Below are 135,596 nucleotides of genomic sequence, written 5' to 3'. Positions count from 1 at the left end.
TCCTGGCCTCAAGTGATTCACCCGCCCTGGCCTCCCAAAGTGCCAGGATTACAGACATGAACCACTGTAAGCGCTTATTTCAAGAATAAAGGGAAGGGCGGGCACAGTGACTCACACCTGCAATCCCAGTACTTTGGGAGGCCAAGGCGGGAGGATCGCTCAAGACCAGGAGCTCTAGGTTGCAGTGAGCTATGGCACCACTGTACTCCAGCCTGGGCGACAAAGTGAGACCTCATCTCTTAGGACAAAACAAAACAAAACAAAATATAGAACTGAAGGAGTAATGAGGGCGGGAATATTCGGTGGGGCCCCAGTTGGAGCTCTTGTCCTGGCTCTGCCACTATCTGTACAGTCCTGCGCGAGTCGCCACCCTTTCCAGCCTCAGGGTCATCTGATACTTGAAGTAGGAAGTGCAGGAGTGGCTACCTGCAAGGGCTGAGGCTGCAGGTCCCGCTGCGGCCACAGGGCAGTGGCCTAGAGACGGCCGGGGACAGAGCCAGCGCGGGGGTGGGGCGTCAGGGCCAAGCTCCTGCGCGCATTCAGAGACAGCACCAGGGAGAGGTGGAATGCGTGTGTTTATGTAGGTAGAAAAAGTGCACAGAACAGTGAGGGTGCAGGGAGCAAGGACGTCCTGGCCTGGCCTCCGATTCGCTGGAATTGCAAGGACCCTCCCCCAGTCAGGGGGCTCCCTAAAGGGTGGGAATAGAGTGGAGGCCCGCACGGGAGCTCTTGTCTGTGTGCGATCCACTTTGTGGGCGTGTGGGTTTAGGTCTGGCTGGGCCTTTTCTGAACTTGACCCCTGAGGACTCATAGTACCTTAGGGGCGGGGCTCTCCAGTGGGTGGGGCCTCCCGCTCTGAGAGCAAGGCCTCGGGGTCTGGAGGACCCGGCTTTTCCGGGAGGGCGCGGCCTCCGGGGGAGAGGGCGAGCCGAGCGGGCTGTCAGCCGAAGAGCTTCAGGAAGCAGGGCTGGCAGTAGGGCTTGCCGGCGCGCTCCTGGAAGGAGCCCTTGGTGAGCGGGCGCAGGCAGAAGGTGCATGTGAAGTGGTCCGGGTGGAAGCGGCGACCCAGGGCCGACACGCAGCGGCCGGTCACGGGGAGGCCACACGTGGCGCACAGCGAGCCGCGTCGTGCGTGGAAGTGGTTCTCGCACAACGGGCGGCCCTCGTGCTCGAAAAAGCTGCCTCCCGAGAAGGGCGCGAAGCATTCCTGGGGAAGGGAAGCCGCGAAAGAGGACAGGCAGGTCAGCGGCCACTGCCAGACAACGCGCGTTACTAGCGGATAACGCCCTGGGACCCCGCAGCCCGCCCTAGACTCGAAGAATCCCGTCCAGTGGGACCCTGCCCGGAAAACTCGCCCCACCCGAGGTTCCTAGCAGCGCCTCCCGTGACCCGCCCCCCCAAGGGCCCGCCCCCTGCCCTGCACCCTTGACCCGCCCCTCCAAGGCCCCGCCCCACAGCCCTGTACCCTTGACCCGCCCCTCCAACGCCCCGCCCCGAAGCTCGCACCCTGCAGACGAAACAGTCCGGGTGCCAGAGCGCGCTGAGCGCCGAGATGTAGTTATCCAGGATGGGGCCCTGGCAGCCCTGGCAGCGCGGGGCGAACAGCTGCAGGAAGTCCCGGCGGCAGTAGGGGCGGCCCTCGCGCTCGTGGAAACCTAGGAGAGGGAACCGAGTGGGCTGAAAGCAAAGGGTGCGGGCGGGACGGGGGACCCACAAGACCTGAGATCTGGGGCCGAAGGAGGGGCAGTCCGAGGGAGCCTTGGGGAAGGAGGAGCCGGGTCTATGGCGGGACAGAGCGGGGAGGGCTGGGATCCGGAGTCTGTGTAGGAGAGGGCAGGGCCAGAAGAGAGCAGAAGGAAAACCATGGCCCTGAGGACTCCGGAGGTCGGAGGGGCTGGGGCGAGACGTCGAGGGGACCCGCAGCTTTTAAGGTGGGAGTCGAGTTCACTCTCACCCTCATCTCCGAAGGGCTCCCCGCAACTGACGCAGCAGAAATGCTCTGGGTGCCAGTGAGTGCCCAAGGCGGTCACCATCTTCTGCAGGGAGGGAGAGGGCACTCAGCGCGGCCTCCGTGCCTTGGCGCCTTCCTCTCCCGCGCGGAACCCGGGTGACTGGACTAAAGCATGCGTGGGGGGAGGGGGAGAAGATCTAACTAGGAACGTGGGGGTCAGAAAGGAAGAGTGGAGTCCAAGGGGCCGTGGACATTGCCAAGGGGAAGGGGTAGGGGTGGAGTGGGGTATCGCGGGTGGGGCGGGACCCATGCGGTGGAGGCCAGTCCCACAGCTCTCCTGGTGAGATAGGGCGGGCTCGGTGCGGCCGGGCGGGGCTCACGTGTCGGATGGGCTGGTTGCAGAAGCCACATCTTGGCGAGAAGCGCTCAAAGTAGCACTCGGGGCAGAAGGGGGCTCCATCCTTCTCGAAGAAGCTGCTGCCTCCCAGGGCGGTGGAACAGCCTCCGCAAACGAAGTGCTCGGGGTGCCAGGCGCGGCCCAGAGCCGTTACCACCTGCGAGTGGGAGGTGAGGCGGGTCAGAGCGGCTCTGACAACCACATGCCCAGTGAGGCAAGATTTACGCGGCGTTTTTCGAGTCCTCTCTGAGCGATCAGAATAAAGAATCCAGTATTCGAGATCACGTAGCCTATAAGCGATGGAGATCTAGCTCCCGTCTTCCGTCTTCCAGCTGCGCTCCAGGATTGACCTATACATGAGGCACAGCAGGCACAGCGCCTGGAGCCCACAATACATTTAGGGGCCCATAAAAACGTTTTAATTTTTTTAAAATCAGAATACGATCAGGCTGGGTGGCTCGTGCCTCTAATCCTAGCATTTGGGAGGCTGAGGTGGGAGGATTACTTGAGCCCAGGAGTTTGAGACCAGCCTGGGCAACATGGCGAAACCCCATCTCTACAATAAATAAATAAAATTAGCTGGGCGAGGTGGCGGGCGCCTTTAGTCCCAGCTACTCGGGAGGCTGAGCTGGGAGGATCGCTTGAGCCCAGAAGGTCGAGGCTGCAGTGAGCCACAATCGCACCACTGCACTCCAGCTTGGGTCACAAGAGTGAGACTTTGCCTCAAAATAAATAAGAGGGAGGAAGTGAAAAATCCGTTTTTAAAAATTCAGAATAAAAAAATGAACTAGAAGAAAATGCTGTAATACACAATAATAACATACCCATCTTTACACCAAAACAGGCATAAAAATCTATTTATTTTAATGGACGAAGGGACTTATGAAGATGAAAGTGCCTATGATCCAGAAAAGTCACAATGCCACCCTCCTTTGCTGAGATGGGCAATTCTGGGCTGGGAGTCAGGTACTTGATCTAGCAGGGGGCACTAGGTTAACCCCTAGGCACAGCTGTTGTCAATCACATCTGCTCAGTCAATAAGACAAGGACCAGTGAACCCAGTCCAGACTCTGACGGAGGAAGAGAGAGCCTTTGTAGATGCCTGAGAGATGTTGGGTGGAGCCACAGAGTGTTTTGTGAAGATCAGATGAGATGAGGGTTTGTAAAGGAGTTGGCACAGTGCCTGGCACACAGTAGGACCACAATAAATGGTAACATGGTTGGAATTTTCACCCTACCACTAACCTGCTGTGTGGTTCAGAGCTTCAGTTTCCTCATCCATAAAACATAAGTAATAATGATACCCACTTCCCAGATTAACTTACTAAAAGGGAACAGCATAAAGCCCAGCTCTCACTAAAGATGGGTCTGTGACAGGTCTCTGCCTCCCTTCTCACAAGGCTCCACTTACTTGCCCAGCAATAGGTTTATTGCAGGAGCCACAGAGGCCTTTGGCCTGGGTGGGAACACCCCGGCGGCTGAGGTCAGACTGCAGCAGCCCCAGCATGGTGTCTAGGCTGCCCTTGCCAGTCGGCTCTGGTGGGGATGGGGAGCCCTCATTTGTGGAGCTCACCACCGGTGGCTGGGTTGGCCCAGAGGCTGGAAGCTGCAGCGGGGAGGACATGAAAATTGAGTCAGCAAGGCAGCAGATGTGGAATTGTCTAGAAGGGGTTGGGGAGCCACAAATGGACACTGGCCCACTGCCCAACTCACATGGTTTTGAACGCGGAAGTCAGAGAGTGAGGCCATCAGTCTATCCAGCTCCAGAGTGGCTGAGGTGGCAGAAGCCTTTGGGAGGCCAGGAGACAGGCTGGAAGGGCTGTGAAGAACATGCTTGTGTCATCTCAGAGCCTCCCAGAGCAACGCTCCCTCTAGTGACTCAGATATCCAGGACTCATCTCTCAGCCCTGACAACGACGCCAAACTCACAGGGTGGGTCTTTTCTTATCTTCAGACTGGTCCTCCTTCTGCTCTCCTGAAGCCACCTTGCTAGATGGGAACTGAGACATGATTTCATCTGGAGAGAGGAGAGGAGGACGCTACATATAGGGCCATGCTCAACGCACCCTCACACTTGAGGCTTTAGGTCCCTTTAACTGCTACTCTGGGAAGTGTATTCCTCTTAGTCTCTGCCCCACCCTTCCCTCCCCTGCCCCTATCGCATCAAGGCCTCTCTCAGTCACCCTGGTACCTGTGATGTTGAACTGAGTGGCATTAAGTTCCTGAAGCAACCGATCTAGCTCACAGAGCCCAGTACCCAAGACACCGCTGGAAGAGGAGAATGGAGGGGCCGCCGGGGCTGCAGGCTTTGGGGACCGAGGCTTGCATACCGTGCTGGGAAGCAGAGTGGGAGCCTGGGTTCAGGGGTGGGGAATCCAAGCCTCCTCACCTGAGACTCAGTTGGCCCCCATGCCCTGGTTTCCAGGCCCCTCACCTGTACAGGTGGTCCTTGTCCCCCGAGGCTCCTGAAGACTCCCCAGACCCTGTCTACAGAGTGGAGACGCACAGGTGGGATGACAGGCCTGCACTCTGCCCCACTGAGGCTGAGATCCCCATAGACCAGGCCGAGCCTGGCCCTAGTGGCTGCCCCAGTCCCCAACATCCGATCTCACCTGTGGCTGGTGGCCATAGGATGGGGGAGGGGTGAGAGGCTCCGCAGGGCGCTCTTTGGGAGTCCCTGACCTTGGCATGTGCGAGGTGGTAGTCTCCAGGTCAGAGAGCAGGGCATCTGCAGGAAGAGGCCATCAGGGAGAGAGACAGGGGTCACGGTTAGATCAGAAGATAAGGTTCCCAGTGGGCAGTACTGGAGAAGGACAGAAGCCAGTATTAAGAGAAGAGGTCACAGGGCCAGAGCCAGGCAGAGCACTGCTCGAAGGGTAGCAAGGAATATTTATGACCAGAATATCCCAGTTGCTAACGCTTGGAGCCAAGCACAAACCCAGCCTCCTGATTATTTTATTCTCCCCATCTTCTCTGATGCAGTCAAAATGGGCTCTTCACCCAAGCCAAATTTGGCTCCCCTCCAAATTGCTCCATTGGCCCAGTGTCTGGCCCCCAACTTTCTGATTGGACGCTCTCTCTTCCATGCTGGTTAACTCCTTCCTCTACCTACACAGGCCCCGCCCAGCCTGGCCACTCCCAGGCCCCTGAGTCCCGCCCTGCGCTCCTCACTGGCGCTTCGCTGGGACCTGCCTTCTGATTGGCTGTTTATCTGTGGTACAGCGTCAGTTACCCCTACCGAGCAGCGCCCTCTACCGCCAGGGGCCGGAAGCCCCTCTCTCCCGTGGAGCGCACAGCCTTCCAGCCCCAGGCTTCGCAGGGAGGACGAGATACCTGGGTTCCCCTTCCGGACAAGACACCTCTCTCCATCCCTGCATCCCCAGATCCGGGTCTTTTGAGCCCTTTCACTTCCAGAGCCCAGAAGTCCTGCCCTCAGTCTTCGTCTCTGAGCACCCGCGTGAAACCCTGAAGCCTTCGCGGGCGCCTAGGCACTCTTGAGCTACTATTCTCTTCCTTGCCTCAAGGACCTGACCCTCACCGTGCTCAGGAGCCCTTAACTCCTCCTCTCCCAAAACTCTGGTGCAGGCAGGCCCGCTTTTTTTCTCCAAAACTTGATGCCAGACTTTCCCGTGCCCTCTACTTTCCCGGTCCCCGGGCCGAGGCCCCTTTAACCCCTCCCTCCCCAGAGCCCCGCGCCCGGGCGCCCGCGGGCGCCGCACCTCCCGTTCCATCTGCCGCAGCCTGGGATGGAGGAGCACAGCGAGGGAAGAAGGGAGGGAGCGGCCGGCCCAAGAAAGGCAGGAAGGGAGAGGCAGGAAGGGGGACGTGGAGTTGGAAAGGAGGCGCGGGCAGAGGCGAAAAGCAGAAGTAAGAAGACAGGGATGGGGAGATGCGGGAGAGCGACGGCGGGGAGGCAGCTCTGGGCAGCGGTGAGGGGCCACGGACCCGGGGATCCGGCCCCACTCACCCAGGTCCTCCATGGCGGGGCGCGGGCCGGTGGCGCGGGGCGAACAGGGCGGGGGCCGTGTCCGGTGGGGGCGGGAGGCGGGGGACGTCCGGGAGCTGGAAGCCCGGCCGTGACCATGTAAGGAAGCCGGGACCCGCTGAGATGGGGATGGGGGGGCGATGAACGGGGGAACCCGAGGTGGGGGCGTGGAAAGGAGGGAGCGCCCCGGCCCACCCGAGCCCAGCCCGCCGGCCTGCCGCGGAGGCGGCCACACCCCAGCCTTGGCCTCAGCTGCAGGGAGCCCCAGGAGGCCAGAGCCAGAGAGAAGTGGCTTCTCCAGACCAAGCCCCAGAGCCGCTCCCTAGGGAGACTTACAGACACGGACTGAGGCCCCCAAACAGACACCGCCCAAAGCCAGCGCCTGAGTCCTAGACAAGAGCCTCCCTCCCACCCATGCCATTCCTGGGAGACTTGTCCCAGACGGAATTTTTGGATTGGTAGCAGGAGTGATATTCTAAGGCTCAATTAGACCTCAGGTTCAGAGACCCTCCCATCGGAGACCCTGACAGATAGAGGCCCCAAGAGGCATACATACCAGACACAAAGAAATCTGAGGGACGGGGACAGACACAGTGAACCCACCCACAGACTCTATACTAGGACCTTCCCTCCAAGACTTGGTCATGGACACACGTAAACTCGAACCCAGGCGCAAGCCCCTTGCAAATTCGGGGAAAACACTCCCAGGCAACCAACCCCCAGCCAGCCTGCAAGACAAAGCCCTTCCTCAACAGTGAGGTGGCCCAGGCCTGCTCTGAAACAGCCCTTTCCCAAGTTACTGATGAACTCAGAGCAGAAAGCAAGACACAGTCTCCAGCCACAAAGTAGCAAGGCCTTCCCTGGACTGAGACCCTGAGAAACGAGGTGGAAACGAGAGGCCCTAGAGGTAGTTATGGACAGACAACTGTGCTGCAGCCACTCTTCTGGACAGATCTGAGCACTGGAATGTGAGTATCAACCCAGCAGCAAATCGGAACAACCTGGGGAGCTTTTTAAAATGCCAGATGGGCATGGTGGCTCACACCTATAATCCTACCTCTTTGGGAGGTCAAGGCGGGCAGGTCACTTGAGGTCAGGAGTTCAAGACCAGCCTGGCCAACATGACAAAACCCCATCTCTACTAAAAACACAAAATTAGCTGTGCATGGTGGTGGGAGCCTGTAATTCCAGCTACTTGGGAGGCTGAGACAGGAGAATTGCTTGAAGCCTGGAGGCAGAGGCTGCAGTGAGCTGAGATTGTGCCACTGAACTCCTGAGCAACAGAGGAGACCCTGTGTCAAGAATAAAAAAGAAAAAGAAGAAAAAATGGGCAAACGACCTGAATAGACAGTTCAAAGAAGTTATATAAATAGCCAGTGATTACATGAAAAGATCCTCAACATCATTAGTCCCCAGAGAAATGCAAATCAAAACTACAATGAGATGCCACATCATACCTATTAGGATGGCAATAACAAAAAAGACAGGTAATTAGGCAAGGAGCAGTGGCTCACGCCTGTAGTCCTAACACTTTGGAAGGCCGAGGTGGGTGGATCACCTGAGGTCAGGAGTTCGAGACCAGCCTGGCTAACATGGTGAAAACAGTCTCTACTAAAAACACAAAAAAAAATTAGCCAGACATGGTGGTGGGCACCTGTAGTCCCAGCTACTTGGGAGGCTGAGGCGGAAGAATCCCTTGAACCTGGCAGGTGGAGGCTGCAGTGAGCTGAGATCGTGCCACTGCACTCCAGCCTGGGCAACAGAGCGAGACTCCATCTCAAATAATAATGATAATATTTTAAAGGCCAGGCTCAGTGGTTCACGCCTGTAATCCCAACACTCTGGGAGGCCGAGGCGGGCGGATCACCTGAGGTCGGGAGTTCGAGACCAGCCTGGTTAACTTGGCAAAACCCCATCTCTACTAAAAATACAAAAATTAGCTGGGTGTGGTGGCAGGCACCTGTAATCCCAGCTACTCGGGAGGCTGAGGCAGGAGAATCACTTGAACTCGGGAGGCAGAGGTTGCAGTGAGCAGAGATTGTGCCACTGCACTCCAGCCTGGTGATAGAGTGAGATTCCGACTCAAAAAAAAAGCTGAAAAGAAAGAGGTAATTAGCAAGTTTTTGTGAGGATATGGAGAGATTGGAACCCTCACACATGGCTGGTTGGAACGTAAAATCATTCACTAACTTTGGAAAATGGTCTGGCAGTTCCTCACATGTTTAAACATAGAGTTATATGATCCAGCAATTTCCCTTCTAGATATGTAACCAAGAGAAATAAAAGCATATTCCACAAAAAAACTTGTACGTGAATATTCATAGCAGCATTATTCATAATAGCCCCAGAGTGGAAACCACCCAAATGTCCATCAACTGATGACTAAAGAAATGAAAGTGGCATATCCATGTCTTAGTCTGTTTTGTGCTGCATCGTAGAATGCCTAAGGCTGGATAATTTATAAAGAATAGAAATATCTTTCTTTGTGTTCTAGAGGTTGGGAAGTCCAAGATCAAGAGCCCTGCATCTGGTGAGGGCGTTCTTTCTGCCTCATCCCACAGCAGAAAGCGGAAGGGCAAGACAGTGCAAGAGAGGGGGTGGGGTGGGGGCAGAACCCATCCATTTATCTATCAGCTGTCCACTCCCTTGATAACTAACCTACTCATGCAACAATGCCATTAATCCATTCATGAGGGAAGAGCCCACATAACCTAATCACTTCTTAAAGTTCCCACCTCTCAACAGTTGCATTGGGGGTTAAGTTTCCAACACATGAACTCTGGGGTACATGTTCAAACCACAGCAATCCATAAAGTGAAACTGTATTATTCCTAATAAAAAGAAATGAGATGCTACAGTGTGGATGAACCTTGATAACATTAAGCTATATGAAAGAAGCCAGATATGAAAGATCACACATCGTATGATTCCATTTATATGACATGTCCAGAATAGGTCATCTGTAGAGATACGATGTAGATTAGTGATTGCCTAGGGTTGGGGGAAAGGGAGTGTTATGGACTGAATGTTTGTGTCTCCCCCACATTTATACATCAAAGTTCAACCCTCAGTGTGACTATATTTGAAGATAGGGCCTGACTGGGCACGGTGGCTCACGCCTGTAATCCCAGCACTTTGGGAGGCCAAGGCAGGCAGATCACCTGAGGTCAGGAGTTCGAGACCAGCCTGGCCAACATGGTGAAACCCCATCTCTACTAAAAATACAAAAAAAGTTAGCCGGGCATGGTGGCACCTGTAATCCCAGATACTTGGGAGGCTGAGGCATGAGAATTGCTTGAACCAGAGAGGCGGAGGCTGCGATGAGTCAATATTGCATCACCACACTCCAGCCTGGGTGACAGAACAAGATTCCAAAAAATAAAATAAAATAAAATAAAATAAAATACCGATGCCCAGTCCAATGTGAGCAAAAAGGCCCCAGGCATCAATAGTTTTTCAAAGCTCACTGCTTGGTTCTAATGCATAGCCTGAAAACCAGAGACCTGGACCAACACTCACAGAGGCTCAGAGACAGCAAGTGCCAACCTCAGCTGCCCAGAAGCAAACCTTGGCAGGCCCAGTGCAGCTCTCCCCAAAATCAGGCTGCCACTGAGGAGTCAAAAATCTGCAAGCCAATTATTAAAAAGTAAAAGAGCAACAGATGTTGGCATGAATGTGGAGAAAGAGGAATACTTATACACTGTTGGTGGGAATGTAAATTAGCTCAACCTCTATGGAAAACAGCATATTTCTCAAAGACCTACAACTAGAACTATCATTTGACTCAGAAATCCCACTAACGAGTATCTACCCACAGGAAAAGAAATCATGTAAAAGACAGCTGGACTCGTTGTTTATTGCAGTACTATTCACAATAGCAAAGTCATGGACCCAACCTAAGTATCCATCAATGGGTGACTGAATAAAGAAAATGTTGGCTGGCACAGTGGCTTGTGCCTATAAATCCCAGCATTTTAGGAGTCTGAGGCAGGAGAACTGCTTGAACTTAGGATTTTGAGACCAGCCTGGGCAACATAGCAAGACCCTGTCTCTTAAAAAAAAAAAAGGAAAATGTGGTACATATACACCATGGAATAGTACACAGCCTTAAAAAATGAAATAATGTCCTTTGCAGGAACATGAATGGAGCTGGAGGCCATTATCCTAAGTAAACTAACTCAGACACAGAAAACCAAATACTGCATGTTCTCCGTTATAAGTGGGAACTAAGCAATGGGTACACAGGGGCATGAAGATGGAAACAGACACTGGGGACTCCAAAAGGGGGGCGGGTGGGTGTGGGGCAAAGGCTGGAAAATTACCTAGTGGGTATAGTGTTCACTTTGGGTAATGGGTTCACTAGAAACCCAATCCTCCCCAGTACACAATACACCCCTGTAACAAACATGCACGTGCCCCCTGAATCTAAAGCAAAATAATAGTCAAAAAAAAAAAAAAAGATCTGGAAGCCAGATGATGGAGACCCTGCCTTGGAGACCAAAGCAATGTGAGCCCTTCCCTCTCCTCAACGCCAGCACAGGTCTTTGTCTGTCTCTGGGCATGACTAAGACAGGGCTCAGAGATTCCCTCCACAGCAGGTCTTCCCTCAGACAGACAGCAGTAGGACACGTGGCCCAGGAGATGAAAAGGGAGCCAAAGAATGGGGGCTCAAGATGGGCAACAGTCAGTAATGCAAAGGCCTTCAACACATCGTCAGACTAACAGCATTCCCTCAGCACAACCCTTTCAGCCCCAAGCAAGGTCTGTGTGTCCAGTTGGGTTGCTATGTCAGAGCAGTGAGGCCCTGACAGCAGGAAGCAGGCTTCCCCTGGGGCCCAAAACCACATCCTAAGCAGCAGCCTGGGAACTCAACCCTGTCCCAATACTTATTAAACTGTCACATGCAAGGGTGGTCTGTGTCCAGACACAAAGACCTGAACAAGACCCTGCTTGGTGGGCGAAGAAACAGAAGCAGACACACCACACAACACAGGTATCCAACTCCAAAGTGTTTAATCTCAATTCCAGAGGTCTGGGCCAGGCCAGGCACCTGGGGCTCTGGGCTGTTCTGCTTCTCTGGGCCCTACGCCCAGAACCTGGCCTTGGCTTCTCGCTCCCGGGTCTTTAGATCGTCATCTTGGAGTCCGGTTCCATGTTCTCAACGCTCCTCCATGACGACTCCTTCTGCTCAGCCTCCTCCCTTGCCAGTCTCAGGGAGGATCCTTCACAACCAATTTATCCTTGGGTCCCCTTCCCAGGGGACGTCAACAGTCTAGGCAGGGACCCTTGCCCCCAACTCAATCCCCATCACCACAGCCAGCAAAGCCTCCGTCAGGGGCCCTGCCTCTTCACCTGCTGCCTCCACAAGCCCCACCAGGGCCAGACCCCGCTTCCTCGGGCACTGCTCTGACCCCAGTGTCCAGCGGGCACAGTGGGCAGCCAGCCGGGGCCGGCCCAGGCGGAACACCTCACCCACTGACTCCGGGCCACCCTGGGGTCCCAGGTGGATGCGGCCCACAGCCTCTTCCAGCTCCTCCTCCAGCCCAGGCAGTAGGAAACGGCCAGCGGCCTCCAGTGCCTCCTCGGCCTCTGAACCCAGCAGGGGCTGGCCTGGTGGGGGCACGGGCCCCAGGGCAGCCCCACACCCCCGACAACCATGCAAATGATGCAGGACAGGCCAGGCTGCACCAGGCGACAGACCTCGCAGGGGCACCAGGTCCATCTGGGCTTCTGCAAAGCTGCCTGACAGCAGGGCCCGGAAGAAAGGGGAGGCGGTGGCTGAGGCCGCTCGCTGGGCAGGGAGCTGGAGGCCTGAGTCCAGCAGGAAGTGCAGGTCGGGAGCTGGGACAGGGGCTGGGCCCAGCAGAGGTTCATAGAGGCAAGGGGAGGGTGAGTCTAGGTCCATGGGGACTGCCTGTGGGACAGCTGGGCTCACAGTGGGAGACACCAGGTCTTGGAGGCAGGAAAGGGAGTCCGCGGCAAAGAAGAGGAAGAGCGGGTGTGGGGCCGGCCGGGTCAGCGCTGCAAGGAGGAGCCGGAGGCCACCCTGCTCCAGAAGCAGCCGGCGCCACAGAGAGGGCTTCCTACAGGGAAGAGAGGGCCTTTCAAAAGGTGGGCAACGGGCCTGGGAAACACAGCACTCCTCCCCCAACCCCGCAAGGCACCCACTTCCCACTCACCGGCAGATGAAGGGCAGGGTCAGCGCGCAGGCCACTCGGTCCTCAGGGCTCCCAGAGAGCAGCAGGTGCGTGAGGGCCCCAACCCCAAAGGGCGACTCAGCCTGAACCGTCAGGTTCTGCAGTAGCCTCTCCCCTGTGAGTGGAAAGCTTGTCAGGCTGGGAGCTGGGGTCTAAGACAGGTGGGGTGAGTGAGATAGGGCTCTGGGCCCGTGAGATGAAGGAGGGTGAAACCTCTGGGTGAGAAATCAGGGCACTGAAGAGACAGTGCTGGGCTCGGGATGCTGGGAACCTGAGGTCCAGGACAAGGACAGAAGGTGGGACAGTCAGGGTGTAAGTCTGGGCCCCTGAAGTGTGGGCGGCAAGCCACCCAGGCGCCGAGGCAAGAGACGGAGGACACGAGCTGTTCCAGTATAATACAATATAAAACAAGAATAGTTATACCAGATATAGATCTTAGAGATATATGAATATCATTAATCATTAGTTTGTAGTAATTACTCTTTATCCCAATATTATAATAATCCTCGCTCTACAATCATAACCTGGGAAAAACCAGGCCATACAGAGATAGGAGCTGAGGGGACATAGTGAGGTGTGACCAGAAGACAAGAGTGCGAGCCTTCTGTTATGCCCGGACAGGGCCAGCAGAAGGGCTCCTTGGTCTAGCGGTAACGCCATGAAGCAGCCTGTGGTCAGGGCACAGCAGACAGGGCAGTCCCTGGCAGTGCTGGGGGTGATGGTGAGGCTGGGGTTCACAGGTCAGCGTGCTGGTGGGGAGCAGTCAGGACAGTGCTGAACCAATGGCAAAGCCAGGAAAGAAGCACAGACCAGCCCAGATCCTGGGCGCGGGGCTGCATCTAGAGTTAGGGTATCTGGATCCCAGGGCTAGGGCAGAGGACACAGCAGAACTCTGCCTGTGGGCCCATGGAGGGACTGGAACGCCCTGCTCCCCACCCCACTCTGGTGACAGGTTGTCTGGAGGACGGGCTGGGGAGGACAGGTGAGTGGGAAGGTGAGGTTCTGGGCCCATGGAAGCCATGGGGGAGGATGGGGACTCACATGGGGGCAAGGAGACGGGTGGGTGTGTGAACTCACCCAGCTCTCGGTGCCGGCTGTGGAGAGTGGGCCGGGCACGTGGTGCCGGCCAATCGTCAGGCGCCACCCCCAGCACCAGCCAGGCCCGCAGCAGCGCCGCGCCATAGCTGCGCACGAAGGCCTCGAGGCAGGCAGGGTTGCAGGTGAGGCGTGACAGAATGCGCAGTGCACGTGGGCTGGGCGGGCCCGGTGCGCCGGTCACATAGGTCAGCAGGCCGTACAGCGCCGGGCCGGTCACAAGTGCCCCACTTGGGTCAGGGGCCTGGGAAAAGCGCGACAGCAGCAGCAGGGCTGGCCCTTCGCGTCCCCAAGGCTCCTCGATGGCGGCGGCGGGGCTGCGGCCCGGAGTGCGTTGGGTGCGTGGTGCCCGCAGCGAGGTCGGGGTGGGGGCGGGGCTGGCCTGCTCCATGGGCTCGGGCGGACACTGCTCAGGAGACCAGTCGGGGGAGATGTCATCAGGGCCCGTGGCATAGCCCTCGGAGATCAGCCACGACCTGTGGAGGGCAGAAAGGGAAGGAGACTGAACCCAGAGCCAAGGTTAAGGGGCAGAGTCCAAGAGGCGTGAGGCGTCTTTTTTTTTTTTTTTTTTTTTAAAGAAACGTGGTATCCCTCTATAGCCCAGGCTGGAATGCAGTTGTGGGATCCTAGCTCACTGCAGCCTTGAACTCCTGAGCTCAAGTGATCCTCCCACCTCAGCCTCCCAAGTAGCTGGCACTACAGCTATGTGCCACCACACTCAGCTAATTTTTTAAATGTTTTGTAGAGATGGGTCTCGCTATGTTGCCCAGGCTGGTCTCGAACTCCTGTGCTCAAGCGATCCTCCTGCCTTGGCCTCCCAAGGTGCTAGGATTACAGGCGTGAGCCACTGCATGAGCTAAAAGCTGTCTTGGAGGGAGGTAAAGCCAGGGGAGAGGAGGAGGGCGGAGAAAGGGGAGAAACGGAAGTGAGAGGGAGATAGGACTAAAACCTCATTCAGTAATTACTGATGCCTGTCACGTGCCAAGCCGTTCTTTAGGTGCTGGGTAGAAGCACTGAACAAAGTGCCTGTCCCCCTGGAGTTTATGTTCCAGTGAGAAGAAGCAGACAAGAAGTAAGAGTACCATGAGTTATGTTAGTGTGGGGCTAGTGTAGAGTACAGGGGTCGTGGAGAAAATAAAAAGGAAATAGGAAGCGCTGGGGGCTGGGCATGGTGGCTCACATCTGTAATCCCTACACTTTGGGAGGCTGAGCCGGGAGGGTCACTGGAAGCCAAGAATTCAAGACCAGCCTGGGCAACAAAGCGAGATCCCCAACTCTAATGTTTAAAAAAAAATAAAGAGTTCCTCAGCTTTCCTGTGTTGCTTCAGCTCATGAGTGATGGTAAGAGAGTAAGAACTTGGACTCCAGAGCCCACCATCTTAACCAGCGTATATCCCACCTCCCAGTGAACTTGTCTGGGGCCCAAAGTTCAAAGGTGCTGGCGTGGAACCAAGGTTAAAAGGTAGATCCAGCCAGTGCAGTGGCTCACGCCTGTAATCCCAGGACTTTGGGAGGCTGAGGCGGGTGGATCACCTGAGATCAGGAGTTCGAGACCAGGCTGGCCAACATGGTGAAACCTTGTCTCTATTAAAAATACAAAAATTAGCTGGGAGTGGTGGCCGGCACCTGTAATCCCAGCTACTCGGGAGGCTGAGGCAGGAGAACTGCTTGAACCAAGGAGGTGGAGGTTGCAGTGAGTGGAGATGGCACCACTGCATTCCAGCTAGGCGACAGAGTGAGACTCTGTCTCGAAAAAAAAAAGGTAGACCCAGGGGAGTGGAGTGTGTTAAATAGGAACTGGCAGGTGGTCGTGTGGGAATCAGGAGTCTGGGTTATAAAAGTCTTATTCAGACAGAATGGGGGTGGAGGTAGTGAAGAGGACCAAGACAGACACAAACCCCACATCACTGCACTGCTCACCCTCCCAAGCCCTGAGGCAGGGACTCACCTGAGGCTCCGGAAGCTTCCACCCTGTGCCCGCTCAGGGGTCCTCTCCTCAGGGAAGTCCCAGGAAGCAGCTTCTCTTCCCTCTTCTTCCTCCTCACCAGCCTCACCACACAGCTGCCCAGCCAGGAGAGGCACAAGTCCCAGAGCCTGCAGCCGGCCCAGGGCCCCACTGTCATACAGAAACCCCACAAGGGCAGCCACAATACGAGGGTGCCATGCGCTTGCACGAGGGTCCCGCAGCAGGCCCATCAGTAGATCCAAGCCACCAGCATCCCGCAGTCGGGCCCGGTTGATGGCCTCACGACATAGGAGGCACACAGCCCGCACCAGGGGCTGCTGGGAGGTTGGGCTAGCTCCATTAGGATCCCGGCGCTGCCGGAGCTCATCTACCAGCACCTCCACGCCACCAGCATTGCCCAGTGCAGGCCGAATCAGGCCCTGGGCACACAGGTTGGCGAGGATCAGAATGGTTCCCTCGCGTACTGCCCGCTTGGGGTGGGAAGCCAGGCTGACGAGTGGGCCCAATCCCCCACCCAGACTTAGCTGCTCAGCACAGGCCCGGGAGCAGCCTCGGCTGAGTTCCAGGAGGGCACGGACGAGGGCTAAGGTCAGTGCAGCATCTGGGGCAGTGGCCAGGAGCTCGGCCAGCGGGCGCACTGCTCCCTGCTGTGCCAAGGCCAGGCGGTGCTGGGGTGAGTCTGCCAGGTTACGGAGGGCACGCACCACGCTCTGTAGGCACTGCGAGTCCTGGCAGGCTGTCAGGCTCTCCACAAGCAGGGGAACAGCACCTGAGGGCAGGAAAGGGGAGCACAGAGGGTGAACAAGGACAGACACTCAAGCCTTTCTTCTGCCCCGAGCCCTAGCAGACCCCAACCTCACAGCCTCTCACCAGCACAGTGGATGTCCCCACAGCTCTCAGGTTCCATGGCTAAGTTCCCCAGGGCACGGGCCGTTCGGTTCTGGATGCTGTCTGTCTTCATGCACTGAAGAATGGTCACTGCAAGGACAGTTTGGGCTTGTGAGGGTTCTACCCCTTACTGTCTCTCACATCAATAACCTGGAGAATGTGGCCTGAGAGGGCCTGGAAGGCTTTCAGAAGAGGCTAATGGTCGGCAGGGCACCGTGGCTCAAGCCTGTAATCCTAGCACTTTGGGGGACCAAGGTGGGTGGGTCACTTGAGGTCAGGAGTTCAAGACCAGCCTGGCCAACGGGGCCAAACCCCATCTCTACTAAAAATACAAAAATTATCTGGGCATGGTGGTACACGCCTGTAATCCCAGCTACCCGGGAGGCTGTGGCAGGAGAATTGCTTGAACCCAGGAGGCAGAGGTTGCAGTAAGCTGAGATCGTGTCACTGCACTCCAGCCTGGATGACAGAGCAAGACTCCATCTCAAAAAAATAAAAAGAAAGAGGCTAACACTCGGGCTGGGTCTGGAGGGGTACACAGGAAGGTATTTGCCAGAAGCACGGTGGATGGGGGTGTGAGAAGGCATTTCAGGTTTGGAAGCAGCCTTTCCAAAGGCCCAGAGGTAAGATACAGTGTCTGTGAAAGGCTTCAAATGTCAGGCCAAGGGGTCAGGACTTGAATGTGAAGGCACTGGGGGCCACACAAGGGTTTTATGAAGGGGAGTGACATGATACAATCTGGCATCCATAGGGAGAATGCATTATGGGGAAAGAATAGGAAGGGGGGAGTCAAAAGGCTGTCATAATAGTCCAAGCATGAAAAGACAATAGCTTGAACCAACCCAGCTACTGGCATCACACAGCACAGAGATACCAGTCTCTGGGCACACAATGGAAGTAGGAAAAGAGAGAAGCAGATAAATTCAGAAGATATTTAAGATGAAAAATAGTAGCTGAATGATGGGGGTTATTTAATAACCAAAGCTTTTGTCAAACATATACGGTCCAGATACATTTTATGTAAATTTTAAATATATTAATGCTTCCCTTTATCCGAAAAGTTAAGATGTCATCAAAACTAGCATAATTTCGTGGAAGGCAGGTAGTGACATGTAAACTGCTTTCACACATTGCCACTAGGAGGCACCAATTTAGCTGGTAAACAGAAAAGCTTATATTTTGCTAGGATTTGTTCTTACTGTGCTGGTTTTAATTATTTTTATTTATTTTTTCCTGCTTCCTAAGCGACTACTGATTTGTTTGGTTTTCTAAGATACGAGGTCTTGTTACGTTGCCCAGGCTGGAATGCAGTGGCTATTCACAGGCAGTCATTGTTCACTGCAGCCTCAACCTCCTAGGCTCAAGGGATCCCCCCGCCTCAGCCTCCCAAATAGCTGGAACTACAGGCGCGTACTACTGCACCCAGCTTATGCTAGTTTTTAATAACTTGAAATACGTATCATGCTTAGAATATTTGCATATTCGTGCTATATTTGTACTTCGTTTTCTCCCCACTCTGATTTTTTGAGGTAGCTATTATTGCCCCATTTTACAAGGAATCCTAGCCTCGGAGGGGTTAGGTGACTTTTGCAAATCTCCCTTTCTGAACCACTACACCTTCCAGCTCATCAGTGGGGCTTCAGAACCTTGCACAGGGCCGGACACATAGTGGGCACTGAATGTCTGCTATGAACATCATAACTGGACGATAAGAATCATCTGAAAAAGTCACCAAATAACTCTTTGGCCTCCGCTAGTCCAGCTTCGAAAGAAGTCCTCAACAACCAATTCCTAGATAATGGCTACAATTATCTGGTCTGGGAGGGCTCTCTCTCATCTATAGAGAGTGCAGTGACGTCACGGGGCACAACAGATTGAGAAACAGGAGCGATGCGCCATCACAAAGCACGTTATTCCGGGATAGGACACAAAGAACTCCAGACTGCCCGGGTCCAGAGAGCAAGGGAGTTGCAAACCTAATCTTTCTAGGAAACGGGGGCGGAGCACTTACCCAAAGGGAGTATACCTCCGAGTCTGCGCACTTCGGTCCGGCACGCCCCTTCCGTACAGCAATCGGCTAGGATGCTGAGCGCCAAGTCCAGCGTCTTGCGCAGGCGCACTGGCGGCGTAGGACTAGACGACGACACAGCGGAGGGGGCGGGGCCCGACGCGGGGGCGGGGCTAGAAGCTGCCGACGCGGCCGACGAGGGGGCGGAGCCGGGGCCTGCCTGGGATGGGGCGGAACCCGCTGCAGCCGCTCGCCGTAGCAGCGCGAGTAGGGGGCGGAGCCCGCCGCGTGCCCGGAAGCGCTCGATTCCCCCCGCTGCCTTGATGTGGCGCGTGCGGAGGGCTAGGAGCGCGCGGCTCAGGGGTGTCTCGTTGGTCGCTGGGTCCTTTTCCCCACCCAGAGCCTCCCCGGCCGCCGCCGCGAGCTGCGCGAGGCAGAACGAGAGCGAGTCCGTGAGGGTTGGCTTCGCAGCCGCCATCTTGGCTCGGGCCTCAGACTCCGCCCCGCTTCTCGCCGCTGATCCCAGGGAGCGGAACTGGAAGACAGGGAAATCGTCGGGCACCGCCTCGCTGACGCTGTTTAGCGCCACCGCAGCGATGCAAGTCGGAAGTTGTAGTTCTCGACCCCGGAAGTCTCCTTGCACACGAGGCGCGGCGGTACCTTAATCGCAGCGCATCCTGGGACGTGCGGGCGGTGCATGAGGGAGATGTGGTCCGCGTCGAGCTTCTCACGCCTACCTCGGGAAGCGCTGGAAACTCTTCCAGGGCCCTCCAGGTGGGCCGGGGCCTCCGAACAGCCCAGAAGTCCGACCACGGAGCCTTCGTGCCGTGCTCCGCCCCCGGCGTGCACTCGGCGGGGACCGCCTTTCCTCCTCTAGGCTCGCTTCGCTGCCCCCCAGCGGTGGTGCGGCCCGGCCTTGGGACGGACTCCGAGAACCCCGAGCCGGGCCGAAAGTGCGGGGTCCTGACCGCGCCGCAGACGGGGAGCCCTCGCTCGGTCAGAGGAAGAAGAGGGTTAAACCTACCGAGAACGTTCGCTGCCGCTTCCTAGAGTGACGGGCTTGTGGAATTTTCCGTTTCCGGAGCTGGACCCCGGTGTCCCGAGTGTCCTCCGCTCTGGACGTGCTCGTGAGCTCAGGAGCTGGCATCTAGGAAACGGGGCGTTCTTCACCCACAGCGCAGTCGGCCGCGCCAGAAGAGGCGAGGGAGAATCCGGACGGGGCGGGGCGGCGGGGGAGCGGCACATTCGCATCCCGGGGAGCCCCCAGGTCACCCCTGGATTGTGAGGTGGCTCCGCCTGAGCAGCCCTTCCTGGTGTGGTCGGGGCAGCTGCCCGCCCGGAAAATGGTCAGGCTCTAGCCCTGGGGAGGAAGAAGCCTTTGCCAAGAGCAACCGTCTACAAGCCCCAAAACCTGCGAGTGCCGGAAGTGTGGACTGACCACAGCCTGCCTCCCCGGCTTCATTCACCACCAAGGCAGCCCCTCTGGTGACAAGCCTTACCGTTGTCCGGGTTATGGCAGAAGTTTCCGATGTGGCTCTGATCTGGTTAAGCACCACTGGGTACACACCGGTGAAAAGCCGTACTCCTGCCCCGAGTGTGACCATCGCTTCGGCCCTATGCCTGTGTCTAGGGTGGTAAGACTTTCAGCATCAGCTCCAACCTGATCCAGCACCAGCGCGCTCACACCGCTAAAAGCCTTACCGCTGAGGGGACTGCGGCAAGAGTCTCAGCCTTGGCTCCAACCTGTTGCAGCATCTGCGCTCCACATGGGTGAGAAGGCCTCTAAGTGCCTTGTTTGTAGTAAGAGTTTTGTGCACAGTTGGAATCTGCTGCGGCACCAGCACAGTCACAAAGTCCGGAAACCTGATGCTTGGTGGTGAGTGTGGCCAGACCTTCGGCCACAGCTCCCACCTGCCCATCCACTAGGCGGCCCACAGCAGCGAGAACCCCTGCGTCTGCCTGCAGTGTGGCAGGGCCGTAGCGCAAAGCTCCAACCTGGGCCAGCACCAGCGGACGCACTAGGGCGGCAGCCTCTGCAAATAGCCCTGGCTTCAATTTTAGCTGAAACTTCAGCTCTGACTTTGGTTCGGACTTCAAGGAAATGGAAGGAACCAGGATCTCCAAGCAGACCCCCTTCTGCTCCTTTAGGGCTGTTGATTTTAGAGCTAATGATGGGATTCGGTTGGGGCGAGGGGATCTCCACATCTTTTTGCCCAACCCTTTGCTAAGTCAAGGAACCCCAGTCTGGGCTGGGCATGGTGGCTCATGCCTGTAATCCCAGCACTTTGGGAGGCCAAGGTTAGCGGATCACTGGAGGCCAGGAATTCGAGACCAGCCTGGCCAACATATTGAAACCCTGTCTCTACTAAAAAAAAAAAAAAAAAAAATGCTAGGCGTGTTGGCTCTTGCCTGTAATCCCAGCTACTCGGGAGGCTGAGGCAGGAGACTCACTTGAACCCCGGGAGGCAGAGGCTGCAGTGAGCGAAGATCGTGCCACTGCACTCCAGCCTGGGCGACAGAGAGTGTCTCAAAAAAATAACAAATTTAAAAATTGTTTTTAACAAAGGAGCCCCAGTCTGGAAGAATCAGAACACTAGATCTGTGATCACTGCCTTCAAAGAGCCCAGTCAGCTGAGAGGGCTTAGGTTTGTTCTTTGAAGTTACAAAGACAGAACGTCGACCAGCTGAAGGGAGAGTTTTGGAATGGCAGGAGCTATCCAGCGTGGACCCAGCTGCCTGCAGATCTGGCAGTAGCTGACACAGTCCCTTCACAGGCCTAGGGAGTGATGGAGTTAATCACACCTAGAACAACAGCTACCTCTTCCCAGAGGAATGGGACCAGAAATCAGGCAAGCCCCTGTGAGGAGTTCCATGGCAGCGCGCAGGCGGGGCATTCCTAACCTCCAGAGGGAACCATGGGGGATCCTGTGTTCTGGCAGATGGGCCAGAGAATTTGAACTTGGGACCATTGTGTGAGCCCTGGGTGTGTGAGCCCTTCAAAAGTCCTCTCAGCACGTGAGAACTATCATTATGGGTGATGCTAGGGTGGTGGGGGCCCCAGAACAGACCTGTATGTTGAGTTCAGGGGTTGCTTTGTTGCATTTCTGGGCAGGGGCAAGAGGCCCAGGGTTTGTCATCTGCCCCTTCCCCTGCCTTATCCCCTTCCCTTCCAAGTTCCTCAGGCTCCTTTTCTGCCACTCTGTCAAGAGAGGGAAGAGTGGCAAAGAGTCCTTTGTGCCTGGACATTGGGGACTGAACATGGCCCTTTTGCCTGGGCATTGCCCAAACATATATTTTTACTGGCAAAACTTTGTGTATGTGGGAGCCAGGGGTAGGCTTCCCAAAGCACCTGCCTGTGCTCAGAGTAGAGACCAAGCTCTGAGGCCCTTCCCTTCCCTGCTGGGGGAGGGAGTTGTCTGTTTCAAGGACCTAATGTCCACCGCTTGTGGGACAGTCCTACCATCAGTCCAGGCATCTGGTCTGCTGCCCCCAAATTTTACCATCTTTTTTTTTTTTTTTTTGAGACGGAGTCTCACTCTGTTGCCCAGGCTGGAGTGCAGTGGCACGATCTCAGCTCACTGCAACCTCCACCTCCTGGGTTAAAGTGATTCTCCTGCCTCAGCTTCCCGAGTAGCTGGGACTACAGGCTTGCACCACGACGCCAGCCAGTGTGTGTATTTTTAGTAGAGGGTTTCACCAGCCCTCTACTAAAGACCAGCGTCTAGTTGGTCAGGCTGGTCTCGAACTCCTGACCTCAAGTGATCCACCCGCCTCAGCCCCCCAAAGTGCTGAGCCACCACGCCCGGCAATTTTGCCATCTTTTATCAGGCCTTCTGTGTCGAGGACGCTACCCACATAGAGTAGAAGCTAAAGGGAAGGGATGTGAAGTGACCTCACCCTCAGCTTCTAGCTCATGGTGTCAAGGCTTGTGTGACCTTAGACACGTCTGCCTCTTCTGAGCCTGTTTCTTCATCTGTAAAACAGGGATGGGAGGTTGTGGTAAAGATTCCACAGCAACACTGCACACGCATGAAGTACCTGGGCCAGGGATGACTCGGCAGACCTCAGTTTCCCTCTGCCTCCTGCCTAGAGCTGTTAGCAAGCATCCATTATGCGGCTCACACAAGAGCTCCCCCCGGAGGTTACAGAAGTGAAGGCAGCAGCCCCAGTCCGTGGGTAGCCTGTTGCCCCTTGAAGGAAACAGACGCAGTATCAGCAACACAGAGTGAATGACACCAGGGTGGCGAACGGGCCTTTCCTGGAGCAAATGAGGGAGGCTTCATGGAGATGACATGTAATGAACAGCACTCATCTCAGGCTGGGAGCAGCACATGCCCCCGGCAGGGAGTCAGTGATGAGGTATGGGGTTCTTGACATCTTCCTCACCCAGGACCCTTCAGAGAGTACGAGCCAGGGTTTGAGTGAAGGGCCTGAGCCCAGCACATGCATGGTAGGCACTCAAAGGATAGTTGTCATGATCAGGTCCTTTTTACACTGCTTACTAGTGGCCTTTAAGCCTCAGTTTCCTCAGAGTTGCCTTGAGTGAGTGTCAAGTGTTGTAGAACTCTGCAAAATTCATAACTGCTTAAGAATATTAGGTATGCGTAGAGTAGGCTTGGAAGGAGGATTGGTTTGCAGAATCCCTTTCAGAGACCTGTAATCTAATTTCTCACATTAGGGCAAATACTCCTGGGACCCCTCTCCTCTCCAATTGCATAAAACAGGTTCTGACCGGAACAGGGAGGCAGGCCAGACCTCAGAAGCAGAGGGACGGGCTTAATCTAACAGGAGTTTATCCCATGTCCTGCATCCACTGTACCCTGTGCTGGGTTTAGAAGTAGCTCCACTGTCCAAGCTTGTGACCCAGTGCCCAAGCCCGAGATGGGAAACACATTTGTTTTGGCTGTGTGTGTGTGTGTGTTTTCAAACAAGCCAAGATTTTTACTTTTTGAGGTTCCATTTTGTTGCCCAGGCTGGTCTGAAACTTCCAGGCTCAAGCGATCCCCCTGCCTCAGCCTCCCAAAATGCTGGAATTACAGGTGTGAGCTACCATGCCCATTTATTTATTTATTTATTTATTTTTGAGACAGAATCTCACTCTGTCATCCAGGCTGGAGTGCAGTGGTGCAATTGTGGCTCACTGTAGCCTCAACCTCCTGGGCTCAAGTGATCCTCCCACCTTAACCTCCCAAGGAGCTGGGACTACAGGCATACACCACCACACCTGGCTAATTTTTTGATTTTTAAAAAATGTTTTGTAGAGACGGGGTCTCACTGTGTTGCCCAGGCTGGTCTTGAACTCCTGAGTTCAAGTGTTCCTCTGGTCTCAGCCTCCCAAAATGCTGGGATTACAGATGTGAGCCACCTAACCTGGTCTTTTTATTTTTTTAAAGAGCCAACATTTAAATAAGGAGATTTCACATCACAGTCGATTTCTGGGGCTTGGTTTGTTGTTTGCTTTTTTTTTTTTTTTTTTTAATTGAGACAGGATCTTGCCAGGTTGCAGGCTGGTCTTGAACTCCTAGGCTCAAATGATCCCCTGCTGGCTGGGCGCGGTGGCTCACGCCTGTAATGCCAGCACTTTGGGAGGCCTAGGTGGGCGGGTCACGAGGTCAGGAGATCGAGACCTTCCTGGCTAACAAGGTGAAATCCTGTCTCTACTAAAAATACAAAAAATTAGCTGGATATGGTGGCAGGCGCCTATAGTTCCAGCTACTCAAGAGGCTGAGGCAAGAGAATGGCATGAACCCAGGAGGCAGAGCTTGCAGTGGGCGGAGATCCTGTCACTGCAATCCAGCCTGGGTGACAGAGCAAGACTCCGTTTCAAAAAAAAAAAAAGAAAAGATCCCCTGCCCCGGCCATTCCCTCCCCCACCCACCTCAGCTTCCGAAAGTGGTAGGATTACAGGCGTCAGTCACCACACCTGGCGTGCTTTATTATTTATATCAGAAGATGCTGCAACATTGGATCTTTATGGCAGCAGTTTGTTGAGTAGTGGCTGTCCTGGACATAGGAACAGGGACACTCCCTCTTGCATCCCTGACTCAGCACGTTTCATATGTGTTACTTGCCTGTCCCCTGCAGAAAAGTACTTGAGGTTACAGTCTCCATCCCACCCCACTGTGGGTGAGAAGGACCTTTCCATGCAGTGAAGGCACTTTTCCCCTTTCCTTCACCCCTTCCTGTTCCCTACTCTGCCATTTTCCTTCTTCTCCCTCAGAACTCCTCTGTGAAATACCTGGCCTCCTTCCCTGAGCCTCCCTGTCTCCCTGCCACCCCATCTCCACTCCGTGCTATGACATCACCCCATAATTTGAAGCTCCTTTCCCTATCTGAAGGGAGGCAGAGACAGAGTGCACAGGCTCAACTAGGCAAGGCAGACCCTTGCATGCCTGGGTCAGAGGTCAGGGTCTCTGGCACACATTCCTCCCAGAGCAACTGTAGGAAGCAAGCCAGTACAGAGGTACTCTAAGCGCTAGACAGGAGGGGGTAGGAGTCGGTAACATCGTCTCCTCTGGGCTGGCCCTGCTTCTGCTTAGCTCTGGGCATAAGACTGACTCCAGTACAGTCACAGTTATGTCTCTGAGCTCACCCAGTCCTGGGTTCCAGGTTCCCAGCTCTGAGCCTGGCAAGACACACACAGGCTGGTGCTGTGGGATGTCTTGGTACGGTGGCTCACACCTGTATTCCCAGCGCTTTGGGAGGCAGAGGTGGGCAGATCACCTGAGGTCAGGAGTTCAAGACCAGCCTGCCCAACATGGTGAAACCCTGTCTCTACCAAAAATACCTGGATGCTCAGCTGTGGTGAGGCAGGCGGTTTTGGAGGGGTACTTGGGATGCTGGAGGAGTGCCCCCCATCCCAGGCCAGATTCCCTCCTTCCCTCCCTTCCCTGGACATCCCCATAGGCATTCTCCAGGAGGGTAGAGACTGTTGTCTGCACTGTCCCTGCTAAGTCCCCAGCATCCCACATGGGGCAAGCATAGAGAGCCACGAGAAAGGCCCCCACACTGCCGAGGTGATTGGCAGCTTCTCTTTCCTGGGATCTGGGTCCCTTTCCCAAAGGAGTGGAGGAAGAGGGGGAGGCTGTCCCAGGAAGGGCTGAGGAGGGGAGGCTGGCTCAGGGCAGACCTGCCTACCTTTTACCCCAGCGCAGCTGCAAGGCTGAAGGCCCCAGGGCTATTCACCCATGGGTGCAGGTGAATCCCTAGCCAGGGACAGAGACCAGGGGTCCATTTGGGAACAGGATGGTGATGGGAAAGGGAATGGCTGGCAGATCCAAGACCTGCAAAAAGGAGGTCAGGGATTCAATTCTGAGAAAGAGTCATGTAAAGTGACTCCAAATGCTAATGGAGCCAAGAAACCAAAGAAGGAGGCAGACAATCCAGTTTGCTGGTATTGGGTGATTTATTAGGAAAACTTACAGGCAGAAGCATGGTCTACCTGCGAAACAGAGGTCTCCGCACTGCAAGGCCCCAGACCCAGGGCTTATATCGTGGGGGAAAAGTATGCATGCTCTGGAAGGAATGTACAGGTTGTTGTGGGTGTCACAGCATCTGATTTCTGGAATAGCACAAGGGTTGTTTTGGAGGAAACTTAGAGTGAAGAGGTGTTTCCTCTTCCCATGAGGGCCGGGCACGGTGGCTCACGCCTGTATTCCCAGCGCTTTGGGAGGCCGAGGTGGGCAGATCACCTGAGGTCAGGAGTTCGAGACCAGGCTGCCCAATGTAGTGAAACCCCTGTCTCTACCAAAAATATAAAAATTAGCCAGGCATGGTGGCACGTGCCTGTAATCCCAGCTACTTGGGAGGTTGAGGCAGGAAAATTGCTTGAACCCAGGAGGCGGAGGTTTCAGTGAGCCAAGATCGTGCCACTGCACCCCAGTCTGGATGAAAAAGTGAGACTCCGTTTCAAAAGAAAAAACAAAAACAAAAAACAAAACCAAAAAACAAAAAAACACATCAGCTTGACATTTTGGAGGCATTCCCAGACTCAGGGTTAGTCAGCAGATTAGCATTTAAAAGAAAGTCTTGTCCCTACAGATTCCCTGACCTCAGCTACCCATGAAGGGTGGGAAGAGGAGTCCTTAGCAAGAAGTCCAGGAAGTTGACAACCTCCTCAGACCTGATAGGACACTCCCCTCTCCACCCTGCCTCCTGACTGATTTAATCTCAGGGGTGTGAGGACCTCTGAGATAGGCCCCAGGAGTCTCACCCGCACCACTTATGTCTCAGGGCTAACCAGAGACTCCCTGAAACAGATCCTAGAGGATTCCCAAGTGATAGGATAAATAGAGAGGTACTGAGACTTCCTGGCGTGGGTGACCTCTCCCAGGCTGGCCAACCTCCCCTATTCAGAAATTTGCTGAGCACCAGGAGTGAATGAAGTAAAGGAAGCCCCTAGGAGTTCAAGAAGCAGAGATTTCCAAGTCCATGCACCAAAGTTCATGTGCTCAATTCTCAGGAAAGGCCTCACTCAGTTAAAAATTTTGTATCATGAAAGGGTAAATGAATTAATTAGTGAATCTGGTTTCTAAGCCAATGGCTTACTAGAAATATTATAGTAAATCAGAAAAAAAAAAAAGGTGGTGGCTCACACCTATAATCCCAGCACTTTGAGAGGCTGAGGTGGGAGGATGGTTTGAGCCCAGGAGTTCGAGACTAGCCTGGGCAACATAGCAAACCCCATCTCTAGAAAAAATTAAAAAACCAGCCAGGTATGGTGATGTTCACTGTATTCCCAGCTATTCAGGAGGCTGAGGCAGGAGGACCGCTTGAGCCCAGGAATTTGAGACTGCAGTGAGCTAGGATTGTGCCACTGCACCCCAGCCTGGGCAACAGAGTGAGACCCTGTCTCTAAAAAAATAATTTTTTTTAAAGAGAATTCTTCAAAGGAGATCCGCTCTTCCTCTCCTACACCCATTCCCTTTCCTCCCTTTCCTGAACAATGCTGTCTTACAGCCTCTAGGGGCAGGCAGAGCCAAAGAGGCCTCTGCCGGGTGTGGGGAGTGAGATGCAGCAGGCCAGAGCATGCATGAGAGCTCCAGCAGGTGGGGGAGGGTGTCCACACGAGAGGGTGGCCTGGCTTGGCATGGCAGAACCTGATAGGATTAGGAAGGCATCAGCCACGGGAAGGAGATGGCGAGAGAGATAAGAAACTGCTTCCACCAGCTATTGGTCAAATAAGTACACATTTGAAAGATAACAGCCAGGTTTCTCAGTGTCAGAGAAAACCGAGACACAGCTCAGGAAAGGGAGAAAATGTGGGTGGCCCTTGTGGTGTCGAATTGGAACTGGAGGTATAGGAGTAGACTCCGGATTTTCAGAAAGTGTTTAGATAGACATAGAAATTAGTATGGGTGTGTATATGTGTATGTGCACGCAGATGTGTGTAAATGTCCATATATTCCCTAGCTCTGGAAAGCCCTGGAGCAGTGCCATCCCAATAACAAAAAGCTTTTTATGGTTTTTTGAGATAGGGTCTCTCCCTCACCCAGGCTGGGGTGCAGTGGTGCGACCACAGCCCACTGCAGCCTCGACCTCCTGGGCTCAGGTGATCCTCCTGTGTCAGCCTCCCAAGTAGCTGGGACTACAGGCATATGCCACCACACCCAGCTAATTTTTAATTTTTTTTTTTTTTGGTAGGGACGGGTCTTGCTACGTTGCCCAGGATGGTCCTGAACTCCTGGGCTCAAGCAATCCTCCCACCTCAGTTTCCCAAAGTGCTGGGACTACAGGTGTAACAAACAGTTTTAAGGTAATCAGAATCAAGAAATGACTGAGGTGATGCTCTGGAATAATGGGGACTAGAGAGTCGTGACAACTAAGTGCAATGTGTGGTGTGGTAGCATTTTTCTGGGCTGTAGTCCCTAGATGGGTAGAGAAGAAAGCCCCGGAGAGGGTGAAGAGGTGGGGACGTGGAAGGCGTCAGAGAGAGCACAGGGCAGAGCGCAGAGAACTGCATCCACAGGCCTCGCCGTGACCCCAGCGTGGCTGCGCCACACCAGCAGATGCCTTCGCTTCCCAGCAGTGGACACAGGTCACTGGATCCTCACAAATGAGCAGCCAGGAGAATGTTTGCAGCCTGGAGATTTGGGGCTTTGTCAGCACCTTGGGAAGGTTTTGTTCTTGGGTTTTGGGTTTTTGGTTTTTGGATTTTTTTGGTAACAATATAGCTATATTTATTCTCCTACAGTACACTTTTAAATTGCTTCAACATTTTCCCCTCAAAATAAAAAAGAACAACAAAAAAATAAATTCCAAACCTTAGAATTGAAATATTTGGCCCTTTCTCTCTCTCTCTCTTTTTTTGAGATGGAATCTCGCTCTGTCGCCTAGGCTGGAGAGCAGTGGCGCGATCTCAGCTCACTGCAACTTCTACCTCCAGGGATCAAGCGATTCTCCTGCCTTACCCTCCTGAGTAGCTGGGACCACAGGCACATGCCACCATACCAGGCTAGTTGTTTTTTTGTTTTGTTTTGTTTTGTTTTTTTGGTATTTTTAGTAGAGACGGGATTTCACCGTGTTAGCCAGGATGGTCTCGATCTCCTGACCTCGTGATCCGCCTGCGTCAGCCTCCCAAGGTGCTGGGATTACAGGTGTGAGCCACTGCACCTGGCCTTGGCCCTTTCTCTTTTTTATTTCCTCGCAGTTCTCTCCCTTTTTTAAAAAAAATAATAATACATTGAATTTGTAAATAGAGGCAAGGTCTTGTTATGTTGCCCAGGCTGGTCTCGAACTCCTAGGCTCGAGGGATCCTCCCACCTTGGCCTCTCAAAGTGCTGGATTACATGTGTGAGCCACCCCAACTGCCCCCAGCTCTCTTAATTGCCAGCACTCCTCTTGGAAGTCCCTCATCTTGATTACCTTATTTAAGGTCACCTCCTCACAGGCCCTATCTTTTTTTTTTTTTTTTTTTGAGAGGGAGTTTCGTTGCTTTTGCCCAGGCTGCAGTGCAATGGCGTGGTCTCGGCTCACTGCAACATCCGTCTCCTGGGTTCAAGCCATTCGCCTGCCTCAGCCTCCCAAGTAGCTGAGATTACAGACATCTGCCACCACACCTGGCTAATTTTTTGGAATTTTTAGTAGAGACGGTGTTTCACCTTGTTGGCCAGGCTGGTCTTGAACTCCTGACCTCAGGTGATCTGCTTGCCTTGGCCTCCCAAAGTTCAGGGATTACAGGCGTGAGGCGCCATGCCCAGCCAGGCCCTGTCTTCAAATACAGTCACACTGGGGGTTAAACAATGTATAAATTTGGGGGCGATACAAACATTCAGTCCATAACACCCCCTATACCCCAACCCTAGGCAACCACTAATCTACATCTTATCTCTACAGCTGACCTATTCTGGACATGTCATATAAATGGAATCATACAATGTGTGGTCTTCCGTGTCTGGCTTCTTTCATATAGCATAATGTTATCAAGGTTCATCCACACTGTAGTATCTCATTTCTTTTTATTAGGAACAATACAGTTTCACTTTATGGATTGCTGTGGTTTGAACCTGTCCCCTAAAGTTCATGTGTTGGAAACTTAACCTCCAATTCAACTGTTGAGAGGTGGGAACTTTAAGAAGTGATTAGGTTATGTGGGCTCTTCCCTCATGAATGGATTAATGGCATTGTTGCATGAGTAGGTTAGTTATCAAGGGAGTGGACAGCTGATAGATAAATGGATGGGTTCTGCCCCCACCCCACCCCCTCTCTTGCACTGTCTTGCCCTTCCGCTTTCTGCTGTGGGATGAGGCAGAAAGAACGCCCTCACCAGATGCAGGGCTCTTGATCTTGGACTTCCCAACCTCTAGAACACAAAGAAAGATATTTCTATTCTTTATAAATTATCCAGCCTTAGGCATTCTACGATGCAGCACAAAACAGACTAAGACATGGATATGCCACTTTCATTTCTTCAGTCATCAGTTGACGGACATTTGGGTGGTTTCCACTCGGGCTATTATGAATAATGCTGCTATGAATATTCACGTACAAGGTTTTTGTGGAATTTGCTTTTATTTCTTTTGGTTACATATCTAGAAGGGAAATTGCTGGATCATATAACTCTATGTTTAAACATGTGAGGAACTGCCAGACCATTTTCCAAAGTTAGTGAATGATTTTACGTTCCAACCAGCCATGTGTGAGGGTTCCAATCTCTCCACATTCTCACAAAAACTTGTTAATTAACTGTCTTTTCAACTTTTTTTTTTTGAGTCGGAATCTCACTCTGTCACCAGGCTGGAGTGCAGTGGCGTGATCTCAGCTCACTGCAACCTACGCCTCCCAGGTTCAAGTGATTCTCCTGCCTCAGCCTCCCAAGTGACTGGGATTATAGGCGCCTGTCACCACGCCCAGCAAATGTTTGTATTTTTAGTAGTGACAGGGTTTCACCAAGTTGGCCAGGCTGGTCTCAAACTCCTGACCTCAGGTGATCTGCCCACCTCGGCCTCCCAAAGTGCTGGGATTACAAGTGTGAGCCACTGCCTGTAAATATTATCATTTAAAAAATATCATTTTTAAAAATATTATTAAAAAAAATTTTTAATGTTTTTTAAATATTATTTTTAAAAATAATAATAATGTTATTATTATTTGAGATAGAGTCTCCATCTGTTGCCCAGGCTGGAGTGCAGTGGCATGATCTCAGCTCACTGCAGCCTTCACCTGCCAGGTTCAAGTGATTTTCCTGCCTCAGCCTCCTGAGTAGCTGGGACTACAGGCACCCGCCACCATGCCTGGCTAATTTTTTGTGTGTTTTTAGTAGAGACTAGGTTTCACCATGTTCACCAGGCTGGTCTTGAACTCCTGAGCCCAGGTGATTCGCCCACCTCAGCCTCTCAAAGTGATGGGATTACAGGCATGAGCCGCCACTACTGGCGTAATTACCTGTCTTTTTTATTATCACCATCCTAATATGTATGATGTGGCACCTCGTTGTAGTTTTGATTTGCATTTTTCTGAGGACTAATGATGTTGAGGATCTTTTCATGTAATTATTGGCCATTTATATAACTTCTTTGAACTGTCTATTCAAGTCATTTGCCCATTTAATTTTTTTTCTTTTTCTTTCTTTTTCTTGAGACAAGGACTCCTCTGTTGCCCAGGAGTGCAGTGGCACAATTTCGGCTCACTGCAGCCTCTGCCTCCATGGTTCAAGTGATTCTCAGCCTTCCGAGTAGCTGGGACTAGAGGTGCAGGCCACCACACTCGACTAATTTCTTTCTTTCTTTCCTTTTTTTGAGACTGAGTCTTGCTCTCTCGCCTAGACTGGAGTGCAGTGGCATGATCTCTTCTCACTGCAACCTCCGCCTCCCGGGTTCAAGTGATTCTCCTGTCTCAGCCTCCCGAGTAGCTGGGATTACAGGCATATGCCACCATGCCCGGCTAATTTTTGTACTTTTAGTAGGGACAGGGTTTCACCATGTTGTCCAGACTGTTCTCAAACTCCTGACCTCAGGTAATCCGCCCACCTCAGCCTCCCAAAGTGCTGGGATTACAGGCGTGAGCCACCGTGCCCAGCCTAATTCCATTTTTAAATTGGATTATTTGTCTTTTTTATCATTGAGTTGCAATAATTCTTTATACAGTCTAGGTACAAATCCCTTACCAGATATATGATTAGCAAAGATTTTTACCTGCTCTGTGGGTTATCTTCTCCTTTTCTTTTCTTTTTTCTCTTTTTCTTAATAATGTCCTGTGAATCTCCCTGACGTCTGGGTATTTGGAAAGAAAAAGAAAAAAATTAAAGAATAATGTCATATGAAGCGCAAGAGGTTTCAATTTTGATGGTGTTCAGTTTCTGTATTTTTTTCTTTTGTTGCTTGTGCTTTTGGTGTCATATCTAAGAAAGCATTGCTTAATTCAAAGTTATAAAGATTCTAAGAGTCCTAACTTTTAGTTCTATGATTCAATTTGAGTTAACTTTTATATGTGTTGTGATATAGGGATCCAAATTCATTCTTTTGCATGCAGATATTCAATATCTACCTTGTATATATACATATATTTTTTTAATTTTTAATTTTTTTTTTTTTGAGACAGAGTCTCCCTCTGTCGCTGAGGCTGGAGTGCAGAGACACAATCGCAACCCACTGCAAACTCTGCCTCCCAGGTTCAAGGGATTCTTGTGCCTCAGCCTCTCGAGTAGCTGGGATTAGAAGTGTGTGTCACTATGCCCAGCTAATTTTTGTATTTTTAGTAGAGACAGTGTTCTGCCATGTTGGCCGGGCTGGTCTCGAACTCCTTGCCTCAGGTAATCCACCCACCTTGGCTTCCCAAAGTGCTGGGATTATAGGAGTGAGCTACCTCGCCCTGCCTATTGTATAATTTTTTATTGAGAGTGCTATGGTTTGAACATCCCCTCCAACTCATGTTGAAATTTAATTGCCATTGTAACAATATTAAGAGATGGGGCCTTTACGAGGTGATTAGGTCATGAAAGTTCTGTCCTCATGAGTGGATTAATGCCATTATCATGGGAATGAGTTAGTTATCACAGGGGTAGGCTCCTGATACAAGGATAAATTCAGTGCTATTTCTCTCTGTGTCTCACGTCTCACCAGATTGCATGCCTGATATGGTTTGGCTGTGTGTCCCCACCCAAATCTTGTCTCAAATTGTAATCCCCACATGTTGGGGGAATGGCCTGGTGGGAGGTGACTGAATCATGGGGGTGGACTTCCCCCTTGCTATTCTCGTGATCGAATTCTCAGGAGATCAGGTTGTTTGATAAGTGTGTGGCTCTTCCTCTTTGCTCTCCCTTTCTCTTCTGCTGCCATGTAAGATGTGCCTTGCTTCCCCTTCACCTTCTGCCATTATTGTAAGTTTCCTGAGGCCTCCCTCCCCAGCCATGTGAGTCAATTAAACTTCTTTTTTTTTTTTTTTTTTTTTTGAGACCGAGTTTCAATCTGTCACTGAAGCTGGAGTGCAGTGGCGCTGTCTCAGCTCACTGCAACCTCTGCCTCCCAGGTTCAAACAATTATCCTGCCTCAGCCTCCTGAGTAGCTGGGATTACAGGTGCCTGCCACCATAGCCAGCTAAATTTTTTGTAGAGACAGGGTTTTACCGTTGGCCAGGCTGGTCTCAAACTCCGTACCTCAAGTGATCTGCCCAACTTGCCTCCCAAAGTGCTGGGACTACAGGCATGAGCCACTGCGCCTGGCCTCTTTTTTTTTTTCTTTCTTTTTTTTTTTTTAAATAAATTACCCAGTCTCAGGTAGTTCCTTACAGCAGTGTGAAAACAGACTAATACAAAGCACTTTCACCTTCTGCCATGGATGACCCTTGATGCTGCTGCCATGCTGTTGGACCTCTAAGCCTGCAGAACTGTGAGCCAAATAAATCTCCTTTCTTTATAAATTACCCAATCTGTGGCATGGTTATAGCAGCAGAAAATAGACTACACCAGAATATAGAATATATCAAGAGTATAGAAACACAACTGACTTCTGTGTGTTGATTTTGTTGTTACAGCTTTGCAGAATTTGTTTATTAGCTCTAACAAAGTTTTTTTCATAGATTCTTTAGGATTTTCTATAAAATCACCTCATCTATAAATGGAGATAGTTTTACTTCTTCCTTTCTGATTTGCTTGCTTTTTATTTTTCCTTGCCTCATGGCAAGAGCTTCCAGGCAAGAACTGGTGAGAGCTTCCAGTACAAGGCTGAATAGATGTGGCAAAAGTGGGCATCCCTTTCTTGTTTCTGATCTTAGAGGAAAAGCTTTTATTCTCTCACCATTGAGTATGATGTTGGCAGTGGGTTTTTTCATAGATGCCCTTTATCACGTTAATTGAGTTTCCTTCTATTCCTAGTTTGCTGAGTATTTTTATGATGAAGGGTGCTGAATTTTGTCAAATGCTGTTTTTACACCAGTTGAAATAATAATGTTTTCCTTTATTGTATTGATGTAGTGTATTAATTGATTTTCATAAGTTAAGCTAACCGTACATTCCTGGGATAAATCCCACCCGGTTATCCTTTTTATATATTTCTGAATTTTATTTGCTGGCATTTTCTTGAGGATTTTTATGTCTATATTCATAAGAGATATTAGTCTCTAGTTTTCTTGTGATGTCTTTGTCTGATTTTGATAGTAGGGTAATACTGGCCTCAGAATAAGTTGGGAGGTTTTCACTGTCATGACTTTTATAACCTAATTATAAGTAATTCTTGCCGGGTACAGTGGCTCATGCATGTAATCCCAGCACTTTGGGAGGCTGAGGTGGGTGGATCACCTAAGGTCAGGAGTTCGAGACCAGCCTGGCCAACATGGCAAAACCCCATCTCTACTAAAATTACAAAATTTAGCCAGGTGTGGTGGCTGTGTGTGTAATCCCAGCTACTTGGGAGGCTGAGGCACGAGAATCACTTGAACCCAGGAGGCAGAGGTTGCAGTGAGCCGAGATCATGCCACTGCACTCCAGCCTGGGTGATAGAGCAAGACTCTGTCAAAAAAAAAAAAAAAAAGAAAGAAAGAAAGAAAGAAAGAGGAAAGAAACAAAGAGAAAGAGAGAAAGAAAGAAACTCCTATAGTATTCCACAGGTCACATAGACCAACCCTGGTGCATTGTGGGAAGGGACTAAAAAGGGTGTGAACACCAGGAGTAGGATCACTGGGAACTATCTCACAGATGGCTGCCATAGCCACCAACTGACTAACATTCACTGAACACTTACTATGTGCCGGACATTGTGCTAAGCTCTTCACGTGGCTTATCTCCTTGAATCTTCCCAGCAACCTTATGAGGTAAGTAGGTACTGTTATTATTGCCATGTTACAGATGAAGAAATTGAGATACAGAGATTAGATTCACCAAACTGCCCAAACTCCCACAGCTATTAACTGGTGGAACCAGGAATCAAACTCAGTAGGGTGTGCATATAATATACTTTGGGTTGTTGTTGTTGTTGTTGTTGTTGTTGTTGTTGTTATTGTTGTTGTTTTGAGACAGGGTTTCACTCTTTCACCCAGGCTGGAGTGCAGTGGCGTGATCTCGGCTCACTGCAACCTCTGCCTCCTGGGTTCAAGCGATTCTCCTGCCTCAGTCTCCTAAGTAGCTGGGATTACAGGTGTGCACCACCATACCCGGCTAATTTTTGTATTTTTAGTAGAATAATTTTTGTATTTTTAGTTTCACTATGTTGGCCAGGCTGGTCTCGAACTCCTGACCTCAACTGATCCACTACCCTTGCCCTCCCAAAGTGCTGGGATTACAGGCGTGAGCCACCGCGTCTGGCTTTTTTTTTTTTTTTTTTTTTTAAAGAGACATGGTCTTGCTCCGTTGCCCAGGCTGGAGTGCAGAGGTGTCACCATAGCTCACTGCAGCTTCAACCTCCTGGGCTCAAGTGATCCTCCCACTTAAGCATCCTGAGTAGCTGGGACCACAGGCGCCCACCACCAAGTCCGGCTAAATTTTAATTTTTTTTTGTAGAGATGGGGGTCTCGCTTAGTTGCCCAGGCTGATCCCTAACTCCTGGCCTCAAGCAGTCCTCCCGCCTTGGCCTCCCAAAGTGTTGGGATTACAGGCGTGAGCCACCGCGCTCAGTCTGTGTATCCTGATTACTAAATGTTGGGGTGTCTCCTTAAATTCTGTGCCAGAAGCCAGTGCGTCACTCGCCCTACCCTAATTCCACCCATCCCGGTGACCCAATGTCCCCGTTCAACCTGCACCATGGCGCTTCCCAGCCCCGCTCCTAGCGCCTCCTCCCGCCCCTAGGGGTCGCCATCGCGCCGTCATTCCCTTCCTTCGATTCCCGGGCGAGACGCGCAGAAGGTGGGAGGAGGAGAGGCCCGCGCGTGTGCATGCGCATGGCGTGGACTCCCTCATCCTGGTCAGGGAGTGGAGGGGTTGGGTCTCAGGCGGCTGTTAGCGGAGTCCTCAGTGTCTCGGTCGTTTCTCCCTGTCTTGGTGAGGGCCAGGGGACAGGTCGGGGCAGTATTTGGGGGAAGCGAGAGGCAAGCAGGGCGGGCTGGATACGGAGCGCCCTATGACTGAGGTTAGGGAGGACGCCCGAGACCCCCGGCATCCTAGTCCTGGGCCTTGGGCTCCGGACGCCGGGCCAGGACTCCTCCAGCTCCCAGGGTCCCTTGCGGGGACCACGTTTCCCCACAGGCTCCGCGGCTGCCAGGTCCTCGCCACGTCCCCTTCCCGGAGCTACGCGCCCGGCTGGGTTCCGATCCGCCGTGTCTCTCGGGGGCGGCTCGCGGGGCAGGGGCCTCCCGGCTCGGCCGCACGCCCAAGTGTCATGCGGGACGTACGCGGGCACGGGACCTCACCGGGTAAGAGCGAGCGAAGGGGCCGGGCGCGGTGGCTCACGCCCGTAATCCCAGCACTTTGGGAGGCCGAGGCGGGCGGATCACGAGGTCAGGAGTTCGAGACCAGCGTGGCCAATATGGTGAAATCCCTTCTCTACTAAAAATGCAAAAATTAGCCGGGCGTGGTGGCGGACGCCTGTGGTCCCAGCTACTCGGGAGGCTGAGGCAGGAGAATCGCTTGAACCCGGGAGGCAGGGGTTGCAGTGAGCCGAGATCTCGCCACTGCACTCCAGCCTGGGGAACACAGCGAGACTCCGTCTCAAAAATAAATAAATAAATAAATAAATAAATAAATAAATAAATAAAATCGAGCGAAGGGCCGCAGCCCGGGCCCACCGCCTCCGCCTGAACACGCGCCTCCGCCGAGCCCCTCGACCCCGCGCCAGGCGAGGCTTGGTGGGGCGTTCCGTGGACCCCACACGCACGTCGGTGTTATCGGGAGGGAAGGGGCGGGCCAGCACCTCCACCGCCTTTGCGGCCGGCTGTCCACCCTCCATTCTCCTGCTGGAGCTGTTTCCCAGCGATTCTCCGGCAGTGCTGGCTGCAGCACACCCGGCCCGCCTTAAAATCTCAGCCGCCTCCCCCGTCCCGGAGTCCTCCCCTGGGTTCTGTCCTTAACCGCATCACCGACCCCACATACACACAGGCATGAACACCCATCTTTTCACACGCCCCGTTTGCTTTCTCAGAACTTAGCAGATACTCTTAAGCTGAGAGGGTTTGGTGAGGTTAAAATGTATCTTGTGACATTGAGTCCAGCAGTTCAGAGCCTTGAACACCTCAGTACATGGCCTTGACCTTAGTTTATTACTTCTGTATTCTGCCGGGCGCTGCGGCTCACGTCTGTAATCCCAGCACTTTGGGAAGCCAAAGCGGGAGGATCGCTTGAGCCCGAGTTGGAGAGTAGCATAGGCAACAATGAGATCCTGTCTACACTAATTATTTTTTTTTTTAAATTAGCCAGGTGTGGTGGTGCACACCTGTGATCCCAGCTGCTCAGGAGGCTGAGGGAGGACCGCTTGAGCCCAGGAGGTCGAGGCTGCAGTGAGCCATGATGGTGCCACTGCACTCCAGCCTGGATGATAGAAGGAGAGCCTGTTTCTAATACTAATAATAATCAATAATAATACTGTACGGTGTGCCCATTACTCAGGAGGCACTGTAGTAGAAGGATAAGCTGTGGCGGTAACTGAGGATAAACAGATAACCATTTAGCTAAAAAGGTTCTTAACCTTGGCTGTATGTTGTTACTCCTGGGTGCAGCACAGGCAAAATAATTTTGAAAGCTCCCAGGTAATCCTAATGTGCAGCTAGCACTGAGAACCACTGCTTTAACCCCTGGGAAGGTAGGTAGGGCCTAGGGTGGCCCGAAGCACTGGGCCGGGCACCTTCAGTAGGGAGCAGTCTCAACCCTTTATCCCTGTGAGTTACTCATATTGTAACATTTTCTGTGGGTTCCATGCTGTGAAAACAGGAAGCGCTGCCCTACAGTAACAAGCATGCTTGACAGCCCTTGTGTCAGATCATCCATTGGAAGAGAGGGGAATCAAATCACAAAAGGCCAACCGGAAAACACACTCATCTAGGGATGAGATTAGGAAAACCTGGGCAAGGCTGATGACAGGGAATGTAGGAGAGGAGTTATAGTCACAGGAAGAATGTTGAGTGATAGTAGAAAACTAGATGGAAATTTCTGGCAGCCTGTGGTACTTTTAATTGGCACAAGGACTGATTTCGGTAACAGGTCCCCACTGACTCCCAAAGGAGAGTTGCGGGAATTGCTGTGGTCTTCCTAGGGCCCTCAAGACCATGAATGGGCTGGAGTCTGGACCAGTCTCAGGCACTAGCAAATTGAACAGTAGCTCATTCATACTGGTATAAGAGCTGCTGCTTTATCGAGGCCAGAGGCCCTTTCTTATATGGGGCAGCAGCTGCGCTCCTGGGAATGATTCCTACATAAAAGATTCCACATGGAAAAAAAATAAGCTCTGTGCATTCCATGAAGATGCTCATTACAGCATTATCTCTACTAATGATCTATTCCAATAATAAAGGAAATGAATACAATATAATATGGTATTTCAAACAAAGCCATTAAAATAGATCATTATGAAAGAATGTGAATGAATGAGAAATGTTCATAAGTTAAAAAAATGCTTATTTTTCAGAGAGCAAAATTAGACTCGTCTGTTGCTTGGAATGGCTTCCTCTTGCTCTGTGTCTAAACTATGATTATGGAGTAGTTAAAATGCATATGCATGTTGGCAAAGCCTGAATAAAATATGCAAACGTGAAAATATTTTTTGTAGAGGAGATGAAATTATGGAGGAAGGAGTGTGTCTATTTCAAAATTGTCCTAATGAGAAGTATTGTGGCATAGTAGTTAAGAGGAAGCTCCCTGGAGCCAAAAATTTTTTTACCGTATGTATGGCTTTTCTAAATTATTTAAACTTTCTATGCCTCAGTTTCTTCATCTGTAAAATGGGGCAATTGTTAGTATCTTGGAGAGTTGTCGTGAGGTCTAACCAATATGTGGAAACTCTTAGAATAGTACCTGGCACGTAGTAAGTACACTGTAAGTCCTGGCTATTTCAACTCCGTATTATTTATAGCTTAATAAAATATTTTAAAGATAGTTGGCCAGTCAGCACTGATACTCCTGTCTACCTGTGTTACATCTCAGAAGAAGCTTAGCCTATCTGTGCTGACACTTACTGAAGTATAAGTTATATATAAAACACACCCATTTTAAGTGTACAGGTTGCTGGTTTTTGGTGAATGTGTACACAGGCATAACCATCATCACATTCAGGGTGCAGAACTTTGCTGTCACCCTCTCATGCCCCATGCAGTCAGCTGCTCTCTCCCTGACCCAGCCCCAGAGAACCACTGGTCTACTTTCTGCCCCTATGAGTAAGGTTTGCTTTTTGTAGAAATAGAATTTCACAGAAATTGAATCATATAGTATATATTCTCTTGTGTCTGGCTTCTCTGGTTTAACATAATTTTGAGATTCATCCATTGCTTGCAGGTAACAGCAGTTCCTCTTTGTTGCTAGTATTCTGTTACATGGGTAAACCACACTTTATTCTTCCACCCATTGATGGACATTTGGATGTTTCTAGCTTATGCCTATTATGAATAAAGCTGATATGCACATTTGTGAAAAAGTCTTTGTGTGGACATATGTTTTTATTTTCCTTGAGTAAATCCTAAGAGTAGAATTATTGAGTCATGTGGTAAGTGTACATTTAATTTACTGTTAACCAAAACTGGTTTCCAAAATGCCCAGGCCATTTTACATTTCCCCCAGCAATGTGTGAGACTCCATATCCTCAGGCAACAGTTAGCACCTTCAGTCTGCTCGATTTTAGTGGGTGCATAAGAGCACTCCTTGTGGTTTTAATTTGCATTTCCCAGGTGACTGATGATAGCACATCACTTTTTTTTGTATTATTATACTTTAAGTTCTAGGGTACATGTGCACAACGTGCAGGTTTGTTACATATGTATACATGTGCCATGTTGGTGTGCTGCACCCATTAACTCGTCATTTACATTAGGTATATCTGCTAATGCTATCCCTCCCCCCTCCCCCCACCCCACAACAGGCCCCGGTGTGTGATGTCCCCCTTCCTGTGTGCAGGTGTTCTCATTGTTCAATTCCCACCTATGAGTGGGAACATGCGGTGTTTGTTTTTTTGTCCTTGGGATAGTTTGCTGAGAATGAGCACATCACTTTTAAATGGTAGCTCACTTCTAGGGAAGGAAGGAGAGCGATGAGTCAAAAGAAGTTCCACTGTTTTTGAGCTTAGGTGTCCAAGAGAATAAAACTGGTGCCACCAACAAAAGTGAAATTAGGAGTCAGTGATTTTTTGGCATAGGGGTATTAAATTTGAAGTGATGGCAGGATGTTAAGGGGGAAATACCTGGGTGGCAGCATGCTTTGCAGGCTTGGAGCTCAGTGGGAGGTCAGGTCCTGAGATAAGAGCCAAGTATCCGCTGAGAGGTGAAGCACAAACGGGGAGAGAGAGAGAGATGAGACCCAAGGATCAAGCCAGGGATCAGAGTGGCCAGAAGCATCTGTTCCCCAGTCCCCATTTCCAAGTAATGGAAAATCCAGACTGACAGGCCTAATAGGCCTAAAAATAGATAAAATTAGCCCACTTATATATGGGCCACTGGAATACTTTCTAGTCCTATTGCAAACTCTACTCTTGGCTACTTTGATTGTTAAAATTGTAAATTAAAAGTTATCTATACCGTTTTTAAAAAAGAGTTTCAATATGGTTTGTGACAATCAGTTAATTATCTCTGTGGCCTGAGGGGCCCCCTTCTTTTAATCACCTTAACCAATAAAGCAATAATGTCTTTCCGAAGTTGATTCTTTTTGATGGTTTGTGTTTGGATGTTCAAGGTTAATGAGGAAATGATCCCTACCACACTTTTGTAATTTTAATACAGACAGGGTCTTGCTTTGTTGCCCAGGTTAGTCTCCTGGGCTCAAGGATCCTCTGGCCTCAGCCTCCCAAAGTGCTAGGATTATAGGCATGAGCCACTGTGCCCAGCCTTTTGCTACACTTTCATTCAGGATAAAGATGGTAATATCCAAGACTACTGAAAGTCTTATAACCCCAATCCAAATTTTAAAATAAATCTTACTATTAAGAAGCATTGATTGGCCATGTGCAGTGGCTCACGCCTGTAATCCCAGCACTTTGGGAGGCTAAGGTGGGTGGATCACGAGGTCAGGAGTTTGAGACCAGCCTGACCAACATGGTGAAATCCTGTCTCTACTAAAATACAAAAAAAAATTAGCCGGCCATGGTGGCAGGCGCCTGTAATCCCAGCTACTCGGGAGGCTGAGGCAGGAGAATCGCTTGAACCCGGGTGGCAGAGGTTGCAGTGAGCCGACATAGATAGCACCACTGCACTCCAGCCTGGGTGACAGAGCAAGACTCCCTCTCAAAAAAAAAAAAAAAAAAAAAAAAAGAGCATTGATTATAGGAGGCCGGGCATGGTAGCTCATGCTTGCAATCCCAGCACTTTGGGTGGCCCAGGTGGGCCAACCGCTTGAGCCCAGGAGTTTGAGAGCAGCTTGGGCAACATGATAAAAACTAGCTTCTACCAAAAAAAAAAAAAAAAAATGCTGGGCCTAGTGGGACTACAGTCCCAGCTGCTTGAGAGACTGAAGTGGGAGGATCACTTGAGCCAGAGAGGCAAAGGTTGCAGTGATCAGAGATCGTACTACTGCATTCCAGCCTGGGCAACAGAAATAGACCCTGTCTTTAAAAAAAAAAAAAAAAAAAAAAAAAGAAGGAAAGAAAAAGTAAAATAGTAATAAAGAAGCATTGATTATAGGATTCTGAAAGCAAAGTCTCCTTTGCAGTTTGTAGTAAAATTTTTCTGTGGTTTTCTCTCCCTCTAGAGAGAATGATGGCTCTGGGATCTGAAATCTTTCCTTTCGCAGGAACTGGACACGGCAGTGAGGACCAGCGTATCCAAGAGGATGGACTTAGTGATGGGGAACACCTAGGGACATGCCCGAGAGCCTCAAGAAACACCTTCAGATGACATTGCCCAGCGTCTTACATTAGAGAACTCTCCAGACAGCCCCCGAGGCCTGGGGCCGGGTGCTGCTCCCAGACTGTGAGCTCGTGGCCACGGGAAGCCTGAGTGCGGCAGAGGCCCCGCAGCTGCGCCAAGTGCGGCAAAGCCTCCCGTACAGTTACTCCCTGAGCGGTCATCTCCGAAGCCCTGCTCATGAGAAGCCTCCCCTTTGCCCTGACTGTGGAAAGCCTTTCAGCCAGAGCTCCTACCTGCTGCAGCACCGGCAGATTTACCCAGGGCCGTCAGCCCTGCAAGTGCGAGGCCTGAGGGAGGGGTTTTACTCAGAGCGCATCCCTCCTCCAGCACTGGCGGGTCCACAGCGACTGGTGAGAGACCTTGTCGCTGTCCCCAGTGCGGCAAGACCTGCTGTGGCCGCTCCAACCTCATCAAGCACCAGCGAGTCCACTCGGGAGAAGCCATTCGTCTGCGGGAGTGCGGCAAGGGTTTAGCGGCCAGCTCTGCTGCTGGCTCACCAAGGAGCACACACTGGCCGAAGCCCTGCGTCTGTCCCCAGTACCAGCAGGTTTTTGGGGACCGGTGGAAGCTGATCGACCAGTGAATTCACACAGGAGAGTGTCCCTTCTGCTGCTGCAGCTGCGGTGACAGTGTCAATGAGAAGACCTCCCTCTCCCAGCGCGTCCTTCCGCACCCAGGGGAGAAGACCTGCAGGGGTGGGAGCGTGGAGAGCGTCAGCCTCGCACCCAGCTCAGTCGCCCCGGACAGCACCTCCGGGCTCCGGCCCTGTGGGAGCCCCGGGTCCTTCCTTCAACATCTGCCCCCATCCACACTCCTGCCCCGACCTCCCTTCCTTTATCCTGGCCCCCCACTCAGTCTCCAGCCTCTGGTTCCATCCGGCCTTCCCGCAGTGCCTGCAGTGCCTCCGGGAGGCCTGGAAGTTGCCCAGGTTCCGCCAGCCACCCAGCCGGCAGCTCAGCAGGAGGGGGCGATGGGGCCCAGAAGCTGTGCGAGCGCGGGACGGGACTCGCGGGAGGCGGTTCAGGCCCCAGGCTACCCTGAGCCCGCCCGGAAGGCCTCGCAGAACAGAGCGGCCCGACCGCTCGGCGAGGCCAGGGCCAGGCTTCAGCGACAGTGCCGAGCTCCTCCGCCGCCCTCGAACCCACACTGGAGAGGAGCCCTACCAGTGTTTCCGGTGTGGAAGGCCTCCAGCCGGAGGTCCAACCTGGCCCGACACTGAAGAACCAGCGTGCTGCAGCCCTGGATGGAATAGTTGCAGCCGCCGGTGGACTGTGGATCTGAGATGCAGTCCCCTCCCTCCACACAGACCCGCTCAGGACGGCTTTTCTGTATGGCAGATCTTTCTCAGAAGTGCTGGGGGCTATTTTGTTTGTTTTTTTCCCCTGAATTCTCGCTCCTTTCCCTTATACATTAAGGGATTTAGGCAGGTGCGGCTGCGGGCGGTGGTGAGAGACAGAGTGAGACCCTGTCTCTCTAAAATAACTAAAATAACAAAAGGATTTAGGTAGGTAGTAGGCAAAGGTATATTATCGAAGTAACAATAATATACAAGGTATATTCTTGATGTGGACAGGAATAATATTGTGTTATCTTAATATTAGTGATTAATATTATTTCTCCTTTTTTTTTTTCTTGAGACGGAATCATGCTCTTTTGACCTAGGCTGCAGTGCAGCGGCATGATCTCTGCTCACTGCAACCTCCATCTCCCGGGTTCAAGCCATTCTTCTACCTCAGCCTTCTGAGTAGCTGGGATTACAAGTGCCCACCACCACGCCCAGTTAATTTTTGTATTTTTAGTAGAGAGGGGGTTTGACCATGCTGGCCAGGCTGGTCTCGAACTCCTGACCTCAGGTGATCCGCCCACCTCAGCCTCCCAAAGTGCTGGGATTATAGGCATGAGCCACAGCACCCGGCCTCTCTCGTGCTTTTTAGATAAGTATTTTTAAAAGTGTTTGTTGGTTGTCGGCTGGGCGCGGTGGCTCACGCCTGTAATCCCAGCACTTTGGGAGGCAGAGGAGGGCGGATCACGAGGTCAGGAGATCGAGACCATCCTGGCTAACACGGTGAAACCCCGTCTCTACTAAAAAAAATACAAAAAATTTAGCCGGGCGTGGTGGCGGGCTCCTGTAGTCCCAGCCAAGCTGGAGGCTGAGGCGGGAGAATGGCGAATGGCGTGAACCCGGGAGGCGGAGCTTGCAGTGAGCCGAGATCGCGCCACTGCACTCCAGCCTGGGCGACAGCGAGACTCCGAATCAAAAAAAAAAAAAGTGTTTGTTGGTTGTCTTAACGATGTGCTATTAGAGTGAGGAAAAAAAGTTACCCTATGAGAATTTAAACTGCATGAAAGTCTGTGGTAGCATTACTGGTTCGGTTTCCAAGCTTGCTACCTCAGTCCTTGATGCCTCTTTCTCCCAATCCAAGTAGTATCAGGCACTGCCGTCTACTTGTTGTACCTCAGAAGAGTTTTTCGACAGCACCCCGTGCCCTGTGTGGCCCGTGCTCTCTCACAGGTGCAAGTCCTGTCATCATGAGCCTGGACTGTTGCAGAAGACTCCTAGCCAATCTCCCCTGCTTCCCGCCTCTGCATTCTGGTTCAGCATCCATAGAACCTACCAGTTATTATAGATTCCTCCCTCAGACTCCAGACTCCAGACTCCAACACTAAATCTGATGTCAGTCTCCTGCCCGAAAGGATCTCCTGCCTGCCACTCCCACCCCTCCACCCCCTCCGCTGACCCCAGCAGGGCCTACAGAACAGGGTTCAAATGCTTTAGCGTGGCATGCATGCTTCTCCATTGGGCTTCACCTGACCTCTGTGCCTTTGCTGGCCAGGGCCTCCTGCACCTCTGTGTCTTTGCACTTATTTCTTTCCACTGCCCAAAATGACCTTTCCCCTTTTCTGTCTCCCAGACTTGCCCTACTCATTCATATGAGCCCCACTTCCACTTAGAGACTGCCCCACCTCTTGTGTCACACCTGACGTGGTGAGTGCTCCAGTGGCATTAAGAACATAGGGCATGTCTGTCTGGTAACCTGTCTATCTCCCCAGCAGACTGAGCTCCACGAGAGCAGAGACCCTGGTGCAGGGCCTGGCTCACAGTGGGTGCTCAATTAATATTACTTATGTGAAGGAACCACTTCCAGCTGCTCAAGTATTCTATGCTAAAACTTGGGTTTCTTTCATCCTTGTTGTCCTCCCAAGATACAATGTGTACATAATTGGAAAGTTAGCCAAGGTGACTATGAAGGTGACCCCACCCAATCAATCTATGTCTTCCTGGTTACTGTGCCTGTCATTCGATGATTCCATGGTTATGTCTATAGTGATAACAGAAAAAAGCAACTGAAAACAATATTGTTTACTCGGGTCTCGTGCATCTCCTCCACACATTTGTAGAAATGAGATTACCACAAATTGCCAAGACGGTTACATCAAATTTTCAGCAGCATCAGTCATAGGACAAAAAGGCCTTTGAGTGTATTTTTAATAATCAGCATTTACTGGTGGCAAAATACTGGTTTAGAAAATATCTGAGATTATGGTCAGGCACGGTAGCTCACGCTGGTAATCCCAACACTTTGGGAGGCTGAGGCAGGTGGATCACCTGAAGTCAGGAGTTCAAGACCAGTCTGGCCATAATTTCAGATGGTGAGATTATAGTGAAACCCCATCTCTACTAAAAATGCAAAAATTAGCTGGGCGTGATGGCACACATCTACAATTCCAGCTACTCAGGAGGCTGAGGCTGCAGTGAGCTGAGATCGCACCACTGCACTCTAGCCTGGGCGACACAGTGAGACTCTGTCTAAAAAAAAATCTGAGATTAATAGGTTGCCATTTTAGGAGCTCTTTATAGACCAGCTGGCCTGGTGGTCCTGGTTCCGTAATATGTGAAGTAAAGGTCTCGCAGGGGAGCACCAGTTTCAAACTCTGTCCTAGTTTGCAGCCTTGGCTGGAGTGACCCCAGTCATGAGGCAAACTGAGCACAAGTGTGCAAGTGTCATGGATTCAGCCAGAACATCAGTGTTCCCAGCATCAGACACAGATTCGGGAGAAATCAAGTCACAGTGTAGAGATGTATTGTGATGTGTCACTACACTATTATGAAATGGAAGAAAATAAAATTACAAGCCTCAACCTTTAAACATTTAGCAACTTGGGCTGTATCTCAATGTGTAATTTATTTGTCTCACTTCATTTTCACAAACATTAAATCCCTTCATATCAAGTGCCTATGAGGTTTAATTCATTAAAGGCATGCATACTCCAGAATGTTTATTAAATACATTTCTATCATTTCTACAAAAGAAGCCCCAAAACTTCAATAAAATATGGATCACAGTACAGGGGAACAGAAGTCAGAAATGTGCTGGTAAAAGTTTAGAGATGTGGTATAGCTTCACAAAAAATGTTTAACAATAAATTAGGACTTAAAGCCCCATTTCTAACTGGCTTTTACGAATAGGGGATTTGTTATTTCACATAACTGAAAAGTCTTAAGAGTTCAGCTCTTTCTCAATTCCGGCACATCTTGACTCAGGGATTCACGTAATATTAACAAGGCTAGATCTCCCATTTTTCAGGTCTGCTCTGAAAATGGCTTCAATATTGGCTTCAATTGAAGGCCCCAGCCTGAGGCTCCAGCAGCTCCAAGTCCAGTTGAAGTATAATTGTTTCAACAGTCCAAGAGACAGGCCTGAAAATTGGAACTCATGGACTTGTGCCCCTCCCTACAACAATCATCCCAGCCTGGGCAACACAGTGAGACCCATCTCTACAAAAAATTAAAAAATCAGCTGAGCATAGTGGTTTGTGCCTATAATCCCAGCTACTTGGTAGGCTGACATAGGAGGAATGCTTGAGCCCAGGAGTTCGAGGCTGCAGTGAGCTCTGAACACACCACTGCACTCCAGCCTGGGTGACAGAGCCAGACTCTGTCTCAAAACAAAATACAAAAAACAATCACTACGGCCAGGTGGGGTGGCTCACGCCTATAATCCCAGCACTTTGGGAGGCCGAGGCAGGCAGATCACTTGAGGCCAGAAGTTCGAGACCAGCCTGGCCAACATGGTGAAACCCCATCTCTACTAAAAATACAAAAAAGTAGCCAAGCATGGTGGTGTGCACCTGTAATCCCAGCTATTCAGGAGGCTGAGGCTGAATAATCACTTGAACATGGGAGACAGGGGTTGCAGTGTGCCAAGACTGCACCACTGCACTCCAGCTTGGGGGACAGAGTGAGACTCTGTCTCAAAAAAAAAAAATCACTATGGCCTGGAGAATAGAATGCTCTGATTGGGTAGGCCTGGATCATGTGGCCCTTCTTGAAGCTAGAGGGAGTCAACCCCACTTGAACTTGAACTGAGAATAAGGGGTGCAGGGGTGTGTGTGTCAGTATCAGAAAAGAAGGCATAGATATATTGGTCATATGACACAAAACAGTAGACATCCACTATTACATAGCCACTGGCCCCTCCCAAGTGCAGAGGGAGCTCAGAGCCCCATTTATTTAGAGTCTATGTTCCTGTTGCCTCTGGACCCCACCCCAATGCTGTCTGAGCTCCATCTCTCTGTACCTGTTCGTTCTAGCTAACCCATGTCCTGTATCACCATACAGTTGTTTTTCCAGGACAATTCTAATTTCAAATACGCTGTCCCTAGGGCCCCCATAAACATTTATACTTAGTAGATCACATGTAATCGATCTTTGCTTTAGAAAATGTGGTCATGGTATGCAGCATCCCAGGAAGAGGACACAAGAGAAACTGACCCTGAGTCATGCCTCCACCTCCTTCACCACCAACAGCTGAGATACTCTGAACAGAGGCTGAGGTGCTGCCTTCCGGGGTTTATTTAGCACCTGGTGAGTTTGTTCTTCCCTCTGCCTAAAGTGGAGGAAAAATTAAACCTCTAGAAACTGAAAGTGTTGGCAGCAGCCAGGTTAAGAACTGTGTGAGTGAGAACTTACAGAAACAATGGTGAGTGCACAGCCTGGAAGAGACAGCTCTGCACACCCTCTAGAGAGGCAGGTAAGATGGTGACAGGCCCAGAAAAGCACAGACCACCTGAGCGGAGGTCTCTGGGTATCTGGGCAAGTGCACCTCGTGATGGTGACAGCAGCCCAGGACAGAAGTGGCCCTCCTCAGGGCATTCTTGACATCCCAGCAAGAAAACCTCTCCACAGGAGCTCCCAAGCTGAGAACAAAGGGATGGGAATTCCCAGGGAATTGTTTGGCAGCAACCAGAAAAACTCTGAGGGGCCATTTAGGGGAGAAAAGAAACCTAGAACCTTTTCTTCCTTTTTTCCTTCTTTTTTTTTTCTTGAGAGAGTCTTACTCTGTCGCCCAGGCTGAAGTGCAGTGGCACAATCTTGGCTCACTACAACCACCACCTCCTGGGATCAAGCGATTCTCCTGCCTCAGCCTCCCGAGTAGCTGGGATTACAGGCACGGGCCACCACACCCAGCTAATTTTTGTATTTTTAGTAGAGATGGGGTTTCACCATGTTGGCCAGGCAGGACTCAAACTCTTGACCTCAAGTGATCCGCCCTCCTCATTCTCCCAAAAGTGCTGGGATTACAAGCGTGGGCTGCTATGCCAGGCCTCTAGAACTTTGTCAAGTAAAAATACCTGTCTTCATGTCTGTTTTCTCCAGGAGCCATTATCTTATATACGTAGGGAGGGGGCTATGTGTAGAGGGAGATGCCAGGTATCTTTAACTGGAATAGGGCCCCATCTTCTCTGCAACAATGCCAAAGTCCAGCTGGGAAAAAAACTGTAGGAAGAATTCTATTATAGCTCAGTGAGAGCTCAGGAATAATTTTTGTAACACTGTATAACATTTGACTGCTCAAGGAGGTTATTTTTTTAAAAAAAGTAATAGCAGCAGCTTAAAGTTGGGTGGAACATACTGTTCAGTTTATTACCAATGAGAAACAGGTATAGAGCCCCTTCTTGAAAATGTTATCTTCCTCGTTTTTCTTTTATATATTAAATTCAGATTATATGTCTATATAATTCATTCTTCTTTTGTATATTAAGTTCATATTAGTACATCAGCCCTTGATCAAAGCTAGAAGCTTCCTATTGGATTGTAATTCTGAAAAGGCATTGCTGTAGGGTTAACCAAAGTAACAAGGTTCAAGCATTCATTACATACATATTTTTAGAACACCTCCTTCATGCCAAGGTCCCTGCCCGTTGCTGAGGACAGAACAGGCAGATGTCATCCCTGCCTGGTCTTGTGGCTTTCTTGTGACCTGCTTTGATAGAGGGTTCACACCAGCCCTGTCTAGGCTTGCTTTCTCCAAGCAGTCATATTTTTCAGATTGAAATAATGCACTTTGCAGTAGACACCTGTCAGGCTTGTGGCTGCCTGGAACCTTTTGAATACTCATCCTAGACCTGGAGATTTTCCCTACAATTCCTGCCTCCCTAAGGCAGAATCCAGAGCTCAGTTTCCCATCCCCTCCTGCAGCTGGGGGACCTAGGGGTTGCCAGTTGGTGCAATCACATAATTCTTTCAGAAAAGAGCGACCCAGGATACAGGTTTCATGAAGAATCTGTTTTCAAGAGGGGATGAGGGTGGAAAATTCTGGCTTTCCAGGGCAGCCTTAATGAAGCTTTTGGCATCCAGGGTCCAGCAGTGTGAGCTGTGGGGGTGTCACTGCAGCTGGCCAACGGAATGACTTGTTTCTGACTGTGCAGACTGTAGGCATCTCTGGCTATACCAGACATAGTAAGCTACCTAAGATTCTCAATTACTTATCTTCTAAAACTAGTAAGAGTTGAGTTCTGTTCTTTGCAAAGAACTGTGACTAATACATATACTGAACTACTGTTACCTGCCAAAATCCAGGTTGACACATTCCTACCTTATATAAACTTCATAAAAATGATGTAAGGGCCGGGTGTGGTGGCTCATGCCTGTAATCCCAGCACTGTGGGAGGCTGAGGCGGGAGGATCACGTGAGCTCAAGAGTTCCACACCAGCCTGGACAATATAGTGAGATCCCCGTCTCCATTATTTAAAAAATCTTTTAAGGTACGAATTATTATACATTTTACAGCTGAAAACACTGAGACTCAAAAAGACACTTAATTCATTCTACAAATATTTATTAAAGCCCAATTGTGTGCCAGCCACCAGGCATAGAATAGGGAACAAAATAGTTTCCCTGCAACTATATAAAAAGAATGGCATATTGTACTTAAATGCCTCCTTGCCAAAATAAGAGGCACAGGACAACAGCTGTCTGGAGACGACCTCAAGCCAGTCAGGCCCCATTTTAAATATAGAAACCCCTAAGAATAGCCGCCAGTGCTCCAGACTCAACAGGTGATTGGCCCAGAGAGGGGAGGTGACCCCAGGCCCCAGGAAAGGGAGCGAGGACAGCGCTGGTTCCCGGCTCCCCGCACCACCATGGCTTTGCCTCTGAGGCCCCTGACCCGGGGCTTGGCCAGCGCTGCCAAAGGAGGCCACGGAGGAGCAGGAGGTGAGTGGGGAGCGGGCGGATCCCGGGGCTCCCCTACCCTGCCCACCTGTTCCCGGGCCCGCCGCCCCAGGACCGCCGCGCTCACCCCGCTCCGTCCGCAGCTCGCACCTGGCGTCTGCTGACCTTCGTGCTGGCGCTGCCCAGCGTGGCCCTCTGCACCTTCAATTCCTATCTCCACTCGGGCCACCGCCCGCGCCCCGAGTTCCGTCCCTACCAACACCTCCGCATCCGCACCAAGGTACGCGGGACGGGCGCGCGGGCGGCACGGGGGTGCTGCGGGGGCGGGGGAGGTGCTGCGGGGGCGGGGGAGGTGCTGCGGGGGCGGGGGAGGTGCTGCGGGGGCGGGGGAGGTGCTGCGGGGGCGGGGGAGGTGCTGCGGGGGCGGGGGAGGTGCTGCGGGGGGGGGTGCGCGCGGGGCGGGGCGCGGACTCCGGACTCACGGCGCTCACGCGCGCTCCCTCCTCCGTTCTCTCCACAGCCCTACCCCTGGGGGGACGGCAACCACACTCTGTTCCACAATAGCCACGTGAACCCTCTGCCCACGGGCTACGAACACCCCTGAGGCCCCGGACGCCCCCGGGCACAATAAAGGTGTGAAGCTTCGAGTCTGCGGCTCTGTGGGGAGGGCGGGGCCGCGGGGAGCGCGCCCAGAGGCGCCCGCTCCGCGCATGCGCCCAGCTTGGTAAGCGCTCCTGCTCCGCGCATGCGCCAGCGCGGTGGGCGCTCCACGTGCTTTTCCCACGTCGCTGATAGGGAGGTGCTCGAGGGAGCCTCCTCCACTCACAGGTAGGCGATCCCAGCTCCCTGTCTCTCACCTGGTAATAATGAGGCCTCTCTCTCACACACACCTATTAATAATTAGGGCTCTAGGCTGTAATGGGCTTCCCCGTACACCAAATCCTCACAGTAACGCTGGGAGCAGGTTATAAATTTAGTTCACCTTCTCCAGAGGAGGACCTGAGATTCTTGGGAATTAAATGACTTGTCCAAGTTCCGGCAGCTCGGCAGAGCCCCCATGGGAGCCCAGGGCTGCAGATCCTGAAGTCCCACTTCTTGCCTGACACCTGAGCTGCTGGTGTCTGTGTGAATCCCAGCTCTCTGGATTTCAGACGGAGGCTCCACAGTCCTGTGTGTGAGGCCTTGGGACCTAATGCTGGATTTGGAATCTTTTGATAATTCTCTATAAATCTTTCTTAATGAGTCTTCTATATGGGAAATCACATGCTCCTAGCCTGGCTCTCCTGGCTTCTGAGTACCTCATTCAAGGGGGACAGGAGTTCAAATGAGCTCTGGACATTTCTTCACCTCCTAGGACAGCCTGCCCACTTACCATTACGGAGGAACCTGAAGTGTGTGAAGAAACCCATGACCAATGCATGCCTGCATGCACGTGCATGCACATGCACACACACACACACACACACACACTCTTTGACCCTCTCCCCTGATACACACCTCTCAGCCCCATCAAGAAACGATGACCTCAGGCTCCCATCACCATAGAAAGTGAAAAAACTTTTTCAATGCCCACAAATAGGTTCCCCTGACTATTCCCAGAGAGGCACTCAGGTCCCTGGGTTATAGCTCTTCCACGCAAGGAAAGTGTGCTATAAACATCCTCATTTCATGTGACAATTCTTAAGCATATGAAAATTTATGCTGGCACCATGCCTGCTTCTGTAAAAAGTGGGTCATTGCTGAAAAAGATGGACAGATATGTAAAAACATTACAATCTCTATCTCTCCGAGAAGGTGCTTAGCACCTGGTAGGTTGCTTAGGCCAGTGCAGATCTATGCAGAAGTTGTTTCCATGTAAGTTGATTTATGGTTGCAAGCAAGACCAGCCACAGTGGTAGAGATAAACAGGAAAGTGGATTATTAGGACAAAGGCACATTTGGGGCCACACAGCTGAAATCGTCCCCACTGAATGTGGCAGTGTCTTCAGGCTTGTTCTCCAGCATTTCCTTGTAGTGGCGTTTGAAGAAGCCAAGCTATCAGGGGAAATAAATTAGAAAAGCTGGGTAAGTCCGGGCCCGGTGGCTCACACCTGTAATCTCAGCACTGTGGGAAGCTGAGGAAGGTGGATCACCTGAGGTCAGAAGCTGGAGACCAGCCTGGCCAACATGGTGAAACCCCGTCTCTACTAAAAATACAAAAATTAGCTGGGTGTGGTGGTGCGCCTGTAATCCCAGCTACTCAGGAGGCTGAGGCAAGTGAATCGCTTGAACCCGGGAGGCAGAGGTTGCCATGAGCCAAGATCATGCCACTGCACTCCAGCCTGGGCAAGAGAGCAAGACTCCATGTAAAAAAAAAAAAAAAGAAGAAGAAAAAGAAAAGAGAAAGAAAAGAAAGAAAAGCTGGGTAAGAGGGCAGGGAAGAAAATTGGGAATAATAAGAAGCTGAGAGAGAAGAGGAGGCAACAACTAAGCTAACTTACGTTTGTGTGCGAGAACATTTATGTGAACAACTATCATATATTGAGCATCTGCTGGCCCCGAGCACAGTAGGTACACACACGACCCGTGGCAGGACAGCATAGATCCAGGCAGATCTGTGCACATGCCCTGGCCTCATTTCTCTCTCACTTCAGCCACTCTGTGATATAAGCATTATTATCATTTCAAAAATGAGAAACGGCCGGGCGCAGTGGCTCACGCCTGTAAACCCAGCACTTTGGGAGGCCGAGGAGGGCGGATCACATGAGGTCAGGAGTTTGAGACCAATCTGACCAACATGGTGAAACCTCTCTCTACTAAAAATACAAAAATTAGCCAGGTGTGGTGGTGTGTGCCTATAGTCCTAGCTACTTAGGAAGCTGAGGCATGAGAATCTTTTGAACCTAGGAGGTGGAGGTTGCAGTGAGCTGAGATTGTGCCACTGCACCCCAGCCTAGGCAACTGAGTGAGACTCCATCTCAAAAGAAAAAAAAAGAGAGAGAGAAACAGGCTTAGAGAGGTGGAGCAACTTGCCTAACATTAAACAGTGAGTACATGATAGAGCCAAAATGTGTGTCCAGGCCTGTCTGCCCCCACAGTCTGAGTTCTCACTATACCAGCCAGTTTGTAGGAGGGCTTGGGTTGGATGCTGGTGGTGTCAAGAGTGGGATAAGGCCGGATGAGGTGGCTCATGCCTGTAATCCCAGAACTTTGGGAGGCCAAGGTGGGCGGATCACCTGAAGTCAGGAGTTCGAGACCAGCCTGGCCAACATGATGAAACTCCATCTCTACTAAAAATACAAAAAACTAGCCGGGCATGGTGCAGGCCACCTGTAATCCCAGCTACTCGGGAGGCTGAGACAGGAGAATCACTTGAACCCGGGAGGTGGAGGTTGCAGTGAGCCAAGATCATGCCATTGCACTCCAGCCTGGGCAACAAGAGTGGAAACTCTGTCTCAAAAAAAAAAAAAAAAAGAGTGGGATAAAACACTTGCCTTGTACAGTGTGGCTGTGATGAGCGCCAGCAGTAGCAGAGCCCCCACAGAGCTGCCCATGATGATGGGAATGGCGTTGTAGACCTCGTATTCTTCTAGCACCATCTCCATCTGATTTAGAGATCAGAGAGCATCCGGCCTCATGCCATCCCAGATGCCTCCCAGGTTCCACCACCTTTAAGTCCCTCCCCTCCTTCCTGAGGCTCTGCTCCAAGGAGTGAGACACAGCAGCACCCGTGCCCTTAGGGACAGCTGTCCTGCCCAGAGACCTTCACCCTCCTCCCCCAAGGCTTGCAAACCCCCCACCCAGCACCACAGACGTAGCCCTAGGGGTCCTCTTTCCAGCTGGTCTCTGCCCTGCACATGGTCTCTACCTGAGCTCTCATAAATGCCTCCTGTCCTGGAAGCTGGGAGTACACGGATGTGTCGAACGTAATTTCAGCCACACTCACGACCGACACCTTCTTCTGCAATGTCTGCAAAGGGGTTGGGGGAAACCTGTGGAACTGGCTCTGGGGGAGGCTCAGAGCTCCGGGGTGCCCTGGCTTGCAGATGGGCACAGACATGCCAGGTCCCGCCTGAGTCTGGGGCAGGGGCTCTGCCGCTGCCCCCACACACCTCGCGGACCCAGCCGAAACTGAGATTGCCCTTCAGGGTGAAATCCAGCTCCTCCTGGACACTGAAGGAGGGGACGTCACAGCGGAACTGCAGGCAGTCAGCAATGGAGCAGTCCTGGGGGCAGAAGAGGGGTGAAACTGAGGGGTTCTTCCCTGAGGAGGGAACCATAGGAAAAAATATGGTCAGGTTTGGGGTGGGGTACAGATGAGCAGTTACAGGACATGCACGGAACTCTGTGGCCTAGCAGTACATTTCCCAGTATCCCTGGTGGGGGCTGATCTTGGCGGTGGGAGTTCAGGGACTTTCTCACCAGCATGGGACTTCTTGAAATCTGGGTCAGGAAGTCAGAATGCTGGGGAGGTTTTCTCTCTGATACACAGGGGAGACTCTGGGGAGAGAAAGAAGCACTTAGCCACAGAATGAGCAACATGTCCCTGGTAAGAGGGAGTGCTGTGCTGTGGGATGTCAGTCTGAAGAAAGAGGAGAGACAGGCGGGTACCTGAGATGGGGCCTCCATGACCACATCCCACACAGCCACCCCGTTCAGCAGGACAGGAACCCAGAAGTTAATGCTGATGGCCAGGTCTCGCTGGCTGAGGTTATTCACCTGCAGGAAATCAAAGCAGAGTGTTATTGTGGTCTCTGGAGCCTTCCAAATCCTACTTCCCTCCTGGCCCTACCCCAAGGTTCCTCTCCATCTTCTCCACCAACTTCCAACTTTATCCACAACGTGGAAGGCAGACATGGATACTCCCTAGACTCTCACACGGTATCGATGCTCAGCCTCTTTCATTTTCTTCTCATCGGAGGTTGCAAAGTTGAAGTACTTGGTGGATTCTTCCTGCCTGGAGAGAGAGCCTGTGGGTGAAAAACAGCCCTGAAACTGTCCCCAGTTGTGCCCTGTCCTACTGCAGAGAGCTCTGTTGGCCTGGGCAGATGTCTCAGGGAAATAACGATGGACATTATTTGGCCGGGCACAGTGGCTCATGCCTGTAATCCCAGCACTTTGGGAGGCTGGGGCAGGAGGGTTGCTTGAACCCAGGAGTTCCAGACCAGCTGGGGCAACATCGTGAGACCCTGTCCTTATTCAAAGTAAATAAGTAAAAGATGGTCCCACATAACCTTTGCTGCCTCGGCTTCAGCTCCCCTCCCTCCAATGTCCCTTGCCCCCATCACCCAGATCCGCTAGCTCTGCCCTGCACACCACTGGCTCTTTCATAGCCTCATGACTTTGCTCAAGCTCTTCTCCTTGGAACGTTCTTACTGTCTCCAGTTTTGGAAATTTACACTTAAAGACCCAACTTAAACCTCCTGTCTCCTACACGGGGCAAAGGCGTTTGCATTGCTTTCTCTAATAGGTAGTGTTTGGCCTCTGGTAATGCTTACAGAGATTGTAGCAGAACAAGTTAGCCTAAGGGGACTCTAGGAATGAGAGCTGGATCACTCAGGAAGACATGGAGTGAGGGCCCCTTCATGGTGGGAATGAAGAAAATAGATTCGGCTGTCCTGGGGCAGGTGAGTAAATGTGAAGGAAGATAGTGCCTGTGCACAAGCCTGTGGAAGGGACATCAGTGTTCCAGGCAGCAGGTGGGGTCTTTCCACCCAAACTTCCTTCAGCAAACACAGGCTGTGTGGTTGGCACTGGGGATTCAAGTTAAGCCATAACTCCCTGCCCTCTCACCACTTAACATCTAAAGTTTTAGTAAAAATGAGCAAGCTGGCCAGGCGAGGTGGCTCACGCCTGTAATCCCAACACTTAGAGAGACTAAGGCAGAAGAATCGCTTGAGCCCAGGAGTTCAAGACTGGCCTGGGCAACACAGAGAGACCTCGTCTCTGCAAAAAAAAAAAAAAAAAATACAAACATTAGCTGCAAGTGGTGGCACACGCCTGTGGTCCCAGCTACTCAGGAGGCTGAGGCAGGAGGATTGCTTGAGCCTGGGAGGTCGAGGCTGCAGTGAGCTACGTTCACACCACTCCCCTCCAGCCTGGGTGACAGAGTGAGACCCTGTCTCAAAACAAACAAAAAGCAAAAGTAAGCAGACCAGCAGAGGGGCCTGCATCTCGCATGCAGCAGCCAGACCAGCCACGCAGAAACGGCCCCAGCAGTCCACCCCCCATCAGCCTGATGACTAAAAACATGGGCTCCAGTGTCAAACCGCCTAGGTTCACATCTCAGGTCGACCACTTCCTACCTGAGTCACTGAGGCAAGCCACTTCACGTCTCTGGGAACTGTAGCTTTTCACTCTTTAAAATGGGGATGCGAACCGTAGCACCTCCCTGTAGTAGAGTTGTGACCAGGGCTTGGTAGTGCCCAGCACACAGGGACTCCTCCATAAATCTTAAGGTTTATTTTTCCCTAAGTATGCCAGTTTTCCTCTGTGCCCCCCACCCCAAACCCTTCTCTCTATGCTTCTGTTTTCTCATCTTAAAATCTAGTTCTAAACCTCTTTTCATTTTTAAAGTTTTATTTTATTTTCATTTTTAATTCCTTTTTTTGGTAGAGATGGGTTCTCACTATGTTGCCCAGGCTGGTCTTAAACTCCTGGGCTCAAGCCATCCTCCCACTCATGCCTGTAATCCCAGCACTTGGCCTCCCAAAGTGCTGGGATTACAGGCATGAGCCACCGTGCGCAGCCTAAGCCTGTTTTCAGATCTAAGTAAACCACCCAGCTTTCCCCAGTCCTTGGAGAGGCATGCCATGTATGGCCATGGACATGGACTCTGCAGCCAAACCATCTGGGTCTGATTCCTGGTTCTGCTGCCCACTTGGAGATTGACAGGAACAAAGTATTTCACTTCTTGGTGTCTTTGTTGGTGAAAATAGGGATAACAATATAATTATTGGTAGGATTAAATAAATGTAAATACATATAAAGTACTTAAGATGATGCAAGAAAACCACCATAAAACAACAGCAACATAAAACGATGCCTGACATGGGTATATATAACTGTAAGCTCTTATTGTAAGTATTTTCCTGTGGATAGAAAAGGAAACCTACATGTGGCTTGAAAGGACAATGACACTGCTTGATCTCCCTCGCTCCTTCCCCTAACAACTTAATACGTCAGAAGCAACAGTGGACAGGTGTGGTGGCTCATGCCTGTAATCCCAGCACTTTGGGAGGCCATGGGGTAGGGGTGGATCACCTGAGGTAACGAGTTCAAGACCAGCCTAACCAACATGGTGAAACCCTGTCTCTACTAAAAATACAAAACTAGCCAGGCATGGTGGCACATGCCTGTAGTCCCAGCTACTCGAGAGGCTGAGGCAGGAGAATCACTTGAACCTGGGAGGCAGAGGTTTCAGTGAGCTGAGATCGCAACATTGCACTCCAGCCTGGGCAACAAGAGTGAAACTCCATCCCAAAAACAAACAAACAAACAAACAAAAAATTAGCTAGATGTGGTTGTGCATGCCTGTAATCCAACTACTCGGGAGGCTGAGGCAGGAGAATCACTTGAACCTGGGAGGTGGAGGTTGCAGTGAGCCCAGATTGCACCACTGAACTCCAGCCTGGGTGACAGAGTGAGACTCCGTCTAAAAAAAAAAAGCAATAGCAGCAAACTTTGTCCCACAGCAATGTTACAGTCTTTCAGCCCAGTGTGTGGGATGCCTTGCTCTGCATCCAGCCTCGCCTGCCCCTGTGCCTCCACCACCTGCAGAACCCTCTTGCCTTCAGCCCTACACTTGCCTTTCCTGCGCTGCCTTGGCCGGGCTCTTAAGAGACCTTCCCAACAGTTTCTCACACCTCTGCCCCACTCTGAGTTTTATAGAAACCTGACCTTTCCTTTCCTCTGTGTGGCGACAGACCATATCCTGTTGGGCACAAGCTCCCCAATTCAGGGTGCTTAGAAAAGCCTTGATCTCCATGTAGCAGCTTTGCTTCAGCACATTCACATTTAATACAAAGGACAGGATTTGTTTCATGTTAAAAAAGGAAGCCTTCCTTTTAGAGGGAGGGGGGGAAAGGCACAGTGGTGGCAATGTGTGTGTGTCCCACCAGCAAGTCGATTTGAGAGAAGCAGCAAGAGCTATGGTATATATTATTAGGGTACAAATACACCAAAGATACATTCCAAGAAATTAATCGTTAGGCAATTTCTTTTTCTTTTCTTTTTTTTTTTTTTTTTTTTGAGACAGAGCCTTACTCTGTCACCCCTGAGCTGGCATGCAGCAGCGCGATCTCAGCTCACCGCAATCTCCGCCTCCCAAGTTCAAACAATTCTCTTGCCTTAACCTCCCCAGTAGCTGGGATTACAGGCGTGTGCCACTGCGCCCGGCTAATGTTTGCGTTTTTACTAAAGACAAGGTTTCGCCATGTTGGCCAGGCTGGTCTTGAACTCCTGACCTCAGGTGATCTGCCTGCCTCAGCCTCCCAAAGTGCTGGGATTACAGGTGTGAGCCACTGCGCCCGGCCTTAGGCAATTTCATCATTGTGCAAACATCATAGGTTGCACTTATGCAAACCTAGATGGTAGAGCCTACTGCACAGCTAGGTGATATGGTATAGCCTATTGCTCCTGGGCTACAAACCTGTGCAGCGTGTTACTGTACTGGATATTGTAGGCAATTGTAACACAATGGAAAGTATTTGTGTATCTAGACATAAAAAAGGCAATGAGTTGCACTACAATGTTACAACTGCTATGACATCATTAGGAGATTTTTCAACTCCGTTATAATTTTAGGAGACCACCCGTAGTAAATGTGGGTCCACTGTTGACAAAAACACCTTTTTTTTTTTTTTTTTGAGACAGAATCTTGCTCTATTGCCCAGGCTGGAGTGCAGTGGCACAATCTCAGCTCACTGCAACCTCCGCCTCCCAGGTTCAAGAGATTCTCCTGCCTCAGCCTCCTGAGTAGCTGGGATTACAGGCATGCGCCACCAGGCCCAGCTAATTTTTTTTTTTTTTTTTTTTTTTTGAGACAGAGTCTCCCTCTGTCACCCAGGCTGGAGTTCAGTGGCATGATCTCGGCTCACTGCAACCTCCGCCTCCCGGATTCAAGTGATTCTCTTGCCTCAGCCTCCCGAGTAGCTGGGATTACAGGCACGCATGACCACGCCCAGCTAATTTATTTTGTATTTTTAGTAGAGATGGGGTTTCACCATGTTGGCCAAGCTGGTCTCGAACTCCTGACCTCAGGTGAACCACCTCCCTCAGCCTCCCAAAGTGCTGGGGTTACAGGCGCGAGGTACCGCGCCCAGCCCGGAAACATCTTTATGCAGCATAAACGTCATTATATATGGCCGTTCACCCACAAAGGCATCCCAAAACAGGAGAGCTTAGATGTGCATCATTGGAAGAGCAGGCTGGGACTCAGAAGGAGCACCAGGCATAGAGGAAGGCCAGAGGTCCAAGGGGAAGGCCAGGGACTGGGCACCTGCTGATCATGGTGTAGACTGCGTACTTCACCGGGAGCTCCAGCTGGAAGGTGGCCTTGCTGCTTGAAGCCTTATTGTTCTCACTGGAGAAAGAAAGGGGGGACCAATGGGAAGGAATCCAGGAGAGGGGTCTCTAGCCGGGGCATGCGATGGAGGGTGGGGGATACCCTGGCCTGGACCCACCTGCTTGCACTGGCCCTCATAAGCATCCTGTCTCCCAGGGTGGCCTTGTAGGAGACATCAAATGTGACTATGAAGGTGCCCTGAGGGAAGAAGAAGGAAAGAATGGGGATAAAAGGAAGGGCATGGCAGAGTGAGGGACGGATTGGGACAAGGGAGGACAGTGATGGGGATTTAGGGGGAAGCACTGACATTAGAGCCCTCATGGAAGATGGGGTGGTTGACGCTGCAGCGGCTGCTCCTTAGGCCCTCGTCCTCAGTGGGCACTGTCTCACATGCCAGGCGCAGGGCACTCTGATGGGGCTGCTTCTAGGGGAGGAGAATGAATTTTAAGAAGTTACCCGCATGCATGTGTGGGCTTGATACACAGCAGTGGTGGCACTGCAGAGCACTAGGGAAAATGACAGACTTTTCTTTTTTTGTTGTTTTTTTTTGAGATGGATTTCACTCTTGTCACCCAGGCTGGAGTGCAATGGCATGATCATGGTTCACTGCAACCTCCACCTCCTGGGTTCAAGCAATTCCCCTGCCACAGGCTCTTGAGTAGCTGGGATTACAGGTGCCTGCCACCATGCCTGGCTAATATTTTTGTATTTTCAGTAGAGATGGGGTTTCACCATGTTGGCCAGGCTAGTCTCAAACTCCTGACCTCAGGTGATCCACCCACCTTGGCCTCCCAAACTGCTGGGATTACAGGTGTGAGCCACTGCACCCGGCCAAGGACAGACTTTTCAATCAATTTCCATCAATGCCAGGAAAATTGACCCATACAAAAAATTTTTTAAAAAACAGAAGAAAAGTAAAGAAAGTACAAGAGGAAGAGGAGGAGAAAGAAGAAAAAGAAATTGGATCCCTACCTCACTCCATAAATTAAAATAAATTCCAACTGGATTAAATACTTAAATGTGAAAAAGGAAAACCATGAAGCTTTTGGAATATAATATAGGGGGCTATTTTCATAACCTGGAAGTGTTTCTTAAATAAGACCCACACACGGAAACAATATGGTCAGGTGTGGTGGTTCACACCTGTAATCTCAGCACTTTAAGGGCTGAGGTGGGAGGATTACTTGAGCCCAGGAGTTTGAGACCAGCCTGGGCAGCATGGTGAGACCCTGTCTCTAAAAAATAAATAAATAAATAAATAAATAAATAAATAAATAAATAAATATTAGCTGGGCGTAGTGGCATGCACCTGTAGTCCCAGCTACTTGGGAGGCTGATGTGGGAGGATTGCTTGAGCCCAAGAGGTCTAGGCTGCAGTGAGTGGTGATTGTGCCACTGCACTCCAGCCTGGGTGACAGAGTAAGACTCTGTCTCAAAAAAAAGAGAGAGAGAGGGAGGGAGGGAGGGAGAGAGGGAGGGAGGGGGTAGGGAGGGGGGAAGGAGAGAGAGAGAGAGATACAAGGAAATGATGACCACAAAGTCAGAATAGTGATGACCTTTGGGGACAGGATGGAGCTGTGATGGGGAAAGGTAAACAGGGAGGGGGTTCTGGGGATGCTAGCAGTGATTTATTTCTTGATCTGGATGTTAACTCTATGGTTTGTTTAATATTATTCATTAAACCGTATATATGCTTTATGCACTTTCTCTGTGTGTGTGTGTGTGTGAGAGAGAGAGAGAGCGCGCATATCATCACAGAACAATTTTGAAGAACACTCTGTAACTCCCGGGGCTACAGGGCAGGGGAGAGGCCCCCTCCCACTAGAGCCTACAGCAGTTGTTACCTGGGCTCCTGACACCCGTCGGTGCGACAGCCCTGCTGGATAGTAGAGGCTGACCACGGTTCCATAGGAATCCTCACCCGCGTTCCACACAGTCACAATCACGTTGAGCTCCAGGGAGCTCCCCACGGTCAGGGTCTGCAGGCTGAAGGGGAAGGACGAGGCTGGGAGTGGCGCTCCACTGGAAATAGGTGGGAACTGGGAAGGGCAGGACAGAATCCCAGGAACTCTGGAGCTCTGGGCCAATAACAATCCAGTCAACATCACTTTTGTTAGAAAGAGAGCCAGAGAGCAGCACAAGCATCCCAGGAGGATGGGGGACTCAGAAGCACGTGTGTCTGGATATGAAAGGAGTTACAGCTCACCCTGAGAAGCTGAGGGTGACACCCAGGTCCCCTTCACAGAGGCCATCTTGCCCACAGTTCTTCTCGAAGGGGAGCTGCAGCAAAATAGTATATTCTGTTCCCATCTGACATCTTAGTCTTTCTCCAAGCCCCTCCTTAGAAGCACTCACCAACATTGAGCATTACTAAGCCACTGCCCCCAGCACTTTGCTGGACACCAACAAGGGGCGCAGGTGCGGTTTGGAGGTTGGCATATAAAAGAAAGATAAGACAAGATCCTTGGCTTCAAGGGACATAAAGTTCAGTTGAGTTACATCCAGCTTATCCTGGAACAATTATTCCACAAACATTATTAAGTGCCAATAATTGTGCAGGTTCTGGGTTGGGCGAGGGCTGGGGGAAGGTGGAAATGACAGGCAAATTCGACATGGTTCCTATGCTCAAAGAAACTACAGTCCCAAGACAGCCTCAAGTGTAGATGCAAATGGTTATAACAGTCATGTGATATCTGCTGTGGCACCACCTTGGTGTAACAGGGACCAGAGAAGGAGTGGCAGATGCTAAGCGTGGCCTTCAGAAGAGAGGGAGGTAAGGCTGGAGCTTCGGGGGGAGACGGGGAGAGAAGGCAGAAGGCACTGTTTTCCAAATGAGGGGCGAAACAGGGACAAAGGCACAGAGGTAGGAATGAGGAAACTTGGGAGGGATCTGGGAATGAACAAGAGAGTCTGTGCTAGGGAAAAGTGGGAACTGCCTAGGATGTGTACAGTTCCCGGGTGTGTGGATGGAGGTGGGAGCAGGGCCTAAGACCAGAAGGGAGAGCGAGGCTGGCGCATTTATGAAAAGCGTGCCTAGTAAGGGCGAGTGGGATGCCGTGAAGCCAGAGAGGCCAGGAGGCCAAGTCAGAGAGGACATCAGAGGGAAGGACTGGGATCTTTGTAAATGCAAGGGGGATTACGCAGGAGAGTGAAGAGCCTAGATTTGCATTTTAGGACCAGTCGACTCTAGCTCCTCTATGGAAAATGGGTGGGAGGGTACAACAATAGATATGGGAACCACTTCGTGTCAACTCTGGTGTAGGTGGGAGAGAATCGAGGGGCTGGGGGAAGGCAGCAGCTGGGACCAGGAGGAGAAATGGGTGGACTTCATGTCAGTCCTGGAGACAGAACCCACAGGCCTGGGTGTGAGGAGGAAGGGAGACTGGAGTCAGGTTTCTGGACTGGATGTGGTTGGGTGTTGGGGAGCTACAGTGGATTCTTAAGCTCATGGAGACAAAATGAAGTCAGCACATCCCTGGGACTTCATCGGAAGACTCACAGAAGCAGTGAAGAGGTCTTGTGAGCCCATGGCCAGCACAGGACGCAGGTTCTGGGGGGAGGGGATGGGCTCTCTCACCAGTGAGAAGTTGAGGTGCAGAATGATGGAGCTCACCACATCCTCCACACAATCCTGAGAGAGAACAGGCTTTCAAGAACCTGCTGTCCTCTCTACGCTCCACCACAAGTCCTTCTCCACTGCATCCACTCCCCACTGCCCTGACAGTGCTCCCTCCAAGCCGTGGAGCCAGGTTCTGCTGCCCTAATGTCCCTCTCTCCAGCCCCAACATCCTAACCCTTCCCACCTCGCTCAGCAGAGAACGGGGGTGCTCCAGGCCAGCCTTGGGCTCCTCCTCTCTCCCCCTTCCCAGAACCCAAAGTCCTCACTGGCAAAAGCAGCTTCAGGGTTTCACAGTGAATCCCCAGTCCCAGGGTTTTTCTTCGAGTCAAAGTCGGGTTCTTGGTTTCATTGAAAATGGCACGAGAAGTCAGACGACCTGGGTCCAGTGCCAGATCAAACCTGACAGAGCTTTGGATGTCACCTGAAGTGCAGGGGAGAGTGCAAAATGAAAAGGCAGAAATAACCTAGAATGCTCTGTTTTCATTTATTTGTTCATGCAATACATGTTTGCCAGACACTGCTATGGGCCATGAACTGTACCACGTGCTGGGGATACATGTGAAGAAGATAGATGGACGGATAGATGATGGATGGATTGATGGATGGATGGATGGCTAGATAATAGATAAATAGATGATAGATTAAATAGGTGACAGATTAGATAGATGATAGATAATAGATGATAGATTTGGTAGAGGATAGATTAGATAGGTGATAGATGATAGATAATAGGTGATAGATTGGTAGATAGATGGTAGATTAGATAGGTGATTAGATTAATAGATAATAGATAGATGATAGATTTGGCAGATAGATGATAGATTAGCTAGCTAGGTAGATATGGCCCCCACTCTCATGAACCTCACAATCTAAGAAAGAAGCCAAGCACATGGGCTGTGATGTTGCAGCGTGATCAGTGCGAGGGGAGGCTCTCCTGTGGTTCTAAAGAGAGCACGCTCGCTGGACCTGGCCAGGCTGCCATCCCAGATGGACCATGGCTAAGCAGCCGCCTGGAGAATGAGCAGGAGCCAGGTGAGGAGTGGGGAGAACATCCGGGACCATGGGAACAGGGCCTAAGACCAGAAGGGAGAGCAAACCTGGTGCATTTACGAAAAGCATGCCTAGTAAGGAGGAGTGGGATGCCATGAGGTCAGAGAGGCCAGGAGGCCAAGTCAGAGAGGGCATTGGAGGGAAGGACTGGAGTCTTTGTAAATGCAAGGCGGGTTACGCAGGGGAGTGAGGAGCCCAGATTTGCATTTTAGGACCAGTCGACTCTAGTTCCTCTGTGGAAAATGGGTGGGAGGGTGCAAGAAGAGATGTGGGAACTGCTTCATGTCATGACTTTGGTGTAGGTGGAAGGGAATCAGGGGCTGGGGAAAGGCAGTGGCTGGGGCCCAGGGGAGAACTGGGTGGACTTCAGGTCAGCCCTGGAGACAGAATCCACAGGCCCAGGTGTGAGGAAGAGGGGAGAGAATGAGCCAGGTTTCTGGCACAGGTGGTGAGTGAATGTGGAGGTAAGATTGGATTCCTAGGCCCATCCCATCCTCAGGATGGCATTGGGGCCCCTAATAGGATGAGGGGCCGGGGCCCCCTTTATGGGGGAAACACACCTAGCTGGTCCAGTGAGCTTTTCTGGATGGTGAGACAGATGGTGACGTCCCCAGCTTCCAGGGCACTGGGCTTCTCTTCCCAGCACCGGTACACAGCCTTGGCCACCTCCACAGGGCTGAATCTCATGGCCACCCCCACTTTCAGCACCGGCAGACTCCTGAGGGGCAGAGTAGTGGGGAGGACAGAACACTGGCTTCTGGGAGGATAACGTGGCTGGGGAGGCAGCACCGGTGAATCAGACATAGCGCGGGAGGGCAGGATGTTGGGGAGTCGCTACCTGAGCAGGAGCACCTGGCCCCGGGCCCCCACGGCCAGGTCCATCAGTCCATCCTGGGTGAGGTCCTGACCCCCGCTCAGCGCCTGCCCAAAATACTGCAGCCTGGGGGAGAGCTGGGAGCCGGCAATCCGCTGGCCAGAAGAGAAAAGGGTGAATCAGGCTGGAAGATGGGGGAAGAAGTTGGAAATAAGTAACAAGGGGAATATGGAGGTAGGATGGTGGCAAAGGGAGAGAAGGGGTGAGCTGTGAACAGATGTCACCAACAAGAGCCTGAAAAGAGGAGGTAGGAGTCGGGAGATGATTGCTAAGAAATAGATGTAGGAGTGGAGATTGGAAGGGTGTCCTGGTGACCCGAGTGTCATTCATTCAATCAATCTCTAGTTCCAATTCTGACTCCTCCACGTATGAGCCATGAAGCCGTGGGCAAGGACTCAATCTGTCTGTCCCTCCGTTTGCTCATCTTTCCAGCGACCCGCTGGCCAGAGAGATAGGAGAGGCGGAAGTCAAAGGGAGGTGATGGGAAGGGTTTGAGAAGAGAGATTTGGAAAACAGATTGTGGTGAAAGAGGATCAGAAGACAGAAATTGGAAAGGAGAGATGTGGAGATAGAAATTGAAAGCAAATACAGCCAGGCGGAGTGGCTCACGCTTGTAATCCAAGCACTTTGGGAGGCTGAGACAAGCAGATCACCTGAGGTCAGGAGTTCGAGACCAGCCTGGCCAACATGGTGAAACCCCATCTCTACTAAAAATACAAAAATTAGCCGGGTGTGGTGGCACAAGCCTATAATCTCAGCTACTCGGGAGGCTACTCGGGAGGTTGCAGTGAGCCAAGATTACGCCACTGCACTCCAGCCTGGGCGACAGAGTGAGACTCTGTCTCAAAAAAAAAGAAAAAGAAAAAAAAAAGCAAACAGGGTGAGGACCTCGGGACCCCCAAACAGAGAAGGGGGCTCTTTGGGTCCAACCCGTCATGAGGGTGCAGGTTGGTGAGGAAGTAACAGCGTAACAATAGGCGTATAATATATTTGCATATTCATCACTGGTCAGGTCACTCATGAACCTTCAGTGAGTGCAGTGGTGATTGCCTTAGCACTCTCACTGTTATTTCTACAAGAAGCCTAAGGAGTTGGTTTTATCATTTCTGCGTTTTATAGAAAGAAACTAAGGCTGACCAAGGCTGTCAGTCACCTGCCTAAGGCCACACAGCTCAGGATGGCCGGCCCGGCCAGGGATTTGAACTGACCTCTGACCTCAAAGTCTGCTCTCCTAACCATTAAGCCGCCCACACAGATGGAAGGCTTTCTGGAACAAAGGAGAGAAGAGAGATGACGTGTGCTTAGCTGACAAACCACTGCAACAAGGAAGGGAATGGTGACAGAGACAGGAGGCTGCGTTCAGTGAACTCAGGACATGGGAAGGAGCTGGGACTAAAAGAGGCTGAAGACGGGCCTCACCTGGCTGTGGGAGGGGCTGATGCCGGATTCTGAGGCTCCGTGAAACAGGTAGACAGCACCCCGGTTCTCCTGCTCTCCCGGGGCCCCAATGGCCACGTCTATCAGCTTGTCCTCGTTCACATCCCCCAACACTGTCAGGGCTGCCCCAAAGCGGCCCCAGGGGTGGCCCTGCTCACCACGGAGAACAGCGTCACACTGCCACTGCACCCTCTGCTGAACACAAGCAGTGTCAGACCCCAATCCAGGTGACGCCTCCACTCACACCGGACCCCACCCAGCCTAGGTCCCATCAGCCACTCACCCCCCTAGGCAAGGGACACACGGACACCTGGCCCCCTCGGGTCTGCTCATAGTAATGGGGGGCCCCAATGAGGATCAGGTCGGTGCTGCCATCGCTGTCCACATCCACGGAGCAGAGGGAGGCCCCGAAGTAGGAGCCGATCTGGAGGGCAGAGCCTGGGTCATGCTGCCTGTCCCAGCCAGAGGCAGCCCTGTGGGCCAGGGTCCCTCCTCTCCCCAGGTACCAGGACCTCTCCCAAGGCCCCCAAAGCCCCTCCATCCTCTCCCTAGCCCCGGCCACTGTCCCCACCCTCATCCTCCCCACCCTCATCCTCCCCTCTGGCTCCTGTCACGCCCAACCTGCATCCCTGTGACTTCGGCCTTCATCCTCCATTGCCTGGACACCTGGGTGAAGATGACAGCCTTCCCGGTATGCTGGTAGCGGGGGGCCCCCAGAACCAGGTTCTGTACCCCCTTCCACAGGGCTAGCTCGGTGGAGTAACCTGAGGGGCCCAGGCCTCAGCACAAAGGCCCCCATTCCCCCTCCCCAGAACCCTGGACCCCCACCCCAGGCAGCGCAGCCCCCATCTCCCCTCCCCAGAACCCTGGAACCCACCCCAGGCAGCACAGCGCCCATCCCCGCTCCCCAGAACCCTGGACCCCACCCTGGGCAGTGCATCTCCAACCTGTCCCCAACCCCTGGCCGTTTCTCACCCAGGTAAGAGTCCCTCATGTCCACATTCTCCTGAGACATGTTGATGAAGGTGGGGCTCATATTTGGGGGATACAGGAAGGCACCTCCAGACCAGCTAAAGCTCCCCACAGCCCCCAGGAAGAGGCCATCCTGGGAGGAAAGAATTCCAGGGCTGGGCAGAGACTAGAGCGGGAAGACAGCATATCCCAGAGACACGCCTGCCACCTGCATCACTCGCCATCCAGGCTTTTCTTCTCTGTCTTCCCGGCCCGCACCAGCAGCCTCTGTGCCTCTGCCTGTCCCCACAGCCACTGCTCCGCCAGCCCCCTCTCCTCTCACTCACCACCCTGTCTGCCCACGCTGTGCTCACCGCTGCCTCTCTGTCTACTGCCCCAGTGCCAGGCTTTCCCAAACCCAAATGTGCAGCCACCCCCGCTGGAAAACCATCGCCAAGGCCCTTACGGTGGTACCTAGGACCCTTCCCCATCAAAGCCATGGAGCCTCCCTCTGTTCCAAAGCACATCAAGCCTTTGGCCAGGACACCTCCCTCCCTCCCCTTCTTGTTTTCTGGGACTCAGCTCATTTCCCCTCCCTGGAAGAGTCAACTTCATCCTTTCTTTTTTTTTTTTTTTTTTTTTTTTTTTGAGACAGGCTGTTGCTCTGTCACGCAGGCTGTGATGCAGTGGCACAATCATCGCTCACTGCAGTCTTGAACTCCTGGATTCATGCAGTACCCCCATCTCAGCCTCCTGAGTAGTTGAGACCACAGGCATGTGCCACCATGCCTGGCTAATTTTTTTTTTATTTTTTGTAGAGACAGGGTCTCACTATGTTGCCCAGGCTGATCTCAAACTCCTGGCCTCAAGTGACCCTCCCACGTCAGCCTCTTAAAACGTTGGGATTACAGGTGTGAGTCACTATGCCCGGCTGGAAAAGTCAACGTCAGTGTCGCCTCCTCTGTGAGGTCTTCCTCAGCTCCTTCAGGGAGCCACAGGCATTTCCTCCTGGGTGTACTTTGTTTATTGCTTTCTTGAACTTTTGATATGGATAATTTAGAACACATACAGAAGTAGAAATAAATGTATAATGAACCCCCAAGTACGTGTGACCTACCTTGAGTGATCAATTCTTGACCAATCTTATTTCATTTCACCACCCCCTAGACAATCCCAAATTACTCTGAAGTAAACCCATCTGGGTTTTTTTTTTTTTGCTTTGTTTTGTTTTGTTTTTGTTTTTGTTGTTGTTTTTTTGAGACAGTCTCGTTCTGTCACCTAGGCTGAAGTGCAGTGGCACAATCTCGGCTCAGTGCAACCTCTGCCTCCTGGGTTCAAGCAATTCTCCTGCCTTGGCCTCCCAAGTAGCTAGGATTACAGGCATGAGCCACCACACCTGGCTAATTTTTTTGTATTTTTAGTAGAGGTGGGGTTTCGCCATGTTGGCCAGTTGGTCTCAAACTCCTGATCTCAAGTGATCCGCCCGTCTCAGCCTCCCAAAGTGCTGGGATTACAGGCATGAGCCACAGTGACCGGCCCCATCTGGATCCTTTGAACACACACGCACTTCCAAACCACATCTTTGATCCCACCTGGTCCTTCTCAGCCTCCAGCCCTCTCCTTCCAGGCTGCCTGGGCTCCCTGGGCTCTGGCAAGCCCGGATCTCTCCCGCCGAGGACCGGGGTCCTGCCTCAGGACCTTGGCACTTGCTTTGTCCTGTGCCCAGAACAGTCTCCCCTGATTTGTCCAGGTCTGGCCTTTTCCATTACTGAGGCTCCTCTGGCTATCTCTCTCTCTACCCTGATGCTTAGTGCTATCTGAGAGGCTCTTGCTTACTGTCTCCTCCACTAGAATACATGATCCTTGAGAGCAGGAACCCAGGCTACCCTCCTCCCTGCTGTGCTCCTGGCCCCTAACACACGGCGTGGGGGCCTCTCCCTGGCGATTGAGGATGGGGTCTGCTCTTGTTTATGTCTGGCTCCCAGCCCCCAGCCCAGGGTGGGCGCAGAGTTGGTATCCAAGAGCTATGGATTGAGGGCAGGCTCTACCCACCATTGTGAGGGCTGTGCTGAAGCCTTCTTGGGACATCTCGTGCTGGAAGGAGCTGCTTGCCCTGGACTGGGTTCCTGTGGGGAAACAGGTCAGTGAAGTTCCTAGAAGCCATGAGACCCATGAGGACTCAGAACACAGGGAGGAGAACATGATCTGAGGCTTGGGTTCCAGACAGCAATTTTGAGTGAGTTGTGAACAGGAATGGCCCATCAAGACTGTGCGGGACAGGCTGGGCGCAGTGGCTCATGCCTGTAATCCCAGCACTTTGAGAAGCTAAGGTTGGCGGATCACCTGAGGTCAGGAGTTCGAGATCAGCCTGGCCAACATGACAAAACCCCGCCTCTACTAAAAATACAAAAATTAGCTGGGCATGGTGGCGCGTGTCTGTAATCCCAGGTACTCAGGAGGCTGAGGCGAGAGAATCACTTGAACCCAGGAGGCAGAGGTTGCAGTGAGCCGAGATCGTGCCACTACACTCCAGCCTGGGGACAAAGTGAGACTCCATCTCAAAAAAAAAAAAGCCTGCACGGGACAATTGGGTGGGGACCCCTTGGCTCCCAGGCGCACCCTTGCTTCCATTTACCCTCAACTGCATAGATCTTCTCCTGCAGCTGCTTCTGGATGCTGCCAAGGGCTGCAAAGTTGTCCACCTTGAACACGTGGTCCTGCGGAGGCGCTGAGCCGATGGTATTCAGCTCCTGCCTGGCAGTGGGTCCCTGGAAAGCGTGTCCCACCTGCAGCAGAGAGGCAGCTGAGGAGGATGAGCCCAGCAGCACTGCACCTGAAGGAGGTGCAGGCTGAGCCTGGGGCAGGGGTGAAGAAGAGGCGCACCCCGATAGCGTAGCGGATGATGCCAGCCTTCTCTGCCTGGGGGATGACATCACTGTATTCCAGGGGGTCTTTGTACTTCTGCCCATCTGTGATGACAATGAGGATCTTCTTGGCACTTTTTCGGGCCCCATTCTTATGATGAAATAGCTGTGTCCTGTCGGGGAGGAAAGGAAGATGACTCTACTGAGATGTGATTGATTCTGGAAAGACATCATTTGCAGTCCTCTCATCTGGAGAGGCTGGGGAGTCCTGGCACCCTCACATTCTATCAGGCATGTTAAGGAATTGATTTTGCCGTTTTGGGTTTTCTTTTGAGACGGAGTCTCGCTCTGATGCCCAGGCTCTGGAGTGCAGTGGTGTGATCTCCACTCACTGCAACCTCCGTCTCCCGGGCTCAAGCGATTCTCCTGCCTCAGCCTCCTGAGTAGTTGGGATTATGGGTGCCCACCACCATGACCGGCTAATTTTTGTATTTTTAGTAGAGAGGAGGTTTTACCATGTTGGCCAGGCTGATCTCAAACTCCTGACATCAAGTGATCCACCAGCCTCAGCCTCCCAAAGTGCTGGGATTACAGGCGTGAGTCACCATGCCCAGCTAATTTGGCCATTTTTGAAAGCCACACAAACCATAATTAGATCAATAATAAAAGAAGTCACATTCTTTGTTTCTAAATTCTATTCATGGCTGAACTCTCTTCCCCAGAGGCAGTGTGGTTCAAAGAAGGGGCTTTGGAGTCAGACACACTTTGGGCATGGGACTTAACCTCTCCGGGCCTCTGCCTCTCTCCATGCATGATGAGGATAACTGTGCTGTAGCTGTCTCTAAAGATGGCCCCCAGTGAACCACACCTGGTTCCCTCCCACACTGGACCTGGCCTGGCTGAGTCCCACTCTCATCAGTAGCGTGCGGTGGAAGTGACACCATGCCAGTTATAGGTCTCAGAAGCCTTGGTTTCTTTTGCTTTTGCACTTTTGGAAGCCCTGAGCCATGAGGAGAGAAGTCTGGCTGCCCTATTGGAGGCACCCATGGAGGAAGGCCACCTGAAATAAGAGGCTCAGCCGTCCCCACCAAGCCTGCCTTCCAGCATATCCCCCACAGGCAGCAGACACCAGCTTAGTGCTGGATTGTTTAACCCACTTAATTTGGGGATGGTTTGTTGGGCAACAGTAGATAACTGAAACAATTAGTGTCAGGTTATCCCGAAGATTAAACAAGGTCAAGCTTTTACAGTGAATGGCCTACGGTGACTACTAATTAGATAACAGCTATAACAAACAATTAAAAATGTAACTATCGGCCGGGCACAGTGGCCCACACCTGTAATCCCAGCACTTTGGGAAGCCAAGGTGGGAGGATCACGAGGTCAGGAGTTTGCGACCAGCCTGACCAACACAGTGAAACCCCATCTCTACTAAAAATACAAAAATTAGCCAGGTATGGTGGCGCGTGCCTGTAATCCCAGCTACTCAGGAGGCTGAGGCAGGAGAATTGCTTGAACCTGGGAGATGGAGGTTGCAGTGAGCCGAGATCATGCCGTTGCACTCCAGCCTGGGCGACAGAGCAAGACTCCGTCTCAAAAAAAAAGAAAAAAAAGAAAAGTAACTACCTGCTCATGTAACTCTATAAACTCAGATAAACTCAGAGCAAATACACACAGGTGTCAAATACAATATTGGAAATAACCCAAATATCCAACACTGGGGAAAGGGTTTATCCAGTCATGACCTAGCCTGTTAGTAGACACAGCCATTTCAAAGGAAAGCAGTATGGGAGGCCAAGGCAGGAGGCTCTCTCGAGGCCCGGAGTTCAAGACCAGCCTGGGCAATATAGCAAGACCCCATATCTACAAAAAATGTTTTTTAAAATTAGCCAGATGTGGTGGCATGCACCTGTGATCCCAATTTGGGAGGCTGAGTCAGGAGGATTGTTGAGCCCAGGAGCTGGAGGCTGCAGTGAGCCGTGATCGTGCCACCGCACCCCAGCCTGGGAGACAGAGTGAGACCTGTCTCAAAAAAAAAAAAAAAAAGGAAAACAAAAAATTGTGGACCTAGATGAGGGGGAAAAAAACCCAGACAGGATGAAAATAGCTTCTGCTCTGAATGTGACCATACAAAATAAGCCTGAATAAAGATGAGTATGGAAGTGGCATTGTGCTATGCAGCTGAGATTTATTGATTCACTTGTAAGTATCCCTTGATGTTACTAAAATACTGTAGGGCGGTTGACTAGAGGAACTGTGGGTAATATAATACTTCTTTTTAAAAAAGTTTCCTTACCATTATTGCCGTTTGGGTTTTGCTTTTTGTTTTTGTTTTTTTGTAATAAAACTTCTTTTTAAAAAAAGAAGAAAAGAAAGAAAGGGAAGAAAAGAAGAAAGAGAAGGAAGAGGCTGGGCATGATGGCTCATGCCTGTAATCCCAGCATTTGGGAGGCTGAGGCAGGCAGATCACTTGAGGTCAGGAGTTCAAGACCAGCCTGGCCAACATGGTGAAACCCCATCTCTACTAAAAATACAAACATTAGCCAGGTGTGGTGGTGCGGGCCTGTAGTCCCAGCTACTCAGAGGTTGAGGCAGGAGAATTGCTTGAACTTGGAATACAAAAATCAGCCGGGCATGGTGGTGTGCACTTGTAATCCCAGCTACTTGGGAAACTGAGGCAGGAGAATCCAGGAACCCAGAAGATGGAGGTGGCAGTAAGCCAAGATTGTGCCATTGCACTCCAGCCTGAGCAACAGAGCAAGACTCTGTCTAAAATACAAAACAGAGAGAGAGAAGGAACGAAGTGAGGGAGGGAAGGGAGGGAAGGGAGAAAGGGAGGAAGAGAGGAAGGGAAGAAAGGAAGGAGGGAAAGAGGGAGGGAGGGAGAAAGGAAGGGAGGGAGGGAAGGGAAGGACCGGCAGCAGGGAGGTCCAATCCTTGGCTGAGTCCAGCCCTGAGATGGGCTTGGCTCTGGGGAGCAGAGGCTGCTGGGAAATTTCCTGCAGTCTGGGCATGAGAGCAGGACTGGAGTTGGTGAGAACCACTCGGTCACCCCTGCCTCATTCATTTTTTTCCCCAGGCCCCACCACTGGAAGACCTTTGAGGGGTGAGGTGGAGACTCCAGAATGGGACACTCCCGTGTGACTTTAAACTTACAGGACAGACGGAGGCCTTCCTCTGGGTTGCTGAGTCACAAGGGGCCACCGTTCAAGGCAGAAGAGCCTCCCAGAAGTAAAGAGGGTGCGTTTGGTGGGAGCATCTCTTGTTTAAGCCAAATTCTAGCACCACCCCAGGGCTGCTCCCAGGGGTGTGTGCAGGAAGCCAAGGATCCCCAACCTTCAGCCCAGCTCCTTCCTACAAGAACCACATGCCCTTCTCAGGGGTCCCACCTCCTACATTGTTTTAGGAATAGACTGCATGTGCACGGGGCAGGCCCACGGTGAGTGCCTGGGTAGCACAGGGGGTGCGCAGAGGGGAGGGATGTGGGAGAGGAGGTGAGTGGGGAGAAAGGCACCAGGACGACCTTGGGTGACAATTCCTGAGTCCCTGACTGCTCCATTCTCTGATAAAACCTCAGGCATTTATCCGACACCTCCTGCATGCCCCGGGCTGAGCACCCCACACACATGATCTCAATCCTAAGCTGTGAGCTTATCTTCATCTGAGAGTTACTGAGACTTAGAGCCCATCACCCCCAGGGTTACACCCAGAGTAGCTCGCGGGGAGCCAGGATGGGAGCCTGATGTGTCTGAGCCAAAGCCCGGGCCTCTGGCTGCTGTGGGGTGGGAAGGGGTCCTGGGGTCCAGGCTCTGCAGAACCAGGCAAAGGGGAGGCATAGCTGCAGAGGAGCCTAGTCCTATATCAGGGAGACCGGCAGTGAGGCAACCAGGAGCACCCCGGGGGGAGGTTCTCCCTGCAGCCCCGATATGCCCCTTGGTAGCCCCTTTCCCTGGAGCCTCTCTCAGCCTCTGAGAAGAGCTGTGCTGACCCAGGGTTAGGAAGTGGGGGTGGCAGTCACATCGCCAGGCTGGGGTCGGGGGTGCTTACACCACTGTCAGGATGCCCGTGGCCGTGAACGTCAGGCCTTTCAGTTGGACGATGGGATCCACCAGGCTCTGCTGGCTCGGGCTGGTCCGGAATTGGGTGAAGGTGAAGTGGATCTTCAGGAGGTTTGAGTACTGCATCAGTGCAAACTGCAAAGGCCAGTGGGGAGGGCCCAGGGCTCAGTGCCTGTTACTATTGTTTTTATTTTAATTTTTTGTACAGACAGGGTCTCTCAAACTCCTGGCCTCAAGTGATCCTCCTGCCTCAGCCTCCAAGTAGCTGGAACTACAGGCACACGTCACATGCCTGGCTTTGTTTTTTGTTTTGTTTTGTTTTGTTTTGTTTTGTTTTGTTTTTGGTAGAGACAAGGTCTCACTATGTTGCCCAGGCTGGTCTCGAACTCTTGGCCTCAAGCAATACTCCCACCTCAGCCTCCCAAAGTGCTGGGATTACAGGTGTGAGCCACCACACCAAGCCATATTGTTTTCAGTTTTAATAAACTTTATTTTGGAATTATTTTGGATTTACAAACCATTTCCCATGTGTTTTGAAGCCCTACAAATAATATACTGAAACCCAGAGAAGAAAATTCATTGGCCCAAAAATACAAAATATAAACTGGAAAATCTAAACCAAATGATATTTCCTTCACAGTTTATTAAAAATAACTTTGCCAACCACAATATTTGCTACCCTTAGCTTTTTAAAAATTTTATCACACATTAAATCAATTTGTGTATTTCCTCGCTTCTCAAGAATTTGTGGCTGGGCGTAGTGACTCATGCCTGTAATCCCAGCACTTTGAGAGGCCAAGGTGGGAGGGTTGTTTGAGCCAGGAGTTGGAGACCAGGTTGGGCAATATAACAAGACCCCATCTCTACAATAAAAATTTTTAAAAATTAGCCAGGCATGGTGGCATGCACCTGTAGTCCCATCTACTCAAGAGGCTGAGGAAAGAGGATCACTTGAGCCTGGGAGATCAAGGCTGCAGTGAGCTATGATTGCACCCCCACACTGCAGCCTGGATGACAGAACAAGACCCTGTTTAAAAAACAAAACAGTGGGGTTTTTTTGCACATACATAGGCACTAGTTATGGGAAAATAAAATAATAAAAAGAAATCATTAGTTACATAGAAAATATAATAAATCATCAATCAGTTGGCTGAGTTATAGTCAGTCAAATTCCATAGCAAAATTATTTTTTAAACACTTTCAATGTTTTTAAACAGCAGAAACATTGTATTTCCTGTAGCTTTTGGATGCATTATTAAATGCCAAGGGGGGCCTCCTAAGTCAGGGCTCAAGTTGGGCCTGTGCTGGGACCATAGCTTCATTCTCCACCCCAGCCCCATCGCACACGGCTCACTGGCCTGCCCCCACCCCTCCCGGGATGCCTCCCCGAGGCCAGCCTCCCCCGTCCCCCAAACCCCAGCCCCAGGTGCCCAGTCTTCACCAGGGTGTCAGTGCCCTCAAACTGGCCCATGACAGCTTGGACAAAGCCCTTCATCTGGTTAAAGTCATTTTGGTCAATGCTTCCAGAGCCGTCAATCAGGAAGACGATGTCCATCTCTTGATGTGGACACTCTGTGGGGGAATGGGGAGGAATCGGAGATGCACTGCGGGGGCCCAACCCCCTCCTGCAGCTCCTGCTCAACAGAGCCCGGGGGCTGTTCTTGGCATCCCCACCTAGTTTCCGACCCCTCCTTGGAGGAGGCCCCAATCTGCCACCCCAGCCCCCTGCTCCCTTCCTCCCACATGGCCTGGAAAGAGAGGGATGACAACACAGGACCCAGGTGGGTTCCTCATCCATTTAATCAACAAATATTCATTAAACACAGATGCTAGGGGTGCCACAAGCATCATGGGCGAATGTTTAGCAAAGTGGTTCAGGGCGCGTGTTCTGGAGCCAGTGTGCCTGGGCTAAACCCCAGCTCAGCCACGTGCTAACTGGTGAATTCAGGCACATTACTTAACTTCTCTGGACTTCAGTGTCCCTATCTGTAAAATGAAGGTAATACCAGTGGCTACCACGTGGGATTACTGCAAGGATAAAGCAACACGCACATGGGTGCTGGAAACAAGTCCTGGCCCTCTGCCAGGGTCAGCCGCTGGCACCATTCTCACCACGTGCCAGGCACCTTCGAGGCCTGTAGGATATGCCTGTAGGGATGCTGTGGGGGTGGGGCAGGGATCCACCCCAGACCCCACCCTACCCCCAGTCAGGTCAGAGGTCCTTATTTCCAGCTACGTGGAGTTGGCTCTGAGCTGAGTCCCTTCCCAGGAATCACACTAGGCAGAGGGGAACTGTTGCCCACTGGGACACCTCCTGCCCCTGGAGGAAACCTTTACCGATGACTGGTTCAGCGTCTGAAGGGCCAGCTGCACTCTGAGCCCCCCAGGCATTGGCTGAGGCCTCTGGTTTTTTCATTTTTTGTTTTTTTGAGGCAGAGTCTCACTGTCACCCAGGCTGGAGTGTAGTGGTGTGATCACAGGTCAGTGCAGCCTCGACCTCCCCAGGCTCAGGCAATTCTCCCACCTCAGTCTCCTGAGTAGCTGGGACTACAGGCGTGCACCACCTTGCCTGGCTAATTTTTGTATCTTTTTGTAGAGACGGAGTTTCGCCATGTTGCCCAGGCTGGTCTCAACCTCCTGGGCTCTAACGATCCACTCACCTCGGCCTCCCAAAGCACTGGGATGACAGGCAAGCACCCCCGTGCTGACCTTGGGCCTCTGTTATGATTGCGTTGCATCCACCCTTCATGCTCCCATGGGTGCGGCGCCCAAGAATATTCCCAGTCGGGAGTGGTGGCTCACGCCTGTAATCCTAGCACTTTGGGACACTGAGGTGGGCGGATTACTTGAGGTCAGGAGTTCAAAACCAGCCTGGCCAACATGGTGAAACCCCATCTCTACTAAAAATACAAAAAAATTAGCCAGGCATGGTGGCGGGTGCCTGTAATCCTAGCTATTTGGGGGGCTAAGGCAGGAGAATCACTTGAACCTGGGAGGTGGAGGCTGCAGTGAGCCAAGATTGTGCCACTGCACTCCAGCCTGGGCAACAGAGTGAGACTCCGTCTCAAAAAAAAAGAACATTTCCAAGTGACCTCAGAGTTTGTGGAGTTCACTCTGCAATCGTGAGGGCACATCATATGCACATGAACAAATAAGACTTTTCATGCTGTCCCCAGGCTCATGGGGGGGGTGTGGCCTGTGTTCAGGGCCCAGTTGGTACCTCCACCAGCAGCCACATCCTGTGCTGCCCGCAGGGCACTGGGAGATCAGGCCACCAGAGCACTAAGGTGTGAGGCCCACACCACAGGGCTGTGGTTTCTGCCCCCTGCCCACCACTGCAGAAAAAAAAATGCCTTTTCCTCTTTCCTCTCCCCTACCCCACTTGCTCAACCACTGGTGCTTCAAGGGTGCTGGGGAGAAACAGAAGGTCACTTCCTTCCTGCTTCTTCAATCACCAGCAAATCTTGACATCCATGGGGCAGGCTGCAGATCCCCCCAGGAGCTCCCCTTTTTTGCCCACATCTGGGCAGCCAACATCTTGCAGTGGTGCCTGTTTTTTCAGCTGCGTCAAGAAACCACCCTCTCATCCTCTCTCAGGCCAGGTCTGTGGCAAATCCTCTCACAATGTCTCTTCTGTTTCTTGGTCTTTTTATTGTATCCCCTGGTCTCCCACTAGCAGAAGCCTGGACTTATCCTTTTGAAAAAGGACCCCACCAAACAGGCAAGGATGGCTCACGCTCTGGGCTCTGCCTCTTGCTATCGGTGGAACTCATCTATCTGAACCTTGGTTTTCATATCTGTAAAATGGGAATGGGCCTGCCCACCACCCAGGATGTTGTGAGGATGCAATATGGTGATTCATACCAGGTATTCAGCACTGCTTGGCACACAGGTGATCCTCAGTGGACCCTGGTCCCTTCTACTTGGACCCACACCCTCCTTGCCTGCACCAGTTTTGTGCTTCAGTCCCATTTGCATCAGGCATCCCACCTCATGAGTTCCACAGATGGCTGTGAGAAGACGTTTACCCCTTGTTTTTAAGTGCCACCTCCCTAACCTGGCTTCACAGACATCTCAGGCTGGGCACGGTTCCCCCAAGAGCCCTGGATGTCCCTTCCCCCTTCCCTTGGTCCCCTCCATAGACTCCACCCTCACCATTTGCTCTGGTAATGTTTCTGCTGCTGCTCCACCTTTGTCTAAAGGCCCAGCATGCCTGTCATCATGGCCTCTCTGGTCTGAAGCCCCACCCTCGGTCAGCACCCTGAGCGGCCCCTGGCGTTCCCTCTCGCACGGCAGATGAGACAGTTTGCCTGTATCTTCCTCCCAGTCCCAGCATGCAGTCCCCAGCTGGAAGATGGGTCAGAGGGGCTATCACATACTATGTGCCAGGCAGGGTTCCAAGTGCTTTATGCACCTCAATCCCTTTCACCTTCATAACCCCCTGATTATTGAGCTCTATTTTACCAATGAGGAAACTGAATGGCTTTGAGGGAATGAAGCTTCAAGGGAATGAAGCCTGGTGCCCATGGAAAACAAACTTGGGAACCACCATGATGCAGACCAACCCTCAGAGAGATGTCATGGTGGTGTCCCCAGGCCCTGTTCTCTGTGGAAGACATGGGCACTGACAAAATTGCACATTGCATTTTCCGCAGCCCTGTCGTTTGCTCCTCTTCGAGAGGAAAGTTAGTTTGGGGAATCCTGGAAGCTCAGCAGTGAACCATCCAGAAGAAACACCTCCCTCATGGATTTATCTTCCTCACCACGTTATTTACCACACTAAGGTCCTTCCTCTGAAACTCAAGAAGTGGCCATGCACCTGTTGGCAACTGGAAGATGCTGTGCCCTCTACAGCCCGCACAGTGGGGCTTCTCTCTGCCTCCATCAGAACTTTCACCCCTCAGGCCAGGCACAAGGACTCATGCCTGTCATCCCAACACTTTGAGAGGCTGTGGCAGAGGATTACTTGAGCCCAGGAGTTCAAGACCAGGCTGGGTAACATAGCAAGACCCCCATCTCTACAAAAACAATTTTTCTTAATTAGCCAGGTGTGATGCATGTACCTGCAGTCCCAACTACTCAGTAGGCTGAGGGAGGAGGATCACTTGAGCCCAGGAGTCCGAGGCTGCAGTGAGCTATGATTGCACCACTGCACTCCAGCCTGGGCGACAGAGCAAGACTCTGTCTCAAAAAAATTAGCAGGGTGTGGTGGTGCATGCAGCCTGACAGAAACTGTTTTTTGTTTTTTTTTTTGAGATGGAGTTTTGCTCTTGTCACCCAGGCTGGAGTGCAATGGCACAATCTCAGCTCACTGCAACCTCTGCCTCTTGGGTTCAAGCGATTCTCCTGTCTCTGCCTCCCGAGTGGCTGGGATTACAGGCGCACACCACCACATCCAGCTATTTTGTTTTGTTTTGTTTTGTTTTATATTTTTAGTAGAGGGGTTTCACCACATTGGCCAGGCGGGTCTCGAACTCCTGACCTCAGGTGATCCGCCCACCTCAGCCTCCTAAAATGCTGGAATTACAGGCCTGAGCCACCGTGCCTGGCAGGGACCCTGTCTTAAAAAGAAAAAAAATATAAAGAAAAACCCTGCAAAGAACTTCTACCCTGGAGCAGCAGGGCTCCTGCCTGAGCCACCCTCTCCTCCTGGCTTCTCTCCTAGCCACACTCGGCCCTCCAGGGAGGGCACAGGGGCCCAGACACAGGCCTCACGCCTGCTCACCCTCAGTGCCAGCATGTGCTCCACAGGGAACCATGGCCTGCCAGGGACCTACCTGGCGTGGCGTCGGGGACTGTCTGGATGATCTCCCAGCGCGAGCCCAGCAGGAGGCAGGAACCCTTTGAGTACGAGTTCTCCCCACAGACTCTGTGCAGGGTCGGGCCACAGGCCTGGAGGCAGAAGCCTGTGAGCCAGGAGTCCCTAGCAGCCCCTCCTCCTTCACTCCCAGCCCCAGCCTCCTCCACTCCCAGCCCCAGCCTCCTCTCCAACAACACCCCCCGCCCCACCCCACCCCCTCGTGGCCCAAGACACTCACTCACCAGGAGCCGGGAGCCGTTGGTGGAGGCTGCCAGGGTCAGGCCCAAGGACATGTTCACGGCCTCAGGGCGGACTGCAAGAGCAGACACGCGGGGTCTCACTCACAGCACACACTCATTTGCGGGGAAGGTCTGGACTGGAAGCTAAGCGGGGGCACAGTTGGGTCCAGGAGGGTTGAGGGGCCCAATTCCCAGGTGGTAACTCACTGTGCAGCGGGATGGGCTGGCACATGCCGGTGGCAGCTGCGCAGTCATACAGCCGTCCCGTCTGGTTGGCCGCCACCACCTCCAGGGGTGCTCCCACCACGAGTCTGGAGACACAACCATGGCCATGTCACTGCAGCCACAGGAGGGGTGGGAGCAGCGGGCACTTGGGGGTGAGGAAGTGTCCCTCCATGGGGAAGCGAGACTCTGTGGGGGAAATTCCTGGCATTTGCCACTTGGCAGAATATTCAGAAATCAGGGCCCAAGTGTAACTCACAGATGCCCAGGGGCCATGCTGGGGTTTATTTGGTTTTGAGTGTGCATACATACATATGTGTGTATTTATGTTTAGAAATTTTTTTTTAACATTCACCAAAAAAAAAAAAAAAAAAAAAACCTATTTAAAGACCAAAATGGCATTTCCCAATCATGGGTAAGCGCATTGCGTTTCTGAGTTGCCATTATTTTGAGCCACCCAAGAAATAAGATCATCTCAAGTTAATTGGAACAATTTCCTGAAGACATGTGCTTTCAAAACAAATAGTTGATTCTGTAATTCATTGGACCAATTTAAATATTGTATAAGCAATTTCAATTGGCCAATGTAAAGCAGTGTACTAGGATCCATAACTATATCTATAGTTATGTAGAGTCAAGGGTTTATTTGCAAAACTCCCTGAGTGGGAAAGTTTTTTAATTTTGGAAATGTTTTCTCACTACCCACAATCTCCTCACCCCGGTGAGAAAAGCAGACAGATACTGGTGTATTTTAATGCGCCAAGCAAGGCTTCATTAAATGGCCATGTGAGGGTTCCTTCTAGGTGCCGCTCCTTTACGGAAAGCTACAATCCCTGTGCATCATGATTCAGGGGATGCCTAAGGCTTTGTGAAGAAAATCTGAGCATTGGCTAGAGAGGTAGCAGTTCGGAACCTGCTGATACAAACGATGAGCAAAACTTTAGTGTAACCCATCAACCCATATGTTTTTTGAGACAGAGTTTCACTCTGTCACCCAGGTTGGAGTGCAATGGCGTGATCTCAGCTCACTGCAACCTCCACCTCCCAGGTTCAAGCAAATCTCCTGTTTCAGTCACCCAGCTATCTGGGATTACAGGCACCTGCCATCACGCCAGGCTAATTTTTGTATTTTTTAGTAGAGACGGGGTTTCACCATATTGGTCAGGCTGGTCTCGAACTCTTGACCTTAGGTGATCCACCCGCCTCAGCCTCCCAAAGTGCTAGGATTATAGGCATGAGCCACTGCAATCAGCCAATGTATTCTTATTTTTAAATGTGGCCTGAAAAACTGATGGTGACAGAAGTCTGACCAGGGGTTCTCTGGGGATGTTGGGTGATGAGAAGGGGTCCACGGCAGCCCTGTGCCTGTGGGATTTTACACAGGAGCAGCTGACCTAGGTGGGGCTCACCCAGGCACGCACATGTGTATCCTTTATCAGATTGGGTCTTTCAGATTTGTGCACCTCAGTTGACCACATTTCCAAATAAAGAAAAACAAAACCCTGGTGCCTGGTGCTTGCTTCCATCCCCCCAGACTGCCAGTCACATGAGGAAGGGAGAGGGGTGCGCGGTTGGAGCTCGGTGACCTCTTATAGCTCCTCGTGACCAACTGAGCCTTCCTGTCCACTGGGGCTCACTGCCAGCACCACTTCCTCCGTGGAGCCCTCCTGGGTCTGCTCTCTCCCTGCCTGCGCCCCCCAGACCTTGGTGACACCTGTGTCACATTGTGACTTGAACTCTTTGGGACAGGAGAATGTGAGCTCCTGGAAGTGGGGGCAGGTTCATAATTTGTGGGTCCCAATTTGAAATAAAACTGTGGGGTCTCTTGGGGTTGGGGGGCTCTTACCTTTCTTCTGCTCTCTTCCTCAACCTGTCCTGGTGTTTTTAATTTGCTATGTAGTGTCCCACTCCCTCGGGGTACTCCCAGGGTGAGCGCCCCTGACTGACTTTACCCAGCTCATGCCAGGGGCAGAAGGTAGCAGCGGTCATTGCTCCTACATGGGTGGGGGAGCCAGCAGCTGATACCCCTTCACCACCCTTCAGGAGGCGGTGGGAGGTGGGGCTGCTGCTGAGCTAAGGCTCCAAACCCCCAGTGCATCTCCCTTCTCCCATGACTTTTTTTTTTTGACGGAGTCTCACTCTGTCACCTAGGCTGGAGTGAAGTGGCACGATCTCGGCTCACTGCAACCTCCACCTCCCAGGTTCAAGCGATTCTCCTGCCTCAGCCTCCCAAGTAGCTGGGATTACAGATGCCCGCCACCATGCCCGGCTAATTTTTTTTTGCATTTTTAGTAGAGACGGGGTTTTGCTGTGTTGGCCAAACTGGTCTCAAACTCCTGGCCTCAGATGATCTGCCCGCCTCGGCCTCCCAAAGCGCTGGGATTATAGGCGTGAGCCATGGTGCCCAGCCCTGCCGTCATTCTTTACTTGCAAAACACAAATGCACAGATAAAATTTTTAAGAATTGGCAAGACAGGGTGGCTCACACCTGTAATCCCAGCACTTTGGGAGGCCAAGGCAGGAGGATTGCTTGAGCCCAGGAGTTCAGCCAGTCTGGACAACATAGCAAGACTCCATCTCTGTAAAAAGTAAAACAAAACAAAACAAAAAACAGTCATGATGGCATGCACCTGTGGTCCCAGCTATTCAGGAGGCTGAGGTGAGAGGATCACTTGTGCCCGAGAGTTTGAGGCTGCAGTAAGCTGTGATTGCACCACTGCACTCCAGCCTGGGTAACAGAGCTGGAGTAAAAATAAAAATAAAAATAATCAGGAATTTCAAGAGGTCAAGGGCAGAACATTAAACTCCAAAGTTAATGAGTGTGGGCCCTGTGTGACCATACTGGCCCCAAGAAGTGGGCCCTGCCTGGAAGGCAGGTTCAAGGCTTCCCTCCCGAGGTAAGGTACGGTCTTGTCTAGAGTTTTGTGGCCTTTCCTGGGACTGAGAATAATAGGTGCTGATGTCAGGGCCTCCAAAGAGCCAAGGAAAGACTTCTCACCCCTGCTGCCCTTCCTCCAGGACACCTCCCTGGGGTAACCCACGTGTACCCATCCACAGGACTTGATGTAGTGGAGGTTGGGGAAGGAGGGTGAGTGGGGCCTACCGAGATCCACCGAACTGCACCACGCTCTGCCCAAAGCCGCCTGCATCCTCCTGGAAGATCGTAGGCTCCTCCACATCCAGGTTGAATCCATGATAAGAAGCCAGGACTGAGGAATATTTGGCGGGCGGGGAGGCCGGGAGTTAAAGAAGCCCCAATCCCTAGGACCTCCCAGTCTCTTTTTCTTTCTTTCTTTCTTTTTTTTTTTTTTTTTTTTTTGAGATGGAGTCTTGCTCTGTTGCTGAGGCTGGAGTGCAACGGCACGATCTCGGCTCACTGCAACTTCCATCTCCTGGGTTCAAGCGATTCTCTTGCCTCAGCTTCCCAAGTAGCTGGGATTACAAGTGCACGCCACCATGCCCGGCTAATTTTTATATTTTTGGTAAAGATGGGGTTTCACCATGTTGGCCAGGCTGGTCACAAACTCCTGACCTCAGGGGATCTGCCCATCTCGGCCTCCCAAAGTGCTGGGATTACAGGCGTGAGCCACCGCACCCAGCCAAGCCTGATTTTTGATGGCACGTGAATGTGACTCTGATGCAGTTTTCAGCAGGGGGACTCTTCCCTACGTGCAGTCAGGACTTGGGGGAAACAGGCCCAGGGAGGTGATGTCCAACCTTTCCCCCTCCCTGGTGGCTTCTGTGGCCTTCCACTCCCGGGGGAGGCTGGGGAGACCTCTCTCACCCACACCAGGGACTCCATGAGTGGGAGCGGGGAAGCCTGGGACAACATAGCCAGCTGGAGAGGTAGCTTAGTCGCCACCTGAGCACAGCCCCTGAGCCCCTCTTCATTCAGGTCACACTCTACTGACTCCAGACCACTCGCACATGAAGCACTCCCCTGCCTCAGCTCCTCATAAGAGTGGTTGGAGCCGACCACCAGCCCCCAGCCTGCCCTCCCAGATGGAGTCCCCTCAGAACTCCTCCAAGCTTCTCCCCAGCCCCCTGGCCCCACTTACCACTCAGAAGAAGCACAGTGCTGAAGGTCATCCCTGAGCAGCACGTTGAGGGGAAGTGGAAGGTTGGGGACAGAGCACAGAAGGTGCTCACCCTCCCAGGGGGTAGTTAAAATAATGATTCAGGGCCTCCACGCAGCAGGAGGAGGGGCACAGTGGGTAGGAGGGCCGTGGTTAATTATGGAACAGAAGTGGGGGCAGGGGCCAACAACACCCTGGGGAAAAACCCTCATTCTGTCCCCCTCCACCACCTGCAGGGACCTGGCTTCCTTCTCCCAGAAGACCACCCTCCCCCAGGCCTCAGGTGCCAGTTGGTACCCAGGGAGCCCCGTAGCTCTCTGAGGTCCCACAGGAGTGGAAGGACAGGAAGCAGAATGGCTGCAGAGGCCTTGGCATGTGGATGTGAGCCAGGAGGGAGGCAGGGAGAAGGGGAGCTAGGCCAGGGTGTGGTTTCAAAAAGCAGAGCCCCTCCAGAGGAGAATGGACACCCAAAATAATAAAGTCATGCCATGGGCTACTACTCAGCAAGAAATAAGATCAAACTACAGATCAGATGCTGTGGCTCATGCGTGTGGTCCCAGAGCTTGGCAGGTGGATTGCTTGAGGCCAACAGTTTGAGACCAGCCTGGGCAACATAGCCAGACCCTGTCTTTACAATAAATAACAAAGAACAAACTGCAGTTCTGTACAACAACACAGGTTAACTCAATTTTATCTTAAGTGAAAGAAACCAGACACCAGAATGCCTAATGTCTGGTTCCTTTCATATACAAGTTAGAGAATGGGCAAAATTCATCTACGAAGATAGAAATCAGAAGAGTGGTTGTCTATGGTGGGGCAGAGAGGAAACTTTTTTTTTTTTGACAAGTTTTGCTATGTCGCCCACGCTGAAATGCAGTGGCATGATCAGGGCTCACTGCAGCCTCAAATTCCCAGACTCAAGCAATTCTCCCACCTCAGCCTCCCAGTCACTGGGATTACAGATGCACACCACCATGCCCAGCTAATTTTTTTGTTTTTTGTAGAGATGAGATCGCACTATGTTGCCCATGCTGGTCTCGAGCTCCTGGACTCAAGCAATCCTCCCACCTCCTCCTCCCAAAGTACTGGGATTACAGGCGTGAGCCACCACATCCAGCCAGGAACCTTTAGCATGTGTTAAATTTAGCATTTAACACAATATTTTAACATTTATTACATGGGGTTGGGGAGAAGATAAATGAGTGGTTGTTATTTATTTTCTGTGATTTTTCTGTATGTTTGAAATATCCCATGATTAAACATAAAATTTCCTTTAAAATGTGAAAAAAAAAAGGTCTATATATAAAAGGCTAGGAATAGGCCAGGCGCAGTGGCTCACACCTGTAATCCCAGCACTTTGAGAGGCTGAGGTGGATGGATCACCTGAGGTCAGGAGTTTGAGACCAGCTCTGACCAATATGGTGAAACCCCGTCTCTACTAAAAATACAAAAATTAGCTGGGCATGGTGGTGCACACCTGTAATCCCAGCTACTCAGGAGGCTGAGGCAGGAGAATCGCTTGAACCCAGAAGGTGGAGGTTGCAGTGAGTCGAGATTGCACCACTGCACTCCAGCCTGGGCGACAGAGCAAGACTGTCTCAAAAAATAAAAAATAAATAAAAAGCTTAGGAATATACTTTGAAGGTTAAAATATAAACAAGATCCCTACCTATAACATAAATTATTTTGTATATATATGTGACAATTATTTAAAACATTTGGCTGGGCACAGTGGCTTATGTCTGTAATTCCAGCACTTTGGGAGGCTGAGGCAGGTGTATAGCTTGAGGTCAGGAGTTCAGGACCAGCCTGGCCAACATTGTGAAACCCCATCTCTACTAAAAATACAAAGATTAGCCAGGCATGGTGGTGCACACCTGTAATCCCAGCTACTCAGGAAGCTGAGGCAGGAGAATCGCTTGAACCCAGGAGGCAGAGGTTGCAGTGAGTCAAGATCACACCACTGCATTCCAGCGTGGGCAACAGAGCAAGACTCTGTCTCAAAAACAACAAAATGAAACAAACAAAACATTTAAAATGTAATTAAACATCAAGTGCAAATAATATGAAATAGTTTTCTATACAAAAATTTTACATCAATTTACTTGAGAGCTGACATTTAATGGACAGAAGAAATTAATTGTGATGCATTAACGATGCCCTTGCAGGAAACCGAGCCGAGGGCTGTGATTGCTAACTTCGAGGCTGACTTATCTACTGCCTTACAAAGACTGCCCAGGCAAAGTGGAGCGGCAGCCTTCTCCCTCTTGTGCTGAAAGGTTTGTGGCTGGCAGCACCCTGTCATCAGTTCTGTGGATCTGTGAACTTCTCCCTGTATTTCGAACCACAAAATAATTTGTTGGTGATTCTTCATAATTCAGAAATTTAAAGAGCTCTTCATTTTCTCCATCTTCACCACACCTCATCTTTTACACATTTCTATATCCCCTTTAATTTTGGACTTCCTTCTGTAAGTAGTGCTTGAAACTCACGATTTGCTGATATCAGCAACTATAAAATTCTCCAACTTTCCCTAACTCGTATTATCACTTGTCTCAGCAAAATTTTTTGTTTTCCGCTCATGTTTGGAGAGCAATGATAAGGGCAAAATACAGTAAGGTAGTCAAATGCTCACAATCACCGCACGCTGCCAGGAAATCATCTTTCTCCCAGGCCTGGAGCTGGAGCTGCCAAGGCTCAGAGTCCACAGCAGCTGAAGCTGATGCCCCCAAATTCAGGGCATCCTCTAGGGACTTGATGGCGGCTCCACCCTTAAAGGAACCACCAGCTCTCAGTAAATTTTTAATTAATTAATTAATTAATTAATTTTTATTTTGAGATGGAGTCCTGCTCTGTCGCCCAGGCTGGAGTGCAGTGGTGCAATCTCAGCTCATTGCAACCTCTGCCTCCCAGGTTCAAGTGATTCTCCTGTCTCAGCCTCCCGAGTAGCTGGGATTACAGGCACACACCACCATGCCTGACTAATTTTTGTTATTTTTAGTAGAGACGGGGTTTTGCCATATTGGCCAGGCTGGTTTCAAACTCCTGACCATAGGTGATCCACCTGCCTTGACTTCCCAAAATACTGGATTACAGCAGTGAGCCACCTGCCCGTCTTCTCTCAGTAAGTTTTAAAAAGTTACACTTAGATAAATAAGAAAACAAGAATTTAATAATTGTTTTCAAATCAATGTGAAGGAGAATATTTTTGCAGCCTTTCTCCAGAATGAGCTGTGTCTGCCTGGAGAGCACAACTCCAGGTCCCCATGCCTTAGAGGCCACAGCCAGGATTTGGTTTTGTTTCTCCTGGTCTTCCCCTCCTCCCAGGAAATTTGGCTTTATTCTTCACATGCATTCATAATTCTCTCTCTCCAAATCACTTTTTCCTCCTGCATGAGAAAAATACATCCACAGTAATGTGTTCAAATTGCTGGCTTCCAATTCTCCCCTTTTCCATTTGGGGTATGGATTAGATGCCCTGGAATATTTGCATTGAATTTTACCTATTCATCTACTTTGATCATCATAATGATCGCTGAGGGAATCCAGGCTGTCAATAGACACATCTAAAATACAAAGTTGATGAGAAGGATAGAGTTTGCAAATGAAAGTAATTAAATGCATTAGTCAAAAGCAGAGAGAAAGAAAACCTAGCCAATAGTTCATCAGATAGAAAAGGTTTTTCTTAACAGAAGGATATCATGAAACTGACAGTTAAAGTAGAATTAATTTTTGTTGTTGTTGTTGTTATGAGACAGAGTCTGGCACTGTTGCCCAAGCTAGAGGGCAGTGGCGTGACCATAGCTCACTGCAGCCTCGAACTCCTGGGCTCAAGTGATCCTCCCACCTCTGGTTTTTTTTTTGTTGTCGTTTGTTTGTTTGTTTGTTTTCTACAGATGGAGTCTCACTATGTTGCCCAGGTTGATCTCGAACTCTTGGGTTCAAGCAATCCTCTGGCCTCCTAAAGCACTGGAATTACAGGTATGAACCACCGCACCTGGAGCCACTGCACCTGGCCTCGAAATTAATTTTGTTTTTTTTTGAGACGGAGTCTCACTCTGTCGCCCAGGCTAGAGTGCAGTGGTGCGACTCACTGCAACCTCGGCCTCCCGAGTTCAAGCAATTCTCCCACCTCAGCCTCCCGAGTAGTTGGGATTACAGGTGCACGCCACCACGTCCAGCTAATTTTTTTGTATTATTAGTTGATACAGGCTGGCCTCCAACTCCTGACGTCAGTCGATTCGCCCTCCTCAGCCTCCCAAAGTGCTGGGATTACAGGCATGAGCCACCACACCCAGCCCAAAATTAATTTTTATATCATCAGGGATAATACCCTTGTCCAGAGGGCACAAATACAGATGTTGACTTCAAATTCTCAGTCATGTCACACAATATACTACCCTGAAGATTTTCAGTAGATCCTTTTACTTATCTGTTCACACTTGTTTTGTGCATTTCTTCATCATGCTGAATTCCTGACAGCTTTGTATAAACCACGTAGTGTGGAGACAGGTTTTCCCCTCTGAGCTGATAAAGTTTATAAAATATTCTGGACACACATTCACTCAGACTAGAAACGAAATCATGACTAACTTGGATTCTGTATGTATGCCTCTCTTAAGAATCAGTTTGGCCACTTTGCCCCACTCACCCATGGGTGGGCTAACAGGCACAGATGAACAGGGGCCAGCAGAAAACACCCATGACCAGCAGGCACTTTGCATCCAATCTAGTTAATGTATTTCTTTTTTTCACTCAGTTCTCCTAAAACCACCAGCCCAGGCTCCTTGCTGCAAAAATTGCCAGGTCATGAGAGTTAAATCATAAAAAGTTGGATGCTCAACTTTTCTAGCTTTATAGATGTTTTTTGCAGACATGCAACATTAAAGACAATTTAGCTAGGCCAGGCATGGTGGCTCATGCCTGTAATCCCAGCACTTTGGGAGGCAGAAGCAGGAGGATCACTTTAGGGCAGGAGTTCAAGACCAGCCTGGGCAACACAGTGAGACACCATCTCTACAATTTTTTTTTTTTTTTTGAGACAAGAGTCTCACTCTGTCACTCAGGCTGGAGTGCAGTGGTGCAATCTCGGCTCACTGCAGCCTCTGCCACCCAGGTTCCAGCAATTCTCCTGCCTGTAGCTGGAACTACAGGCACATGCCACCACACCCTGTATTTTTAGTACAGGCGGGATTTCACCATGTTGGCAAGGCTGGTCTCAAACTCCTGACCTCAGGGGATCCACCTGCCTCAGCTTCCCAAAGTGCTAGGATTACAAGCACGAGCCACCATGCCTGGCAACATTTTTAAAACATTAACCAGGCATGATGGCACACACCTTTAGTCCCAGAAGCTCAGAAGGCTGAAGCAAGAGGATCGCTTGAGCCCAGAAGACCAAGGCTGTGCTGAGCTCTGATTGTGCCACTGCACTCCAGCCTGGGCAACAGAGCAAGATTCTGTCTCAAAAAAAAAAAAATTACCATATGATTCAGCAATTCCACTTCTGGGTGTATACCCAAGAGAATTGAAAGCATGGTCTTGAAGAGATATTTGTGTGCCCATATTCATCATTCACGAGAGCCAAAAAAAGCAACCCAAATGCCCATTGATGGGCAAATGGATAAACAAAACGTGGTATATACATACAATGGAATATTATTCAGCCTTCAAAAGGAGGGGAATTCTGACACATGCTACCACATGGGTGAACCTTGAGGACATTATGCTAAGCAAAATATGCCAGTCGCAAAAAGACAAACGCTGTTTTTTATGAGTCTATTTCTATGACATGCCAAAGCAGGCAAATTCATAGAGACAGAAAGAATTGTGGTTGCCAGGAGTTAGGGAAAGAGGAGAATTGGGAGTTGTTTAATGGGTATAGGGTTTCAGTTTTACACGATAGAAAGAGCTCTTGAGATTGGCTATACTTAAAAATGGTTAAGATGGTAAATTTTATGTTATGTATATTTTATCACAATTAATTTTTTTAAGTTCCAATTAACTATCTTTCTCTTTGACATTTATGTGAAAAGCAATCTCCTACTTGCCTATTTCTCCATACAACACTGAAAAGATGAATAGGCAATGGCCATGATTTGATCATGTTCACCATTTTCCCTCCTTTCTTAAGCACTGAGTCAAGGGTGAGAGGCATCCTGCGAACTACCGTGTGCTCTGTGAATACTGCCCTGCAAGCATCAGCCTCTTTAGCCTGAGTGCACCATAAGTAGTTAGCCCATTCTACTGATGCAGGGCAGGCAAGCTCCAAAATTGGGGCTTAGCCCGGGAGGGTTCTTAGCTTTGCTCAGGAAAGAACTGAAGAGCGAGCCTGTGGTGGAAGAAGGCAGGTTTATTGAAGCAGCAGTGGCAGCAAGGTGGCTGTTCCTTGCAGAGCAGGACAACCCATAGGCAGTGAGCCCACAGTAGCAGCCAGTGGGCTGTTGGCTAACTGTACTTATACTGACTTTTAATTACATGCAAATTAAGGGGTGGGTTATTCAGAACTTTCTGGAAAAGGTGTGGGGAGTTTCCAGAACCATATGAAGTAACTTGCTGACCGTTGCTATGGTGTGTTGCCATGGCATTTGTAAACTGTCATGGCACCGGTAGGAGTGTCTTTATGCTAATAAGTGGCGAGGGTAATGAGAGTTTGCTTTCCTGGCCATCTGCTGGTTTGGGCTGTTTTTTTAGTGCATCCCATCTTGACCAGATCATGTTCTGATTAGCTGGGTTGTGACCAGAAAACAAGTCCTGCTGATCTCCTACCTCACTATCTCTCCCACCACTCATAGGATTAACATTAATTACAAACGAACAACAAAACCTCCTTTTCTGTCGCTAGAGGTTTCAGCAGCTGAAAAGCTCCCACATACATGCGTTGCACAAAGACGAAAGCTGATTCAGACTTTGTATGGCAGTGACTTATTCCAAGTATGAGGTGACATGCTTGCTCTCCCACACAAGCGTTAGTCACTGCTATTCTGCTGTATACCTCTGACATACACAATGTCCAAGCTGTTCCTTCACAAAGGAATCTTGCTCACAGCATAGTCTTCAAGCATAGTATTTGCCAGACACTGTAGGTAGCCTATCCAACAGCCACCAGTGCTGCCACCTTCCTGGCTGGCGGAGCTACCCCTCCTTTTTTTTTTTTTCTTTTTTTTTTTTTTTTTTGAGACAGAGTTCCACTCTGTCCCCCAGGCTAGAGTGCAGTGGTATGACCTCAGCTCACTGTAACTTCCACCTCTCAGGTTCAAGCGATTCTCCTGCCTCAGCCTCCCAAGTAGCTGGGATTACAGGCACCCGCCACCATGCCCAGCTAATTTTTGTATTTTTGGTAGAGACAGAGTTTTGCCATGTTGGTCAGGCTGGTCTCAATCTCCTGACCTCAGGTGACCCACCCACCTCGGCCTCCCAAAGTGCTGAGATTATAGGCATAAGTCACTGCACCTGGCTGGAGCTACCTCTTTTTATTAAGCCTGTGAAAAGCACATGCTCACCTTCTCAGCACTGCATGCAACCAAGGGGATGGAATTTGACCCAGTCCTAGTCAGTGGGAAAGAACTAAACCGCCCCCCCAAGGACGATCAATCGGAAGATCAGAAAGAATCTGTCAATGCTGAGACTCTGCATTAAACACTAACCTGCACCTGAACCTCTTGCAGAGTAAAGGTCTTCTGCCTGCTCTTACATGCTTTTGTTTTTTTTTCTATTATTTGCAGCCAAAAGCAACCTTTCAATACAGGTATGAACTCTACTGCCGTTTCTACAAGCTTCTTGGAAATTATGTGACTTGTACCTACTTTTGCTACTTTAAAAAGCACCTTTGATTTATGTCACTGTAGTTTTGCTGTCTCCTCTGTATTCGGTGACAACACTAATCAATTTTGAATAGGAAAGCTACATGTAGCAGTTGTTCTAAGAAATCTCTATTGCTTTACCTGAGGCAGGCAGATCATGAGGTCAGGGGTTCGAGACCAGCCTGACCAACATGGTGAAATCCCCATCTATACTAAAAATACAAAAATTAGCTGGGCATGGTGGCGCGCGCCTGTAATCCCAGCTACTCAAGAGGCTGAGGCAGGAGAATCACTTGAACCCAGGAGGCAAAGGTTGCAGTGAGCCGAGATGATGCCACTGCACTCCAGCCTGGGCAACAGAGCGAGACTCCATCTCAATAAATAAATAAGAAAATGACACAAAAGCTTTCAGAGGTTCATGCAACTGTTTGATAAAGTTTCAGAATGGGCAGCACACTAGGGACAAATACATGTCAGAACCAATACAATCTACCTGTCAGGGAGTATAATACCTTCTAGATATTTTCGGGTTTTGGCTCACAATCACTAATTCCAGTATGCATGTCTATACTATACATGCACTGGGCTCAATTTTTAAAAGTCAATATTGACTTTGATGACATTATTGTAAATTGTAGCAATTAGATTAGTTTTTAATCACAACTTCCATGCTTTTGAGCCATTGATCCATTTTGTGATTCGGGGATCTAATGCAACACAATAGCCAACCCTGAAAATGCAAATGTAATAAATGTACACAATAACACACAAAGGAAGAATATCAGAAAATAACACCTTGTCGGCCAAGTACAGTGGCTCACACCTCTAATCCCAGCACTTTCAGAGGCCGAGGAGGGCGGATCATGAGGTCAGGAGTTCGAGACCAGCCTAGTCAACATGGTGAAACCCCATCTATACTAAAAATACAAAAATTAGCTGGAAATGGTGGTGCCTGCCTGTAATCCCAGCTACTCCAGAGGCTGAGGCAGGAGAATCGCTTTAACCTGAACCTGGGAGGCGGAGGTTGCAGTGAGCCAAGATCATGCCACTGCACTCCAGCCTGGGTGACAGAGCGAGACTCTGTCTCAAAAATAAATAAATAAAAATGGGCATGGTGGTACGCCCCTGTATTCCCAGCTACTTGGGAGGCTGAGGCAGAGGGATCACTTGAACCCAGGAGACAGAGGTTACGTTGAGCCGAGATCGTGCCACTACACTCCAGCCCGGGCGACAAAGTGAGACTGTCTCAAAAAATAATAATAATAAAATAAAATAGAAAATAACAACTTGTTGCCTGAATTTAGACAAGAGCCCACTGTAGTCCCTGGAGTCCGTGTGCCACACAATTATTAAGGCCACAACACTATTTCTGTGCAAATCACTAGTTTCAAATGTTTGAGATGTATGGGTTTCTTGCTCTTTTTCTCTAAAACCTCCCACTTAGAAGACCATCATTGACCACCAGTGGTTCGTGGAACACATTTTGAGAAACACCTCTCTAGGGTCAATTTTTTTTTTTTTCTGAGACATGATCTTGCTCTGTTGCCCAGGCTGGAGTGTGGTGGTCCAAATCACAGCTCACTGTACCCTCAACCTCCCAGGCTCAAGTGATCCTCCTGCTTCAGCCTACCAAGTAGCTTGGACTACAGGCACATGCCACCATGCCTGGGTAATTTTTAAATTTTTTTGTAGGGACAAGGTTTCAATATATTACCCAGGGTGATCTCAAATTTCTGAGCACAAACAATCCTCCTGCCTCGGCCTCCCAAAGTGCTGGGATTACAGGCATGAGCCACTGTGCCCAGCCACTAGGGCTGAATTCTTACAAAGCCTTATCTTCTGATTCCCTTTCTGAGGAAACTGCATAATAATTAGTCATCCTGGGGACTCAAAAGCTTCAAAATCCACAGGGATTTTGGACCCTCTGCTGATGTATAGGACAGACATTTTTGGCTGGAGGTAAAGGTCCACTTTCCATCTTCCCTTCAAATCACTCAACTGCCTCCCTTCTGTTTTTCTAATTGAAACATCCACACGGCCTGGGTCCCTTGCTGGTGATAGCTGCAGTGGCATCACTCCGAGGTCAGGAATGGCTTGTCCTGTGAGGCCCCCAGCTCAGTGCCAAGCACCATGATGAACTTTATGCCAGGATGGTGGCATAATAACAAGAATGACCTTATTGTGGGCAGCAGCTCTCAATGTGGGACCCCAGCGTGTTCTTCAATCACTCACTATATGTAGACAGTGTGCCCTTCAACACATCCTAGGACTTGTAGGAAACGCTTGTGAGTATTGGTCACTCCAGAGACCTTTCCAGGTGGAAAAGTAGCCACTGGAGGTTGTCCCTTCTCTATTCTATGCCCCCTCCACCTGACAGCTCCACCAGCTTACCATTGGCACCAGCCCTGAGAGTGGAGTGAGCAGATTAAGAGGTCAGGTTACTTCCAAGAGAGGGATATTCACAACCCTACTCTGGTTAACTTCTTGTCCTGGCCCCAGGCCTCAGGGCTGGCCAGGGTCCACCGTGGTAAAGGGACCCCATGGGTGTCATCCTTCAGGACTCATATCCACAGGCGGCTTTTTTTTTTTTAGACCTTTGACATATTTCCCAAGAGCAGTAGATGCATCTTTTTGTGCATGTTTTAATTTATTAACACAAACATTTAAAGTACGCTTTTTAAAAAAATAATCATGTCTTGGCATTTTTTCAGGTACTATATTCGTAGCCTCAAAAAATAGAAGTGGTTGGGTCTCTTCTGCCCCTGGGGCTGGGTGAGCTGCAGCCGCACCGGGGCCATGTCCCTCCCTAGAGGGCGCTCCTCCCTTCCAGCCAGCAATGCTGCCCAAAGCGGGAGGCCAGCTGTGCAGAACCCAGCATGCAGGCATCTCACTCCCAATTCAGCCTGGGAAATCGGAACTGAGAGCCCCACGATGAAGCCCTGAGCTGATGCTGACATGACACTAATTCACCGGAAACGAGGGTGATGGGGGCACAGAGCCTCTCATGCTGTGCGCCCTGAAGCCCACCCTCTGGGATGGAAGGGGACTTCTCACGCGAAGCTGGAGAGTTCAGACATTGTCCTGAGGGTAATGGGGAGCTGTTGAAGACAGGTGGGGATGAGCAGCGTATTCAGAACTGTATTTTAGAAAGATTGGGCCGGGCGAGGTGGCGTGTGCCTGTAGTCCCAGCTACTCAGGAGGCTGAGACAGCAGAATTACTTGAACTCGGGAGGCGGAGGTTGCAGTGAGCCGAGATCACGCCATTGCACTCCAGCCTGGGTAACAGAGCGAGACTCCGTCTCAAAAAAAAAAAAAGAAAAGAAAAAGAAAGAAAGAAAAGAAAGATCATTCGTGCCTCATGGGAGAAGGGAGACTGAGGCCTGGGGGTATTGTCCATGTATTTCTAGTTAGAAATTGCAAGTCAAGTCCTTTGGGGAACACAGCAGGGACCCTGTCCTAAGGGTTTCCAGTTGGAACCTTGACAAGACAAAGGCCCCTTCCCAAGCAAGACGTTTTCTCCCAAAGACAGGAAGCAGGCTCATCCCAGCCTCTCTCGGTGGTGCAATGGTTCCTCCCCGTCAGGCCTGACAGGTGAGGGTAAGTAAGTGGGGAAAACTCACGGGGGAGAAGAAGTCCAAGGCAAAGAGGGGATCATTTCTCACTGGGCGGGCTGGGGGTCTGTGTCCCGTTTTCTGCGGCAATTTGTCCATTTGCCTCCTCCATCATTTCCTTGTACTGACGCTTGAAGAAGCCAACCTGGGGGGGGGACGAAGAAGAAACTCAGGAAGTCCATTCAGTGGAAGAGAGGAAAAGAGATGACTGAGGGAGAGGGGTCACTATTTCTGGAATCCTTGCTAGGTTCAAAGCACTGCACTAGGAACTTTATATGCATCGTGTCATCTAGATTTAGCCAAAATTATTTTCTTTTTGAGATGGAGTCTCACTCTGTTGCCCAGGCTGGAGTGCAGTGGTGTGATCTCGGCTCACTGCAACCTCCACCTCCTGGGTTCAAGCAATTCTCCTGCCTCAGCCTCCTCAGTACCTGGGATTACAGCCACCTGCCACCATGCCCAACTAATTTTTGTATTTTTAGTAGAGACGGGGTTTCACCAGGTAGGCCAGGCTGGTCTCTTAACTCCCGACTTCAAGTGATCCACCTGCCTCGATCTCCCAAACTGCTGGGATTACAGCCATGAGCCACAGTGCCCAGCCTAGATTTAGCCAAAATTCTACGAGCTGGGGTAGAATCACCTTCACATTGAGAAATCGAGGCCCAGAGTGGAGCAGACACTGGCCTATGGTCAAAGACAAAAAGAACCCATGGTGATGTCGACATTCAAACCCAGGTCTGTGCTTTTATATGATAATCTGCTGTCAAGGGAAACACGCAGAATGATGGAGAAGAGCAGGAAAGAAAGGGAGAAAGATTAGAGGAAGCCTGGGAGTCACAAAGTAGGGGGCCACTGGGGACAGGTGACATTGCAGGTGGGAGGCAGTTTCTCATATGAAGTGACCCAGTAAGAATGTGCCTCTGCCTTCAAAGTGAGCTCCTTCTCACTCTGCAAAAAGAGCGGGACCAGATGCTGGTGGTGTCAAAAGTGGCATAAAACACTCACTTTGTACAGTACCGCTGTGATGAGTGCCAGCAGCAACAGACCCCCAATGGAGCTGCCTACGATGAGGGGGGTGGGGTTGTGGACCTTGTACTTCTCCAGCACCGTTGTCGTCTGAAGTGGAAGTGACCCTGTCAGAGCACTCCCATCCTCCTACTATCCCAGACTCCTCCCAGGCTCCCCAACCTTTAACTCCCTCCCCTCCTTCCCCAGGCCCTGCTCCAAGAGGTGAGACACAGCAGCACCCATGCCCTTAGGGACAGCTGTCCTGCCCAGAGGCCTTTGCCCTCCTCCCCCAAGGCTTGCAAACCCCCCACCCAGCACCACAGATGTAGCCCTAGGGGTCCTCTTTCCAGCCTGGTCGCTGCCCTCCACATGGTCTCTACCTGAGCTCTCATAAATGCCTCCTGTCCTGGAAGCTGGGAGTACACGGATGTGTCGAACGTAATTTCAGCCACACTCGCGACCGACACCTTCTTCTGCAATGTCTGCAAAGGCGTTGGGGGAAACCTGTGGAACTGGCTCTGGGGGAGGCTCAGAGCTCTGGGGGTGCCCTGGCTTGCAGATGGGCACAGACATGCCAGGTCCCGCCTGAGTCTGGGGCAGGGGCTCTGCCGTTGCGCCCACACACCTGGCGGACCCAGCCAAAGCTGAGGTTGCCCTTCAGGGTGAAATCCAGCTCCTCCTGGACGCTGAAGGAGGGGACGTCACAGCGGAACCGCAGGCAGCCAGCAATGGAGCAGTCCTGGGGGCAGATAAATAGCATGGGGCTGAGAAAGATGAGTGTGAAGGTGGGAGGCAGCATTACACGGTGTGATTTGAGGGCAGCGGCCATATCCGAATGCAAGAGGGTACTTCAGCAGGATGGATGTGGAACATGAACTCCTGGGTTAAATTCCTCCGATGTGGGGCCTACAGTGAGGGCCAGCCCAGAGCCCTCCTCACCAGCACGGGATTCTTCTGAATGTGCGCTAGGAAGTCAGATGCTGGGGGTGCGATTTTCTCTGAGGAGCACCGAAGGGATGGGTTCTGGGGGAAAATGCAGAGAACAAGTGTCTCAGCTGGGACATCAGGCACCCACTTGGGGCACAAGGAATCCAGGTAGAAAGGGCATTCGTGGAGGAGCCACATGCAGTCCTTGGGTACCTGGGGGTGGGAGACCTCCACATCCATCCACACAGCCTCCTGGTTCAGCTCCACAGGCACCCAGAAGTTGATGCTGACAGGCAGGTCCCTCTGTCCCAGGTTATTGACCTGCACAGAGGGCACTGAGGGCAGAGCCCACGCCAAAGCCCAAATCCCTCCCCAGTCTCCGGCTCCCAGCCTCCCACCCCAGCCCAGTCTCCTGCGTCTCCACCACCTGCCTGGTATCTGTGCATGGCCACATGGCTTTCCTTCTCCTCAGACTCTGAGAAGTTGAGGTACTTGGTGAATTGTTCATGGCTGGAGAGAGAAGACGCATAAGTGGATGTGAACTACCACGGGGCATCTGCAGAAGGCATTGGCTAGAGCATGAGAGGACAGGTGGTCGGTGGGGCCTTGGAATGTCCTGGAATGAGGGCTGTGGCTGAGTTAGGTTATAAGAGAGTTTAGAGGCCAGGCGCGGTGGCTCAGGCCTGTAATCCCAGCACTTTGAGATGCTGAGATGGGCGGATCACCTGAGATCAGGAGTTCGAGATCACCCTGGCCAACATGGTGAAACCCTGTCTCTACTAAAAATACAAAAATTAGCCGGGCATGATGGTGTGCACCTGTAATCCCAGCTACTCGGGAGGCTGAGACAGGAGAATTGTTTGAGCCCAGGGGACAGAGGTTGCACTGAGCCAAGATCACACCACTGAATGACAGAGCAAGACTCTCTCTCTCTCAAAAAAAAAAAAAAAACAGAGAGAGAGAGTTTAGAGGCCAGGCACAGTGCTCACGCCTATAATCCCAGCACTTTGACAGGCTGAGACAGGCAGATCACCTGAGGTCGGGAGTTCAAGACCAGCCTGGCCAACATGGAGAAACACCGTCTCTACTAAAAATACAAAAATTAGCCAGGTGTGGTGGCAGGTGCCTGTAATCCCAGCTACTTGGGAGGCTGAGGCACGAGAATTGCTTGGAGCCAGGAGGCGGAGGTTGCAGTGAGCAGAGATGGTACCACTGCACTCCAGCCTGGGCAACACAGTGAGACTTGGTCTCAAAAAAAAAAAAAAAAAGAGAGAGAGTCTAGAAAAGCAGGGCTGGGCTTCAAACAAGTGCTAATTGGCTGTGTGCAGTGGCTCACACCTGCAATCCCAGCACTTTGGGAGGTTGAGGTGGGAGGATCACTTGAGGCCAGGATTCAAGATCAGCCTGGGCAACATAGCAAGACCCCATCTCTCCAAAACAATTTTTTAAATTAGCCAGGCATGGTGGCACACATCTGTAGTCTCAACTACTTGGGAGGCTGAGGTGGGAGGCTCGCTTGAGCCCAAGAGGCGTTCAAGGCTGCTGTGAGCTGTGATCACACCACTGTACTCCAGCCTGGGCAACAGAGCAAGACCTGGGCTTTAAAAAAAAAAAAAAATGAGTGCAAAGAGCTCATAGCTGCCTGCAGAGGAGGCTGCCAGTGGGGCCGGGTAGTCGGTGCAATGAACGGAGCAGAGAGCTCCGCCACTGACTGCAGGAGAGCAGGGGCCATGGCCTGCCCCTCCGCTTTCCTTCCATCCCTTTGTGGGGATGTAGGATGCCAGGGCTCTGTGGGACACAGCACAGAGTTGGGGTGGCCCAGGCTGACGCTGTTGACCAAATGCTACTGAGCATTGCCCCTTCCCAGTCCCCCACATACCTCCCCGGGGGCCCTTTTTTCCCATTTCCTTGGCTTTTCCGGGCCTGGGGCTTGGAGGGGAGGGAGGGCCCACAGCAGACTCTTCATGAGGTCTCAGTTTAACACCTCCTGAGCCCTTTTTGGGCACAAGCCTGGAGACCTGGTGGGCAGCTGGGACCATCACACAGGTGGCCAGTCTCACCACTGCCTCACTGCTTCACTCTTCCAGCACCTGTCCTCCAGCTGGCATAGTCCAAACACCAGCCCACCACGCCTACTCTGAAGCCTCATTCCTCCTCTGCCAATTTTTTGTAGAGCTAGGGTCTCACTATATTGCCCAGGCTGATCCTGAACTCCTGGCCTCAAGCAATCCTCCCACCTTGGCCTCCCCCAGAAATGCCCCAACCTGGCACTCCCTGTGCCCTAACCCACAGAGTCACACCTGCCATGTGTGGCCAAGCTGTGGACCACACATGCCTAGAGTAGGTGAGCCCTGCCTGTGGGTCCCCTGCCAAGGGGTATGAGAGCCTGGGGCACACCCCAGCACATGAGCTCAGAGCGTGCACCTGGCTGGGAGCCTCCACGCATGCAGGTGCAGGTGAGAGTGGGAAACACCAGGCACAGGAGAACATCCAGCAAGGCACACCCCACAAGGGCGAGGGTTCATGTCTGGTTTTGATCACACATAATGGGGGCTCAGTAAATCTTCAATGAATGTCAAATGAATGAATGTATGGAAAATAACCACAGCACCCTGCCTGGCACACAGCAAATTCGAGGAAGGCATTGGCCGAAGGAAGGTGTCTGCTGAAACACCTGACCTTTTAGTTTCAAACACCTTATCTCACCCTCTCTGGCAGCGTTTCAAGGCCTTTTTTTTTCTTTTTTCTTTTTGAGGTGGAGTTTTGCTCTTGTCGCCCAGGCTGGAGTGCAATGGTGCAATCTCGGCTCACTGCAACCTCCACCTCCCGGGTTCAAGTGATTCTCATGCCTCAGCCTCCCAAGTAGCTGGGATTACAAGCGCCTGCCACCACGCCCAGCTAACTTTTGTGTTTCCAGTAGAGATGGGGTTTCTCCATGTTGGCCATGGCCAGGCTGGTCTCGAACTCCTGACCTCAGGTGATCCACCCGCCTCAGCCTCCCAAAGTGCTGAGATTACAGGCATGAACCACCGCACCCAGCCAGCCCTATATTTTTACCCAGCTCCTCCCTGATATACAGCCTCTGTGGCAGGCAAGTCATCTGTCCCTATCCTTCCCCAAGGGTACTGGGAAGAGGAAGAGGGGCTTCTAAAAGCCCTGCAGTGTACAAGTGTATTCCCAAGACAAGAAGAAATGTCCCGTCCAGATGCCAAGGGCCCCTCGATGCTGTGGACCCTTCCGTGTTAACTGAGGCCTCTCCTTACAAGGGGTCCTAGCCCCATCTCGGAAACCCACATCCCCCGCGCCCCTGTAATAGAGAACCACAGTGGCCCTAGATGGAATTCGGGCTTGGACACTGCTCTCCAGTGAGGCTTAGAAGAAGATCAAAGGTAGGGACATGTCTCGTATCTCCTGGGGAAGCCAAGAGAATCTTGGTGCTTTTGGGAAAGGCTTCAGTAACCTCTATTAAAACTGGGATATAATGATAATAACATCACAATTATTATTATCATAACTAGCCCACAATAAACACTTGTTGACATCCAGACATGATAGTTCACGCCCATAATCCCAGCACCTTGGGAGGCCGAGGAGGGTGGATCACTTGAGGTCAGGAGTTCGAAACCAGCCTGGCCAACATGATGAAACCCTGTCTCCACTAAAAATACAAAAATTAGCTGAGCGTGGTGGTGCATGCCTGTAATCCCAGCTACTCCAGTGGCTGATGCAGAAGAATCGCTTGAACTTGAACTTGGGAGGCAGAGGTTGCAGTGAGCCAAGATCACGCCACTGTACTCCAGCCTGGGCAGCAGAGTGAGACTCCATCTCAAAAAAAAAAAAAAAAATGGGCAAAGGATACCAACAGACACTTCTCAAAATAATATATATGGTGTTTCAGTAATAAAACATTAGCAAAAAAGTAAAATAAAAAGAACATTATACAAGTGGCCAAAAAATGTATGAAAAAATGCTCAGCATTACTAGTCATCAGAGAAATGCAAATCAAAACCAAAATGAGAAACCATCTCACACCAGTCAGAGTGAATATTATTAAAAAGTCAAAAACAGCAGATGCTGATGAGGCTGCAGAGAAAAAGGAACTCTTACACACTGTTGGTGGGGAAGTAAATTAGTTCAGTTACTGTGGAAAGTAGTTTTAAGTTCTCAACAAACTTAAACACAGAGCTACCATTTGAGCAAGCAATCTCATTAGTGGATATATCCCCCCTTTCCCAAAAATAAATCATTCTACCAAAAAGAGACATGCACTCATATGTTCATTGCTGTGCTATTCACAATAGCAAAGACATGGAATCAACCTAGATGCCCATCTGTGGGATAAGGAAAATGTACATATACATGGTGCATATACACCACGGACTACTGTGCAGCCATAAAGAGAATGAAATCATGTCCTCTGCAGTAACATAGATGGAGCTGGAGTCCATAATCCTAAGCAAATTAGCGAGGGAACAGAAAATCAAACACCACATGTTCTCACTTACACGTGGGAGGTAAGCACTGAGCAAACATAGACACAAAGATGGAAACAATAGACATTGTGGACCACTGGAGAGTGCAGGGAGGGGCATGGGTTGAAAAATTACCTATCGGGTTCTGCGTTCACTACCATAATGGTGGGATTTGTACCCAAAACCTCAGCATCATGCAATATTCCCATGTAACAAATCTGTACAGGTACCCCCCAATCTAACATCAAAGTTGAAATAAAAATTTAGAAAATAGGCCAGGCATGGTGGCTCATGCCTGTAATCCCATCACTTTGGGAGGCCAAGGCAGGTGGATCACCTGAGGTCAGGAGTTGGAGACCATCCTAGCCAACATGGTGAAACCCCGTTTCTACTAAAAATACAAAAATTAACTGGGTGTGGTGGCGCGCACCTGTAATCCCAGCTACTCAGGAGGCTGAGGCAGGAGAATCACTTGAACCCAGGAGGTGGAGGTTGCAGTGAGCCGAGATCATGCCATTGCACTCCAGCCTGGGCAATGAGAGAAAACTCTGTCTCAAAAAACAATAATAATAATAAAAATTGAATCAAAGATAAAAGGAAACAAAGACCAAAACAAAACAAATGTGTTGACTGGTAAGTGCTGCTGGCAGTATTATCTACCACACACAACTTAACACATCTCATGTTCAGCTGCTGCAGGGGGTGAGATCCACCCCCATCAGGGTCAGAGAGAAGAACCCTTTTTCCTGCAGTGGGGTACCTGCTGACCTGCTAACCACAGTGTAGACGGCGTACTTCACCGGGAGCTCCAGCTGGAAGGTGGTCTTGCTGGTCCTGGGAGTGTTGTTCTCACTGGAGAAAGAGGAGAGACCCAGTTGCCAAAGGCCCCAGAGGAGGAGAATGGGGTGTGAGGCTGGAGATGAGGGGCACTGCCCCTGGCCTGGCCCGGCTCACCTGCTCACATTGGCTGTCAGAAGCAGCCGGTCTCCCAGGACAGCCTTGGGGGAGACGTCAAAGGTAGCCAAGAAGGTGATCTGAGGAAAAGGAACTGAGAGGTCACAGAGCAGTAAAGACAGGGTGGGGCAGGAGAGCAGTGAGGGGACAGAAGCCAGGCTGACCTGGGCGCCGCCACGGAAGATGAGGTGGTTGATTCTGCAGCTGGTGCTCCAGGTGCCCTGGCTCCCAACTGGGGCGCTGTCACATGTCAGGTGCAGGGAACGCAGCTGCCCTTGTTTCTAGGCATGAGAAAAAGTAGAGGAGTATTAGTTGAAATTGAAAGCAATGGCAAAAACCACAATTACTTTTGCACCAACCTAATATAACAACATTCCAAAGACACGCCACGAAGTAGTGATGAAGCTTCCTGGAGCCCACCTTAAGCTTGTTTTTGTTTGTTTGTTTGTTTGTTTGTTTGTTTGTTTTTTGAGACGAGGTCTCACTCTGTCACCCAGGCTAGAAAGCAGTGATGCAATCACAGCTCACTGCAGCCTCAAACTCTGGCCTCAAGCCATCCTCTTGCCTCAGCCTCCTGAGTAGCTAGGACTACAGGCACACACCACCACCATGCCTGGCTAATTTAAAAAAATTTTTTTTATAAATGGGACCTCGCTATATTGCCCAGGCTGGTCTTGAACTCCTGGCCTCAAGCAATCCTCCCATCTTGTCCCCCCAAAACACTAGGATTGCAGGTATGAGCCACCATGTCCAGCCAAGGTTACGTTTTTAAAAGCTCCCCCATAGCTATCTGGTCAAACTTTCTTCCAAAGTAGAAATCTCAAATGTATTAAAATGTTCACCTTTTTATTGTTATTTTAAAGGCCTCTTATTATGGAAAATTTGAAACACATTCAAAAATAGAGAGACTGGAAAATCAACCCCATATAACCATCACTCATTTTAAGTAACCAACATTTTTCTACTCTTGTTTCTACTATGTTCTCTTTCTGAACACTTTACAGCACATATTGTTTCATCTAGAAATACTTCAGTGTATACCACCAACAGATAAGGGTATTTTAAATGTAACCACAAGATCCAACAAATCACAGCCAACAAAATTAACAATTACTCCTTAATATACCAATATACTGGTCATGTTCTATTTTCTTAGATTGTCTCCAAAAATGTTATTTTACAGCTCATTTGTTAAAATCAATATTCAGCAAAGGTCCACCCATTACATTTGGTTGATATGTCTAGGAGCACTTTCATTGACAGTGATCACCCCTCACATGCAAGAGATGGCCTTTCCTGCTGTGTTCTTTTATACGTTAATCAAAATGCACTTCCGTTGGGAATATTAGACTAAGAGAGACAGCAGAAATAACAACCAACCATCATGTGTGGACCTAGTTCGAATTTTTGTTCAAATAGACCAGAAGTAAAAAGATAATTTTTGAGACAGTTACAGAATTTTGACTATGATCTTAATACCAAGGAATCACTTATTTCATTGGGTGTGATAATGGTGTTGAGGTCATGTAAGAGGTCCTCATTGTTCAGAACTATAGAGTGTGTCTTTGTCTGCTCCCTGCTGCTATAACAGATTACCGCAAACTAGGTAATGTATCAATAGAAGCTTTGTGGTTCTGGAGGCTGGGAAGTCCAAGAACATGGCACCAGCATCTGGTGAGGGCCTTTGTGCTGCATGTGCAAGACAGTGCATGTGAGAGTGAGAGGGAAAGGGGGCCAAACTCATCCTTTAATTAGAAACCCACTCCTGGGCTAGGCTCCATGGCTTACGCCTGTAATCCTAGTACTTTGGGAGGCCGAATTGGGTGGATCATTTGAGGTCAGGAGTTCAAGACCAGACTGCCCAACATGGTGAAACCCCATCTCTACTAAAAATGCAAAACTTAGCTGGGCATGGCAGTGGGCACCTGTAATCCCAGCTACTCAGGAGGCTGAGGCACAAGAATTGCTTGAACTCGGGAGGCAGAGGCTGCAGTGAGCCAAGATCGTGCCACTGCACCCTAGCCTGGGCAACAGAGCAAGACCCTCTCAAGGAAAGAAAGAAAGAAGGAAAAGAAAGAAAAAGAAAGAAAGAAAGAAAGAAAGAAAGAAAGAAAGAAAGAAAGAAAGGGAAAGAAGAAAGGAAGGAAGGAAACCCACTCCTGAAATAACTAATCTACTCTTGAGATAATAGTATTCATCCATTCATGAGGGCAAAGCCCTCATAACCTAATCACCTTTAAAAGGTTTCACCTTTCAACACTGTTGCATTGGGGATTAAGTGTCCAACACACGGACATTGGGTGATGCATTCAAACCATAGCAGAGTGAATAAGGAGGAGTACAATGACCCCCATGTCTGAGATTTGTTTTAAAATACTTTAGCAGGTCAGGCACAGTGGCTCATGTCTGTAACTCCAACACTTTGGGAAGCTAAGATGGGAGGACTGCTTGAACCCAGGAGTTAGAGACCAGCTTGAGCAGCATGGTAAGACCCCAACTCTACAAAAAAAATAAAAAAATTAGCCAGGTGTGGTGGTGTGTGCATGTGGTTCTAGCTACTCAGGACGCTGAGATGGGAGGATCGCTTGAGCCCAGGAGGTCGAGGCTACAGTAAGCTGAAATTGTGCCACTGCACTCCAGCCTGTGTGACAGAGCAAAACCCTGTCTCAAAAATAAAGAAATAAAGAAAATACCTTAGCAAAGGGGAACAATTGATGAAACAAATGTGGCAAAATGCTGCTAATTGTTGAATCTAGGTGACAAGTTTTGGGGAGGTTTGTTGAACTACTTTCTACTTTTGTAAATGTTTTAAATTTTTCATAATAACTTTTTTTTTTTTTAGACAGAGTCTTGCTCTGTTGTCCAGGCTGGAGTGCAGTGGCACAATCTCAGCTCACTGCAACCTCCGTCTTCCAGGTTCAAGCAATTCTCTCACCTAGGCCTCCCCAGTAGCTGGGATCACAGGCACCTGCCACCACACCCAGCTAATTTTTGTATTTTTCGTAGAGATGGGGTTTCACCATGTTGGCCAGGCTGGTTTCAAACTCCTGACCTCAGGTGATCCGCCTGCCTCAGCCTCCCAAAGTCCTGGGATTACAGGCGTGAGCCACCACTCCCAGCCATAATAACATTTTTGTTTAAAAAATCTGGTTCTCTTTGACTCCCCATGGTCCTAGTTCTGCATTCTAAAGCCGGGATTGGCAACCAACAGCCACTACCTATTTTTATAAAGTTTTACTGCATCGCAGGTATATTCACTCATAAACTCATTCATGTCAATGGCTGCTTTCATTCCACAACACCAGAGGTTAGCAGCTGTGACACAGACCACGTGGACCACGAAGCTGAAATATTTACTATCTAGCCCTTTACAGAAAAAGGTCGCCAAGCCTTAATGTAGAGTGACCAATAAATTCAACCCCTTGCTTCTACAGAACAGTGTTTTAAAATATTTGAAGGCTGAGGTATGTTTTCATTTAAAAGAGGAATATTGATATAATATGGAATAGAAAGAAATTTGGGCAGGTTCCCCTCTGTCTCCACATTAGTGGCCTCCCAGGAAATCATTCCTGATAGTCAGTGTCCTTAAACTGCGATGCCCAAAGTTGAACACCCACACGAGCGGAGGCGTGCCCCAGATGGCACTACCACCTCCAAGCCCAGCCCAGGTTCTGAACCACACGAGAATCTACGCTAACGCCCAGCCCTGCCTCCTCCTCCTTCCCCAGAGGGTGCACCTGGCCCTCTGCCACGTAGCGGTAGGACAGTCCTGTGGGGTGGGAGAAGGTGATGGTGGTTCCGTAGGAGTCTTCCCCGTCATTCCACACCATCACTTCTGCGTTCAGCTCCAGGTTACTCCCCACCAGCAGGGTCTTCAAGCTGGGTATTAGGTGAGGGGAAGGAGAAGATGATTCTGTGACTGAGGCTAGAAATGGTCTGGGATAAAATGGGGTGGGTGGGGATGTGGGAGATAGACAGGGGACGGCCACCTGGGTTCTTCTTCTTCTTCTTCTTTTCTTTTTTAAGAGACAGAGTCCTGCTCTTTCACCCAAGCTGGAGTGCAGTGGTGTGATTATGGCTCACTGCAGCCTCCAACTCCAGAGCTCAAGCAATCCTTAAGCTTCAGCCTCCCAAGTAGCTGGGACTATAGGCATGCTCTACCACACTCAAGTGATTTTGTTGTTGTTGTTGTTGTTGTTTTGTTTTTGTAGAAATGGGATCTCGCTCTGTTGCCCAGGCTGATCCCTAACTCCTGGCCTCAACAGATCCTCCCACCTCGGCCTCCCAAAGTGCTGGGATTACAGGTGTGAGCCACCGTGCCCAGCCAAGACACCTGGGTTTTGAGTATAGGATGAGACAATGTTAGGGAGAGCCAGAGACAGGAGTCCCAGATTCCAGGAAGGAGGCTGGGGCAGTAGGGCAGGTCTAAGGTGGGGGCGCTCACCCTGGGAAGCTGAAGGAGATGCCGAGATTGTCCTGGCAGATATGGTCGGCTCCACAGTTCTTCTCAAAGGGTAGCTGCGTGGGAAGGCAACGGGGGGTTTTCTCCGAGACCCAGGCCCCACGCTGTGCGCCCTCTCTGGGAGACCCAGCGCCAGGACTCACGGAGGCCGTGAAGTATCTCTGAGCATCGGCGGCCAGCATAGGCCGCAGGTTTCTGAAGGCAGGGAGGGGCTTGCCCACCAGCGTGAAGTTCAGACGCAAGGTAATGGGGGTCACAGAGTCCTCCACGCAGCTCTGGGGGACGGGCGTCAGGGGGAGCGGAGGGTAAGGGGAGGGTAAGAGCTGCGCTCGGCCTCATCCGCAGTTCTTATCCTGCCTCTGCCCAGCTCCCACGTGGCTTCAGCTTCCTCCAGGGCCTGCTCAGCGTCACCGCCTTCAGGAGGCCTCCCTGACACCCTTTCTGTTCTCTCTCCTGGTTTGTCTTTGTTTTTTTCCTCCTCCCCCCAGACCTCCCGATCAGCAATGGCTGTTTTGGCCCCCGCTATGCCCCTGGCCCCCAGGGCAAGGCCTGTCTCCCAGGAGCAGCTCGATAAACCCCTGTCCAGTGAATGCCTGAAAAAAAGCCCAGCCGGAAGCCCCAGAGCTCTCTCAGGCTGCCCAATTCTCTTTCCTGAAATCCAACCGTGTGGCCCCTGGAAATTACAGCCGATCTCATCACTTGTTTGCTCGCTCACTCACTCACTGGCTAACGTGCAGTAAGCACGTCCTGCATGGCTGGTCCTGTGCTGGGCTGAGCCACAGGGAGGCCGGAACACAACCTGTTCTCTCCCTGCCCTGCCTTCTGCCAGCCCCAGCGCGGCCGCCACCCACGTTCATGCCCAGACGCACCGGGAGCAGCAGGTTGAAGTTTTCACAGTGTGCCTTCAGCCCGAGGACTCGGACTCGGCTCAGACTCCGGTTCTTTGTTTCCTGGAAGGTGGCACGGGGACTCAGGCGGCCAGGGTCGAGGGCCAGGTCCAAGGTCACAGAGCTTTGGAGGTCACCTGTAGGCAGTCGCAGGGACGGCGTTGAGACAGGAACTCCTTGGGTGGACAATGAGCAGGGTGGGAGACAGGGGCCTGGGATGGGGGACTCCAGAGGTCAGGGTGTCCTGGGTTGGAGGGGAGGGGACTCACGGCTCCCAAGCAGGTTCTTAGAACGTTTGTCAATGTAAAGGCAGATGTTGGACTGTCCCAGGGTCTGCTCAGAGACCACCTGCTCCCGACACTCAAACGCAGACCTGGGGATCTCGGCAGGTATGAACTGCATGCTCACCCCCACCCAGAGCACAGGTCTGGTCCTGCGGGCAGAGCACCAAGCTGAGGACAGGCCGTCGGCTACTGGGAGCACCACGTGGGGTGGGCACCCCCATCTGAACCTAGGACCACCTGGGGAGCCTCTGAGAAAGGCTGCTCTCACCTGAGCAGGAGCACCTGGCCTCGGGCCCCCACAGCCAGGTCCACCAGTCCATCCTGGGTGAGGTCTTGACCCCCGCTCAGCGCCTGCCCAAAATACTGCAGCCTGGAGGAGAGCTGGGAGCCCGCGATCCGCTGGCCAGAGGAGAGAAGGGTGAATCAAGATGGAAAGTAGGGGAAGAAGTTGGAAATAAGTAACAAGGGGAATATGGAGGTAGGACCATCGGAAAGGGAGAGAAGGGGTGAGTTGTGAACAGATGTCACCAAGAAGAACCTGAAAAGAGGAGGTAGGAGTTGGGAGATGATTGCTAAGAAACAGATGTAAGAGTGGAGATAGGAAGGGTGTCCTGGTGACCTGAGTGTCATTCATTCGATCAGTCTCTAGTTCCAATTCTGACTCCTCCACGTATGAGCCACGAGGCCGTGGGCAAGGACTCAATCTGTCTGTGCCTCCGTTTCCTCATCTTTCACATAATGATACTATTAGCTCAGAGTTTAGCCATGCTCAGGAGAGGAATTCCAACGGTTCTTCGAACAGCACCCAGGATACAGTCAGCAGTCAATAATATATCACAATGAGTATTAAGGCTGAAAGGGACCTCAGAGTTCGTCCAACCTCACCTCCCTCATTGCAAAGATGCAGGAGAGAGGTTGGGGACAGTGTCAACCCCATGTAGCCTTTAAGAGGCCGACTGCAGACCTCACACCAGACCGTCCAACCCCAGGCCCAAGTCCCCTTTTTGTTTCTTCCTGTCACTCTGTCTCTTCAAAGGACAAGAAAAAGCCGGGGTGGGGTAGGGAGTGGTCGCACCCACACCCAGATCCACCCTCCCAGGCACTGCCTCCCCTGTAGAACCTATCACCTTCATTCCCAGTGCTCATGTTATGCCCAATCCCTGGAAGAATGTGCCCTTTAAATCTCTGTGCACCCTGGAACTAGCAGCCATTAAAAGTGATAACAATGGCTGGACGCGGTGGCTCACACCTGTAATCCCAACACTTTGGGACGCCGAGGCGGGTGGGTCATCTGAGGTCAGGAGTTCCAGACCAGCCTGGCCAACATGGTGAAACCCCGTTTCTACTAAATATACAAAGATTAGCTGGGCATGATGGCACATACCTGCAATCCAAGCTGCTCAGGAGGCTGAGGCAGGAGAATCGCTTGAACCCGGGAGGCGGAGGTTGCAGTGAGCGGAGATTGCACCACTGCGCTCCAGTCTGGGTGACAGAGCAAGACCCTGTCTCAAAAAAAAAAAAAAAAAAAAAAAAAAAAGTAATAATAATGGGCAGGGCACACTGGCTTTGTGCCTGTGGTCCCAGCTACTCAGGAAGCTTTGGCAGGAGGATCTCTTGAGTCCAGGAGTTCGAGGCTGCAGTCAGCTATGATTGTGCCACTGAACTCCAGCCTGAGTGACATGATGAGATTCTGTCTCTAAAAAATAAAAATTAAAAAAAGAAAAAGAAAAGAAAAAAAGGAATAATAACAAAATAAAAAGAGAAATTTACCAATTACTGAGGGAGTCTAGAAAGGCTAGGTGTACCCCCTCTAAATCTAAAATAAAAGTTCAAAAATAAAAATAAAATATTTGATTGGTAAAAAATGCTAACAATCGTTTAAGCCTTTAGCAAGGCATAATCTTTTTGCTGGTGGAGGGTCTTGCCTGATGGTGACACGGCTGACTGATCACAGTGGCAACTGCTGGAGGTTGGAGTGGCTATGGCAATTTCCTAAAATAAGACAGTGAGGAAGTTTGCTGCCTGGATGGACTCTTCCTTTCATGAAATTTCTCTGGAGCATGCGATGCTGGTTGATAACATTTGGCCACAGTAGAGCTTCTTTGAAAGTTGGAGTCAATCCTCTCAAATTCTATGCTGATTTGTCAACTACGTTTATATAATATTCTTTTTTTTTTTTTTTTTCGAGACACACTTTCACTCTGTCGCCCAGGCTAGAGTGCAGTGGTGTGATCTCGGCTCACTGCAACTTTTGCCTCCCAGGTTCAAGCGATTCTCCTGCCTTAGCCTCCTGAGTAGCTGGGATTACAGGCATCTGCCACCACACCCAGCTAATTTTTTAGTAGAGATGAGGTTTCCCTATGTAGGCCAGGCTGGTCTTGAACTCCTGACCTCAGGTGGTCTGCCCACCTCAGCCTCCCTAAGTGCTGGGATTATGTAATATTCTTAATCTTGTGTTGTCATTTCAACAATATTTATATCATCTTCACCAGGAATAGATTCCATCTGAAAAAAAAAAAAAAAAACACTTTCTTTCCTCATCCGTAAGAAGCAGGTCCTCATCTGTGCAAGTTTCATCATGAGACTGCAGCAATTCAGGCTCCACTTCTAATTCTGGTTCTCTATTTCCACACATCCGCAGTCACTTCCTCCCCTGAAGCCTTGAGCCACTCAAAGTCATCCATGAGAATTGGAATCAGCTTCTCCCGAACTCTTGTTAATGTTGATATTTTGACCCCCTCTGATGAATCATGAATGTTCTTAATGGCATCTAAAATGGTGAATTTTTTTCCAGAAGGTTTTCAATTGACTTTGCGCAGATCCATCAGAAGAATCACTATCTATAGCAGCTATAGCCTTATGAAATGTATTTCTGAAACAATGAGACTTGAAAGTCGAAATTACTCCTTGGTCCGTGGACTGCAGAATGGGTGTTGTGTTTGCAGGCATGGAAACAACACTAATCTCCTTGAACATCTCCATCAGAGCTCTTGGGTGACCAGGTGCACTGTCAATAAGCAGCAAACTTTGGAAAGAAATCTATTTTTCTGAGCAGCAGGTCTCCAGAATGGGCTTAAAACACTCAGTCAAGCATGCTGTAAACAGATGTGCTGTCACCCCAGCTTTGTTCCATTTCTAGAGCACAAGAAGGGTGGATTTAGCATCATTCTTCAGGGCCCTGGGATTTTCCGAATGGTAAATGACCACTCGCTACAACTTGAAGTCCTACCAGCTGCTTTAGCCTCTAACAAGAGAGTCAACCTGTCCTTTGAAGCTTTGAAGCCAGGCATTGACTTCTCTGAAAGTCCTAGATGGCATCTTCTTCCATCGAAGGCCATCTCGTCTACATTGAAAACCTGTTGTTGAGTGTAGCCACCTTCATCAGAGATCTTCTGGAGAACTTGCTGCGCCTTCTCCATCTGTACTTGCTGCTTCACCTTGTACTTTTATGTTGTGGAGATTGCTTCTTTCCTTAAACCTCATGAACCCTGCTGACTTCCACCTCTGCTGACTTCCAATTTTTCTTCTGCAGCTTCCTCACCTCTTTCACCCTTCATAGAACTGAAGAGCATTCGGACCTTGCTCTGGATTTGGCTTTGGCTTAAGGGGATATTGTGGCTGGTTTGATCTTCTATTCAGATCACTCAGACTTCCTCCATATCAGCAATTAGGCTGTTTCACTTTCTTATCATTCATATGTTCACTGGAGTAACACTCTTAATTTCCTTCAATAACTTTTTCTTTGCATTCAGAATTTGGCTGTTTGGTGCAAAAGGCCTTCAGCCCGTCTTGGCTTTTGGCATGGCTTCTTCACCAAGCTTAATCATTTCTAGGTTTTGATCTAAAGTAAGAGATATGTGGCCAGACGTGGTGGCTCACATCTATAATTCCAGTGCTTTGGGAGGCCAAGGCAGGCAGATCACTTAGAGTCAGGAATTCCAGACTAGCCTGGCCAACATGGCGAAACCCCATCTCTACTAAAAACACAAAAATTAGCCAGGCATGGTGGCACCCACCTGTAATGCCAGCTACTCAGGAGGCTGAGGCAGGAGAATCACTTGAACCCCAGAGGGGGAAGTTTCAGTGAGCCAAGATCACACCAGTGTACTCCAGGCTGGGTGACAGAGTGAGACCCTGCCTCAATAAATAAATAAATAGTGAGAGACATGTGACTCTTCCTTTCACTTGAACACTTAAAGACCATTGTAGAGTTATTATTTGGCTTAATTTCAATATCATTGCATTGCAGGGAATAGGGAGGCCACAGGAGAAGGAGAGAGAGCCAGGGGAGCTATCAGTGGTGGAGCAGTCAGAACACACACATTTATGAAGTTCGCCTTCATATACGGACGTGCTTCATGGTGCCCCAAAAAGAGGACAATAGTAGCATCGAAGATCACTGATCACAGATCACCATCACAGACATGATAATTACAAAAAAGTTTGAAACATTGTGAGAATTACCAAAGTAACACAGAGACACAAAATGAGTGCATGCAGCTGGGAAAACAGCACTGACAGACTTGCTCAGTGCAGGGTCGCTGCATACCTTCAGCGTGTAAAAAATGCAGTATCTGCAAAGCGCATAAAACAAGGTATGCCTGCATGTGATGGGTTGTGGGAATTGGTACGAACTGTTTGCAGTTTCATGACAACACGTGGGCCCTTGTTATTCTCAACAGTCTTTCACCCTCTTCTTTAGATTCCCCTTCAGGTGTTAAACTATGTGTTTTTTGTTTGTTTGTTTGTTTGTTTGTTTAGAGATGGAGTCTCACTCTATCACCCAGGCTGGAGTGCAGTGGCGCAATCTCAGCTCACTGCAACCTCCGATTCCTGGGTTCAAGCCATTTTCCTGCCTCAGCCTCCCGAGTAGCTGGGATTACAGGCATGCGCCACCACGCACAGCTAATTTTTGTATTTTGGGTAGAGACGGGGTTTCCCCATGTTGGCCAGCCTAGTCTGGAACTCCTGACCTCAAGTGATCTGCCTGCCTCAGCCTCCCAAAGTGCTGGGATTACAGGCGGGAGCCACCGCACCTGGCCAGTTGTTAAACTATCTTAATGATAATTAAAACAGATTATAACAACATGACACCTATTGTGTGCCAGGCACTTCATGCATACTAACTCATTTAATCCTCACAGCAGCAGCTCAATAAGGTTGGTTCTATTAGTATCACCATTTTACCAGTGAGAAAACTGAGCACAGAGAGGGTGAGTTACCTGTCAAAGATCACACAGCTGGTGTGTGACAGAACTGCAGGGACCTTCCTTGGCACTTTTTTCTTTTCGGTAACAGCTTTTTTGAGCTATAGACCACATAGCACACAACTCACCCCTTTAAAGTATATGACTTAGTGGCTTTTGGTAGGTTTAGAGAGTTGTGAAACCACTACCACAATCAATTTTAGAACATTTCCACTACCCCAAAAAGAGACTCCACACCCATTAGCAGTCACCCTCATGCCCCTGACTTTCCCCCACACCCAGCCCTGCGAAACTGCTCATCTACTTTCTGTCTCTACAGATCTGCCTGTTCTGGACATTTGGCCTGAATACATGTGGCCTTCTGTGTCTGGCTTCCCTCACTTAGCATGTTTTATAGGTGGAATTGCCAGATCACACGGCAACTCTATGTTTAACTTTTTGTTTGTTTGTTTGTTTGTTTGTTTGAGATGGAGTTTTGCTCTTGTTGCCTAGGCTGGAGTGCAGTGCCACGATCTCAGCTCACCACAACCGCCACCTCCCAGGTTCAATAGATTCTCCTGCCTCAGCCTCCCAAGTAGCTGGGATTACAGGCACCCACCACCATGCCCAGCTAATTTTTTTTTTTTTTTGTATTTTTAGTAGAGATGGGGTTTCACTGTGTTGGCCAGGCTAGTCTCAAACTCCTCAGGTTATCCACCTGCCTCGGCCTCCCAAAGTGCTGGGGTTACAGGCATGAGCCACTGTGCCCAGCCTACGTTTAATGTTTTGAGGACCTGCCATGCTGATTTCCAAAGCAGCTGCATGGATTTACATCATCCCCAGCATGCGGGAGGATGCCCGGTTCTCCACATCCTCACCAACACCTGTCATTATCCGCCTTTGTTTCTAGCCATTCTAGTAGGTGAGAAGTGGCATCTCATTATGGTTTTGATTTGCTGATGACTAATGACATTGAGAATCATTTTATGCACTCATTGGCCCTTTGTACATCTTCTTTGGAGAAACGTCTACCCTATCCAAATCCTTTGCCCTTTTTTTTTTTTTTTTTTTTTTCTTTTTTGGACACAGGATTGTGCTCTTTCACCTGGGCTGAAGTGAAGTGACGCAATCATAGCTCACTGCAGCCTCAACCTCCTGGGCTCAGGTGACCTCCCACCTCAGCCTCCCGAGTAATTTGGACTACAGTTACTACAGCACCACAATGCCTGCTTAATTTTCAAAATTTTTTCTAGAGATGGGGTCTCCCTATGTTGCCCAGACTGGCCTGAAACTCCTGGCCTCAAGTGATCCTCCTGCCTCAGCCTCCCAAAGTGTTGGAATTACAGATGTGAGCCACCTGGAGCAGCCCCTTTGCCTATTTTTTAACAGAGATTTCTTGACTTTTGCCAAGAAAAGCAGCCCTTCGTTCTCAGGGAACCCTGCTCCCTTGGGTGGAGGGCGGCTGCAGGGATGGGCATTTGGTGGGACCTTGATGGCAGGAAGGGAATAAAATCATGTAGCATCCAGGGAGGAGAGGGGCGAGTGGAAGGGAAGGTTGAAATGACTGGACCTAAGTGGTGAGCAGCAGGGAGCCGGGAGACTGCACACCGGGTTAGAGGTCAGGAGGCCGGAGCGCCCTTCACCATCTCGGACCCACTCTGAACCTCCAACAAACCAAGGCCCTTGTCTTCCTAGTGTCCCAGATTCCATCTGTAAAATGGGTTTTCTGCGCCTGACCTGTGTACCTTGTAAAACTGGCAGGGGCCTGGGCATGGTGGCTCACGCCTATAATCCCAGCACTTTGGGAGGCCGAGACAGGCAGATCACCTGAGGTCAGGAGTTCAAGACCAGCCTAGCCAACATGGCGAAAGCCTGTCTCTACTAAAATACAAAAATTAACCGGACATGGTGGTGCATGCCCGTAATCCCAGCTACTCTGGAGGCTGAGGCAGAGAATCGCTTCAACCTGGGAGGCGGAGGTTGCAGTGAGCTGAGACCACGCCACTGCTACAAGGTGCTCAGAGCTGGGCAAGGGAGGTAGGAAAAGGTAAAAAGGGACAGTTTTCCAGTATGACAGAGTGGGAGAGGCAAGAAGCAGGCTGCTCTAGTGACAGAAACGGGACACGGCCTCACCTGGCTGTGGGAGGGGCTGATGCTGGGTCCCAAGACTCCGTGAAACAGGTAGACAGCACCCCGGTTCTCCTCCTCTCCTGGGGCCCCGATGACCACGTCCATCAGCTTGTCCCCATTCACATCCCCCAGCACTGTCAGAGCTGCCCCAAAGCGACCCCAGGGGTGGCCCTGCTCCCCGTAGAGAACAGCATCACACCACCACCTTCTCCACTGCACAAAAAAAGTAGTGCCAGGCCCAACCCGGGCAACCCCTCCCCCCACACCAGACCCCACCCACCCCAGGCCCATCAGCCACTCACCCCCCTAGGCAAGGGACACACAGACACCTGGCCCCCTCGGGTCTGCTCGTAGTAATGGGGGGCCCCGATGAGGACCAGGTCGGTGCTGCCGTCGCTGTCCACGTCCACGGAGCAGAGGGAGGCCCCGAAGTAGGAGCCGATCTGAAGGGCAGAGCCTGGGTCATGCTGCCTGTCCGTGCCAGAGGCAGCCCTGTGGGCCAGGTCCCACCTCTCCCCAGGTACCAGGACCTCCCCCAAGGCCCTCAAAGCCCCTCCATCCTCTCCTCTGCCCCAGCCACCTCCCCTACCCTCATCCTCCCCTCTGGCTCCTGTCATGCCCAACCTGAGTCCCCGTGACTTCGGCCTTCATCCTCCATTGCCTGGACACCTGGGTGAAGATGACAGCCTTCCCGGTGTGCTGGTAGCGGGGGGCCCCCAGGACCAGGCTCTGCACCCCTTTCCAGAGGGCCAGCTCGGTGGAGTAACCTGAGGGGCCCAGGCCTCAGCACAAAGGCCCCCATTCCCCCTCCCCAGAACCCTGGACCCCCACCCCGGGCAGCACAGCACCATCTCCCCTCCCCAGAGCCCTGGACCCCACCCTGGGCAGTGCAGCCCCCATCCTCTCTCCCCAGAACCCTGGAACCCACCCCAGGCAGCGCAGCCCCCTTCTCCCCTCCCCAGGCCCCCCACCCCAGGCAGCACTGCCCCCATCCCTCTTCCCCAGAACCCTGGAACCCACCCCAGGCAGCACAGTGCCCATCCTCCCTCCCCAGAAGCCTGGACCCCACCCTGGGCAGCACAGCCCCCATACCACTTCCCCAGAACCCTGGACCCCACCCTGGGCAGTGCATCTCCCACCTGTCCCCAACCCCTGGCTGTTTCTCACCCAGGTAAGAGTCCCTCATGTCCACATTCTCCTGAGACGTGTTGATGAAGGTAGGGCTCATATTTGGGGGGTACAGGAAGGCACCTCCAGACCAGGTGAAGCTCCCCACAGCCCCCAGAACGGGGCCACCCTGGGAGAAAAGGATTCCAGGGCTGAGCAGAGGCCGGAGCAGGAAGACAGCATGTACCAGAGATATGCCTTCCGCCTGCGCCCCTTACCCACCTGACACCCACCCTGGCCTTCCCTGCTCCCCCTCCCCTCACGGCACATCATCGGCCTAAGGGGCCTCACTCACAGGTGTGAACACAGCGCTGAAGCCCTCCTGTGCCATCTCCAATTCGAAGGAGCTACTGCTTGTGGTCTCCGTACCTGGGGGAAGGCATGACGCTTGAGTGCCAGGGAGGGAGACGGGCTTTGCCAGGTCCAAGAACACTTCAGCTTTAGGAGAAGCTAAGACTGGAGGCTACAGGGAAAGCTGGTGCCTGTGACAGGGACCAGGCTCTGCCCTCCAGATCAGCTCCAACTTCGGGGCCCCCCTCTGCTCCATGGATGTGGACAGCGATGGCAGCACTGATCTGGTCCTCATCAGGGCCCCCCACAGGTCTACAAGCAGACCCGAGGGGGCCAGGTGTCCGTGTGCCCCTTGCCCAGGGGAGTGAGTGGCTGGTGGGACGTGGGCTGGGTAGGGCCCGACGTGGGTGGAAGGGTCTCCTGGGTTGGGCCTGGCACTGCTTTTTGTTCTGCAGTGGAGCCGGTGGTGGTGTGAGATCATTCTCTGTGGGGAGCAGGGCCATCCCTGGGGCCACTTTGGGGCAGCTCTGACAGTGCTGGGGGACGTCAATGGGGACAAGCTGACAGACGTGGCTATCGGGGTCCCGGGAAAGCAGGAGAACCGAGACGCTGTCTACCTGTTTCACGGAGCCTCGGGTTCTAAGTGGAAAGGTGTTAACAGCTGAGGATTCCCCAAGCGAAGAGCTCCCTTCAGACTCACCCTCAATGGCAAAGATCTTCTCCTTCAGTTGGTTTTGAATATCTTTCAGAGCATCAAAGTCCTCCACTTTAAATATGTGTTCCTGGGAGGGCTTCGATGCAATGTCATTTAATTCTTTCCAAGAATTTCTGTTTTGAAAAGCTAATCCAACCTGTCCCCAGAAAAGATCAACTCAGTAAAAATAATAAATCAAATGTGCCTGTGTGCACTGGGTGCAACATCTTCCAATAACCCCACAAGATCAACATGATCACACCCGGTGGACACAGGAGAAACACGAAGCCCGGACAGCATCAGGGAGTTTAGGAGAAAGGATCATGGTCTCCAGTCTGGGGCAGAGTTTTCATCCTTAAGGCAGTAAGAGCCGAGAGAGCTGGTGTTTCTATCCTTGAAAGGGATGTTGTTGGCGGTGGTTCACGCCTGTAATCCCTGTGCTTTGGGAGACCAAGGTGGTAGAATTGCTTGAGGCCAGGAATTTGAGACCAGCCTGGGCAACATAGCAAGACCCCATCTCAACCAAAAAGAAAATAGCCAGGCTAGATGGCACACGCCTGTGGTCCCCGCTACTGGGGAGGCTGGGGTGGGAGGATCACTGGAGCCCAGGAGTTCAAGGCTGCAGTGAGCTAGGATTGCACCACTTCCTGGGTGATAGAGCAAGACCCTGTCTCAAAGAGAAAAGAACATACACAGAAAGGGAAGTTGCCCTGAGAGGAAGCCGTGGGAGAAGTGGGAAGCCAACCCACGCCCTACCCCAATTGCATAGCGAATGATGCCTGCTGCATCAGCCATGGGGATGACATCCTTATAATCCAGGCTGTCGCCTTCTTTCTTCCCATCAGTGATGACAATGAGAATTTTGGCGGCATCCCTACGGGCCCCATATGAGGCATGGAACAATTGGTGCCTATCAGGAAAGGAGAGGTCTTAGAGGCCTGTGAACCAAATCACACTAGCCCCTGGTGCCCTTGTGAAAATTAGAAGATGCCTTTTCCTTTGGGAGGCCCCAGTCCCACCCAGAGGCCCCAGCTTGGCAAGGGTATCACGGGCTGGATTTTGGTCCCTGCCTGTCCCCTTCTCATGGAGACAGATGAGGCCCAAGGAAAGACCTGGGTGCTTTGGGACTGTGCCTGGAAGAAATCAGGACTCACACGACATTTTGGATGGCGGTGGCCGTGTATGTAAACCCTTGCAGCTGGTGAACAGAAGCCAACAGGCTGAGGGGGTTTGAGCTGCGCCTGAATTCCTCGAAAGTGAAGTGTGTTTGGAATTTGTCGGAGAACTGCATCAGGGAAAACTGAGAGAAGCACACAGGGCTGGGGCTGAGGCCATTTCACCAGGATCCAAGCACCCACCCCCAGCAGCCTCCCTCCCCCAAAGGCACACCTGGGTGCTGGGTCTCTGGAACTGGCTTATCACAGCTCTCACGAAGTTCATCATCGTGGCAAAGTTGCGGGAGGAGATGCTGCCTGAGCCATCGATCAGGAACACAATGTCCTGCTCCTGTCTTGGGCACTCTGGGGAAGGAAGTGGCACCGGTCCTCCAAGTGACACTCCTGGAGTCCAGGACCGTGGCCTCCTGGCCACAAGAGCTCACTCTCCCAAAACCCTTCCTCCCCTAAGCCCCTAGTCTGGCGATGGGAGTCAGGCTTCACACCCTGGGTCCTCTCCTCATCAGGGGCAGGGCTTCCCTAACCCCTTGCCTGGAACAAGTCCCTTCATTCTCTTAAAGTTGCCTAAAGAGGCTGTGATAAGCCAGGCATGGTGGCTCACGCCTGTAATCCCAGTACTTCGGGAGGCCGAGGCGGGCGGATCACGAGGTCAGGAGATCGAGACCATCCTGGCCCACATGGTGAAACCCCGTCTCTACTAAAAATACAAAAATTAGGTGGGTGTGGTGGCACGCGCCTGTGGTCCCAGCTACTCGGGAGGCAGAGGCAGAATTGCTTGAACCTGGGAGGTGGAGGTTGCAGTGAGCTGAGATCACACCACAGCACTCCAACCTGGCAACAGAGTGAGGCTCCATCTCAAAAAAATAAAAAATGAAAAAGGCTGTGATGAAGCTGCTCAGCCCCATCAACAAAAAAGTGAAGGTCAGACTGGGTGCAGTGACTTACTCCTATAATCCAAGCACTTTGGGAGGCCTAGGCAGGAGAATTGCTTGAGCCCAGGATTTCAAGATCAGCCTGGACAACATAGTTAGACCTCACATCTACTAAAAATTGTTAAAAATCAGCTGGGCATGGTAGCTCTTCTCTGTAGTCCCAGCTACTCTGGAGGCTGAGGTGGGAGGATCACTTGAGCCCAGGAGTTGGAGGCTGCAGTGAGCTGTGATTGTACCACTGCACTCCAGCCTCAGTGACAGAGTAAGACTGTCTCTAAAAAAAAAGAAAAAAAAAACAGGAAGATTTCTCCAATTCAGACGGTAGGAAGCAGAGGGCCTCCCCCTCCACCACCCTGGATATCTGTGCCCCTCCCTGGACACACCCCTCCTTCCTCCCTCAATGTCACCCCAACCAGCAATGACACAAACTGGCACCAGTCCCTAGCCAGTGTTTGTCCTCACTGCTCAGTGCTGAATGGTAGTTTTGTTAAATTTCTTTTTTTAATTGAGATGGAGTCTCACTCTGTCACCCAGGCTGGAGTGCAGTGGTGTGATCAAAGCTCCCTACAGCCTCCAACTCCTGGGCTCAAGCGATTCTCCTGCCTCAGCCTCCCCAGTAGTTAGGACTAGAGGTATGTAACACCATGCCAAGCTACTTTGTATTTTATATTTATTTTTTGTAGAGATGAGGTCTCACTATGTTGCCCAGGCTGGTCTCAAACTCCAGGCCTCAAACAACCCTCTTGCCTTGATTGTTAATATTTTAAACAAATTTTAAACAGGCAACAGCCACGCACTGGGCCTGTTCTGTTCTCAGCTTAAATACAGGCCCCCACTCCCCACCTGTGTGAAGTTAGCATCTGTCCTGAGAAGAGACGCTCTTCCAGCACCTGGAGAGGAAACCCCCTTCCGTGAGACCTCTCAAGCATCCCCTCTGCCCCAGAGGCCTCCACCGGAGAGACAGGTGTCCTGGGCATTCTGATGGGTGCCCAGGCCCCTGTGGATGGAGTCTGGACCCACGGAGGTGCTGGAAGGCACACCCTATTTGCAGCCAGATGTCAGTCTCACCAAAGGCTTGAGAGCAAATGTGAAACCAGGGGGAGGCCTCAGCCTGCCAGGTTTGAAAAGCCCACTGTTCTGCTTCCTTATCTTTCTTCCCCATCAGCACCAGGGAAGTCAGGCCCTGCGTCTCAACCTGCATGTGCACACGCACACACACATACATGCACACACATGCATGGACATGTGTGCATGTGCACATGTATACACGTGCATACATATACACACATACACACACACACGTTGCTCACACTGCACTTTCACTGACCTTTCCTAAACTACGGCACAAACCAATTGGTCATATCCCAGGACCCATTGGATGAAAATAGATCCTCTCCTCTAAAAATAACAACAGCTGGTCTTCATGGGGCTGTCGCCTGGTGCTAGCTGCTGTGCTAACCCCTGGCCATGAATCATCCTGTGTTGCTTTCAGTGCTGGGTGTGTTATTATCCCCATCCAACAGATGAAGAAACTGAGGCTTGGAGAGGTTAAGGTCACAGGAAAGGTCCGGCAGCGTGCGGGCGACCGGCAGGATGTGCGGGCAGCAGCGTCAGGAACCACTGCAACACGTGGTAACTCTTTTTCCAGATCCCTTCTTTCTGATCCACTCTGGCAAGACTGTCTCTAGCCCACCGCACCCCCAACTGGATGTGCGTGAGCTCCTCAAAGCCTTGGTAGTCCCGACACTCACCCTGCCTGGACACCGGGAGCCTCTGGGTGAGCTGGGTGGGGCCCAGGAGGAAGCAGAGTCCGGTGAGGTACATGTTCCTCCCGCACGCGTGGTGCACGGTGGGGCCGCAGGCCTGGGGACACAGCGGGCTGCTGGGGGGCTGCCCCTGCTTCCTCCCACCCTCACATCCCGGCACCTCCACCCTACAGGAGACTCCCAGCCCCCCGCGGTCCCGGCTCCTCCCTCCCTCCCTCAGAAGCCTCCTGTGACCCAGGGCCACTCACCAGCAGCTGGGAAGGGCTGGTGGTAGACGCCAGGGACAGGCCCAGGGACATGTTCACGGCCTCCGGGGGCACTGCGGGGACAGATATGTGCATGGTCACTCTCGGGGGTACAGAGAAGGCTGTGGAAGAGCTGGGCAGGGGTCGCCTCCACCTGGGAGACAAGGAGGTCTGACAGTGAAGGAAGCTGTCGGGTTTTGACAGAGCTGCGGGGGTGCGATGGGCGGGGAGGCCTTAAGGGGCCAGGAAGCATATCTGAGGGTGAGGGTCTCAGACACAGTGGAAGCTGGAAGTGACACTCCGGTGAGTCCGTGGGCCCCTGGAGCAGGGAAGCCTGGGAGCCCGGCCCTGGGTCCCGGGAGGGGCGGTGACTCACCCTGCAGGCTGATGGGCTCACAGGCACCAGTGCTGTAGCCGCACTGGTAGAGGCCACCCGTTTGGTTGGCAGCTGTTATCTTTTGGGGGGCTCCAACCACCACCCTGCGAGGAGACAAAGAACACTTTAGGTAAGAGTGTGGACGCTGCAGCACAGCTGCCACTCCGGCAAGTTTGCGTTCCCTCCCTGAGCCTCAGCTTCCTCATCTGCAAGATGGATTTTAATAATTTAAAGTCCATGTGGAAGGGATTTCTGTCTGTTGGATTCTCTGGCGTATGGAGACAAGAAATATTTGTTGAGTCTGGGTGTGGTGGCTCACACCTGGAATCCCAGCACGTTGGGATGCTGAGGCGGGAGGATTGCTTGAGCCCAGGAGTTTGAGACCAACCCAGGCAACATAGTGAGACCCTGTCTCTATATATTTTTAAATGTATAGAAAAAAAGAAAGAAAAAACAAATAAGTGTTTGTTGCACGACTGATTCCTACTCACAGGCTGTCGTGTGGACTAAATCAGCATCCACCTGTGATGAGCCTGGCACTGCACTTACTGCTCTGTAAATGTTAGCTGTGAGACCGTGCCTGCCTTCAAGGCAAATCTTCATTAGCCAGGGCAGTCGCTACGCCAGACAGAGAGGAGAGTTTGCAAATAACAGGGCAGGGCCGGGGGCATGGGGCCCTGAGCAGGGAGAGGATGGATGGAGCCAAAGGCCAGCACCACCTGGGCCTCACCAGGAGTTGGCATACTGGACCACGCTGTCTCCAAACCCAGCACTGTCCACACGGAAGGCTGTCAGCTCCTCTGTGTCCAAGTTGAAACCTAGAGAAGTTGCTAAGGCTGGGAAAGAGGTGGGAAGAGAGCTTTGGAGAAGGGTCTTCCTCCTGCCTGGCTGCCCTCCACCCCCGGCCCCAGCGTCCCAATCTCCCCTCCGAGCCTGATGCCCGGGGTGCCTGGGTCTTCTGGACACCCAACTCATCCCCTTCTCTCCTTCCCAGGGTCCAGGGAGGCCCCTTGCCCACCATCCACTATCGAGTTGCAGTTCTCCGTTTCTGCAGAGCAGTACCCAGGCTCTAAAAAGGATCTTTCCCCAACGTGCACCTCGGGCGCTATGAGAGTGAGTCCAGGAAAACTTGAGGACCAAAGCTTCCTGTCCACAGAGCACAAGTTGGCGCATTCTGCCTATTTTAAAAATCTCTGCAGTACAGAGACAACTGGCCTCTCTTCCAGCATCTCTGGAACTCCCCCAAAATTGGTTCATCAATATCCTCTCCCTCCACAAACTCCAAATCTCAAACCCTATGTGCCTGCCTCCCTCTCAGGCTTGACTGAGTCTCTCTTCCTACCCAGATCCTAACCCCCCAGCCTGAGCCCCCAGTTCAGGGCCCTGGCTCCCTTGGGCCTGAGTCCCCAGCCCTACTTCACTGGGGTCCAGGCTCACCTGTGAACAGGAGGAGTGCTGCCCTGGTCCTGGTCATGACTAGAAGGTAAGACGTGGAGCTCTGAGCTCCTGGGCCGTTGCAGGAAGAGCTGGACCAAGGTACTGAGGAAGCAAGTGGGCAGAGAGGTGGCCAGGGGAAGGAAGAAGGTTGTCAGCATGAGTCAGAGGGGGCGGGCAGAGTACACAACTGATCCGAGGACAGGCTCGGCCGCCCACACGCCCCCACCCCCCGACCGGAGTCACTCTCATCAGATGACTTGGCTTGATGCCCTTTGCTTAGATGGATGCAAATCCCTGCCCTGCCCCTCCCAGGCTCACCCTTGACTGCCAGAAGGCACCCCTTGACCTTGAAATTTCAGCCAGACTGGAGGGGGTTTGGGCAGATGCCAACCCCTCAGGACCCTAAAGGAAACCCTGGTGGGAGCCCTCCACTCTGACCTGGAAAGTCTGGGCCAAGGAGTGGGGCATCCGGGTCCCTAGGAGGAGCACAGAGCGAGTATTTGTTCATTCATTCATTCACTCATTTATTCATCATTTATTCAAGAAGCCTAATTTGAGCCTGGAGATGCAAGCCCTCTGCTAGGTGGGGAAGAAAACATAAACCACAAAGCCCCAGCCCTGGGGTCAGTGGAGAGGCAGATGTATAAACAGCAAGTTCATTGCTGTGAGGGGGAAGCACAGAGACCACAGGGTGCCTCACCCGGGTTGTGAAGGTGTGGCTTTCTGAGAAGGCTTCCTGAAAGAGGTGGCGCTTGAGCTGAGCGCTGAAAGCAACCAAAGTTGGGAGATGACAGAGCAGCCAGACATGGATGAGGCAGGGGACAGGAGGGTCTGTGTGTGAAATCAGCAATGGGAACCAGACAGTCAGGGTGGGAAGTTGTAAGAGACAAGGTCAGGGCCACTGGGAGGAAAGGAAGTGGAAGCAGGCCCCAGGCCGTGGAAGCCCCCTAATGTACATCAATTTTTTTTTTAATTTCAGCAACAGGGTCTTGCTCTGCCACCCAGGCTGGAGTGCAGTGGGTGCATAGTTCACTGCTGCTTCGAACTCCTGGGCCCAAGGGATCCTCCTGCCTCAGCCTCCCGAGTAGCCAGGACTATAGGATTGCACCACTGCACCTGAACATATATATATATATATATATATATATATATATATATATATATTTTTTTTTTTTTTTTTTTTTTTTTTTTTTTTTTTTAAATTTTAGTACAGAGTTTCCCCATGTTGGCCAGGCTGGTCTCAAACTCCTGGTCTCAATCAATCCTCCTGCCTCAGCCTCCTAAATTGCTGGGATCACAGGTGTGAGCCACCACACCTGGTGAAGACACATTGATTTTGTCCTGAGAGTGGAGGACAGCATTGAAGGGAATTCATGGGGACTGAGATCTTCACATTTTCATTTTAGAAAGTGGGTTATATGGGGCATGGTTTCTTTGGGAAGCAGCTGGAGACTGATTTGTCAGGAGAGAGATGTTGGGGGTCTTTGGGGTGGGCTGGTGGCTGTGGGGATGGGCTGGAGGCTGATCGGTCACTGCAGGGAGGACGGAGGTGATGGAGGAGGAAGGATGGAGGTTAGGCCAACCTCAGTTTTGAGGAAACCAGAGTGCAGTGTTTAAGAGCTTGGACTATTTCAACCTCTTTGTGCCTCAGTTTCCTCATCTGCAAAATGGGAGTGATCGTGAAAGTCCACACCCCCTGTCGTTGCTGGGAGAGTTGAGTAGTGTGGAGGGCTCAGGAGAGTGGGTATAAACCTGGGCTGGCAGCTGTGATCATTGCTGTGCTGTGACGGCTGTCCTGGTGGGAAGAGGGCATCTGTGGAGCCTCCGAGAGAGAGGTCGGAGGTAGTTGGGTGTGTGGGTCTGGACCTCAGGAACAGCCTGGATTCTGGGCCCATCAGCAGAGGTGCTGGGCAAGGTCCTGGTGAGAGTGTGATGAGGGAGGAGCATGCAGGCCATGGAAACAGCAGCGGTGGCCGCAGAGCAGGAGATGCTGAAGACTGAGGAGGCCCCACAGAGAGGCAGGAGGAGGCTGGGAGAGAGACGGGCAGGCCGGACAGGGGACATGAACCATGGCACAGCCTGCCAGACATCCAGTGAGGCAGGAGATGAGGAGGTCCCCGGCTCTGGTCACAGAGGCCATCAGAGACCCCGGAGTGGGCCATGCTGGGGCGGCGGGAAGGCCAGGCTGGCATGGGCAGAGGAGGGGCCGGCGTGAGGAAGGCGGCAGTGCTGTCACCTGGAGTGACAGCCTCGGACACACTTCCAAGCCGCATGGGTAGGAGAGGGCCCTGGAGAAAGGGGGAGACAAAGAAAACTACAGAGAGAGAAGATGGAGGGTTGAACGCCAAGAAGGAAACAGCAACAGAAAATCCCCCCAAAAGAGGAAGTAGTGCAGGGTCTGGAGAGCATAGAAGAGGAACTGGCAACTGGGGATGCAGGGCTGGGATTGTGGGCAGGGTGAGGGCCAGACAGCCCTCGCCTTCGAGGAGGCCACGATCCCAGCCTTCTCGACACCCCCTTTCCCCCGGTTGAGGTCCACCTCTGGCGGAGGAGGCAGGAGAGGAGGACCCTGGACATATGAAAGACCCCGTCTCCTCTCAAGCTGCCCACCGACTTCCACGGTGCCCCGGGCTCAGCCAAGGTGAACTCGAATTGGAAGAAAGCCATGGTGAGACCACTCGCTTTTAGAACAGACAACTCAGGCTCAGCAAAGAGGAAGACAGGACGTGTCCTCAACTCAACCCACCCCTTTTACAAATGAGAGCCGTGTGACTGCAGCCTGGACCTCAGGGTGTCTAAAACTCATAGCCCCACTTCAGTGAATCATGACTATGATGTTTCCAGAGAAAGGATGGCAGCTGGGGAAATGATGTAAGTGAGGAAGGAGGGGGCTGCCCGTCACCCATCTCCTCAGCCCCGTGGGACCCTGAGTCAGCAGAGCCCAGCTCCCCATCTAGCCTCCTGGGGTGCTCAGAGCCCAGGCTGAGCCCATGGCAAGAGGTCAAGGGCAGAGGGAGGGTCTGAGGGAGTCTGGAGAGCAGCTAGCCTGTCTTGGGCTGATCCTCACCATCCCTACTCCATCCCTGAACCCAGGAGCGCTGGTTGAAAAAGGTTCCAGCAGGGCAGCAGGTCAGGGGGGCGTGGTTCTGGCACAAACAGGGGAGGAGGTGGATATGGAGAAACCAGATCGGACGCTGCTGCCTTAATTCGGATCTGATTTGCCTAAGTGAAACTGAAAAATTTGGGGTCTGTCTCCTGTGTCCTTTGTTTTCTGTGGAAAGAAGAGAACAGAAACCTAGTGGGCAGAAACCCTCGGATTTCTGGGTCCGTTTCCGCCCCATCTTCACCCACGGGGCCTGAGTGGAGTTACCCTAAAGTTTCTGCCCTTCCTCTCCCTGCCTGCAGTCGCTCTCACTTCTCTCTTTGAAGGACAATCCCTGTTGTACCCCCATATTTTCTTAAAATACAATTTATTTTAATTCTAAAGTGTAAAAATACACAAATACAGAGGTACTCGGGAAGACGCTCTGCTCCAAAAACCCACCCTGAAGGCGTGGCGTTCCGGTGTGGTGACAGTTTGGGAGCACTGTCTGGGAAGCTCAGGAGGTGGAAAGAAGAAGCAAGCATGGGATAGTGATATCGGGCGGCCGACACAGGAGCTGCCATGATGACATTTATAGCACCACGCACTTTATTTATTTTCTTAGTAAAAACAATTTTTTTCTTCTCTCTTTTTTATTTTTATTTATTTATTTTTTTAGTAGAGATGGGGTTTCTCAGGCTGGTCTTGAACTCCTGGCCTCAGGCAATCCACCTGCCTTGGCCTCCCAAAGTTATGGGATTACAGGCATGAGCCATCTCACTCAGCTTCTTTTTTAAAATTTTAGATTCAGCAGGTACATGTGCAGGTCTATTACACAGGTATATTGCGGGGTGCTGAGGTTTGCACTTCTGTTGATCCTGTCACCCAAATAGTGAGCAGAGTACCTGATAGGTGGTTTTGCAACCCTTGCTCCCCTCCCTCCCTCTCCCCTTCTGGAGACCCCAGTGTCTGTTGTTCCCATCTTTATGTACATGTGTACCCAATGTTCAGCTCCCACTTATAAATGAGAATGTGCAGTATTTAGTTTTCTGTTCCTGCATTAATTCACTTAGGACTATGACCTCCAGCTGCATCCATGTTGCAGCAAAGGACATGATTTCATTCCTTTTCATGGCTGCATAGTATTCCGTGGTGTGTATAGCACGTTTTCTTTAACCAATCCACCATGGATGGGCACCCAGGTTGATTCTACGTCTTTGCTATTGCACTTTATTTATACTAGCTAATTGAACCCTCACAGCAGCCCTGTGACAGGGACTGCTGTCACCCCTGTTTCACAGGTGCAAAACTGAGGCCCTGAGAAGTTGGGTCGTCCTTCTCAGGTCACCCAGCTAGTGTGGGCTGAGGACAGGACTCAAGGTGCTGGAGTCTTGACTATTTTGCTAATGACTTTACTTCCTCCTCTCTGCCCTAAACGCTGCCTGTGTCATATTTGTTCCCTCAACCACTCATCCCACATGCATGGGCTGCCCACATGACATAGGCTCTGGGCTGGCCACTGTGAGAAGCAAGACAAACAGGAAAGGGTCTCAGCCCTCAAGGAGTCACACCCCAGAAGGAGATTACACCCCAGAAGTTTTACTAGACAGCAGAGTGACCCAAGGAAGGAAGTGATTAGCTCTGCTTGATGAATCGCAGAGGGAGAGGCTTGAGATGAATTAGGCAGTGCCTGGTGCTCCAGGGGCTGGGCAGGGACTGCTGGCTTCCACACACTGGGGCCGTGTCCTTCTAACATTTCTTTTATTGTTTTGTTTTTCAGAAACAAAGTCTTACTCTGTCACCCAGGCTGGAGTGCAGTGGTGTGATCAGAGTTCACTGCAGCCTCAACCTCCAGGGCTCAAGTGATCCTCCCAATTCAGCCTCTTAAGTAGCTTGGACTACAGGTATGCACCACCATGCCTAGCTAATTTTTAAATGTTTTGTGAAGTTGGGGGCCTTGCTATGTTGCCCAGGCTGGTCTTGAACTCCTGGCCTTAGGCAATCACCCCCACCACCTCAGCCTCCCAAAGTGTTGAGATTACAGGTGTGAGCCACCACGCCCAGCAGTTTTAACCCTTTTATCCCCAGTTCTTCACACAATGCCTGATACGTGGGAGGCACACAGTCCATACTTGGTGCATGAATGAAGTGAAAGAATGGCAGAATGTTATCCAGGCAACACAAGGATCTGATAGTTCCAGTCCCAGTCACGATTGCAGCTCAGTTATGTGCCTGGGAAAGAGCATTTGCTGCAATGGTTCTAAGCTGAGGGTGGGGGAGGGGAAGTTAATAATCAGTCTTTCTCAGTGAAGGATAAAAGGTGACACTCTCTAGATGAGAGTTCATTGAAGGGAGATACTGCATCTCACTTCTCCTTGTCTCTCCAACAATGGGCATTGGACACCGAGCAGATACAACCAGGGGTCAGTTCCTGTCTGTGGGTGTAGGATGGATGGGTGACAGGAGGGTGGATAGGTTTGTGTGTGGACAGGTGGATGGATGAAAGGATGGGATGGAGGGTGGATGGGCAAATGGGTGGGTGGGTGGGTGGGTGAACAGGTGGATGGGTGGAAGGATGGGTGGTGGGTGGATGGGTAGATGGGTGGGTGAACAAGTGGATGGGTGGAAGGGTAGATGGGTGGGTGGGTGGGTGAACAGGTGGATAGGTGGAAGGATGCAGTGGTGCATGGATGGGTAAATGGGTAGATGGGTGGGTGAATAGGTGAATGGATGGAATGATGGGGTTGTAAGTGGATGGGTAGATGGGTGGGTGAAGAAGAGACTGCACAGGTTTGAAGTAAATGGACCAAATGCTCAGCCCCCTCACCCGCAGACCTGCTCAATAATTGCATGAATCAGAAGCCGCCTGGAGCAAAGCAAGAGTCGCCTAAGAGGTAAACTAACTTGAATTGGTGCAAATTTAGAATAAAACAAGGATTTAACTTGAGTAACAGGCAACAGGAAACAAGTCAAGCAGAGGAAATCAATGAGAAGTTGGGGAATGTGGCCAACGCATCCCTGGCAGACAGAGAAATGCTGGGTCACGAGCAAAGGGAAGAGGGAGGAAGGAGCTCCTGCTGGCAAAGCCCCGGGAGAAATGAGGGCTGTCCCTGCTCAGACTCCCACACTGGCAAGCGATTTCACCAGAATGAGAAGAATATGGATTTAATTTGTATTTAAATTCAGTGAAATAGACACACAGGAGAAAAGGGGAAGTGAAGACAAGTCACTGAGAAACTGGGGAAGAAGGGAGAGAAGAGGAAAGATTATAGAAAAGAGGTGGTCACAGAAGGGGGCTTGGGTTTGCAGTGTTGGTGACAACACCCATACCTTCCATTTGAAGGCTTCCATCCACCCACCCATCCACCTGTTCACCCATCCACCCACCCATCTGCCCATCCACCCACCACCCCATCCTTCCATCCATCCACTTGTCCACACACAAACCCATCCTCCCTCCCATCACCCATCCGTCCTACACCCACAGACAGGAACTGACCCCTGGTTGTATCTGCTCAGTGTCCAATGCCCATCGTTGGAGAGACAAGGAGAAGAAAGCAGGATAGAGTGGGGAAAGAGGCTAAGTGACAAGGAGCTCTCCCCTGACCCTGACTCCAGCCCGGTCCCCGGAAGCTGTGAGCATGAATGGGTCCTTCCTTGAGGCTGAAGTGTGGCCCTTGGTTCTCCCTGGGTGGGTCAGTCATTGACCACCAGCCATTCTTCCCCCCTTCCTCTAGCTTATCCCACTGCCACACAGAAGAAGGGGCTATTCCCCTGCAGGCAAGACCATTCCCCAGAGATTGGGGGCACTTGTGAGCCTTGAGCATCAACACAGCAACTGAGAAATTGGTGTTAACCCAATGTTAACCCTCCAAGCAAGAGTTTTTGAGGGCGAGGTACATTTCAGGAAAGCAGAAGTTATAGGCAAAATCATAAACCAATACCTGGAGGTTATACATTAGTTTGGCCTAAAAAGCCAGGATATCTTGAAGCAAGGCTTACAAGTCATACGTGGGTTCAAAGATTCTTTGATTTGCAATTGGTTAAGGAAGGAAAGCTTCATCTAAAAACTTGGGGTCAGCAGGAAGGAATATTAAGGTCTGGCCTATGGGAGTGACTGTCTCTCCAGGGCCCTCAGGAAGAAATTTAGAGCAAAGAATAGTGATCAGAGTTCAGTCTTCACCTCCTCCTTATCAGTGGCCTACATACCAGCAGATGGCATTTTCCATCTGGGGGTGATATGGTTTGGATTTGTGTCCCCACTCAAATCTCATGTTGGATTATAATCTGCAGTGTTGGAGGAGGGGCCTGGTGGGAGATGATTGGACCATGGGTGTGGATTTCTCCCTTGCTGTTCTCGTGATAGTGAGTGAGTCATCACAAGATCTGGTTGTTTAAAAGTGTGTAGCACCTCGCCCTGGTCTGTCTTCTTTCCTTCTCCAGCCGTGTAAGACGTGACTCCTTCCTCTTCGCCTTCCACCATGACTGTAAATTTCCTGAGGCCTCCCCATCCATGCTTCTTATAATGCCTGAGGAACCATTAGCCAATTAAATCTCCTTTCTTTATAAATTACCCGGTCTCAGGAAGTTCTTTGTAGCAATGCAAGAACGGACTAATACAGTGGGGGTCCAGGTTTCTGAAAAACAACTCAGGGATGTATGTTAAAACCCTTGGTTTTCTGGGGAACCACACATCTTGTGGCTCTCACTTCCTTGGCTATTGTTTGAAGTGACTGTTATCTTCTTGCTTACCGGGCTGCTCATATACTTCTCCAGATTAGCAAGGTGCCTGGAATTCTCCTTGAAGAAACTCAAGATTTTTCTTTATTTCCATGTGTAGGGGAACCCAGCAGGCCTCTGAGACGGATCCACGCTCAGTCTCAGGCACAGACAACATCTAGTGACCACAGAATGATTTCATCTTAATCCCTTTTTAGGGTAAAAGGAGGGAGTGAGAGAATCCCTAGGAAGGTGGGGTGAGAGAACAGAACAGGGCAGAAATCCAGGGTCTCTGTGAGAACTTGAGCCAGTGGGGCCGTGCCTGGGAGGGGCTGGGCTGGAGATGCCTGTGTGAATTAAGAGAGGGAGAATTCCAAAGAGGAGGAGTAAGGCAGGGTCATCCCACTCAGCTTCTCTCTCCTGGCCCTGGCATGGTAGCAGGATTGGTCTCAACAGGCAAATGCGTATATGGCAGAACTTGGCAACCAATGCATTCCGTTCACATTCACTCAGCCCAGCCTGCAGAGGGATCTTATCCTTTAATGGCAGTGGGGCATAGGGGGCAGATAAGGGGAAGGATTCTAGCAATTGTTCAAGTCTGCGCCAAGATGGGAATGCCCACAGAGGAAGCAGAAAGGAAATTGCTCTATTGATCTATTTATCACAGTAGCTGGACCAGAGGATTGCGGAAAGACACAAAGACCAACCAAATGAGAACAGGCAAAGTCTATTTATTCAGAGCTGGCTCTAGCAAGGGAGTCAGTGGCCATCACTTGTGTTTTGGCAGAGACTCAAAAATGGGCAGTACAGTAGGAAAGCTTTGTAGTGGAAACTGGGAAGTCTTCAGGGATGCCCCAAGTAGAAGCTGCTGGCCTGGAAGGCTGTATGTGGCTCACTGGAAGCGGGCATCCTGTGCAATTGACTAGGGGACATATTTGGCTTTGTCTGGTTGGTCCTAAGTTGGAAGTAGGGATAAAAATTAGGGAAGCCATCAGTTATTGATTAAGTCCTGGACATGGGGCTGATTGTTAGTTATTGATAGGCTTCCTGGGCTGGTTGCTGCAGGCTGGGGTGCAGTTGTCTATTTTTATGTCTAGTCTGACCACTATCCCTTTGTATATTCAGTCTCTTGGACTCTAGAAAATGTGAAGTATGCCAGGCGCGGTGGCTCACGCCTGTAATCCCAGCACTTTGGGAGGCAGAAGCAGGAGGATCACTTGAGCTCAGGAGCTCAAGACCAGCCTGGGCAACACAGCAAGACCCTGACTTTACAAAAATTTAAAAATTAGGCTAGTACTGGCTGGGCATGGTGGCTCACACCTGCAATCCCAGCACTTTGGGAGGCCGAGGTGGGCAAATCATGAGGTCAGGAGTTCAAGACCAGCCTGACCAACATGGTGAAACCCCATCTCTACTAAAAATACAAAAATTAGCCAGGCGTGGTAGCGGGTGCCTATAATCCCAGCTACTCAGGAAGCTGAGGAAGGAGAATTGCTTGAACCCAGGAGGCGGAGGTTGCAGTGAGCTGAGATCATGCCATTGCACTCCAGCCTGGATGACAGAGCAAGACTCCATCTCAAAAAAATAAATAAATAATTAGGCTAGCACAGTAATGTGGGCCTGTAGTCCCAACCACTCAGGAGGCTGAGGCAGGAGGATCCCTTGAACCTGGGAGATCAAGTGTGCAGTGAGCTATGATCGCACCGCTGCACTCAGCCTGGATGAAAGAGACCCTGTCTCAAAAAAAAAAAAAAGAAAGAAAGAAAGAAAAATGTGAAGTGGCCCAGTTGGATACTATATGGTCCTAAAGATGTGTTAGGATGAAGGGAAAGGGATGTCTGAGAGCTGTCTCTCCTTCAAGAGTGCACAGAGAATAGGAAGCTGGGGAAACCCAAGCCTGTTCATTCATTCATTCCCTCTCTCAGCAATTGTTTGTTACATGTTCTGGATATTGTCCTAGGGTCTAGGGGTGTGATGGAGCTTCCTGTCCCCTGGGAATGTACAGTCTCCAGGAAAAGAAATGCAGGTTGCCATGGCAGCAAGTGAGAGGCAGAACTTCTCCCAGCTGGGGGATCAAGAGGATCTGGAGGAAGATCACTTCAGCTGAGGCAGGGGTCAGGTGAACAAGAAAAGGAAGTGAGTTCTGGGCAGAGGATACAGCATATGCAAAGGTTGAGAGGTGAGAGGGAGTTAGGGGAACGCGGACAGGTCCCGACCTTCCCAGATAGGCCATGTTGAAGCCGGGCTTCTCCGGTAATTACTAATCACAATGCCTTTCACTTTCAGAAGCGTGTTGGTCACCCAAAGTGTGGCTCACCTCGGAAATGTGAGGTTCAAGAGGGAGGGGTGGGCTGGAGCAGAAGCTGAGCTACAGAGGAAGCCAGGGTCTCAAAGGTCACCTCAAAAACAACTGCCCA

General features: G+C 51.1%; 6 protein-coding genes across 12 annotated transcripts; 2 read left to right on the top strand and 4 right to left on the bottom strand.

Annotated features, from left to right (window-relative positions):
* Positions 1–558: 558 nt before the first annotated feature.
* TGFB1I1 (transforming growth factor beta 1 induced transcript 1) lies at positions 559–7,627 on the bottom strand. The gene is made up of 11 exons (XM_063700167.1): positions 6,316–7,627; positions 4,961–5,076; positions 4,783–4,835; positions 4,540–4,682; positions 4,278–4,365; positions 4,062–4,167; positions 3,760–3,954; positions 2,332–2,505; positions 1,955–2,036; positions 1,507–1,655; positions 559–1,207 (listed from the first exon to the last, which is right to left on the bottom strand). Exons 1-11 carry the CDS (start codon positions 6,326–6,328, stop codon positions 941–943), a joined length of 1,386 nt encoding a protein of 461 aa, XP_063556237.1. The 5' UTR covers positions 6,329–7,627; the 3' UTR covers positions 559–940.
* A 3,702-nt stretch (positions 7,628–11,329) lies between these two features.
* Positions 11,330–20,868, bottom strand: ARMC5 (armadillo repeat containing 5). Of its 5 annotated transcripts, XM_019012233.2 has the most exons (8): positions 19,987–20,136; positions 19,512–19,634; positions 18,491–19,022; positions 16,462–16,569; positions 15,574–16,360; positions 13,608–14,101; positions 12,513–12,645; positions 11,330–12,416 (listed from the first exon to the last, which is right to left on the bottom strand). In XM_019012233.2, the coding sequence occupies exons 1-8, from the start codon at positions 20,089–20,091 to the stop codon at positions 11,606–11,608; spliced, it is 3,093 nt and encodes a 1,030-aa protein (XP_018867778.1). In that variant the 5' UTR covers positions 20,092–20,136; the 3' UTR covers positions 11,330–11,605. The 5 variants fall into 5 exon arrangements, with proteins under 5 accessions (XP_018867778.1, XP_055221958.1, XP_055221960.1 ...); XM_055365983.2 differs by having other exon boundaries at positions 11,330–12,434; positions 19,148–20,868; XM_055365985.2 differs by having other exon boundaries at positions 19,148–20,868.
* A 14,908-nt stretch (positions 20,869–35,776) lies between these two features.
* ZNF843 (zinc finger protein 843) lies at positions 35,777–46,533 on the top strand. The gene is given in 3 exon segments (XM_055365982.2): positions 35,777–36,763; positions 42,228–42,981; positions 42,983–46,533. Coding segments are annotated over 2 exon segments (1,041 nt in total). The 5' UTR covers positions 35,777–36,763; positions 42,228–42,562; the 3' UTR covers positions 43,605–46,533.
* Positions 46,534–50,712: 4,179 nt separating this feature from the next.
* On the top strand, positions 50,713–51,486 carry COX6A2 (cytochrome c oxidase subunit 6A2). The gene is made up of 3 exons (XM_004057558.5): positions 50,713–50,883; positions 50,985–51,121; positions 51,362–51,486. Exons 1-3 carry the CDS (start codon positions 50,811–50,813, stop codon positions 51,443–51,445), a joined length of 294 nt encoding a protein of 97 aa, XP_004057606.1. The 5' UTR covers positions 50,713–50,810; the 3' UTR covers positions 51,446–51,486.
* Positions 51,487–52,508: 1,022 nt separating this feature from the next.
* On the bottom strand, positions 52,509–96,451 carry ITGAD (integrin subunit alpha D). The gene is made up of 31 exons (XM_004057557.5): positions 96,429–96,451; positions 85,558–85,649; positions 84,603–84,708; positions 81,485–81,588; positions 81,281–81,351; positions 81,016–81,130; positions 76,680–76,810; positions 75,228–75,373; positions 71,200–71,353; positions 70,952–71,102; positions 70,369–70,442; positions 68,341–68,470; positions 67,987–68,129; positions 67,649–67,789; positions 67,348–67,557; positions 65,893–66,023; positions 65,615–65,772; positions 64,271–64,425; positions 63,885–64,016; positions 62,592–62,665; positions 62,230–62,371; positions 60,693–60,809; positions 60,504–60,583; positions 60,320–60,403; positions 55,699–55,777; positions 55,432–55,539; positions 55,243–55,320; positions 54,933–55,046; positions 54,689–54,790; positions 54,315–54,425; positions 52,509–52,875 (listed from the first exon to the last, which is right to left on the bottom strand). Exons 1-31 carry the CDS (start codon positions 96,449–96,451, stop codon positions 52,762–52,764), a joined length of 3,570 nt encoding a protein of 1,189 aa, XP_004057605.2. The 3' UTR covers positions 52,509–52,761.
* Positions 96,003–125,516, bottom strand: ITGAX (integrin subunit alpha X). 3 transcript variants are annotated; one of them, XM_063700166.1, is made up of 31 exons: positions 125,379–125,516; positions 124,672–124,777; positions 123,942–124,045; positions 123,569–123,639; positions 123,306–123,417; positions 120,837–120,967; positions 120,602–120,747; positions 120,204–120,357; positions 119,454–119,604; positions 118,758–118,831; positions 118,463–118,592; positions 117,920–118,062; positions 117,598–117,738; positions 117,299–117,508; positions 110,248–110,378; positions 109,965–110,128; positions 109,678–109,832; positions 108,952–109,083; positions 108,791–108,864; positions 108,084–108,225; positions 104,511–104,627; positions 104,347–104,426; positions 104,161–104,244; positions 99,352–99,430; positions 99,134–99,241; positions 98,933–99,016; positions 98,619–98,732; positions 98,374–98,475; positions 97,991–98,101; positions 96,995–97,130; positions 96,003–96,673 (listed from the first exon to the last, which is right to left on the bottom strand). In XM_063700166.1, the coding sequence occupies exons 1-30, from the start codon at positions 125,413–125,415 to the stop codon at positions 97,026–97,028; spliced, it is 3,492 nt and encodes a 1,163-aa protein (XP_063556236.1). In that variant the 5' UTR covers positions 125,416–125,516; the 3' UTR covers positions 96,003–96,673; positions 96,995–97,025. The 3 variants fall into 3 exon arrangements, with proteins under 3 accessions (XP_063556236.1, XP_063556235.1, XP_063556234.1); XM_063700165.1 differs by having other exon boundaries at positions 96,003–96,649; XM_063700164.1 differs by having other exon boundaries at positions 97,037–97,130.
* Between the last annotated feature and the right edge of the window lie 10,080 nt (positions 125,517–135,596).

The sequence above is a fragment of the Gorilla gorilla genome, chromosome 18 (genome assembly GCF_029281585.2).
Source record: "Gorilla gorilla gorilla isolate KB3781 chromosome 18, NHGRI_mGorGor1-v2.1_pri, whole genome shotgun sequence".
Taxonomy (NCBI): domain Eukaryota; kingdom Metazoa; phylum Chordata; class Mammalia; order Primates; family Hominidae; genus Gorilla; species Gorilla gorilla.
The sequence above is the reverse complement of the archived record's forward strand: the minus strand, read 5'-3'. Positions and strand labels throughout refer to the sequence as shown.

Excerpts from the sequence above, each read along its gene's own strand:
- TGFB1I1 (XM_063700167.1), bottom strand. Across the intron at positions 4,366-4,539 it reads CACTCAGTTCAACATCACAG|ATGAAATCATGTCTCAGTTC; the intron begins GTACCAGGGTGA and ends TCCTCTCTCCAG. Across the intron at positions 2,037-2,331 it reads GCAACCAGCCCATCCGACAC|AAGATGGTGACCGCCTTGGG; the intron begins GTGAGCCCCGCC and ends CCCTCCCTGCAG.
- ITGAD (XM_004057557.5), bottom strand. The coding sequence starts at position 96,451 with ATGTCTGAACTCTCCAGCTTCGC. Across the intron at positions 68,130-68,340 it reads CATGAGGGACTCTTACCTGG|GTTACTCCACCGAGCTAGCC; the intron begins GTGAGAAACGGC and ends TGGGCCCCTCAG. Across the intron at positions 62,372-62,591 it reads GTCACCCTCAGCTTCTCAGG|CCTGCAGACCCTGACCGTGG; the intron begins GTGAGCTGTAAC and ends CTTCCCCTTCAG.
- COX6A2 (XM_004057558.5), top strand. The coding sequence starts at position 50,811 with ATGGCTTTGCCTCTGAGGCCCCTGACCCGGGGCTTGGCCAGCGCTGCC. Across the intron at positions 50,884-50,984 it reads AGGCCACGGAGGAGCAGGAG|CTCGCACCTGGCGTCTGCTG; the intron begins GTGAGTGGGGAG and ends CTCCGTCCGCAG. Across the intron at positions 51,122-51,361 it reads ACCTCCGCATCCGCACCAAG|CCCTACCCCTGGGGGGACGG; the intron begins GTACGCGGGACG and ends TTCTCTCCACAG.
- ITGAX (XM_063700164.1), bottom strand. The coding sequence starts at position 125,415 with ATGACCAGGACCAGGGCAGCACTCCTCCTGTTCACAG. Across the intron at positions 98,733-98,932 it reads TTCAGAAGAATCCCGTGCTG|GACTGCTCCATTGCTGGCTG; the intron begins GTGAGGAGGGCT and ends ATCTGCCCCCAG. Across the intron at positions 97,131-97,990 it reads TCACAGCGGTACTGTACAAA|GTTGGCTTCTTCAAGCGTCA; the intron begins GTGAGTGTTTTA and ends TCCCCCCCCCAG.
- ARMC5 (XM_019012233.2), bottom strand. The coding sequence starts at position 20,091 with ATGGTCACACTCGGGGCAGGAGTACGGCTTTTCACCGGTGTGTACCCA. Across the intron at positions 19,635-19,986 it reads CTGCCATAACCCGGACAACG|ATGCCAGCTCCTGAGCTCAC; the intron begins GTAAGGCTTGTC and ends CCCGTTTCCTAG. Across the intron at positions 12,417-12,512 it reads ACCCTGCCCTTCATCTGCCG|GAAGCCCTCTCTGTGGCGCC; the intron begins GTGAGTGGGAAG and ends TCTTCCCTGTAG.